Here is a 144179-nt window from a genome sequence, read left to right on the forward strand (position 1 = left end):
CTTCGCAAGTCTTATTCAAGGGAACATTATTGGAGACAGAGTTATGTAGATTCAAGATTTCAAAATGGGGAGAAAAACAATAGGAAAGTGGCTTTTTTAAGTTATTAAGACTTTTTTTTTTTTTAGGGTAGTTTTAGGTTCAAGAACAGTGGCTTTTAAAATTTTATGATTAGGGAACCTGGGTGGCTCAGTTGGTTAAGCGTCTGATTCTTGATCTCTGCCTAGGTCATGGTCTCATGGTTGTGACCTTGAACCCCATGTCGGCTTTGCGCTGAGAGCACGAAGCCTGCTTGGGATTCTGTCTCCCTCTCTCTCTCTCTCTCTCTGCCCCTCCCTTGATCACTCTCTCTCTCTCTCTCTCTCTCAAAAAAAATACAATCTTAAAAAATTAAAAAAATAAAATTTTAAGATCATCAGGTGAGCTTGTGCAGATGCTTGGGATTTACATGTATAAATTATGGTAGTGTAAATCTGAAGAGGTGCCCAGGAATCTTCATCCCTTTTTCATCACTGTAGATAATTCTGAGGCAGTTGATCACAAACTGCACTTTGAGAAACATTGCTCCTAAAGCTTACTTCTTTTGTGTCTCGTGGGTCTATAGCAAATAGCTCATTGGGATAGAAATTGTATTTCACCTTTGGGTTGCCTCCAAAGTGTTCTCTGGTGTATGAAAATTTTTATGATTTGAATTGTGCACTTCATTCAGCAAGTTCCTACTGGCTCACACATTCAACATTAATACCATGGAAGCTACTCTAAAGAAGCAGATGCTTGGATCCTGCTGTTCATGTGATAGAAATGATCACATTCACCAGCAAAATCCAGAGAGACTGGATGAAACCTAATCAGTCAGGTCAGTTTCCAGAAATATAATCCATTCCTAGGAATGAAGAACAATAGTATGCAAGTCATTAAAATCATTACATCAGTCTAGCATTTGAAGAAGAGATTTTTATGTTTCTGCCTCATTTTATATATAGCCAAGGCTCTTAATCCTGTAATTCCTTCCACTGACTGCCAAGATGACATTTAAGAATGAATGGAAATGGTATTTCATGAGTTCCACACTTGAAATGATGAAGCATATTTGGTGATAAAAGCTGAATTATTAAGAAACAAGTAGTTTGGAGATACATACTTTTGTGGGTGAAGAGCTATAGTTATTTCCCTTAAAGCTCCCTTTAATTATTTGAATAATATCTAGTAGTACATATTTAGGGGAAATGTAGCTCACCAAATTATAGTTTCAGATGTCCGTCTTTGTTTCTTCCTTTCCCCTTCTCCTCTTCCCCTTCTGTTTTCTCTTCTCTCACCTTTTCTTCATTAAAATGTATATGCTTAAGGAACAGCTTTTTTAGATTTTGTAATGGCATGGGCTAGTGAAGTTCTTTCTCTGATTTTGATCCTATTATTGACAACATAATTTTGAACAAATATTTTAGCTTGTTCATGACTGATTCTCTGTTTTTATCAAAAGTAAGATGATAATTGTTGTGTAGCTCAAGGTACATAGGCAATTGTAATAACAGAAACCTTTGCTTATACTAAAGTACTAACAGGTGAGCACAAACATTCCTATCTTCTATAAGAGATTATGCTAATTTAAAGTAACTTTTTTTGAAATTGACTTTTATAGGTTTGTTTAAATCACCATTATATTCTTGAGGAGGAATATAGCATGTGCCAGAAACCCCTTTCTGAAGCTTTATATTGACTGTAATGGCACCTAACCCTCTGGTGAATAAGTGCTCATAAAAATGAATTGTTGCACTCATGAAGAGAATGCCTTCTCTCATGGCTCCATATGGCAAGTTCCATAGCTTATATCGGATCCACCTGAAAACTGGGTCTCTGTTTGCTGCACTATCACAATTAGTTCCTTAACAATATTTAGAAATATTTAATTGTACATCATTCTAAAAGGATAAAGTAATTTCATTTTGGCAGTACAGGCATAATTTGTGCTTATTTATTTATTTATTTATTTATTGAGAGAGGAGGCATGAGTGGGGGAGGGGCAGAGGGAGAGAGAATCTCAAGCAGGCTCCACACCCAGGGCAGAGCCGGAGGCAGCATGGTTGAGCTGAAATCAAGAGTCAGCTGCTCAACGGACTGAGCCACCCAAGTACCTCTAGTTTGTGCTAATTTAGATTCAAACCATAAGAACTGTCAATTCCTCTTTGTTAACAAGAGCCCCAGCATTTCTTTCTGATGCTTTCAGGAGACCAACATACATCATCTTCAGAACCTGCTTTGTGAGTCCCATATCCCTCCTGTAAATTTTGCTGTATAGCCTGTGACATTGAAGTTCTAGTAATTTATTCTCAAAAATATATCAGGAGGAAGATAACGTTCAAATGAAGAAAACCTAACCTATAGAAAAACATCTGAATATTGTCAGAGTTACCTTGTTAAAATTGTATTAATTTAATGAAATTAATATTAACCTACTGGAGATAGAGCAAAAGAGATTAGACCAAGAACCAGAGACCTGGCAGTGTCACTGACTGACCAGGGCAAACAATTTAATCTCTCTGAACTTCATTTTTCCTGTTTGTAATTTGAGATTAAAAAATGGATTTTTGTGGCATCAATTAAGATAATCTGCTTTGCAGTGTATTGTGAGCTGTGAAGTGCTATGCAATATATGGAGTTACTGTTTTTGGTGTTGAATTCATATTAATTAGACTAATTGGAATTGGAAATTTTAGTCTGAAGATTGGTTTCCGGTGAGCGAATGGTTTATTAGTTTAATTCAGCAAAAAGCTTTTTTTTTTTTCTATTCTCTAGAAAATAATTTCTGCACTTTTTTTAAACTACCATAGAATACTGAATACTCTGGTAATGTGAAATACTTTATGATCAGATGGGTTATGCTGAGAATATTCTTTTCTTCATATGGACCAAGTCCTAACAATGGAAAAATCCAAGCCGATTTCATTTGATCATTATGACAGTATTTCTCTGCTCTCATGCCACATTCTCAGAAAATGATTGTTCCTCTGGTAAGTTGAAATAATAGCCAGATTAGAGCTTTGCAAATATCAAGGATAAAGTGCACTCAGAGACCTTGTAAACAGTGGTTAAAACACTAAGTAGTCTTTTATAGGTTCTTGACAAGAGATGATAAAACTAGAAACGCTTTTGTTTCTTTCTTAGCCTAGTCCATGTGAAAAGTGTGTAGTTCACAATTTGGGAGGTAGCATAGAGAGGAAAGGTGTAAATATTTTGAAAAAGCTCCCGTGATCTCCTGGTGATCCTCTTGTTAAGTCATTTTCCCTTCTCCTCCTTTTTATTGTTCCTCTATTCTGTGGCTATATTTCTATTTCAAAGATTTATAAAAAATAAGTTTGTATCATAGATAAAGACATTCTCTCTAGTGAGAAACAAATGAGATATTTGATAAACATTTAAGAAACTGAAATTTGTTGGAATCTTGGTTTTGTACAAAGATAGACAGTGGGCAAATATATTCCTTCTATTAATAGAAGTGAACTTAATAGAAGTAGTTTTAATTTTTCTGCAATGAGGTCAAAGATGAGAAATACTAATGCTGGGCTATTAAAAAAGACTATTAAGGAGGAAATATACAAAATGTGGATTTTGGCAGGATATTGTATATGACAGGTTCAGAATTGGTGAAATTCATGTAACTTAGTTATTTCCTTCCATCCCCAAACACTTGGCAATCAAAAAGCAAGTGGTGTATAATCAGATAATTCACAGGGTGCCACCACAGCTGTGTGGACAAAGTTTGTGATTTTGTGTTGTAGAAAAGTGCTTCTGTGACTAGAAGAATAAAAAGTAAAGAAGAAAAAAATGGTATCACTATGGGAAAATGGACAAGAGGTTTCTCCTTTCTGTTCATTTCATGACAAATTGTATACAATGCACCTATGTCAATTTTGGTGATCAGGTAAGTGTCATGAAATATGGATTCTGACAAGGATTGGGTATTTGGCACTATGATGTTGAAAGCAGGATTCATTATGGAGATATTGGGCTGGTAACTGCAGGGGCAAGAAACACTTTCTGAATCCCTATGAAGCATGGATATATGCATGGATGCTTTATAAAATGGGATGTTTCAGAGAATTCTCAGTTTCTGTTTTCATTCTTTGGATTTAATGTTTGCTTTGTTGATCATAGTCTCATTTGAAACTCTTTGTATAGTCAGTCTTACGTATCTGACACAAGAGGACAGTGTTGGCTATCCTATAAATTATATTTTCTGGATGTCTAGTGTAAGGCCATATGAACTGAATTGAGATAAACTAAGGAAGTGATCAGGGCTGTGATGTTTTATGGTGAAATTCTATAGGAAGGATACAAATAACTGTACTCCCTTTTATTTTAGATCACTTAAAGTGACTTAAAAATCATGTACAATAGAAAAAAACTATGAACAAATCTGATGAAAATATTTGAAAAAGAGAGTAAAACCACTGTAAGGAAATGACTTAAGATGAAGAGGGAGTTGGCACAGGACAGAAATACTTACGCCAGAAGTTACTCAGTTGTTTTGAGTGATAGCTAAATGTGGCTCTAAAATTTGTCATAGCCAATAAGAAATGTTTATTCAATTTCAAGTGTCTTTTAAATAAAACTTAAATACCTCAGGAGAATTTTGGATTATAATACAGCAGCAATGAAAGAATCATCCTCTAGCCTTACCTTTTTTTTAAACATAAAATACAATATGTTATAGAACTCTAGTCTTCAAATAGTCTAATATTTTATTATTTGGAAATCTGCAAATTTGCTATGTGAGGCTATGTTGCCAAGACAGTAGAGTGACAAAGTCCAAATCAGAAACCCAGAATTTCATCCACATGTTAACTCTGGGCTCTATTATCATCATTTATTACTAGTGAATGACTTTGTTGTTCCATGTTGTTCTGAAGTGATAAAAATAAAATCAATTGACATTCATATTTGAAGAAATTAACTTTAGTCATCCAGTGAAGGCTCGTAATATTTTGTAATCTCTTCTAACCCGGAATGATATGCAGTATTTTTCTTTTTATTTTTTTTAACAGTCAGTATTCTTTACCTGGATAGTTTTTTTCTGCTTGAAAATCATACTTTCATTTATGACTCTTTGCAATGAAGGGCTACATGACATCTGTTTCAAATCAGATTCTCCCTAATTTTTATGTATGCCCTCTTGTTCCATTCTCTGCATTAAAATTCACAAGCCGACATGATCTATTCCACGCTGGATTTCATCTTCTGTACTACAGATCTATAAAACCTATCTTTACTGCCTTGTTTCACAGGTCTCTTCTGTAAGCATTTGTCTTCTTGGCATTTCTTTCTTTCACCTTTGACCTGAAATCAGGAAAGTTTTGGGTTTTTCTTTTGGCACGTCAATGGCTAAAGCATCTTTCTGTAGAGGAGAAGATCTCTAATCAAGTTGGCAATCCAAGAGAGGTCTGTGTATTCTCACTTCTCAGATTTGCAACACCTTCTCGTCGTTCTCTTAGTGCCTTTTCTTATTTCTGTGGAGTTTTAAAAATCATTCCCCTACACCGTGAAGACATCTGGACATTCTGAATAAGTGTCTGATTGTGCGTTGTATATGTGTTTTTCCTTTAAAAAGAAGCAAATTCCAGCCCTTCTCCTTGTGTTCATTCTTACAGGATTGGTAAAATTCTTACTTTGAATGGAGTCATTCTTTCCCAGCAAGGTGAAGCTTTTGGAAATTTTGTTGGAAACATCTGTGTGACATCTCTTTTATCCTGGAAAGCAGCCTGCTCGTGCAGTGCTGAGGGATTTGTTTAATTAAGAGGGACAGGAGCCTGCTTTGAATCGCTAAATGGTGCAGCTCTAAATTTTCTAGTCTTCTAGTAAGAACTCTGGTCTTTGCAGTACATTATTGAGAAATAGAAGACAGAGCTTTACACTTTCAGGGAATATCCTGCTATTTAGATGAGAGGGTTTTGAGATAATAACATAATGAGCAACTGTGTGACTTTTATACTCCATTAGGGCTATTAGATTACTAAATGTACTTGAACAATAATTGGCTTAATACCTACTATTTTTTATTTTTGGCCATTATGGTATGCCTATATTACTCATGGTGTATACTTACAGAGATGATGAATAGTGCATTGTTTATGACAGTGAGTTCACAATCTAATAAGAGAACTTATTGACCAATTATAAAACATGAATTAATTGTTTTGATGTTGATCTTTAGAGAGACCTTTAGTGCAGTGGAAGAAAATTATTCAACCATCTTCACACAACAATCTTTTACTTCTTTTAACTTTGTTTTCAAGTTCTATGGTTTGAAACATGCTTTGTGGAGGAGGATTACCAAATGTTTTGCAGTATCTTTGTTGTTTTCTCCATTTGTTCAAACATCTAAAAATTCTTTTGCATTTGTAGAACCAGTGATTTATAATGCTTTGGCTTATTCCTATTGCAAGTAGGTGGACAAATGAAAAATATTTTGGTTTGGTTTTTCATGTTGACTCCAGCTACTGTAGTTACCTGGTGACAATCTTCTGTTGTTCTTGCCTGGTTATTGGCATATGGTAACTGGCCTACCAGTTAAGGACAGATTATTACTTGGAATTTTCTCTTGATTGACTGGAGCCTTAAACTGTGACCTTTGGGGTTGGAAGATGTATTAAATTGTTTTTTATGCTAGTTAGGGATCATACTGCTGGTTATAAGTTTAGTCGTCTTCTTTTCTTGGTCCACTTTTCTATGTTTTTCTTTTTTGTTAAGAAGAATATGATTAGAATTTACATCTGTTTTTCAATATGCAATTGTTCCTTTAATATGTTCTCTAAACCTTTACATATAGTCATGGCTATCTTGCTGGCTAATGGGAAATAATCAGGAATATAGGAAATAATGTAAGAATTGAATATTAATAGGTCATCAGTATTGAACAGGGGTTTGAAAACCATAGGCTGTGAGTCAAATCTGGTCCAATGCCAATTTTTGTAAATAAAGTTTTATTGTAGTGCAGCCACACCATTTATCTGTTATCTATAGCTAATTTTGTACTATGAAGGCAGAGTCTAGTTGTTACAGCAAAGGCTGTATGGAAAGCAAAGGCTAACATAATTATCATCTGGTCTTTGCAGAGAAAGTTTGATGATCCCTGGTTTTGAGAATGGCTCTGTTTATCACTATGCACTGCCCAGTGCAAATGGTGAAGTCAGAGTTCATTTTCCTTACAGGATCCAAACCCTTAATTGTCTTGGGCAAACTAGGACATATGATAATCTCCTAATATAATTTACAAAGGCACTGATTTCACATAAATGAGTATATTTCAAACTCATTATAGCTTTTTGTGACAAGATGGCCAACTCTTTTTTTTTTTTACCTGTGATACATTTTTCCTTTATTACATTTTTTTCTTTCTACGATTTATTTATTTTTTATAATTTACATCCAAGTTAGTTAGTACATGGTGCAACAATGATTTCAGGAGTAGATTCCTCAAGCCCCTTACCCATTTAGCCCATCTTTCCTCCCACAACCCCTCCAGCAACCCTCTGTTTGTTCTCTATATTTAAGAGTCACAAGATGGCCTACTCTTGAGTGATTTAGTATTTTGATACTCTTAGTGTAGGTAATGATATAATGATATAATTAAGTCATTAATTTTAATGACTTCTCAGGAAAGGGAAATAAAATCAGCTGAGTACCTCCTATAATCTAGCCTCTATGCTAAATTTCTGTCCCCAGGTGGCATTTAAAATCAAGGAAGTACAATATCAGCAACACAAAGAAAAAAGGCATGTTGGGTTCCAAGGGAGACATTTTGCTTCTCATATCCTCTTTCACCCAATTCTCATTTACCAATGAGAAAATTAAATTCAGTGTGGTTAAATAGTTTGACTGAAATTAGAAATTAGAAAGTGGCAGAGTTGACATTTGAATATAAGGTCTACAGGCTTCCAAAGCCCATGCTTCTTATGCTAAACCACATTACCCAGTATATATTGTATATCAGGACATGTGGTGTCTTCAAAAAAATCTACTTGATTTATGTCACCTATGTTATTTTATTTTATCTTATTTTATTTTATTTTAATGTTTATTTATTTTAGTGTTTATTTATTTTAATGTTTATTTATTTTAATTTTTATTTATTTTGAGTGAGAGAGAGAGAGAGAATGAGAGAGCATGAACAAGAGAGAATCCCAAACAGGCTCCGTGCTATCAGCACAGAACCTGAGAAGACACTCAAATCCACACACTGTGAGGTCATCAACTGAGTTGAAATCAAGAGTTGGATGCTTAACTGACTGAGCCATCCAGCACACACACACCCCTCCTTTTAAAATAGCACTAAGATCTTTCTCAAAAGTTATTAACTACCTGCAACACCTTATTAACTCACTAGGTAAGAAGGTACTGAGCAGGTCTAATGTAGTATCTTCTGTATAAGGGGAAAGGAAGATAACAAAATCATTCCCACTTCAAGAAACCAACAAAGTTTTAGAGGAAAAAGGGGGCCTGGGGCTAAAAGCACTCTCAATAGTGACTAGATACATTGTGTCTCTTTGGCACTTGTGGAAAATGTTAATTTCTCTTCTAATTTGTTCTGTCTGGCCACTCTTTTCCAAAGGCTACTATTTTTAAAACAAAGAATGGTAGTAAGCCAGCAGAACAGTCAACAAATTTTTGAGCTTATTATAGGCCCTGGTATAACAAGGAATATATCAATCAAAATGACCCCCTATCCTGCTATATCCCTTGATGCTAGTTTCTTTTGGTTCCTCATAATGGCAAACTTCTGCTAGAGTTCCTGTTGTTATTCTCATCGGCACTAACTTCATTTGGAGAGAAATTAGTAGCTACACAAGAACTCCAGACTTGTAGAAATATTTGTAATACTTTAGTTCTTTTGTGACAAATCACTGACTCTCTTTAACAAGCTGAAAATGAAATAAACTTTTCTAAGAATTGCAAAATTTTCAGGGATGACATATCTGTGGATTGTCACTTTTGTCATCGATGTTTTCCCTGTGTAATATGGCTTTAACTTGGCTGACTGAATTAAACCCTGAAGCAATTAAAAACTGTTTATAACTATTTGAAATGAAATTAAGTCTGCATATATATACAGCTTAGGTTTCACAGTGGCTGAATCTAGTGAATTATAACCCTGAACTATTTTAATTATATTTCTTTTTTTTTTGAATATAGAGGTCAAATAATTATGGCTAAGGGAATATATTTATATATTTATGTTTAATATGAAGCACATTAGGTGAAAAGAAATCAAGGATTAAATACTTTGTTTACTGCTTTCAGTAGGTATAACAAATTCTAACCTATTTATGGGTTCAACTGTCAAGTGAAATCTGGTGGTCATGAAGGGACAAAAATAAGAGAATGGATTGTTTTGACCCAACTCTTTGGGTAGTGCTAAGCATAAGATTGCATCAGTGGGGCATAAACCTTAGAGGATGTGGATAAAAAGAGTTGAAAAAATACATATATTCCAACATATTCTACATGTAAAATTGTAACCATATCATAACAGAAAACATATGTGGTGCCATTAGCTTGACTTGAATTACTGACCATGCACATAGGCCCTTTTCTTGCATTTTAAATAAGGGCATACAATTCTAAACGTTGTTTTAAGACTATATGTCAAACCAATCTGATGATTAAATAGTATCAGAAAACAAAGAAGTTAGGGAGAAAAACACAAAATTCGGCCTTAAATTTATAAACAAGAAGATGAATTTCAATAATAATTAAGCTGGCATTTAAGTACTTTTTTTCTAAATGTACAGATCATGCTAATCTTGTCTGGATATGATTAGCTTATTATGACAGACTGTGAGGTCATTAAAAAAATTAACATATTCCAGGTGCATTATTCTACTGGCATGATGCCATGGGGGAAATGTGTTTCTTCATCTGAAACCAAGGAAAATATAATTTAATTCAGATGTGCAAGATAAAACTCAGTTCAAAACTACTAGTGGCATTCCACCCCCCCTCATTGGCACCAAAAAGCAAAATCTGAGCTTTTAACAGTATGTTTTAGCAAATCACAAATCTATTTTACAGGAGTGTTTTCAACCCCAAATTCCATCAACATAGTGAATGAGGGATGTAATACATTTTTGAGTGCTGATTTGAAAAATTTTTTGCAGGGAATAATCATATACCAAGTTTCATGAAAATTAGGTTAATGAACATATATACACATAAATATTTGTCTGGTTTATTCATTAACTTAGTAAAACATCTTGAGTGCCTGCTATGTGTCATGCTTTGATTTTAGGTATTTGTTGATGGGTAAAACATCTCTCAAATTAAAATACCTTTTATGTTTAGTTTGCTTTGGAATAATAATTGTTTTTTGTGAATGAAAAAATTAAGATTTAAATAAATTAATTACTTCCCAATTATATGACTTTTATTTAGCTCATAAGTTGTTTATTTGGAGTATTGGAACAGACCCAAATATTTAAATCTGAAGTGTAGCACATGTTTATGGATTCATCCATGAGCTCCTCAAAATAGTTTTAACCAGTTAAGTCTCTTCAGTTTCAAAACTGAATTAATATTTTTTATTCAAAATGCTTTTTAAGATTCTCTTTTAAGCTATTTTCTCAGTTTCTCACAATAATACAGGAGAAATAGATGTTTACAGAATGATACAGTGTTCCTTATTATATAGAAATAAACCATACTTTTCTGTAACACAAATTTTTCCCTAATAGAGTGTGCATGAGAGTATTAGATTTGAATATACTGGAGTTTTTTTTTCGCTGATGAAAGTCTATTTTTAATTATTTTAAGTCATTTCTATCTGTTTAGTCTGATACTAGTGAGTGGCAGTTGGAAAAAAAAAGAGAAAGATATCCAGCTGGAATTTAACTTTCAGTAGATTATGTTGGAAGCGGGGTCAGAAATTTTCTTCTTAGAAACATAGGTGCCTTTTATTTTTTAATTAAAAAAAAATTCTAATGTTTATTTATTTTAGAGAGAGAGAGAGAGAGAGAGAGAGAGAGAGCAGGAAAGTGGCAGAGAGAGAGGGAAACACAGAATCCGAAGCAGGCCCCAGGCTCCGAGCTGTCAGCACAGAGCCCGATGCGGGGCTCGAACTCACGGACTGTGAGATCATGACCTGAGCCGAAGTCAGACGCTTAACCAACTGAGCCACCCAGGAGCTCCTAGATGCCTTTTAAATTAGTATTTTTGCATCACAAGGTGTTCCTATGTCATACTGAAGTCTAAAAAATGTAACTCAGAACTGTGGTCTGGGATACTTCCTTACTTGTCTCATCTTAAAATTCTTGATTAAATTCATCATATCCTATTTTTATTTCTGCTTGCATGTTCAGGGTAAAAACTACTATTCTATGGAATATCAGCCAAACCTAAATGTTCATAGTCCTCCATCTCCCATTTCCTCGTAAAATATGGTGAATATGAGTGAGTGAGTTCTTGAATAATAATACAATTCTATTACAAAATAGGGGCGCCTGGGTGGCTCAGTCGTTAGGCGGCCAACTTCAGCTCAGGTCATGATCTTGGGGTCTGCGAGTTCGAGCCCCACGTTGGGCTCTGTGCTGACAGCTCAGAGCCTGGAGCCTGTTTCAGGTTCTGTGTCTCCCTCTCTCTGACCCTCCCCCGTTCATGCTCTGTCTCTCTCTGTCTCAAAAAAAAAAAAATAAATAAACGTTAAAAAAAAATTAAAAAAAAATAGTTGGGAAAACTGACATTCTGCTCTCTAACCTAATTTACATCTTTTTTTTTTTTTAACGTGTATTTATTATTGAGAGACAGAGAGAGACAGAGCATGAGCAGGGGAGGGGCAGAGAGAGGGGGAGACACAGAATCCAAAGCAGGCTCCAGACTCTGAGCTGTCAGTACAGAGCCCGACGCGGCTTGAACCCACAAACTGTGAGATCATGACCTGAGCTGGTCAGATGCTCAACCCACTGAGCCACCCAGGCGCCCCCCCACTAATTTACATCTTTTTAACATTAGGTCTTGTATACTCAAATTTTATTTTATTTTTTCTTAATTTAATAGTCTGTGTGAAAAAAAACATATATGTAGTTTACTTTGAATCTTCAGTGTTTTGAAGTAGAATTAAAAAAGCTTTCTTATGTGTAAAAGCTTCCATAGTTATTTAGAAAGTATAAGGTTACAAAAATTAAAGAAATCTGAAATGTTATCATGAAGATTGATAACGATTGAGAGCTAAGAAAACTGAGGACTTAATACAAGTGGTTTGAGATAAGGGGTCTTTATTCATTTATGTTGTTCTTGATGATCAGGAAATTAAAACTGGACCAAAGGAAGTCATTGCAGGTTTCCAGTGGCATTTCATAAGGCACACCTGAACAACTACTAAAGCAGTCATTTAGAAGTGGTTGAATTCTTGGCGGATAGGCTTCATTAACCAAACCTCAGCTAGAAATGAAATTGAGTAATAGGCCACATTACATTGTTATCTCCATGGCTCTTATTCAGGCATAAGCTAGATCTCATTAGCTATAACCTTGGCTATGCCTCTGGAATCTACAAATAGGAATTAGATTATTATTTTTCCATTAAATAAAAAATGGCAACTGAAGGGAACTAATGTCTGCTGAACACTTACCATATGCTTTTGCTCTGCAAATATTGCTTCTGGCAGAAAAAGAACCTGTCTTGAGGAAACCAGGCCTTGTAGAAGCTGGTCACCATTGCTTTAGTCCATGGGCCTGCAAGCCTGATTGTCCAGAATTATGAAACAAAATGCTTAGTTGGTTGAGTGTAAAGTAGATATGTGAGATTTTGTCCAATTTTATTTATTTATTTGTTTACTCATTTATTTTATTATTTTTTGATTTTGTCAAATTTTAAATTGAGTCATTGGCTACCATTCTTTGTATTTTTCTAAAAGAGGTTTGTTTTTAATTAAAAAAATTTAATATTTATTTTTGAGAGAGAGAAAGAGAGAGAATAGAGGGAGGGACAGAGAGAGAGGGAGACACAGAATCCAAATTATGCTCCAGGCTCTGAGCTGTTAGCACAGAACCTCACGTGGGACTCGAACTCATGAACTGTGAGATCATGACCTGAGCTGAAGTCAAAAGCTTAACTTATTGAGCCACCCAAGCACCCCTCTAAAAGAGTTTAATAAGCACATGTAAATGAAAAGGTATGAAAGTGATTGGTCTGTTTAGAAGAAAAAACAATTATCACTCTTATTTGCTAAAGCAGTTCTGTGGGGAAACTTCCTAGAATGGTTCTAAAAATGTATTTTTGCATCTGATATAATCTGACTTTATAAATTACTTTTAAAATAATCTTAGGATTCTGAATTTGTACTTATTCAATAGGTTTAGCTTTTTCTCATGTTTGTTTTCCTCCCTCTGGATTTACAATATGATTTTTTTTAACAGTATAAATAGGAGTCTTTGACCAATGCTTTCTCATGATTATGCTTGGTCTATACAATTTAATTCTGGAGAAGAGACTACCTTCTTAAAAATTTTCAGTGTCCTGAACTGAAAGAAATTTAGAAAGTCATGAGTCATTCATTACATTATAAGGGACATGTCTTTTCTGGACTTGCCCTCCCAAGTGGGTAATACCATGTGGTTTTTTTTTGTTTGTTTGTTTTTTTTAAGTACTAGCTCAAATGAATTGAAACCTTCTTAAAAAATTTTATAGAGAGTAAACAGATGTGAAATAGGAAATAATGATGTGTAACACAAAAGTATTACTAGCACAGAGATAAAGATCTAAACTGTTGTTTTTTTCCTGCAGAGATATACAAACTTCTACACATTTTCCTGTTTTCTAATACTAAGTAGGTTATATTCTGCCTCAGACAGACTAGATATTGTCTTTTGGAGAAACTCAATTTATACTTGCTTTCTGACTATTATATTGGTAAGACTAACCAAGGTACCAGTGTCTCCTTACATGTTTAGTATGCTTTTTTTCTTACTGTAAAGAGGAAATTCTCCATTGTTAGTTTTTTGTTTCTCAAAAAATATTGACAAATAAAATAGAAAAATATTTCAGTTAAGAACAAGAGATCCAGTGGGTGTCTGTCAGAATACTTTTAGTGTTTGAGGCCCAGATTATTCTATCACTTTAAATTTTAAATTTATATACATATACGTATGTAATTAACACAAGTATGTACTTCAAATGAACTGTTTTAATAAGAACAAGTGTGAAATGAATATATGTACCTCAGTGTCTTAGCAATAGCGTTATTTGTAATATTTGAGTTATTTTATTCCACTTTGTGCATGTTTTGATTTAATATAGATACAGTTTTAATGCCTTGACTAAGAAATCATGCTTTTGGTGATAATTTAATGGTAGACTAATAATTGAAACAGATAACTAAATGATAGGACTAATATATTAACAAATTGGAAAGTGTTTCCTAGGCTCAATAAAAATAATTTTAGAAATATCATATACTGAACGATCACTTACAGGTAGGTTTCTAAAGTAATTACTAGCAATAAGGACTTCACAATCGATGTTTTCAGTGCTGATAAAAAATAATAGGAAGATAGTTTTAGGATGACATGCATATAAAATTGTGAATATAAGTCCTCTGTTGAGTAACTGTATTATGTTTTCTGACTCATTTAAAATTCCTTATTTAATAGTGCAAATAAATGAATTCAATGTAATTAATCGTTTCAGAATTAATGACTATTTAAAAAGTTACTAGATGGAGAAGTTGAGGCCCAGAGAGGCTGTATGATCTATTTGATCAAGATCATAAAATTTATTTGTTGTAGGGCCAGAACCAGAATGAGGTTCAGGTACTCCCAGTATTGTGCTCTCACACTCAATTAGACCATACTATTTTAATGTAAACAAACTTTTGGCAACCCCCCCTCCCCTCACAAGATGATTTTATCCTCATCCATGGAAACTTGGAATATGATACATTACATAGCAACGGAGAATTAAGGTTGCAGATGGAATTAAATTTGTTATCAGTTGAATTTAAAATAGGGAGTATCTCTTGTATTATCTGGGTATGCCCTATGTAATTACAAGGGTCCTTAAATGTGGAAGAGGGTGGTAGAGGAGTCAGGGTTGGGATCAGGATGATGTGACATGAGAAAGATTTAATGCCATTATTGGCCCTGAATATGGACCAACAGGGCCATGAGTTAAGGAATGCAGGCAGCTTCTAAAAAGGTGAAAAGCCCAGAGAAAACAGATGCTCCCCAGAGCCTCAGAAAGAATGCAGCCCTGCAGACAACTTGATTTTAGCTCAGTGAGGCCTATTTCAGAACTATGACCTCCAGAAGTGTAAGTAAAATACTAAATCTGTGTTCTTTTAGGCCACTAAGTTATGGCACTTTGTTACAGAAGTAATAGGAAACTAATACACATTAGAAACAGAGATAGAACATTTTAAATTATAAATAGAATTGCATGAGTTCCATACATGAGCAATGAAGGATCTTGTTAAAGGAAAGTTAAGAATAAAAAAAGATATGTATGGACGCTTTCTCTCCTTTGGGGTTCAAAAACTAGTTCATTTTCTCTCTCTTTTCTTTCAGATTAGTAAGCATCATATAGCTGGCATACTTTTATCCACAACTGAGAAATAACACACATTTGAGCTGTTATCTTAAAGTTTTCTTTAGAAATGGTGTGGCTTGATTCGTTAGATGAACATAAAAGTTTCCACTCATGATTGCACATTAGGAACTTTATTATTTCTTTTTCTTTTTTTTTTTTAATATGTGGAATGGGAGTAATGCTACTCATATCCTAGATAAGGTTGAGATTTTCTCTTTGAAGACTTAATGTGGTAGAAAAATTCATTTGCATGTTTATTTTTTACAATAAAAAGGGCTAGTCTACAAGAAAATCCTGATGCTTTGATCTTGTTCATTGACAAACTGGTTTTCAAAAACTATATTGTGTTCTTTTTCTTTGTTTTTGTTCACACACTTAAATTTGCTTTATTTGGGATTATTTGGGTTCACTGCTATTTTCATGACAGCTGAAGGACTGTAGTAGTGACCTCCTGATTCCACTGTGGCTATAATAGCTTCCATCTTTTGTTTCCTAGGTCCCTCTCAGCAGTCATGCTGAAAGCAGTTTTATTAAGACCAGACAGATTTGATTTCTTGGAAAGAATCCTGGGAACATTGTCATATGAACTTTACCAAAGTTTGTATCTGATAAACAAGGATCTTAGTCAGATTCAAGCAATAGGGTTAGTAAGCTGACATAGCTGGAAAATAGGTTAATATTACAAACACTATTAGTTTTAGCTGATTAGTTTTCTTGCAGGAGTTATATCAAATGGTGTCACTAGACTAAGGATTAAGGACCCGGTGGTACTTTGCAACTGTGGTTTTTGTCTTTAAGGCATCATGGTGTGCAACTTTTAAAATCGAACCTTAATTTTAGTCAAAACAAGCACCTGCCTTCCTTTTGTATTGACATGAGGAATAGGAACCCTAAAAACTATAGAGTGTCATTACTCTCATGTTAATGGATAGATTTACAATTGACAGAGATTAAATTCCAGTAAGAGTTGGTGCATAGACATATGACATTATTTATAAAATATATGTATAAATTTGTTAATGGCTAGGAAATTCTACTACGTAACATGTTAATAACTTACTTTATTTTGATGCCTTTCAAAGGTATGTTGAACAATTTTATTTAATGATAGTGTTATAAAATAAAACATTTGGTTGACCTTTGGTCCCGGAATTTTCCAAACTCTAGGATTGTCTTTGTTATTAATTGTGGACCCCTGGGATCACACCTGAGTTTATGTTAACAAGGTGACTCACTGTGGGCCCAAGAGACTTTCAGCATGGCAGCTGATTAGATGGTTGAAGCTTTGAACCTTATAAAGCTGGATTCTTGAGTATGAGAGATTGAATTCAATGACTTAATCAATTATGTCTGTGTAATAAAATTCCAATAAAATTATGGACATCTGAAACTTGGATGAACTTTGTGGTTGGTGATATACATTAATGTGCTAGGAGGATGATGTGTCCTAAGGACACAGAAGTTTTACATTTAGGACCCTCTCAGATCTCATCCTATGCACCTTTTCATTTTGATGATCCTTATTTGTATCAATTATAATAACACTATAATTATAAATATAGTATTTTCCTACGTTCTGTGAATCATCTAAGTTAATTATTGAACCTGATGAGGTAGTGGGAACTCCTGAATTTATAGCCAATTGGTCAGAGAAGTACTGGTAGCCTCGGAACTCCAGAGCTTGTAGCTGGTATCTGAAGTGAGGGATTTCTTGTTAGAGAGGATTGTGCCCTTCATTTGTGAAATTTGACTTAACTCCAGTTAATTGGTGTCATCATTGCATTGTAGCCAATTAGAACTTTCATACATAGAAATAAATATATGTCCATTTATGTGTGTCTGTATCAATGGGTTAATTTCCCTCTTTCAGTTTAGCATTTTGATGTTTATTTTTTATCCTGATACATAATGTACATAATTAACATGCTGTAAAATCACTTTCATTTAAAAAATAATTTTCATTTCAATGAATTTTATATAGTTCAGTAATAAGGCATGTGGAAAGGAATTATCTAGTCTTTTGATTAAACTAAAATTATGTGTTCTTTTTTGTTATTAAAATGCCTGCTTCCATTCACTACAAAATTGGGCTAAGTCATCCTAATTAGGCTTGGTAATCCTAATATGACACTGATAAACATAGTGTTGCTAGGTTAAGTAAGTCACTTATTGATCATACCCTAAATCATATCTATATCTTGGACTTGGAACTATTTTGGGGACAAATTTACCCTTTGATCATTATCCAAATTCATGCTACCATTCATTATAATTGTTAGAATTAAGCATTAAAAAACTTGCCTAATACTGTTTTTAATTGAAACCAAATGGTCATGGTACAGATGTTACTACCTTTATTATCGATGACAAAACTGAGGAATGGAAAGTTTATGTAAACCGTGAAAGTTACATAAGTTGTGGGTGGCAGAGCCAGGATCAATTTCAGTCTGCCTTGCCCTTGTCTTTGACCACTAAACAATTCATTGGCCAATTGTGTTCACACCTCACATCCGCAAGGTGATGCTGATTTTCAGACACTTGTAATTAAAATACAATTGGATACATTAAATTCAGTGTTAATGATTCATTTATTAGTAATGTTTACAGAGCACCTATCATGTGTCAGGTACTGATGCTGTAAATAAAAAGAAATATTTCACTTTACTTCAGGGCAGATACATCTGGGACTGATTGTACCAGGTGTCCCTCTCAGATCCAGCCTCTTCTGGCCCACTCATTGAGAACATCCTGGGATTGGACTGGATTCTTTTGTGCCTTTTGTATCTATGGGAAAAAGCATGAAGAGTTAAAAGGAGGAGCTGAAAAGTGCAAAATCAATTCAATCAGACTAGGAAAATACAGTGAAAGGACTGCATAGAACTAATGACATTTTTGTTTACATTTTCACATCTTATTATTTTTAGTCCTTTTCATTAGAAAATCTATCTAAATTTAAATGGAATTTTACAGTTCTGAGATTATGTTATCAGAACATTTTCATATTGAAGATTCCTAAATGTTATTTGCCCTTATTATATGTTTCTTAAAAAAAATTTTTTTTAACGCTTATTTATTTTTGAGAGACAGAGACAGAGCACGAGTGGGGGAGAGGCAGGGAGAGAGAGGGGGAGACACAGAATCTGAAGCAGTATCCAGGCTCTGAGTTGTCAGCACAGAGCCCGATGTGGGGCTTGAACTCATGAATTGTGAGATCATGACTGGAGCTTAAGTCAGATGCTCAACCGACTGAGCCACCCATGTGCCCCACTTATATGTTGCTTTCTATTTAACTTTTCCTTCACTTGCAATTTTGAGATGGCTGAAGTCCCAAATTCTGGTTCTTCCATTACCCTAACTTCCCTAATTATCATAATCTATTAGTTTTGACTTTCTCTCCTTCCATCCCTCTCTCTCTCTCTCTCTCTCTCTTTTTAACACACACACATACATACACACCATTGAGAAGCTGATTTTTCAGATGGAGACAAAAATATAATACTGTTTCATATATAAATTGCATTTGAATCTCTATAGGGACTCAAAGTCAGATTTCTGTCATAAGAAGACTAGAAAATAAACACTATACAATATTTAACTAAATTACATTATAAATTATATGTAAGTATTTGGGGGCAGTGTTATGCATATTCTTGAATTCTGTGCCTTTTAAAAAAATCTAAACAGGGGCGCCTGGATGGCGCAGTCGGTTAAGCGTCCGACTTCAGCCAGGTCACAATCTCGCGGTCCGGGAGTTCGAGCCCCGCGTCAGGCTCTGGGCTGATGGCTCAGAGCCTGGAGCCTGTTTCTGATTCTGTGTCTCCCTCTCTCTCTGCCCCTCCCCCATTCATGCTCTGTCTCTCTCTGTCCCAAAAATAAATAAACGTTGAAAAAAAAATTAAAAAATCTAAACATAGTGCTTATGTCTGTCAGAGTGATTATTGTACACATGTCTCTAATGTGATCGTTAGATTTTGATTTATGTAAATTTCTGTAGTTGTTGTATATTGGCATACAGGCAATTAAAAAAAAACAATTTTATGTCATTTGCTTCAAGAACTGTTAAGGTAGGGGCGTCTGGGTGGTTCAGTCGGTTCAGCGTCCGACTACAGCTCAGGTCACAGTTTGTGGGTTCGAGCCCCACGTCAGGCTCTGTGCTGACAGCTCCGAGCCTGAAGCCTGCTTCAGATTCTGTGTCTCCCTCTCTCTCTGCTCCTTCCCCACTCATGCTCTGTCTTTCTCTGTCTCATAAATAAGTAAACATTAAAAAAATTTAAAAAAAAAGAACTGTTAAGGTATTTCAAGAAACTGTTTAGCTGGGATCTGTATATGTTAACTGAAGTAGATAATTGAGCTAATTACCAGAATTATTCCAGAAAAACTATATTTCAATAGTTGTCTCTTTTTCTGATATTTTTACCTGTTTGGCCTAATTATTTGGATTATATTTTCAGTTTTAATATCAAGTTCTGTATTCATAAACATGCCAACATACTTTTTTGCATCATGTGGGACTGCAGTTAAGTAGTATTATTACTGAGTAATTGGGAAGGAGCTAAGATGGCAGAGTAGTAGGAGGACCCCAGGCTTGCCTCATCCCTGAACACAGCTAGATAAATATCAAATCGTTCTGAACACCCAAGAAATTGATCTGAGGACTGACAGAACAAACTGTATAACTAGAGGGAGAGAAAAGCCACACCGTGGAAGGTAGGAGGTGTGGAAATTTGATTTAGGGGAGAATTGGATCATGTGTGCTGTGGAGGGGTGGGAGAGAGAGAGAGAGAGAGAGAGAGAGAGAGAGATGAGTACACAAGGGATTGCACAAGGAAAACACTTCCCCAAAGCCATTGGGAAAAAAATGAGAGGGGCTGATTTTCATGAGTATCTATAAACAGCAGGGTTCAAAAACTGGAGTTTTAGAGGTCCTCATCTTGGCTGGTATGGATCCCTGAGGGTGCTGCAGTGCTCCTGTGGAGGAGAGCACATAGCCTGGGAGCATACAGCATGATCTGAAGATCCCCTGGGATGCACTGGGAGAGATGGTTCGCCCTTCTTGGGGTGCATCTGGGAGAGGTGGCATTACCTCTCCAGGGACAAAAGAGCTGGTGGGTGTCATTACTGTCTCCCGCCCCTCAATGTAGGTGCAGAGACATCTGCTGAGGGCTGCCAACCTGGACAAGGGCTCTTTGCTGTGCTTTCCTCCAAACTCCATGCCTCTGTGCTTTGGTGTGACTGCCCTTCTGTATCAGTCCCAATGCAATGAGACCCTCCCTCAGAGGAGCAACCTAGGTCTGTGCCACACCAGGTCCCTAAAGTCTGAAGTTTTAAAACTCAGCCAGGGTGCTAGAACACGGGTGCACTGTGCTGTCAGACATGCAGACAGCCTGGACACAGGGTTAAAGCAGGGACCTGAGGGATGCCTGGGACACATGAGGGGAGATATTTGCTCTTCTGGGAGGGCTTCCTGGACATTCGCATCATTTCTGTCCCCTGCTCCTCAGCATAAACTATCTTCAGTAAGCAGCACAGTGCCAAAAGCAGCAGCCTAACTGCTTACACCAAGTCCCAACCACCTGAGCTCTGCAGGTGCTGCTCTTCTCAGGCAAGCGTGCCTGAGAACCAGAACATTGGGCTTCTTCCCCAGAAGACCAGCAGAAACCCTCCTGCATACATACTGACCGTAGAGTTCTGCAGAGTTTCAGCTCTAGTGAAAAAAGGTCTTTTCTTTTTTCTTTTCTTTTCTTTTCTTTTCTTTTCTTTTCTTTTCTTTTCTTTTCTTTTCTTTTCTTTTCTTTTTTTTTCTTTTCTTTTCTTTTCTTCTCTTTTCTTTCTCTTCATTCATTCATTCATTCATTACTAAAGTTTGTTTATTTTGAGAGAGAGGGAATGTGAGTCTAGGAAGGGCAGAGAGAAAGGAAGAGAGAGAATCCTAAGCAAGCTCCATTCTGTCAGCATCGAGCCTGATCTGCGTTCAGTCTCATGAACTGTGAGATCATGACCTGCGACGAAATGAAAAGTTGGATGCTTAACCAACTGAGCCACCCGGGAGCTCCACATCAGGTCTCTTTTAACAAGCAGACAAGAGCACACCCAGTTAACATTTGCCACACTTGGGTAAGGTCCAAACACTTCCCACTGCAGATGAAGAGAAGCTCTGCAGAGGACTGACCTGAGGAAAAGAGCAGCCAAAACACAGCATCAAAGCACACGTAGCTTCCTGAAGTGCCAGTTCCTGGACAGCATATGACCTCTTCTTAAAATTTTTTTTTTTAAGATTTATTTATTTTTGAGAGAGAGAGAGAGACAGAGCACTAGTGGGTGAGGGGCAGAGAAAGAGGGAGATGCAGAATCTGAATCAGGCTCCAAGCTCTATGCTGTCAGCAGAGAGCCCAACACCGGGCTCAAACTCATGACCCACAAGATCATGACGTGAGTTGAAGTTGGATGCTTAACTGACTGTGCCACCCAGATGCCCAAACTTACTACCAAACCATTGTAATTAAAAATCAATGCATTGGTACCAGAATAGATAAGCAGATTAGTTTAACACAATAGGAGCCCAGATATAAAATCAAGTGCATAAAAAGATTTCAAATAATGTGAAGGTGATATTACAGTTTAGTGGAAAAAGAACAAGTTATTTAATTAAAGATGCTGACCTCATTGGTTATCCACCTGGCAAAGACTTTAACAACGCTGAGATTTCAAAGTATCAAAGGTAAAAATCTAATAATAAAAAATGTGTAATAGCCTAATATATGTGTAATAGCCTATATATGTGTAATAATAATAAATGTGTATTAGCCTAATATAAAGGAAATATTTCTAAACAAGATAGGAAACTCAGAAAAAGTAAATATATTTGATTTGAGAAGGAAGAGTGAAAAATTTGAATGACAAGACTATATCAAAGTCAAAAGGCAAATTGTTGTCTGGGAGGAAAAACATCTGTGGCAGTCTGATGATCAATATTTTTAATATGCAAACAGGGCTCTTGTAAATTGAAAATCTAAAAATCAAATTTGAAAAAAATGGGTATGGAATATGCATAATATTCTGTGTGAAGAATTTTTCAAAACTTATTCATCATATTAGAAGTCCCATTACAATTATGGTATTGAATTCATTAACAAACACTTCTGCATATACATTTGTTTATAATGAAATAGCCATTATTTTTGTTTACTTATTTATTTTTTATTGAGGTATAAAATTGACATATACCATTATATTAGTTTCAGGTGTACAACAGCCCTTTGGGTTTTGTGGATGTGAGTCCTGTTGCTTTTCAGAGCGAGATGTTTTGGGGTCTCATATCTCAGGTGCAGGTCTTAAGTGTTGGGGTGCTTAATGTGAAGATCAAACTCTTTCCTCCTCAGGGAGAAGCTCTGATTTGTGAGTTCCCTTCTGGTTATGCATTCCTGGACCAGGAGAAGGGTTTATGGTGTAAGCAAAGTCATTGAGTAAAAGAATTTTTGTCTGTGAAATAACTTTTAAATATTTTATATATTAACAACCCTGTATAGCCATCGTCAGTAATTTTGAAAATAACATTTACACTAACTATTTCACTCCTTCTGAACCTTTTATATGCCAGAAGTTAAAACTTCATTATCAGGATGAAAGTTCACTTGAATACAGTTTCATTACATACATAAAATTTCAACATTTTCCAACATCTTGACAATATTATTCAAACATCACTCATAAATGAAATAGACAAGGTTATTGTATTTGGATTTCAGTCATTTGTAAAAAGGTTATTTTTCCCCTTACGTTGTATCAGTTAAAGCATTTTGTAATTCTTGGAGCAGTTTCATAAGAAACACAGTTCATCCTTCTGATTAGAAGATTTTCTTAAACATTCCAAGAATTGTCTTTAACCCACTGATAAATGAAATATCTTACATACCTTCCCATTTTATCAACATGTTTTCTTCTACAGCTTTCACTTAATTCTGACTGCTTCATTGCGTTATTAGGAAAAAAAATGTATTGGCAGGTTAAGCATTCAATAACTGTTCAATTGTAGGAAGTGTCATAAAATCCAATATGAAAAGCTTCAACTTACTCCCTTATCTCCATCAAGTCTTTGGTTAAGAAGTCCTATCCATACCACCTTATTTTATTACAACAATCTCTTCTCTTTCATCCTTTATAGTTTTTTTATTGCCCTACAAGATACTATATATTATTTACTGTTTATATTTACTTTCTCTCTCTCTACTTCCTGAAATATAAGCTCCACAGAATGAAGGATATTTTTCTGTTTTGTTTATTACACTCCTTACCAAATAATGACTAGAAATGTGTAAGAGGATATTTGAATCTTTTAAAAAATAGGATTGAAATAAAATATTAAGTAAGTAGAGACACCAGTATTTCATTGCATTGGATTAATTAAGGTTTTTTTTTAGTATTTCATATTATTTTAAGCTTATATATTTATTTTTATAGCACAATGATAAATTTATGTTATGAAAATTAGGTATAAGAATAATTTGTTTAAAAATGGCTTACCAACTGTTTTTTAATCTTATTCTGATACTGTCCTCAGAGGTTTACTGTATACTTTTTTATTACTGGTTCTTCTCCCAATCCGTTCTTTATGCCTCCATCACTTGTTGAAGGATGCATTCTTCCAAGGTCTTTTGAAGTGCGTGCTAGATGCTGAATATGTGTTAAATGTCAAAATAAGGATTTGTTTTCTGTGATTATTTTTTTTAATGTTTATTTTTTTTTATTTTGAGAGGGAGAGCAAGCAAGAATATGCATGCATGTGCAGGACAGGGGTATAAAGAGAAAGAGAGAGAGAAAGAGAGAGAGAGAGAGAGATTGAGAGAGAGAGAGAGAGAGAGAGAGAGAGAGAGAGAGAGAGAGAGAGAATCCCAAGCAGACTCCTGGTTTCTGTGATTCTTTTTATTTTTTTTTAATATAAGAAATTTATTGTCAAATTGGTTTCCATACAACACCCAGTGCTCATCCCAAAAGATGCCCTCTTCAATGCCCATCACCTCCCCTCCCCTCCCTTCCATCCCCCATCAACCCTCAGTTTGTTCTCAGTTTTTAAGAGTCTCTTATGCTTTGGCTCTCTCCCACTCTAACCTCTTTTTTTTTTTTTTCCTCATTCCCCTCCCCCATGGGTTTCTGTTAAGTTTCTCAGGATCCACATAAGAGTGAAAACATGGTATCTGTCTTTCTCTGTATGGCTTATTTCACTTAGCATCACACTCTCCAGTTCTATCCACGTTGCTACAAAAGGCCATATTTCATTCTTTCTCATTGCCATGTAGTACTCCGTTGTGTATATAAACCACAATTTCTTTATCCATTCATCAGTTGATGGACATCCAGATGGCCAACAGGCACATGAAAAGATGCTCAACATCGCTCCTCATCAGGGAAATACAAATTAAAACCACACTCAGATATCACCTCATGCCAGTCAGTGTGGCCAAAATGAACAAATCAGGAGACTATAGATGCTGGAGAGGATGTGGAGAAACGGGAACCCTCTTGCACTGTTGGTGGGAATGCAAATTGGTGCAGCCACTCTGGAAAACAGTGTGGAGGTTCCTTAGAAAATTAAAAATAGACCTACCCTATGACCCAGCAGTAGCACTGCTAGGAATTTACCCAAGGGATACAGAAGTACTGATGCACAGGGGCATTTGTACCCCAATGTTTATAGCAGCACTCTCAACAATGGCCAGATTGTAGAAAAACCATTTTCTGTGATTCTTAATGACTACTCTATCTTATGCTGTGTTGACCTTCTTATTGTTGCATAATAATCTTAGAGGCTTAAATAAACATAAGTTTATTGTCCCACAGGTTCTGTGGGTCAGGAATCCAGGCACAAGTTAGATGGGTACTCTGCTCAGTGTCTGACAAGACTACAGTCAGTGTTGGCTAGAGTTAAGCTATCACGTAAGGAGTGGGACCCTTCAAAATCATGTGGTTTTTAGCACAATTCATTTCCTTGCAAATCACAGAACTCACAGAGACTTGCTTCTTCAAAGCCTCTGACCTCTATTAGTTTTAAAGGCCTCACCTGATTAGGTCAGGCCCACCCAAGATGAACTCAAATCCAACTGAAGAGGGACCTCAATTACATATACAAAATGCCTTTTGTCTTGTCACATCTCATGTAAATGATACTCTGTCACCTTTCTTCTATGTCACTGGTGAGTAGTAAGTTGTAGGTTTCATTCACACCCACAGGGAAGAGATTACACAGGGGTGTGAGTCATTGTTGAATTTAGATTTCTACCTACCACACATGTCATCCTGTAAGAAAGTAATTGTACAAAAACCTCACAAATGGGATCCATTCCATTTGCAATAATTTGGTATTTACTTCTATTTCAGTAGAAGTTATTTCCCTCTTTATTTTATTATTTATTTTACAAATAAATAAGCTACATACACTCAGCTGCCCTGCCATGACATCTATCAAGGCATTTTCACCGAGACCATGCTTCCCATGGGCTGCTTCTAGTCTGAAACAGCACAGCAGAGGCACTAAGACAAGCTTGTTCCTACCAGATACAAGAATCCTCTGATGGGTGACGATGACTCAGACATCCTGACAGTCTTATTGAATCTTCCTTGAACTGCATGGAATTCTAGGATGCTTCCACCAAACCTTTCTTTTGACTCCCCATCACTTGGAGTCAGGCTTGTATCAGGTCTTGGTGGCTCTCCTAGCCTCTCTGGTTCCCTCCCCATTTCCTCACACAAATATTTTCCTTAATAAAATCTTTACATGTTTAATCCTATCTTGGATCTGCTTCTAGGAGGACCTGAACTAATTTCCTCTTCTTTCAATGAAATGGAAGATTAGAGTCATCTCATAAAGGTCTTTTTGAGTATTTTTAATTTCTTTGACTCGTAAAGTAATTATTTCAGGTGGTGATTTTAAGCCTTTGTTTATTCTCTAAAGAAATCTAATTACATCCCTGGGATGGCAGTCTCACTTATGATTACGTGTTTTGGCTCAGCATAGTGGATTCTGTTTTTTTGTGTTTTTTTTCCCCTAAAAGTAGGGGGCAGTGTCTTTTTTGGTTGCTAAAGCCATTATCTCCATTCATTACATACACTCTAGTTTACATAGTTTTAAGTTGCATTGTGGGTATTAGGAGGTTTTTATGATGATTGCTTTGAAATGGAAGATTGGGCTATAGGACGTCATTGTTTTTCTCAAAGCAGTGCAGGTTAGCACTTTATCTGGTGGGATATCAGAAGCCATCAGTGTGGATTTAGTTAGAAACAAACGCCAGAATGAGGTAGGTTTATTTACAAATAAAAATAGTTTCTCTTTAATTGGGAAATTCAAGCAATTTCATTAGTCTGTAGTTCTCAGGAAAATTTTGAGCATGCTTAAGACCAAATCCTCTGTTCTATTTTTTTTCTCATGATTGATACTTATATTTCCCTCATTGTCAGTGGAATATGCTCATTTTTCCTTCCTTACCAGATAAATATATGTGTCAGAAATACTGTGACAAATCTAAGCAAGACGGTAAATGGGTATTTGAGGGCATGTAAGGTGAGGAAAGGCCAGAGAGATTCATTAGGTTCAAGAAAGAATGACCATTGATCAGAAAAAATTCATCAAAAAAAAGTCAGTTTTAGTTCTGTAGTTATCTAAAGTCAATTCCTAAATTTATTGTCAGGGTATAAGAAACTGCAAAATGAGAAGTCTGTATGGTGTAAAAGAGACAATGGCTTTACTTCCTAAAACTAGCTGCTAACCACTCAACTTTCCTAAAATCATGAGACATAGTTAACAGGAGTGAGCCTATGTTTCAGGTCCATGTGTCAACAATGTAGGTATGTTATGTTGGAGTAACTCTGATTTATTGAGTATTTATTATATTAATACCATATTGATTATTATAGATAGAACCTTTTGTGATCTGATAAAACTATGTCAATAAAAGAATATAAATTTTAATTATGAAAAATTATGTGATTCTATTATTTTAATGGATCATACTTATTTCTATTGTTTTTCATGCTTCTTAATGTCCAGGTTAACATTAGTGATGTAATTCAAGTGTAAGATCAGCACTTGAGAGTGCATGCCTCATTAAGGTTTATACTCTGAGCACCTTGCTTGCCTCACATTAGTCCCAGATCTTCTTTCCGTCTATTATGACACTATTCCGTGGGATCAACTTCTTTAAGGATGGTTTATCCTGTACCAATGCATCTCAGTTCCTTGATTTGACAGACATGTCTTCCAGTAATCTTTCTTTTAACCCCCTCCCGTTTTTAATGGCTAAACCATAGACTTTGTTATTACCAAAGACTGTCCCAATTCCAATACATACATGTCAATTATCCCACTCTTATTACTCTTTCTAGTTTCCCCACTGGATGAATTCTTATGCCTAACTGAGAAATTTAATGTTATTTTCTCCATAATGCTCTCCTTCATATGCACATTTTCCTTTTACCATGCTTAGAACCTGTTACCGAAATCATTCCCTGGAATGCATCTACATTTCTCCATCATCTAAACTTACCAAACCCCTATCCTGGTTAAATCCAAGTCTTCTTTCTCCACATCTGTAATACCAGATGGACATACTGAAAAAACAACCAACCAACAACCAACCAACTCAGTGGACTGGTCCTGGTTTTCACAGATTTCAAGGTTTCCCTGAGCTCTGTCCAGTTGTTCTACTATATTTTTGTAGTCATTTTTTTCTCTTCTGCTTCATCTATTTTTCACTTTCTCCTTCTCAAACTTTCAATAGCCATTCTTATTCTTTGCTTATAGCTGATAAAGCAATCAGGACACAAACCTTATTAAAATGTAGTATCTTCTAATTTGTCAACTCTCCTGTATATGCCTGATTGTGCTCAGGCATATTGTGCTCAGCCTTCCATTTTCAGCCTTCCATTGTGTTGGATGAACTGCCTCAGAATCTATTTAAGACCAAGTCTTTGTTGAGTCCCCATTTGCTTACTCAAGGATTTCACTTCTGAATTATCTCCTTTCTGTCCAGCATCATCAATTTCTCCTTTTGAATCAATTCCACTGGCATGGCAAAATGCCATATTTCTTATCATAAATATTAAAGAAACCTGTTCTTGACTCTGCATCTGCATCCAGCTGTTTCATATTTCTCTCCTTCCCTTTAGAACAAAACTTCTTGAAAAGTTTTATCCTTGTACCAATTATATACTTGTACTCAGAGAAACTGAGTGAATATTATAGAATAAGGGACTAACTATAGAAATTATGGGTGAGAAGCTGGGAAGTAAGGCCACAAAAAGGTGAATTGGGGGATCATAGAAAAGTCACTGATCACTCTTTTGAAACACTGGTGTGGATGAACAGGTCAGAGACTTCTGGAAAACCAGGCATATCCAGCTCCAAGAGTTGGGCCAGAAAGCAGAACTAAAGGAGAAGTCTGTAGAAGACTTCTGCCTCTGGACCTGGTGGTGGGGCTGGGGTTGTTGTTGGCCAGCAGGGCTGGTAGTAAGGAAGAAGAGCTACATGTGGAATGAGAGGAGAAAGAAGGTAAGCTGGTATAAGGTGACGACTTCTGTCTCTCACTACATCCAACTTTGATAGTCTTCAGAGAGTGATGGCTACTGCTTCATTCTGCATTCACATTTCTCTTTTGTCCAACTCTAATCTAGAGACACATGGAGAATGGATTTTATAAAACTTAGTTCTGGTTTACTCAAATCATCACAGCACAAAAGCACCGCAACGCTTATTTTATCAACTCTCTTGCTTGCCATTATTGCTTCAATTCACTCAAATCAAGATTTTATTCTCATCATGCCATTAAATCAGTTCTTGTAAATTTAACCTGTGAATTCATGTCATGAAGTTCAATAATTTCTCAAACATTGTGTTAATTAACCTTTCAGCTACATTTGATGCAGCTCTTGAAATAATTCTTTGCCTTTTGTCAGGGATATGCAGTCTCCTATATTTCTTCATGAGCTAGACCTTTCCATTTTTCTTTTCTTTCTGATTTCTATAGTTAGAGCACCCTAGAGCCTGCTTAGTCCTCACCTTTTCTATCTACCCTCTCTCTACAGATGAGCTCACTAATTCCCATTGTTTAAATATCATGTATATCCTGATGACACCCATATTTATGTAATTAGCTCTAACCTCTCCTCTAAACTCCAGTCTTGTATACAGTTTCATACTTGACACTTCACTTTCATTGTCTAATAGACATTTCGAACATAACCATCCAACAAGAACTCTTTATCAACTTCTTTAAACCTGATATTCCCCAAATCGCTCCCCACAATTAAAAGACACTATTATTTTATCCAGTTGTTAAGACCAAAAATTTCCAAATCATTTTTAGTTTCTCTCTTCTCCTTACTCTCTACATCTAGTCTTTCCAGCTTTACTTTAAAAACATTTCCCTTAATTTGATGATTTCTCACTTTGTTCTCTGCTATCACCCTAGTACCAATCCAGTACCCCCTTTCAACTAGACCCATGTAATAGCCTCCTAAAAAGTTGTCTTGTTTTCACTCTTGCCCTTTATAGTCTTTTCTTCACAGAGAAGGCAGAATGTGCTTTCGAAAATGTAGATGGACTCCCATAGCACCTACTTTGCTTGTAAGAGTACATAATCCAGAGATTATAGAGATAATCTTAGAGATAAGGTTCCTACTATTCTCTTGCATCCTTGTCTCCTACCATTCTGAAATACTTGTTGCTTCTCAAACATAGTAAGGTCATGATTTTGGTTTGGTTTTTGTGCTTCTTGAACTTTGATACTCTTGTTCAACACAGCCTTCTTGAAAATTTTTCTTTCCCTGGACTCTGGGATGCCATTTCTTCTAGTTTTCATCTATTGTTTTGGCTATCCTTCTAAAATTCCCTCTGATGACTTAAGTATGCCTGTAGTGGGCCAAGTGCAGAAGATGTTGGAATGGTGTCCATCTGGGACAAGATAGACCCCTTCCTAGTGCTGGAGGCATTACTGTTATAGAGTAAAGTTAGATTGGATGAGAAAAGGCACAAAAGCAAATGAAATTCTGAGATGCTAAAATTTTAATACTGCAAATGCTATCTCCCACTTATATTGGTTTGGCTAGTTAGGGTAGATATCCTGCAATATCAAGTAAGCTCCAGAAATTATGAGGAATCTTGGGTGACCTACTAAGTTTCTGTTCCAGAACTATCTATGATGGATAGAATATGGCCTAGGAAATGAAATGTACCTTAGGACTTCTGTGATATTATCCAGAGCAGTGCCCCATGTGCCAGGCAAATTCTCTTGTCCTCCTTCCTCAATAAAAGGTATCATCATGAATGCTAGCTTTCAAGGACTGTACAGTTTGGTAATAAAGTTCAACCTAAGATATTGTAACCTGGATTATGGTTAAACACATTAACATTAAAGACAAGTAAATTTTATAATATCCTTCCAGGGCTTAGCAGCAAGGAAGTCTAGCAGCAAGGAATGAATGATGTGAGAATTTCATTTACTGTGACAAGACTGATAGAGGGATTAATGTTTTTTAAAAACATTTATTATAGAGCCTTGTGAATCTAAGATTCATCTTTTTTATTATTGTTGTTGTTGTTATTTTAGGTTCCCAGAACCAAGGGGATTATGGCATTTGGCTAGTCTATGGAAATAAACTTGACTTTAGAATTAGAAAAGAGAAACCTCTATAGTAACAGCAATAGTCAGGGCAATTAGATACTCAGGTGTAAATGAGATAATTTTGTTTCATAGAACACTAGTAAATATTTGTTTCTCATAAATATAATATGTTCTAAAAGATGAAATATCATTCTCTGAAAATATGATTGGAAGTCTTAGAAGTTTATTCAATAGACTCTCATAATGGAATTATCAGAAAGTATATTAAACATTCAGAGTTCTTATCTCTGAAAATTCATCTCTTGTAGCATTTGCCTAGTCACCATGAGAGCAGAGGCAGCAGAGTCTTTTACAAACCCTCTGCTCATTTCAGAAAGAATGATGTACGCTTTGGCTTCCTAAACTTAAGTTGTTTCTGTATCAGATTACTGCTTTGCAAATGAGCAGGATTTTTTTCTGCTGTGGTCTTGTGGTCTAATATTAATACATTTTCACAATGGAAACCCGATGGATTAGATCATTTTCCTAGGTTTGTATCCCAAGGGATATCTAACCTATGTTGCTTGTTTTAATTAAATTATCACATTTTCCATATGATTAAATGCTTGAATAATGAAAACTTATGGGACTAAATTTTAATACACCATACATTAATATGAGCAATGGGGGGAAACATATGATTTTACTTTAAGTAAAATCTTTCAGTAGCAAATGTTTCACATCTTTCCTTTTTTTTCCTAGAACAAATGAAAGTTTCAGCACTGCAGAGCACCAACCAGTGGAGCCTCCTGCAGTGGCACTCAGTGAATGGGAAAGAGCATTTTTGAAATTTTCTTTTAGACCTTGGAATATGGAAGGAGATTCTGGGCATAGGCCAATGTTTTTGGAGTAATGATATTGGCTGACTCCTATTCCTACTGGAATGGGACCACTTGCCATTTTTTCTCCCCACATGTCAGATATACTTTACATCAGCTATGTAGACCTATCAACCTGTCAATATGGATAGTCATGGGGTATCTAATAGGAAAATTGTGTACAACCACTTTAAATTTCAACGCAGAAGAGTTTGTACAATCTTTTTCCTTTTCCAGTATCATCATGATAGCCTCAAAGTCAAAAATAATTAGGTAAAAAAAGGAAAAGAATATATCTTGATTTGTACATCAGAAACATTCCCTAAACGACGGTTATTAAACTAAAAATAAACCCTCTAAAACCATGGTAAATGTTATGCATACTTTACCCAGATGTAATTATTATATTTAGTTCCATCTGAGATCAGTTAGGTGTTTTATTTTCTATTTGACTTTTAATGATCATTCTAATATAAAATTATATATTTTGTTAATGTAACCAGAACTTAATTGAATAGAGGGACTGTAAATATATTGACAAGGTTGTTTTTCTTAGACTGAGTTTAAAGAGAGAAATAAACTCTAGCATCTTTGAAGAGTTCTAACACAGTGTGTTGTTTATTTGTTTTTTTATTTTGGACTTCTCTGAGGAAAAAGATATAAAAGAAAAAAACCAGGAAAATACTTTTTACATTTTTTTTCGTAATTGAGAGGGTAGAAATCAGGTAGTAATATAGACTTTTTGGTTTCAAATTCTAGTACTTGTTAACTGTATGAGTTGGGCATCAGTTTTTTCATCTTTATGATATGGTTGAGTACTCACCTCATATGATTATTTTGGGTAAATGAAATGCTACTTTTGAAGGATCCAGTAGGTGTCATGTAGCAAATTCTCAGTAAATGTGAGGTCTTCTTTCCTCTCTCTCTCTCTCTCTCTCTCTCTCTCTGGAAACTTCTACCATATCTGAGTGAAAGAAATAAAGGAGAACATTCTTTATTATTATTATTATTATTATTATTTTTTATTTTCCCCCATTTAAAGCCATAAAGTATTTAAGGAAAACACTTGACTAGATTCTGAGATGGATAAAACACATGCATTTGGTTTATTAACTTTTTAGTTAAGAGATTTATTCCCTAGCTCGTTTAAATATTTTGAGAAACATACTGTTACATTTAAACATGAAATCTGTCTCCCTTACACTTCATGAAGCTTTTCCAGTTTCCTGTCTTCAAGTTAGGAAATGATGAGGTTGAAAGCATTCTGGCCTCAAAACACTGACCATGAAAGTTCATTCAACTTCTCATAAATGCCTCAAGACTTTCAAATGTAAAACATTTGGGCAATAGACTTAGTCAAGGGACATGATACCAGCCTCCTTTGTTATGCCATTTATCAGACCCTGATTTGTAGAGTACAAAGTTTCAAAGCTTGACTTTTCTTCTTAGATGCTGCATACCATTCAGACTGTCTCATTCCCTGATGTTTGTACTCCTTTTTGCCCATGATTCACTTCACATTCTGCCCAGCTTCATATCGTCATAGTTATTCTGCTTGTGGTTTTTCTCCTCCTTTAAGACATTTTTAAGAATTTAGAGTTGTGGGAAGGAAATACAAATTTTGACTCATTTAAGGAGCTTCAATTTATATTTCTGACAAATATTTGCCCAAAATAATATCGGTAGAGTGCCATTATCTTAGTGTGTCTCTGGTCAGTAATAGCCTCAGTCTTGCCCTCTCTGTATAAATAAATAGGATCTCATAGTTTGTAACCATGGAGAAAGCAAGAGTTTACAAACATTTATACACAGTTATAAAGCTTCCCTGGAGCGAAATGGATGTGACTGAAGGGAAGATAAATTATCTTTAAAGATGTTTCTCAGATTGGATTGTTCTTAATAAATAAATAACTCCACTCTACACATTTTCTCTCTTGGAGCCAAATTTTGCTTTTGGTTTGTTGGCCTGTTCTGTGTGTTCACAGAGGGAGGTCCACATGGGAAAGCATGCTGTTGCCTCAACTCTAAAGAATTTAGAAAAAGTAAAAACATGCTTTGCTGTGCAGGTTTATTTCAATAGGTGAGTATTTCTTGAGTGCCTACTATGTGGTCATCATGAGTAGGAGCATATTAGGGACACAAACATGTAGAAAAATTAGGCAATAACACGGGACAGCATATATTAATGTACCAGGTGACTACACATTGCTGTGGAACAGTAGTTCTCAGCTGGGGTGATATTGCCACCCACCCCCCCTCCCCCCGCAAAGGCATTTGGAAGTGTCTGGAGACACTTTAAATAATTTTTTTTAATGTTTATTTATTTTTGAGAGAGAGACAGAGATAGAGTGCAAGCTGGGGAGAGGCAGAGAGAGAGGGAGACACAGACTCCAAAGCAGGTTCCAGGCTCTGAGCTGTAGCACAGACCCTAATGCGGGGCTCGATCTCGTGAATCAAGAGATCATGACCTGAGCCAAAGTCAGTCGCTAAGTCTACTGAACCACCCAGGCGCCCCTGGAGACACTGTTGATTGTCACAACTAGAGAAGAGATGCTTCTCACATGTAGTAGTGGTGGTGTGTGTAGGATGTTTAGTAATATCCTACAGTACACAGCATAGCCCTCACAACAGAAAATTATCTGGTTTAATAATGCTGAACTTGAGAAACCCCGTTGTAGAAATGTCAAGGGAGAGAGTCTGACAAGTAGTACAATGGCCTTTCTTTTGCAAAATTCTGATAGAATATGATACTTTAAATAACCCTTTAAAATGTTTGTTTTATTTGAAGAATTTGGAAAGTATTTATTAGTTCTATCTTTGTTCATGAGGAGTTGAAGTGCCTCCCAGTTGTTAGCTAGGCACCAGAGTACTTCCTGAGTACAAAGGACCACTTCCCGTGTGCCTTTGAGTGTCAAAGGTTTTATGGAAAATGCTTCTTGTGTTTTGGCTTATAGCCTTTCATCCTCTCAGGAGTCTTTGAGACTTGTTGAGATAACCACAATCCTTGACACACAGAGTTAAGGCCAAAGCTGGGATCTCTGCACTTATTTTGGTGCTTTGTAATCAGAGACTAGAAGGGATGAGAGAGATGGATTGGGATATGGAGGGTGGGGAGAGAGGGAAATGGGGAGGAGGCAGAGGGAAGAGAGGACAGGCATGCACGAGGGATGATATTTTTAACTGTTCTAGTGCCCCAGATTTTTTGGAAGATCTTTGGTTTGGGCACGATTGTTCCTCTTCTTCCCCATCTTCTTCAGAGAAATGTTCCTTAGCCTTCATGGAGATTTAGAGGACTTTTCTATATTCTCCCACACAGTCTCTGTGTCTTTCTAACTATTTATATTATAATTGTCTTTTTAGGGGTTCATCTTCCCTAACAGGCTGAAAGTAACTAGAGGGCAAGCACTGTGCTAGCTCCCTGTTTCTAGGACAGTGCCTGCTGTATGATAGCACAAACATCTGTGCAATTGATGAAAAGGTAGTATACCTACTATGGTGTTTAACCAAACTGCAAACAAGAGCACTTACGAAGTTTTCCATTTTCTGGGTTTGGTAGGGCTCCAGTTCTGCCTGACACCTCTTTCTTGGAGGACAATAAAGGAATATATAGCATGTTTTCTTCTTATTTCTATCACCTGTCAGCACAATTATAGCATAGGCTTTTTTTTCCCCTCTATTTCATCTTGTAATTTCTTATTCTAAGTCTCTTTTCACAGTTATTGTCTTTATTTATACTGATTGTGTGTTTCATCTCTTCACTGTATTATTGGCTCCTGGATGACAAAGACTATGCCACCTCTTTGGGGATTTTTTAATGCAATTAAAAAAAAGTTTTTTTAATGTTTGTTTATTTTTGAGAGACAAAGAGACAGAGTGAAAGTGGGGGAGGGGCAGAGAGAGAGGGAGACAGAATCTGAAGCAGGCCCCAGGCTCTGGGCAGACAGCCCAGAGCCCGACATGGGGCTCGAACCCAGAAACTGTGAGATCATGACCTGAGCTGAAGTCAGACGCTTAAACGACTGAGCCACCCAGGTGCCCCTACATCTTTGGTTTTTATATCCAAAGTACTTTATTTTCGCTAGGGTACATGAAAAGGCCTGTAGTTGCTGTAAGTGTATTAAGACAACAACAGCTAGGGTTTAGTCTTTGTCTCCTAATGCAAAGCACTATGAACTAGTGGGTTTTTTTTCTTGCATTATATGTATGCATTTGTGTGTGTGGAAGGCAGAGAAAAATGAAATGAGGGTTGAAGTTTTAGTGGGAGGGGAAAGAACAAGGTTTCAGTTAGAAGTGAAAGAACAACGGGCTACAGTTTTCGATAGAATTGAGATGTAAGGGGTAGGGGGAGGATGCAGAAAGTGAGTGAGAATGGGGACTAGATGGCAGGAAGCATATGCCCTCAATATGAGTTTGTGCAAGGAATCTGAGGTTTCTGTTCATTTTTAATTTTTGTAACAAATGAGTAGCAGACTCAAAATAGATAACATGCTAAGGGGCAATTATCTCAACTCTTTAGTCTCATTGCTACTCTGATGGAGAAATTACTTCATATAGGGAAATAATTATGCAGTTTTTCATGTACAGCTCCATAGTGCTGAATTACATTTGTTTAGGCAAGGTCTAATTTTTCTTAAGATACTGTGGGGAATCCTAAGTGTGGGGTTTACAAATCTGTTACTCATATTTTCATTTTGTGACAAACTTAGTTATAAAGTAAACTTAGAGATAACTGATTTCTCTCTTTTCTCAATCAATTAGTATATCTTGGCAATTAGAGTGAACATATATCATCTGATTTGAAATAAAAGTGTAAAGGCATGCAAATCATTTTCCTGTGGGTCAACCTTTGCTCTTATATTATACATTGGTAGATACACTCTCTTTCTTATTGAAGAATTGTGAATTGTAAAATGCATGCAACATGCTTGTACAGTTTATGATGAACAACTGACAAGAGGGATTAAATCAGGAGGCAAGATGCTCTGCTGGAATTAACTGGAGTCACTGCTGTTGAAATGCCAGAGCACAGTATGTGCATATTTTCCCTCTTTTCTCACTGCCTAATTGAGAGAGGCGTTAATGCAGTGAAGAGTGCTGAAAGCAAAATGCCAGCTTTGTGAAACAGGAAACAGATACATCCAATTATTTTTTGGTTGGACTACCGTCCATGATAAAGCAGAACAAATGTTGCTGCTTTGCCTGTATTGAAGTTACAAACAACAGAGAAAATTGGCATGGATTCGACAGTTGATAGTACCAAAAAAACACCAGGAAACTCAAGGTTCTGGTTATTTAGATGATAATAAGGGCTTAGGTTGATAACTATAAGAGTTGAGTAAATATATTCAGTATACAGTTGGTCTTTTGCATTGACTGAGTATATTGAAGGAAGAGAAATATTGATCTGACATTTCACTAATGCCTTTAGGATTGGGAGAATGAGTTTTTCTCGTTGGCTCAAACTGCTCTGGATGAAGGTCTCTGTAAAAGGATAAATTGTGATTATGGAATAGTATTTAGTGTTAACATGAAAGAAGATTGGATAGGCCAAAGTATCATCATTAAATACAATGCACGTAACATACTGGCTCATGTTAATTAGTTTGTTAGTGAAAAGCAAGGAGCTCTAAGTGACTGTGGGAAAGTGACTTGGTGATTTGCTATTGCTGGTCAGTCTCACAAAAGGAGAATTGTCTATTGTGAAAAGGTAGAGAATGGGAAATCAAAGAATCTGATGGAATTTTGAATGGTGGTAGTTAGAGCAATAAATAGAAGGAAATCTAAAACAAATCAGATTGATTTCCTGAAAATATAACTTGGATTTATCTCTGGGGTTCCAAAGGAGTTTAATGGTTTAGAAGATTGGTATGTTATCATGTAAACTGTTTTTTCATAGTTATTCACATTTTTTCAGGTCAGTAAATTCAAAATCTATTAAAAAAGGAAAGAACATGCATTTTCAACACCAGAATTTATCTTCAGTACAGCACACAAAAAATAATAGAGAGCAGAATCACAAGAAACTGAACTGACTATGCAAATTTTTTATTAAGACTTTCAGTTTCTAGGTGCTACTGCTGCATGAACATTACTTCCTTGGTTTGGCCACATGAAGAAGTCATAATTACAAATAAAAATTTGAATTATTCTAATGAATAGAAGCCATACTCAACTAGTGTGTTGTGACTTTATTAATGTATACAAAAAGTTTAGAAGAGAAGATGCAGACTGGAATTACCACATGAAGGATCTGCCACAGACAGCATTCAAAATAATTACACAGGTGTTATTTTTTAGTACAGTTAATGTCCACTCAATATCTAATGACCAAGATGTAAACAAATAAGTAGAGTACAATCTTATTTGAGAAAATATGAATAGTTTAATATTAAACCAAGATAACAGTACTTTGTCAAGTACTTTTATTCTATTCAATTTATTTTATCTTATTCACATTCTACTTCATGCTCCAAACAGCTTGAAATAAGTGAGTTGCTGAATTCTTTATTAGGTCAAATTATTTATTTCCTACCCTCCATCCTATCCTCCTTCCCTTCCTTCCTTTCTTCTTCCCTCTTCCCTTCTTTCGTCTTTCTTCCATATTTATTGAGCAACTAACCAATTCTAGGCATTGGGTAGGTGCTAGTGACACGATGAAGATTAAGGCTGAAATCATTTTGCCTGAATGGACTAAGCATTGATTGAATAACCTTCAACATATCCCTCCGATACAAACCCTTGACATTGTTAAGTTTTAACATTATGAGATAAGGCTCCATTTCACTAGGGGAGAAAAGGAAGTATTTGAACACAGAAAGGGAAGTCAGACATAAAAATTTAAAACAAGGACATCAACCTGTTTCATTCCTTAAGATGTCAAAATAAGATGTTGAATTTTTTCCTCTTATATATTGTTTAAATAATAGAATAAAGTTCTTTTAAAATCAAATAACATAGTATAACATTCTTGGATGTAATCTTATAAAATAGTCCCTTCCCCTTTCCCTTCCCCACCCCATGGGAATTTGTTTCCTGAGGTCATATTGTATGCTAGAGGAGTGATCAAACTTAATATAAATTATTGAGTTTGTTTTTGGAGTCTGTAGAAATCTTTTATTGAAGATATAATGTCTCTATTCTAGGATTGGTCTTTTTTGGCTACCAATTCAGAGGGGCTATGGGATAATAGGTAGGATGTTACATGATGATTCTGAAAACTTCATTCTGGCTTTTCCACACATTAAACATGAGACCTTGCCCAAATCTCTAGGTCCTTTGAGTTTTTTTAATGTTTATTTATCTTTGAGAGAGAGAAAGAGAGAGGAGGAGCAGAGAGAGGGGGACAGAGGATCTGAAGCAGGCTCTGTTCTGACAGCAGGGTCCAGTGTAGGGCTTGAACTCATGAACCATGAGATCAGACCTGAGCTGAAGTCAGATGCTTAACTAACTGAGTCACCCAGGTGCCCCTCTAGTCCTTTGGATGCCAGATTCCTCATGTTTTTTTTTGCTTTCTTACAGATTATGAGGTATAAAAGAGATAATGTGTATGAAAAAGTCTTGACAATTGTGAAACATCACAAATGTATAAAGCGTTATTTTAGTATAGACACAACCATATTCCTGACTTATTTCTAAATGTACTGCATATTTTAAAGTGAACCATAAAGTTCAGAATTTCTTTTTCATGATAGAAATGCAGATATACAGTATCTTGAAATTGGTGTAAATGAATACATCTTTTTTCATGGTTACAGTCAGCCATATAAACGAATAATTTGAATTTGATATAATAAGCCCTATAATATAAACGAGTGCAAGTTTCAGAGCTAGCACAAAGGAGAGTAAGACAATATAATGCTCATTTTATTTTATTTATTTATTTATTTATTTATTTATTTATTTTTTCAACGTTTATTTATTTTTGGGACAGAGAGAGACAGAGCATGAACGGGGGAGGGGAAGAGAGAGAGGGAGACAAAGAATCGGAAACAGGCTCCAGGCTCTGAGCCATCAGCCCAGAGCCTGACACGGGGCTTGAACTCACAGACCGCGAGATCGTGACCTGGCTGAAGTCGGACGCTTAACCGACTGCGCCACCCAGGCGCCCCATATAATGCTCATTTTAAATAAATGTTTCCCTCAAGATACTTTCTCCAATTAAGTGTTTTTCTAGTGTTAACTAACTGATTTAAGATTAGTGGTAGAGTATGTACTATGTCTAAATGGCAGAATCCACATTTTATATAGAGAGTAGAATTATTTAATGGAATGTTTCAGACTGCTGTATTGTGGTTATAATGATCAACAGTTTTCAACTAGACAGTGCATGAGATGGATGAGAATTGTATAAAATGCTTCTCTTTTTTCCTTTTTAAAATTATTTTACCACTTTTGTGTGAAGTCTGTTAACACTTCTTTCCAAAATATCTCCAACTCTGTCTTCCTTTCCATTCTACCGTCACATTTTCACTTTTTTGCAATCATTATTGTTCATTTTTTTAAAAAGTAAAAACTAAGGAAACTTAAATGTTTCTTTAGCTTAGAGTTTCTCCACTTGTTTTTATATATGTTTGAGTCATATTTAATGGGTAAAGAATCAGGATATTTGTCTACAGGCATAATAAAGACTCCTCATCTAAAAACAACAACAGACATCTCAACTTGATAACAAGTAATTAAGAAAATTAAAAAAAAAAACACTGCACTCAAGAAATGGAGTCAGTCTTTGTCCTGTTGGGAGTTAAGGTGGCTGCTCTTAAGGAGGTAGTAAACGTTTATGGATGGGACATCCAAATTAAAAAAACAAAACAAAACAAAACAAAAAAAACAACTTCCATTAGTTGTAAAGTTCTTCTAATGCCAGTTTTAAGACCCCAAATATGTAAACTGCAGAAAGAGGAAAGGAAAACTGGTGAATGTGCATGAGTAATAAATGACATGAATGTTCTGCTCTAGTCTTTTCAGGAAGCTATTTTCAGGAACAAAATTAGAGTGAAGTGGATGAATGCAGTCTGATTATTTTTCCTATTTCTTACTTGTTTTGTGGAGTGGGGCATTTTAGACAATGGAGTAGTCTAAGGACTGAAATGAGTCTTTTCAGTATTGCCTTGTGAAGTTTGTTGGTTTGGGTTGGTATAAATGAAGTGAGGGGTGGCTTCTAACTATGTGGAAATTCTCTCTGAGAATGGGCACAGTGAGCAACTGGGACTGTATGCGTGGAGTCTTGACTATCCTGGAGTTCAGTATGGCACATGTGTGGTTGTCAAGGCTGTTGTCTTTCTTAAATATTTGTGTGCTTATCGTCAAGTGTTATGGGAACAATGGGGATACAAACAAATATTTGTTAAGGGAAGTATGATGGCTTCCAAACATAGAGTAGGGCTGGAAGTCTTTGTGTTAAACTGTAATCAGAGAGAAGAATTATTTATGGGTGTCACTTTCAGGGCAAAGCATAGAGCTTCAGAAATCAGGCTTAGTCTCAGAACTATAGGGAGAAAGGAGAATGCACTAGGTAGGCTAACTAGAGTATCAGACAGTTGTATTTTTATTAATAAATTGCTTTCTAGTATTGAAAAGAGAATAAATCAGGCTTAGTCTGTGACTTTCCAGCCATGATATTATTATGGTTGCCTTAAAGATGTGATTTTGAAAGTTGAAAAGATTGACTTAAGCAGGAAGAAGCTATCCAAGCTGTGCCACATTTTTTTCTGTGATTCATAATTAGATGAATAAATTCAAGATAATCATAAAGAATTAGTATAATTGTAATAGCAACAACAAAAATAATGCTGTTTTTTGAGAGTCTTCATTCTAAGCAGCTGAAAATGCCTTGACACCTATTTTTCCTTCAGCATTATAAAGGAGACAGGGCAAGGTTGAGGCAATTTTGGAAAAAAAAATAATTTAAAGAATAATATAAGAGGTGGGAAATAACCTAAAAAATAACCTAGTAGTAGGAAAAGGATGGGGCTATTCCAGATTAGGAGGGAAGAAGCTATCTTTGGGCACCTTTGCCCTTCCCATAGTTTCCTTTGTTCCTTCAATATTTTCTCCTCCAAGGCAATCAGAGTCCTCCTGCAGTCTTTTATTTTTTTTATTTTTTTAATTATTTATTTATTTATTATTATTATTTTTTAATATATGAAATTTATTGTCAAGTTGGTTTCCATACAACACCCAGTGCTCATCCCAAAAGGTGTCCTCCTCAATACCCATCACCCACCCTCCCCTCCCTCCCACCCCCCATGAACCCTCAGTTTGTTCTCAGTTTTTAAGAGTGGGAGAGAGCCTCCTGCAGTCTTTTAGATGGCCAAAGAATTCTATTGTGGTTCCTTAAGAGCTAACTTACTGTGTTTGAGAATCTCTCCTGTTCCTGGTCTCATTTATTCCATTTCTCTGGAACTCAGTGTTAGACTGGAGGAGTAAGGTATAACTATTCTTCCAAATAGTGCCTTCTCATGCAGGAGGCGTCAGTCCTGGGACATTTAGGTTTAATATTCTTATATATTCTGTGTGTCATGGGCCTGGGCTATATGATGAAATCTCCTGATATAGTCAAGTCATACTTTAGCTTATTCTTATTTAAAATTTATTTGGAAGGCATGAATTGGCTTCAACTCAAGTGTGTATTGAATTCTGTCTAATTCTCAGAGTACATGTTGGCCTGATATATTTCTTCAATAAAATTGATGATATCCTTTGAGTAATGAGTATGCAGAAGTACAAATTTTACTGTTGTACAACCATCTTAACCATCTGTGTCACATTATACTGATCAAATAGTTGGTTCTATTCACTACTGAGTAGTAGCCTTATGAACAATGAATTAATTAGTTTTAGAATAGCTTATTAATTCTTATTAGTTTTTGTTACTTTATTGTTTTAAAGCTATTTTCAACAATAATATCATAGAATATATATTGTATAAGCCATTCAGTTTTGTTTGATGCAAGTTTCAGAGCTAGTCAATAATATAGGGTTGATATTACATGAGGGTTTCTTTTTAAAAAAATTTTTTTACATTTATTTATTTTTGATAGAGATAGAGCACAAGTGGGGGAGGGGCAGAGAGAGAAGGAGACACAGAATCTGAAGCAGGTCCCAGGCTCCAAGCTGTCAGCACAGAGCCCAACACGGGGCTCGAACTCACAAACTGCAAGATCATGACCCGAGCCAAAGTCAGATGCTTAATCGACTGAGCCACCCAGGTGCCCCATTACATGAGGGTTTCTAATACTCAAGTTATTCTTATCAAGCTCATTCAAAAGAATAAATGATATGTAATATATCATACCTGTTAATACCTATTTGAACATAAATCAGGTACATTCAATCTGTGCTTTGTAGAATAGTGATTTATGTGGTTTGATTAAGAAAAGGAGGTTGTTCAGGGCTTAAATGCTCCTGTGGGTTTATTATGCATAAAATCCTGAGATTTAAACATTTTACTGAAGTTGTTCCATGATCATGCAAAGCAAGTTATTCTTGGCTGCCTAAAAAGAAAGTAAAACACATTCTTGGTCTTATTTCTGTCTTTTATTCCCACCTGATGTCATCCTCAAATCGTTCAATATCCTCAAACCGGGAGGTTACAACTAATTCCAAACAAACTTTACTGGGGACTTTCCTTCCTGCAGACATTTCCTAACACAGAAAATACTATAAACATCCTCAGAGCTCCCAGACTGTCCTAACGTTTGGTTTTCTCTGCAAACTCTCAGCCTTGGTCTGCTACACATGATTGTCAATCAGAAACCTTCCTTCCCCCAGCAAAATGTTGCATGGCATACTGAAAGACTTCCATTAAAGCAGACTCAAACAGATGAATGCTGATATACTGGGGAAATAAACAGAAGGAAAAATGGCACGTTTTCTGGGAGGCAGTCAAAAGCAGTTGGGTTGCTAGGCAGGAGGAAATCATATAAACAATTTTAGATCCTAAATTCTATTTGGATATCTGAGTGAATCCAGTTGAATTCATGGCAAAAGTAAAATAAAAGAAAAAAATTAAGGAAAAAAGAAATTATCAATGCGTGTTAACCCCTTGCCTCCACGTTTTGCTTTCTTTTGGTTTCCAAGTTTCCATTCTCCTAAATCAAACTATATAATCGCTTCAGATAGTTTGCATTTGAGATTTATTTTGGTCTTTGCGAATAGTATAATTTACATAAAAAGAAGCTACAGTTGCACTTTAAACTATCTTTCCAATAAGGATTTAATTTAGGTTTAATAGGACAGTTATCATATGTTAATGAAATACTGATGGATTGTGAGAAACATATTTACTCTGGTTTACTAACAAGGTACAAAAATATGTTTTTAATCTAAGTTTGGCATTTTGCTAGTTTTCAGATTTTTCTGTAGAGAGATAAGCTCTTCAGTTAATAATATGTTATTTTACTGAGATTAAATTGTATATGACAGTTAAAGTATTTGTATTTGCTATTAGGTTTATAGTTATGTTACAGAGATGTATGTTGGATATGTTTTAGATCAGTGAATGATGAATCTTCCACCATCAATTATATATTTAAAAAATCAATTGATCCTTTTTATAGCTACATTTGTATTTTTGGAATTTGTCTCTACCAAGTAGTTACAAAACTCTGCCCAATGGAGTCTCTTCTTGTTATCTATTTTTCAATATACTATTTATTAAGAAATGATATATTTTAGGAATATTTTCTTCACATCAACACTTGTCATCTATAGGACCAATTGTATTCTCTCTAATTGAACTCATTTTCCCTCACCATTGTTTTGAATACCCTTGACTGAATCCACCTTTTTTTCATCAGAGCCAATATTTCTCCTCATCTCTTTTTTTCTCTCTCTTTGTATGAGTGAGTATAACCCACTTTTTTTTTTTTTTCTGTCTCCTCTTGTATCATTTTATCCCTAAAGTCTCCCTAAGGACTTAAAACCTGGCTTTCCACCAAAGTACATTGTCTGGAGTCAGAGATCTTAAGAGTGCTGAGTTAACTTATCTCCTGAGTTTCTAGGCACTTTATAAAAGACTACATAGTAAAACAATGAGAGCCAGTAAAAGTAGAGAGTTGAGGAATTATCTGAAAAATGTGACCAATATGCACGGCAAATCTGGATCATTTCATCTCTAATTTCCCCCCCACAATAACAGGATTATGTGGGTCTTGACACTTGCATTAAATTTCCCCTTCTTTGTGCATACAGAGTTGTAGCCAAAGGCAAGAGGTGATTTTGAGTTTTCTTTTTATTAAAGCAAAATATCTGAAATCCTTGATGCAAGGGCTCTTATAACATGTCTCCTGTACTAAAAAAAAATTACAAAAAAATTAAAAAAAAAAAAAAGCTAAAATTACTTGTGTGCTTAGGAAGAGAACACAAGGTGGCAGGCCCAGAGCAGAAATAGCACTGATATTGTGAGAATACACCTACAGGGTAGGTCAGAGATATGAAAAGCTTTAAATTCTCTGGGAAGTGCATCTTTAAAATTTGAATTTCACATACTGTATTATTTTCTTTACCAATAGTGAATCACTAACTAATCCCTTCAGAGAGTACAAGAGATCTTGGTTTCTAAGTTGAAATTTCATAAGGACAGCAAGCACACACACTTAACATTGTAAATTATTTACCTGAAGTGTGAGTTTTGCATTATTTTTCTTAGCTTGTTATGACATAAGCTGAACTTTAATTAAAAAATGCCATAGGAATAATTCTGTAGAATAAAATAATATATTTTTCTATGATTCAGAGGATTTGAATATTCCTGGTCTCTGCTACATCTCAGAGTGTTCTGGTTCTTTGGGAATTATTGGCATTTTCAGTAACTAATGAGATAGGTCAGTGAATTTACCTCTGTGCTGTTCAGCCAAGAGATGTATACAGTAGAGGTAGATATTTTAAGCTTTTGGTGGTTAATAAACTTGAATATTTATATTATGGAAAAAATGGAATGCGCTTGTGTTAGTTAAGGTACTAGAACTTACGTAAAATATAAATACAATAATTTCAGTAACTGAATGCAATGGAAGTTTAATTCTTGCTAATGAAAAGTATTAAACAGGCATACCCAAATGCAGACCAATTTCCCAAAGCATTGATTCAGTAACTCAGTTTCCCTCTATCTGTTGGCTCTGTAAGCTTCAACACCTTACTTCTAAAATTACCACCTAAGGGCAAAGAGCATGGGAGATTGCAGGTGTTAGGTTGTGTGGGCAAAGCCTGGAAATAGTAGTTAAAACTTTTACCCACATTCTGTTGGCCATAGCTCAGCTCAGCCATATGGCCTCATGTAACTGCAAAGGATGCTGGGTAGTCTTGTCTATCTGTGTGTGTAGGAGGAAGAAGTGGGTTTGGTGACCACCTACCTTGCCTTTGCCAGAGTGCTATTTGTGATTTTTAACTAAATTATTACAAAAGCAAGATTAAGAATCATGGTTACAAATAGATATTTGGGAACATTATATGAATCAGAAGGGATCAACCAGAGAAACAGAACCAGTAGGAGATCTCTATTAAGAGAACTGGTTTAATATGTGAGAGCTGGCTAGGCAAGTCTGAAATCCTGAGAGCCATCAGGAAGGGCAGACTGGAACTCTCTGGTTCAGATAAACCCGAAGTCCATAGGTGGAATATCTTTCTCTTCATGGAATCCTCAGCCCTGCTCTAAAGGCCTTTCAACTGGTTGAATCAAGCCCACCCAGATTATCTAGAATAATCTCCTCACTTATAATCAACTGATTATGGACTTTAGTCACATCTACCAAATACCTTTATAACAATCTGCCTAGGTCCATGTTTATTGGATAACTGGGGACTATAGTCTAGCCACTTTGACACAAAAATTGAGCATCACAGATTTATATATACGTGTATATAGTTCTAATATTTGATTATTAATAGAACTCAAAAATGTTTTCCATTTGTTTTTGACACTGCATAACTGTACACTTTTCTATATGTAATATACTTTGGAAGCCAGAACATTTTTTTCTTTGCATTTATACATTAAATTAGGAAATAAATAAAATGTAGCATGATGTAAGTAGGATAAACCCTAGCTTTGAAGTAAAACAGACTTTTTAGTTTGAAACCTTGTTATACTGTTTACTAATAATTCTGTGACCTTGGACAATGTTACTCAATCCCTTTAGGGCCAGGTTTTTTGTTTGTTTGTTTTTTTGTGTTGTACAGGGTAATAATGACTAAATCTGTGTATAACATACTCTATCAATCCTTGGTTGGGGGCAGCTGCTCAATGAATAATAGGTATTACTAAATGAGATAGGATGTAGCCTATAGACAGGGCTGGGCCCTCCTAGAATGCTGACAAGATTCAGAAGTCAGGAAAAATTCCCATAACATTGTCTCGTACCTCAAGGTGGAAATGGCAAGCTGCACCATGCCTAAGATAGTGATTCTTTACTAGAGGCATAATGATAGGCTAGTCAGTATTTAGCACAATGTTTTTGTCATGGATAGTGGTTTCTAAGGCCATAAAATTCTTGCCTTAAATCTAGGTCTTTGCAATTAAAATATTAGCTGTTCTCAACTCCTGAAGAAACAGTATGAATGTCTGAATTTTGTTCTTTGTGTTTATTCTTTTTTTTTTCATTCAGCAAATAATTATTGAGTTTCTACTAACTCCTTGACATTGTTCTAGATGGAAGTAACAGAAATATATTGATATTTGTGGAGAGGTGGGCTTTACAGTGATAATTTACAGTGTGGAAAGATGGGGCTGGTTATTAAATATTTCCATTAACAATGTCCCTGGTCAGGGTGGTATTATTGCCTTCTGCTATCACAATAAAGTGCCTGGGTCTTCTTGGTTGGGTTTTCTTGATCTCAGTAACTCTTCCAACCTTAGCATATTACATTAAAAAAATATTCCTGGGAATCTAAACTTTTCTACTTGTTATTTATGTAATTTATGTAGTTGCTTCTTAAAATAATTTAAAAATTAAGAAAAAAAACATTCAGTCTGGTTGCTATTTTCTGCATATGAACTTTGATAAAATATCAGTATCTTAAGGCCAAATCCTAGAAATCTAGATTCTAAGAAACATGTGAATATGAACAGTGTGTGAAAGTGGCCCTTAGTTGGTTGGAGAATCATTTGAGTAGTGATGGTTTTCATAGATGCAACAAATTGAAGATAACTCTTTTTACTTTCCATTTATTGGGGATAGTTAATATAGATTATGAGTTCAAATATAGATTATTTGAGATTATTTCAAAATTTTTGAAGTACTTCATGAAAAACAGTCACTATCTAAGGCAATATCTATGACTGATTGTGGAAGCAGGCTGGAAAACAGTTCCACAGCAGCCAATGTCTGGCAACTCTGCTTTGCAATGTTAATAATAACATGTAATTGTGTGTGACAAGGAAAAATTCTTTTAGATCATATACTATAAATGTATTAATATAAAGTTTATATGGTATATAGGCAAAACTTCTCATTTTCCCACTTACTAAGTGTCACATACTGTTTACCTCTAAATTACAGGCATACCTCAGAGACATTGCAGGTTTGGTTCCAGATTACTTCAAAAAAGCAAATATTGCAATAAAGTGAGTCAAATGAATTTTTTGTTTCTTGGTACATATAAAAGTTGTTTATATTATACTGTGGTCTATTAAGTGTACAATGGCATTGTCTTAAAAAGACAATGTACATGCCTTAATAAAAAAAAAACGTATTGCTAAAAAATGCTAACCACATCTCAGCTCTCAGCAAGTCATAATCACTGATCATAGATTCCATGGCACAATTTTAATGAAAAAGTTTGAAATATTGTGAGAATTACCAAAATATGACACAATGATATGAAGTAAGCAATTGCTGTTGGAAAAATGACACCAATAGATTTGCTCAACACCGCATTGCCACAAACCTTCAATTTGTAAAAAGCACAGTATCTGTGAAGTGCAATAAAGCAAAGTGCAATAAAATGAGGTATGCCTATAATTTTAAAAAGGCATTAAGTTGTCAACAAAAGTATTTTCAAATGACACATTACATGTTGGTTTAGGGACTGCATGTGTAGTCAATGTCAACTAGAAAATAAAACTGCATTTTTTTAGTATTAAAAATAGACTGGGGCATCTGGGTGGCTCAGTCGGTTAAGTGCAGACTTTGGCTCAGGCCATGATCTCCCAGTTCGTGAGTTCAAGCCTCGTGTTGGGCTCTGTGCTGACAGCTCAGAGCCTGGAGCCTGCTTCAGATTCTGTGCCTCCCCCACTCGCACTCTGTCTCTCTCTCTCTCTCAAAAATAAAAAAAACTTTAAAAAAATAGACCAAAAGAGCAATAATCCTGTATTTGATTGGTTTATTTTTATACTTTTGTTAGGTTTTCTATATGAAAATTATATGTGCACTGCAGGAGTGGATACATCTTTATTCCCAAAAAATGAAAAAAAAGATAATAAATTGTCTCTTATTTTTTTTTTCACATTGTAGAGGCTTCTTAGTTTGCTAGATGAAAATATTGGTCAGATGTATGCAATGTTTATAAATAAGATGAAGGTATTATTTTTGGCACATTAGCTATTTTATAGCAAAGAAAGCTGAGGTTTGGAGATGTTTACCACTGCAGAAGATCAAGTATGAACCTGGCATTGTGGATGAATCTCAAAATGTGTCTGTATGTGTATGTTACAGAAAGATTTGATAGCTAGATGTCTCCTTCTTTCCTTCCTTTTGTCTTCTTTCTGTGAACAATTAATTTTGTTTGAAAAGCTGGTATACTGTGCATAATTTTTAATACCTGCACTAGCTTCTTTTCATTTACAAAATTATAAGTGGAATTTACTTTGGATTTTCAGAGATCATTTCACTGAATTAGCTCTTCACCAATGGTAATAATGTGATTTTATTTAAAGAAAGCAATAACAGAAAATAGGTATAAATAGTGACCTTTTGGCTTGGTCTTGTAAAGTTTATTGTGGCTATATGATCTAAGAGCATTTTTCTTAGGATTACTACTTATTATAAACTGGTTTTAGTCGTATTTCTCTTTGCCAGACAGCCTCTCATTCTCACCCCTGGGACTTGAAAAACTCTCCCCCCCCCCATTTATTTTGTTGTTTTAAAATGCCCAAATGAACTCCATTTTTTAAAGGTTAGGATGTTAAATTAACTTTGTGCTATCAAACTTCATTGGATAATCCTTTGGAAGGTGTGTAAAAGTGTATTTAATAAAGGAATCAAAAGGGAAGACACCTGTAAACTGCAACACTATATAGAGGAGGTAATAGAAACTGGTAAAGTTGTAACAGTTTGAGTGATTTGTAAGATTGTAGGGATTGAAGAGCTACAGTGAATGTGCCAATGATTAGCAGTGGTTTGTAATAATGAGTGCTATTTCAATATGACTTTTTTTTCCAGTGCCACTTTTATTATCAGGAGAAATTTGGGTATTTTTAATGTAGCTTTTCAGACACTGTATAGCCCTCATTGATTTTCTGACACTCACTACATCCTGAAGTCCTGAGAACTCTCTTGATGTTAATTTTTATAGTGCACATACCAAAAAATACGCTAAGTGCTTGTGATGTTCTAATCCTAAAATCACATTTTGCAACCAGATGATCCTTATAAATTTGTTTCCCAGAAGATCATAATCCAGTGTTGGAAAATCTGTATTTTAATATTAGATGCTTTCTTAGTTAGCATCTGTTTTGTAAGGTTCATAATTCAGTAAAATGCCATGTTTCAAAGAACAGAGTATTTATAAATAATTATGCTTGGGTAAGCCAATTTGGAAGTATGAAAAATTTTAATTCTCTGAATATTAGGAATGTACTGGTAGAAAGAACAGAAAGAAGATCTGGGACCTGAGACAGGGTCCACTGTGATATCACAGGTAAGAGAAAAAACTTTCACCAGAAAGAGCCAAATGAGATATATTGTTATGCATAAATCATTACACAGCTGTGTATCAGGCATCTCATGTTGGATTCATCAGACTGTTGGCAAAGAAAAAGAAAGTGGGAAGTGGGGGCAGGGGGAGGGGCCATGGAATAGTCAAGAGCAGGTAAAAATCCCATTATAATGGATTTCATGAGGCAACTAAATTGTTTTGTAGTGACTGGATACATTGCTGTAAATATTTCTATTCTGCAGGATGGATAAAAAGCTTAAGCATAGCTTATCGAAAGCAAATTAAGGATAAAAGAATCAGTGCTTTGAAAGCCGAATTAAAAATGGAGTAGTGAATGATATACTTACACCATATTCTTCTGGCTCAGTGGCTTGTTTTCTTGTCCTGTTTGCAAAGTCTATAGATTTTTAGAGGGTTGGGTATTGGTATATTTGAAGAAGGAAGATGTAAGAGACACTAATATAGTCTCGTTGATATAGTAAATTCACACAATAGTGACTGAATAAATAAACTTGAAAGTTAATTGCTGCTTGAAGCAGGGTTATAGTGACAAAGTGAACATACTATCATGGCCTGACTGAACATCCATATGCCCTTCTTTGCCTTCCTTATAGAAAGAGTGCTCTAAACCTGAAATCATTATCTCTTTCTCTGATTTTCTGTGATGTTCTTCACAGTAACTTGAAAATCAAAGGAGCTGGCCTCTTAAATTAACTCAAGTGGTTTCCAAGTAGTATAAGTGGCTTTCAGTGTAGATCCAGCAAACTGTTCAAGAAAATTACTTCTCTCATAGAGGTACAAACTCTTGCCATAAAAATAGTTTTTTCAGTGATGATGGATCATTTGGAATAGAATGGTAACAAGAACAAGTAAAACACTCTTGCATGAGAAATCTCTTGACCTCTGTGCATCAATGTTCTATAGAATGCATCCTAGTAGTTTTGGCCCCTCAACAATATTCATCCTATACTAAAGACTAAGCCTTTTATGTCCTGTCTGCATTAATAAAATAAGACATCATTGCCCTCCTAATATTCCATTGCAGACATCCACCATGTGATATCTTGAAAACACAGAATTTTGGAGACAGAATGGTCATTATGTCTCCCATTTTATAGATGAAGCAAATGAAGATCAGTCCAATTACTGTTTGAGCAGGTACTAGGCCTCAGGCATCCTAACTGCCTGTATTCGTTTTCCTCTTCTCTCTAGAGTTTCACTACTTTCCAGTTCCCAAAACTCAAGATTCTAATCCTGTTCTGCCCTGGGTTATAAGGTTCTTCTTAGAATTAATGTCATTAAGCACTTGCTAAGTGTAAGAGATCTGGCTAGGCAAAAGATCTTACTGTGACCCTCAAGCCAGTCTGATCAAGTACCTGAGAAGTTGAGTAGGGATATGAATTCTCTGGCTCCACTTCATACCTACTGAAACAAAATCTATGTGTGTAGGTCTCAGGACTATATTTAATTTTTTTTTAACATTTATTATTTTTGAGGGACACAGCACAAGTGGGAGAGGGGCATAGAGAGAGAGGGAGACACAGAATCCGAAGCAGGCTCCAGGCTCCGAGCTGTCAGCACAGAGCCCTACACGGGGCTCGAACTCACGGACCGTGAGATCATGACCTGAGCCGAAGTCAACGCTTAGCTGACTGAGCCACCCAGGCCCCTCCTATGGTAAAAAAAAAAAAAAATACCCTAAGATAAATAAAATGATGAGATGGATTTGGTACTGTTGCTTAAGAAATACGTACACATGGAGTATAACTAATTATTTTGTGCGATGGCTTGATCTTCCCCCACGACTCTTTCCTCCTTTAGTCCTTCCATCTCAGTCAATGACAGCTGTCATCTACCAAGGTGCTCAACCCAGAAAGCCTGGAACCATCACTTCTCCTTCATCTGTTCTATTAGTGTTTTCTACCTCCATTGCTTCTAGGATTTCCTTCCTTCCACCTGTTCTCTACAAATATAGCTGAAGTGATACATTTCCAAAGTGAACATATTCATTCTCCTTTCCTATGTAAAACCTTCTGATAGCCTGTATCAGTGTTGCCAAAGTATGTTCTCTGTAACTATATAATAGATATAATATAAAAAAGAAATGAAAGCCCTACCTTAGACCACATGGGCTGCTTCAATAAAATATCATAGATTGTGTGGCTTGAACAAAACATTTATTTTTCAAAGTTCTGGACGCTGAGAAGTCTGAGATCAGGATGTCAATATGGTTGGGTTCATTCTGATGAGGGCCCTCTTCCTGGCTTGCAGACTGTTGCCTTCTTGCACACCTCACATAGTGGAGAGTGGAAGCTGTTGTGTCTCTACCTCTTCTCATAGTTGTACTCATCCTATCAGGGCGGCCCCACTCTCATGACCTCATCTAAACCTAATTACCTTCCAAAGGCCCTACTTCCTAATACCATCACATTGGGGAATAGGAATTGGAACTTATGAATTTTGTGGGGACACATTTAGTCCATAGCAATCCTCACAGTCCAATCAGTCTTAAAAATGTTGAGTTACCCAGAGAAGGATTTTAAATACTGGTATTTTTATAGCAGAATTTTGGCTTTTATATGCATTGTATAACTTTAAGAGGGTGGGGTATACTGTAGGCACTATTTTCCAGAGATCTTTAACTATAGAACTCCTTTTTTCTACAGAGATCCTGAGGAACTAATGTCCAGGAAATGCACTCTAGTGGTCTGCGTCTTGGCACTGGGCATCTCTAGGGTTTTTGTTTTTTTCAAATCCCATTACAGAAGCCCATTACTAGCTTGGCAGATGTATGGGACCATTGCTGTAAGGGGGTCATTTCATATTTTACTGTGTCTCTTGGGGCCAGGAGGGAAGAAATGTTTTCGATATGTTTTCTCTTGCCTTGACTCCTGCTCTTGGGAGACTGTGATTTTTAAGACTTAGTGACCTAAAAAATATTATGAATATTTTTAAAAATGTCTTAAATGTGAATGGACTCAGTGTTTTACTGTAGCCAGTATAGCCAAGTAGATTCCAACTTCATGATAAAATTAAAAGCTTCCATAAAAGAAAAAAATGATGATAAAAACATTTGATTGCTTATAGACAAAAGAATTGGAAATGAAACAAGATTCCTTAATCTTCTTATCAGCTTGTTGATGTCAAGTAGATACTACTTATACTTTATGTTAATGATGAGTCAAAGAAATGAAGTCAGTTGTACACAATAGAATTTTATTTAAATAAGCCCACATTAAACTTTTAAGTTAAATGTAACTTCAGTAACTCTTTATTGTCTCCTAGGTAAAAATATGTAATTTTTGTAAAATAAATATAGAAATTTTTGTTCTTCATTTCCTTAGTGCATCATAATGGAATATAGATTTTAAAATAATAAATGTATAAAAATTTAATATTTAAAAAGCAAAAATAGTTTAATAATGGAAAATGGAAACATCATATATTTTCAAACTGTCAGTGCTAAACATTTGAATATTTGAAAAATCTACATATAGGCCAATATGTTGGACATTTGCATGTCATGAAAAAATAGGTCATTTTTAAAAGAAGTATATAATATGTAACCAATCACTTACTTGTGGCTACTTTTGGTGACAGTGTTTCCTGGAGCTAAAATAAATGAGATTTGGAGAATAATCTATCTCAAGAATTTAAAAACAATGTCCAGTTACTTGTGGGTAGTTTTTTTTTTTTTTTTTTTTTTTTTTTTTTTTTGTGGAGTATACTTAAAGACTGTCCAGTTGATTAGTAAACATTGCATAAACTTATTTAAAATTTTTTTTTCAACGTTTATTTATTTTTGGGACAGAGACAGAGCATGAACGGGGGAGGGGCAGAGAGAGAGGGAGACACAGAATCAGAAACAGGCTCCAGGCTCTGAGCCATCAGCCCAGAGCCTGACGCGGGGCTCGAACTCACGGAGCGCGAGATCGTGACCTGGCTGAAGTCGGTCGCTTAAACGACTGCGCCACCCAGGTGCCCCTTGCATAAACTTATTTTAAAGTATATTTGTTAAATTCCCATTAACATGCTTAATTAATGTATTTTTTGTTCGAACCTCTAGACACTTTTTCAGGTCAAATATCTTTAAGCTTAAGAAAATGGGTTCAACTGTTAAACTGAGAAAAGTACAAAAATATGCTAGCTTCCCATTTTTCTAGATTTGTAGATGCTCTGTAGTATATTTGTTATATTTTTACATAGTTTTTCTTGCTTTTTGTTACATGTAAACATTTATGAACCCCATATCAAGCAAATGATAGATGGTTGCCAGTGGGAGCAAATTTAAGGAAAAATTAAAATATACCAAGTCACTTCATGTTTTATTAATAATAGAGGAGTTCCAGGTTAGACCTGGAAAAGTTTAAATGGAGAAATGGAAAGGATTACATTGCAAAGGAATGTTGATTAAGCATGATGGCAGTAATCAAGATGATTTCATATACTTGATTTATATTGAAATGTATAAAAAATTACATGAAGTCAAAAAGATTTTTTTACTCGTTGAAAAGTGAAGTTTTACCCAATTTATCCTGACTCCATTCTCTATACACAGCATGTTTGTGCCAGCTTGATTTTATATTCTTGTTTTTATTTTTTGGTGTATTTTGAATAATGAATGATTTTCTTTTGTTTTATAAAATGAAGTCCAGCATAACAATAATGTAGAAATTTTATTGTCACCTTATAGATGAATTTTAAAATATTCTTTTTTTCCTATTTAGATAGTAGTTGTTGCTATAAGGAAGTTACTGCATCATAGGTCTTTTTGAAAATACATTTGTACATTTAAAACAAGTGCACACACCCAAATAAAACCAGAATTCTACTGTTTTAAGTACATGATAGCTAAAGCATGTTATCTTTAGAGCGGAAGAGTTAATTGAATTCAGCAAATATATTTTAGAAGTTTACCTACAGCATCTCTCAGAGTGCCTATTGCAAAACTCAGTTGACGCTAGATTTGGGGGGGATGAGGGAGCAGATGAAAGCATTTTGTTAGCTAAAGCAAGTTATGTATAAAGGTATGTAAATACTACTTGTTCTCAAGATTCTTTCAATTAGCTGGGGATTCAAACAAGTAAAGACAGAAAAGCAGGCATTTGGGGGAGAAAGAACTGAATGTGGAAGAGAAGGAAATGCGGATGCTTAGGAAGTGCTTTGCTTCGGCAGGATGCGTGGCCCCATGTGCTTGAGTTTAGTGCTCTGTAGGGTGGAATGAGAACTAAACCTGGAGGAGTGGGTCGACTCCTAATTTTAGAGAGATTTTAACCTAGACAACATTTGTACTTAAATGGTTAGGACATGTGTGCATCTTGAACATGTTCTAATTGGAGAGGTGACATGGCATTAGAGAGCTGATTGGATAGCAGTGTTCACCAAGTGATCTGTAGACCTGAAAAAGAGAGGCTGCCAGAAGTGTTACAGACAAGAGACAAACCAGGCCATGTGGCTGCAGTCTGTGCTATGTTTCTCAAATTAGTATTTTTATTTTCTCAATTCTTATAGGCTAGCTTTCCAGTGTTTACTGGCAACTCTACAAGACTTTTTCTCTTAGCCTATTTTAGCTAATGCTTTCTTAAATTCATATCATAATACCTTTCCTCTTTTTCTTAGGATATTTAGCTATAGTGACCTTATTAAAATACTATTTTAATATTAAAATCCTTAGTTAAGATTGTGTACACGTGTGTGTGTGTGTGTGTGTGTGTGTGTGTGTGTGTAGCATTGGCTGCTATAGCTGTTCATCCTGGTTATCATTAGAAACTCCAAATATGTGTAGGCCATAATTGGAAAAGAAAAAGTATGTATGACTGCCCTTAAAATAAATTATCCTTTTATTATTCATAGTCAGATTTGACTAAGACTTTTGGAACATGAACTATTCTCCAGGTACTTTCATTTACTAGTGATAATTAACTTTTGTAGTATATAATAAACAGTCATTGTGCTAACACATTACATATATTATTCCACTTCATAATTGCTGAAGTGTATATATTATTTTACTACTTTCTTAGAAGAATAACTTGAGGTTTAAAGACATTAAATATTTTTCTAATGTCAGGCAGCTAATGAATGATTAAGTAATGAAATTGGTCTAGTTTCAAAAAATGCTACTTTTTCATCAATTAATATAATTGAATCCTTGAAAAAATAGCTTTATGCAGTCTATATTATTCCAATTTAATTTTTGATTAGGGGACAGGCTCATTCATCTAGGTAGAAAAAGGCTAAACTCAAATTAAATACAGGGTTTCAGAGCGCCTGGGTGGCTCAGTCGGTTAAGCCTCTAACTCCTGACTTAGGCTCAGGTCATGATCTCATGGTTCATCGGTTCAAGCACCGAATCAGGCTCCACCCTGACAGTGCAGAACCTGCCTGAGATTCTCTCTCCTCTTCTCCCTGTGTCTCTGTCCCTTCCTTGTTCATGTGCTTGCGTGCACGCTCACTCTTTCTGTCTCTCTCTCTAAATAAATAAATGCATTTAAAAAATAAACAAGATTTCAAGGCATCAGATTTCATGATTTACATGTTGTATCAACTTTCCCAGGTTTTAGGGCTAAGAAACAAAGTAAAATAACAAATAATTTGGTATTCCAAGGTCCCTGTTAATCGGTGACCTCTAAAATATCAGTAGCTCGTTTGTTTTAATCATTCGTACCCCAGTTTTGTTTCTGTTAATTACAGTCCCAGATTCAGTGGTTTATGGTATGAAATTTATCAACCAATAAATAATTTTAGTAAATTTAATTTCTATATTGTCTAGCATTGGGACCTTAAAGCTCCATATTCTTCCTCAGAGCTTTATTTAATGTTGCCTCTAGTTATCCACTGGAAATGGTATGTATGACCCCAGGCATCTTCATGGTAGATTTTTCTGCCACTTTCTTCTGTCTATTCTATGCAGCTGCCTAATGAGTCATTTCAATGTCTACTTCATATTTCCCAGCTGCATTTCATTTAGTTACCCAATATACTGCACATGCATGAAGAAACACTTACAAGGTTCGTGTTCAAGAATGCTTAGATTAGTGGGTGGCTTAGAGAGGGGGAGGAGGATGACAGAAAGAAATTAATGGATTCCCCACAGAAAGGTAATTCTTTAAAATGCACAATAAAGAATTTCTTATAACCCAGATCACCCTGTCAACATACATAATAAAGCTTGAACATACACCTATCTTAACTTTTGAAACAACTCTTAATTTATTATAGAAAAGCTTGTTACCATTTGCTTAAGCATGCACAGAAGAGCTAAATGATTGGTTTTAAAATGTTTGATACTGCAGAGTTAATTGATGGGTCTTTGGGGCTTAGGATTCTTAGGAATGATATTTAAAAATCTACAATGCAAGCTTTAAAGCACCACCTGCAAAATGAAAAAGTATTCTGGTGCATGGAATTAATTGATATGAGCTAAAGTAAGGCTCATAAATTTTCTTCTGTTTCTCTTCTGAACAAATACAGCTTAGGGTTGTGTAATGCATATCTGGGGTGGTCTTGGTCATTGTGCTGTCGGAAAGCAGTATGTTGCATTCTTCCAGAATTATAGATGTGATACATAATATGCTGAGGATAGTTTTTTTTTGTGATATTTCAGCCTTATTCTCCCTACTCTTGGGTATAATTTTACTTTAACATAAGTAAGAAAAATACTACTACAAAATTAGTGAAAGAGCTAACCTGAAAAACCCTCTTAAAGGGTTAGACAGACACTCTGAACTAATAATACCATGTTAGATCTAAATGAAATAACTGAACATTAGATAGTATTCCTCTTTGAAGTTGCAAATGATAGCCCCAAACCTGGTTTTGTTCTTTGGATGTTTGGCCCATACAGTGGTTTTGTGTGTGTGTGTGTGTGTGTGTGTGTGTTTAACAATTGAATTAGTATCAAACATTCAAAATTGGAAGATTTTAGCGTTGGTCGTATAGTGGTGAGCATAGCTGCCTTCCAAAATTGGAAGATTTTATTTAAATTACCAGATTTTTGGCTTCTCTTGAAAAGTATGAAAGATCTGGCAATATCAAGAAGACCTTTCACATGGCCAAAATTGATGAGAACTGCAAAAATTGCCCACTATACACATTTGCTAGAATGTAAATTCCATGAAGACTCACGAAGAATTAACTGTTCCATGGAGTTCCATGAAGAACTGGTTTGTGGTTTGAAGTAATCTGAGTACCTGGAAGAATATCTGGCTATAGATGTTTAATAAATTATCACATAAATTAACCTCTAATCTCTTAGTAAATAGTTGTTGAAGAACAGGGCATGAGTTCACCAACATGACCCCTACCAATCCACCACCCACTTACCTATTATACTCAAACTGCCTTTTTATTTATGTTATCTCCTTAACCTCCTCCACATAACATAAAAATTACCATTTTAAGCATTTTTAAGTGTACAGTTCAGCGGCATTATATATATCACATTAGTTTCCACAATCAACACCAGAATTTTCTATCTCCAGAACTTTTTCATCTTCCATATTTAATATGGTTCATATAGGGAATATCTTTCTAAAGAGATTCATCTAAGTCATTGTAGAAATATTTAATTTGTAATGATTTTGAGTAAAGAAGGTTGGTCACTCTGGTGAGCGTTTAAGCGCTAATTTAGCAACTATAGATGGAAGGTTCTTTTGTTGTCTTAAATTATGTTTAGAGATTTGCTAACCTAATGTCTTTATTTATCTTGAGATTTTATCTTTAAAAAAGTAATTTTTTGCCCAATCTATCTTTGTCTTTAGATTCATTTTCTCAATCATAACAATCTAGGAACAGAGATATCATTTGCTAATTTTTTTTCTAGGAATGGCTTTTATTTTTTTATTTTATATATATATATATTTTCAATATATGAAATTTATTGTCAAACTGGTTTCCATACAACACCCAGTGCTCATCCCAAAAGGTGCCCTCCTCAATACCCATCCCCCCCCCACCCCCCATCAACCCTCAGTTTGTTCTCAGTTTTTAAGAGTCTCTTGTGCTTTGGCTCTCTCCCACTCTAACCTCTTTTTTTTTGTTTGTTTTCCTTCCCCTCCCCCATGGGTAATTTTAAGAAACTTTGGTTTAATGAGGTTAAGTGACTTGTTGGAATTTCAGCCAGCAAGTCATTGCACCAGAAATTCCTGATAATAGAGAGTTTTTGAAATCATTCAAAGTCCATAATTTTTTTAATGTTGTATTATTTTTCAGAAGGAGACAGAGTGCAAACAGGGGGAGGGCAGAGAGAGAGGGAGACATAGAATCTGAAGCAGGCTCCAGGCTCCCAGCTGTCAGCACAGAGCCCAATGCAGTTAGTTCTTGAATTCACAAACCATGAGATCATGACCTGAGTGGAAGTTGGATGCTTAACCAACTGAGCCATCCAGGTGCCCCCAAAACCCATAATTTTAAAATGTTTTTGAGAAATACATAGATTAAGAATTTATTTTTTTAATGTTGAAAGAACTCTGGAATTATTCTAACATCTTAGCCCAGTCCTGGGGATAACTAAACATCTCGCTATGACAGTTCTTTGGATTTGTGTTCAACCACTGAATGGTATATTTAAGGCAACTGCTTTGTAATGGTGGAAGAGGTTTATAAATCTTGTTAAAGAACAAACATTGAGAAGATCAGAAACAATATATTTATTAAGGACACCACACTTGCAAACCCAGGGTATTCTAAATAAATAAATAAATAAATAAATAAATAAATAAATAAATAAATAAATAAATAAATAAATAAAAAGTTAAGACATTTTGCTCTGATGAGAAAACAATGGAATTTAATTAAATTTTGCATACCACATACTTTGCAGTTGAGATCTGGTAGTGTAATCTAATCTTGTCATGCTATTGTTCTATCTCCCACTCTTTTTACTTTGGTTGAAAAATGGACTTGAAAAGACTGTTGATATATCTTACTAATGCCTAATAAATTTTCAGTAAAGTTTTGTTAAAATAATTAAACTATTTGTTATTAACATCTCTGAAGTCATAACAGGTTTAAATACTAAAGAATGTGTTATTAAAGGCATTTAAATTATTCATTATTGGTTTAATTTCAAACAAATTAGTAACCCTATTCTTAGGTATAATACTTAATGAGTATAGTAATTCATCTCTTGGAAGATTGATATATAATTGATAATAAAGGTATAAGATTTTGACACAAGTTTCCCCTCTGGCTTTCTGATGATATTTGTAAAAGGCTAGATTTATGGAATCTATAAATTTAGTTTCTTTTGAGGAAAGTCACTTTTATGTTAGATCTAATTAGTGATGAGGCCAGTTTTCGAGTTTATCATGTCCTCCCCATTATAACATACATTTCTGATATTATATCCTTTATCATGATTGCAGCTTGCTTATTTTTTACATCTGTGATTTTATCCAGTTAGCCCTGTCAAATTTCAGTCTTTATTTTCTCTGAACTTTCACTAATATATTATTAGCACTTTGTTTATTTCTCAGATTAATTTAAACTTTATTAAGTTTTTTTCATTCTTAAAACATTTAAACATTTACCAAGTAAATAGTTGCTTAAAGTGCATATACTTGCTTAATAAAACCATGGAACAGTGCTGTGTCTAATGTAAATGACCCTTAAAGTGGATCACTTTATAGTATTTCTTATATAACAAAATTATTTTTAGTAAAAATATGGAATGCAATAGATACTAATAACAGAAAAATAAATGCAGACAGAAATTTCCTCATACTGAATTATGAGTATAATTCATGCCAGTATATAATCATGCCAGTAAAAAATAAAAAATGCAATTAATGGATTAATACTTTTTAATTTCATAAAAGTACTTTTTTTGAAAAATAAATGAAGAATGCCTTTAAGAAAATAAATTCAAGATTCAGAGTGATTTGTGTGTGGAATTACAATATTAAGGTAATATTGGTAATAAGGTAAAGTAAGGAACTTCCTTCATCTTTATAATCACTGTGCTATCATTGTTTATTTATTTTTCAAGTTTATTTATTTTTGAGAGAGACAAAAACAGCATGAGTGGGGGAGGGGCAGAGAGAGAGAGAGAGAGAGAGAGAGAGAGAGAGAGAATTCCACGCAGGCTCTGTGCTCAAACTCATGAAACTGTGAGATCGTGACCTGAGCTGAAACCAAGTCAGATGCTTAAACTGAGTCACTCAGGGGCCCCTATTATTGTTTAGTTTGAATTTACAGATGTAGTAATATATTGAGCCATAGTCATTGGAGTTGTGAACTGTGCCCAAACTAAGCTCAAATTACTTAAACCATTTTGAATTTACTCTTGAAATGAAGGAAGGCAGCAAGGATAACTGAGTTTGAGTGTGTCAGGGATGACTTGGTAACTCAGAGTTTTCTAAATTAATCTGCCTATAGAATATTATTTTCACTAAAGGTAAATAGTAAACACAGGCTAATTTGGACCATGCATATATTTTATTAAAACTTAACAGTAACAGCAAGTATGTGTAGAACATAAGAGCAGAGATTTGAGAACTTAAGCCTATGGGGCCAAATGCCCTATGATCCCAGGTGAGCCATTTTTGGGGAGAGTAAGAGAGAATAGGAAAAGGCTTCAATGCCATTTCTAAACATGTACATCCACAATGGGACTAAATTCTATTGTGTATGTGAGTGTTGCTCTTAGCACACTGTATTAAAGTAAACACAGACTACCCCATTTTATTTCCCAGGTGCTATGTATCTTAGATGTTGACTTTCTTAGTGGTAAATGTGGTTAATTTGAGTGTGGTTCAGAAAACGTGTCTCATGTGTCTTAATATCTGTTACTTTTTTTGAGGAAATCGTCCAAGCTACAGATTTAAATCAAAACCTTTGAGGAATTATATTTCTTCAAGCAGCTTGACCTTGATAGTTTTTTTAAGTTTATTTATTTATTCTAAGAGAGAGAGAGAGAGAGAGAGAGAGAGAGAGAGAGAGAGAGCGCGCACACATGTGAGTGGGGGGAGGGTCAGAGAGAAGGAGAGGGAGAATCCAAAGCAGGCTCTGTACTGTCAGCCCAATGTGGGGCTCAAAACCCTCAATGGGCAAGAGCTGTCCAGTGCTTAACCAACTGAGCCACCCAGGTGCCCTGACCTTGATATAGTTTTCCTATCTCTTTTATTTTCATTAAAAATAGTTTAATGACCAGAAAACTGTTTTTACGTAAATATTTACAAGCTGTGTCTTTGAAATAATTTCTCCCCTTTTGTCCAAACTTATTTAAATAAACATCCTTTAATTATATAATTAAATTTCCTTGACTTTTTCTTTAAAGTGCATTACTTTATAGGGTTTCAGAAAATGTTTCTGTACATTAAAAAAAATTAACTCATTCATATTTTAGAGACCAGAAATATAACTAGTAAGGAAAATCCCTTTTGTACTACTGTTTGCTTTAGCCATGTAGACGATCACATTCTCATTCTTCCTGAGGATGTGTGTCCTAATGGAATAGTCTTTGCTTCCTTCTGTGGTAATTATCAATAGATATTTTGAAATTTATGCTGCAGTGACTGCAAATTTTGCAGCATAGTCTGTCTACTTTGTTATGATATTTCATTTATACTTATTTTTTAGTGTAGTCATATTTATCCATTTTGTTTATTATACTAAATAAAATACAAAAAGGAAATACCAATTTTAAGCCTTCAAACTATATAATTGGATCTGTAACTAATAAAGGGATATGACTATATATTCAGTGTACTTTTTCAAAGCTTTGAGAAATTAAAAACAAAACAAAACATGATGTCATCTAGTTGTGTTATTTAGAAAAGTGAAGGCCTAGGTGCTGGCTTATATATACTCTCAGTTGTAGGACCAAAAGGTTCTAAAGCTGATAAACTTCAGTACATTGTTCCCCTTTGAAATACAAGTATAACCAAAAGCCGTTTTATGTCTAAAAGCCATTTTATGTGTTTTCTGTGGAAAATTTAACTCTGAGAAGACCTGAATACTGACAGAACTCAATAGGTTAATAAAATATAGTAATTAATTATGAATTTTAATTAATTTATGTATTAATTTCAAAATGTTTATTTATTTATTTATTTTTGAGAGAGAAAGAGAGAGAGTGCGCAAATGGGAGGAACAGATAGAAAGGGAGACAAAATTCCAAGCAGGCTCCTCACTGTCAGCACAGAGCTGGATGTGGGGCTGAAACCCACAAACCTTGAGATCATGGCCTTAATGGAAATCAGGGGTCAGAAGCTTAACTGACTGAGTCACCTAAGTGCCCCACGAGTTTTATTTTATGTCCGTAAGTGCTCAACTGTTCAAAATATTTAAAGAAATTCACTACCCTGAAAGAATCAGGCCCAGATAACTAACTTGTTGATTTGTAATTTGGAAGTAATAAAGGAGTCCCCCCCCCCCGTTAAATTGGTAGAGATAAAATGTTATGCCCATTCTAAAGTAGTAGGCATACTACTTTACCAAGAGTAGGTAAAGAGAGCGGCAAGAATCAGGGATCCAGTATTTAGGAGAGTCAGTGGAAAAACGTCAGTTCCTATAAGAGGTGACTGCTTCCTCATCTTCTTTTCCTCCTTTTCTTTTTCCTTCTTCCTCTTCACTTCTTGCTTATTCCTCTTTTTTTTTAATTTTAATATATATCTTTTGTAATATGTATTCTTATTTATTAGTTAAGCACATAACAAATCAATAAGAAAAAGACCAATAACATTGGAAAATTTTGTAAAAGACATGAACAGGCAGTGAAATTCCTTCTTACTTCTCTTTGGGAAGAGAGAACTGTTGCTACACTATTGGACTAAATATTTGGGGAAGTATGTGCTATAAATCTACGAGGAATCCTTAGCCAACTGCTATATGTACTATATCTGCATCTTATAATAAGGCCTCCTTTTTCTTAAAGGTACCTGGGCTCTTTTCAGCTTAATATTTTTTTTTTTAATTTTTTTTTCAACGTTTATTTATTTTTGGGACAGAGAGAGACAGAGCATGAACGGGGGAGGGGCAGAGAGAGAGGGAGACACAGAATCGGAAACAGGCTCCGGGCTCTGAGCCATCAGCCCAGAGCCTGACGCGGGGCTCGAACTCACGGACCGCGGGATCGTGACCTGGCTGAAGTCGAACGCTTAACCGACTGTGCCACCCAGGCGCCCCTCAGCTTAATATTTTAAAGCCAAAAAACACAAAAGAATAACTCTTAAGGCAATGAAATGGTGGTGTTTTCACATGATTAGATCAACTTGAGACATACCCGAACCTGAAACCGAACTCCACACCATGCTGATACAGAACAGCCTGGATAGCCTTTCAAAGTTGTGACAAGAACATGATGCAAAAATCCCTCCACACACCCCCACCCCATAAAGGACACATCTGAGGAACAGAAAATCAATTGTGATCATGACATATTATGTATATAGGTTTTGATGTGATTTTTAATATTGGATAACCAATCTACCCAAAAGAAATGCAAATGGACTACTTTAACATTAAATTGCATAATATTGCTCATATTTAAAGAAGTAAAAATTAAGCTAATAAGAGATTGATTTATTATCTTAAACACTAGGATCTGTTGATGTATAGTATGTAAATATATAGAATGAAGAAATAATAGTTCTTATTCAAAGGTGGTGAAGTCACAATTATTTTAACCTCGTTTTTTTTAAGTTTATTTATTTTGAGGGAGAGAGAGAGAGCACAGGCAGGGGCAGAGAAAGAGAGAGAGAGAGAGAGAGGGAGAGAATCTTAAGCAGGCTCTGTGCTGTCAGCACAGAGCCCACCATGGGGCTTGATCCCACAAACTATGAGATCATAACCTAAGCTGACATCAAAAGTTGGATGCTTAACTGACTAAGCCACCCAGGGATCCCTATTTTAATCTCTTTTAATAATACTTGTCATAGCTATAAAAATATAAATGTACATTAATTTGACCTAGTAATTTCACTTCTAGGCATTTATCATGTGTATCTTGCACATGTATGCAAGGACATTTCTACAAAGATATTTTCTATAGCCCTGTTTATGATAGCAAAACTAGAAATTAATGTTTTTTATTTAACTATGGTATACCTATATCATGGAATATTATGCAGCCACTAAAAAGAATAAAGAGTAGGTCCATGTGTTTACAGCAAAAGATCTCAAATACATTTCCAAGTAGAAAAACCAGTTCCCAAGATAGTATTAAAATTTATGTGAATTTACATTAAAATTAAAAATATACAGGTTATATGGGCAATTCTAGAATGATGCAGAGTAACTGTTAAAGAGAGTGCGCCTGGACAGGAAAATGGGGACTAGAGACTTTTCCCTGTATTAACTATATTGTTTGAGTATTTACCATGAGTTTTCATTAACATTTTTGATAAATTAAAAATCTAGTAAAAGGAATAAATGGAATTTTACAAATACTAATGTTGGGCATCTCATTGAAATGTCTTATAATCTAATTTTGTTGTATTTATGAAGTTATTTTAAAATTGCATCAAAGCTAATAGTGTTTATGCAAAGATTTGACATCAGTACTTTACCACTCATCACTGATACTTCCTTACTCTATTAGAACTGTTGATCATCAAAATAGATTCAGAAAAGACATTCAATAACATTCAATATTTTACCCACATACATAAGCCTATGTGTATCTGTGTCTGTGCCTATTACGAATAGCAGGGAACTTCACCAAACCTGCTTGTGAGTATCTATCAAAAATTCAATGCAAACCATTGTACTTAATTTTTAACTTTAGAAGCATTTAAAAAAGTGATATCTACTATCATCACTACTGCTCAAACTGTTAATCATTTTGGAGGCCCTGGCCAGTGTAATGTAGTTTTCTTTTCTTAATTCATAGATTACTGGATTACTTGGATAGGATTTTTATGGTTTTCAAGAATGTGGTATTTTTCTCTTCTTGTTGTTGTTGTTTCAGCTCTATTGATTTGTCTTTTACTTTCATAGGACTGTTATGAAAGAAGAGAGTCTTGGAATATCAGTTATTTGAAATTTATGAAAGCTTTATTTTTGTGGCTTACTATGTCAGTTTTTTTTTTTTTTTTGCTGAACTATGCCTTCTATAATTTTTTTTCAGTGAAGGACTCACAAAAATTTCTGTGTCCTTGGTTTCTAAAAATGTCCTTAATTCACTCTCTTGAGTGATAATCTGTCCAGGCATTTAATGAAGTACAAGGTAATTTTCCCAGAGCCATCTAAATATATTTTCTGACCTTTGTGACATATTTCTGTGAATAAGAAGTCTACCATCAATCTAACTGGTGAAGTTTCCTTATAGAAAATTAGTCCTTTTCTGGAAAATTAAAAAATTTTTCTTTGCTGACAAGAGTAGCAAATTTCATTATGACATATAGAGATTTGGATTACAAATTTGGTGGATTCTTGTTGTTGTTGTTTAACCTGAAGATTGACATCATTAGTTCTGGGAAAATGTCAGCCCTTAGATCTTCAACTATTATTACATCTTTGTGGTCTTTCTGTTGTTTCTTTTCTTTGTGGAATTAGGCAGATATATATACTTCTCAAAGAGTTTCTCATGTCTCTTGATCTTCCTCCTTCTCCCCCATTCCATTAGTTTCAGAAAGATTCCATTATTCCTGTCTTGCAACTCATTAATCTGGTCTTTAATTTTCTTAAGCCTACAGTTACAGGTTTTTAAAAATTTCCCTAATGACTCTATCTTTTTAATTTTAAGATTTCTAATTATTGTTTTTTCTGTCTGCTGTTTAATCATCACTTATTTTTCTTTCTTAAAATATTTTTTTTAATCTCTCTGAGATATTTAAGCCTAGTTCTCTTAACAGCTTTTCATATTCCTTCACTAGCTTGATTTCCTGGGTTAAAATTCTCTCCTGTTGGAGGCAGTAAACCCTCTTACATATTTATTTGCTTTGTGTGTTTGCTTTTACTCCTGCTGTGCATAATGTATGCTCTATGAGGGCATGATTCTTTTCACTGTTGTTTCCTTAGCACTGGCAGAATGCCCAGCATACAGTAGGTACTCAATAAATATTTGTTGCATCAGTTATACATGTACTTTTGTTCTTTGTAAATAATTATTTGTAAACCTATCCTATGTGAGTTTTTGGTGGTCTATACAATTGTTTTATGTTTGTTTCTGCCCTAGGCTTATAAGGTGCATGGCTTGAACATGGTAACTGTTTGGCTTAAAACTCTCGGCCTGTGTAGTAGCACATATCTATGCCACATACCACTAACTTTGCATCTGTGCAGGGCTATAGTCTGGTAGTTTATTTCTGCTCCCTCTCATAGGAAGAAGGCACAGATGTGGCTTCCCGATTATGCAGGTCTAACCTGTGACCTCACAGCCTGTAATTTGGCTCTATATTCATGGGCTGTATTACTAGATTTTCAATTGCTTTCTTTCTTTTTCTTTTTCTAAGTTATATTTTTCTGCTTCATGGATATATACCTGTTCAGTTTGTCTCCATATTGTAAACAAAAACAAAGCCATTATCACTTCTGTATTTTGAGAATAGAAAATTTTCATGTTTTACTCTCTATCTTCAGCTAGGAAAAAGAAATATATGTATGTTTTTGCCTGTAAAGTCCAGAATTATTTATAAATCCCCCTATTTCAGCCCCAAAAGAGGGCAAATACTGTTCTAGGCATCCAGTGGAGTTATAGTACATGGATTTGTAATATCTGCATGAAGGACAGCAACCTGCTTAAACTTCAGGATTTGTATATATCTGTGTAGTAAATAGGAGCAATAGTTATAACCTTAAATATAGTTCATGAAAAGAGGTGGTATAAGCCTGACCATGAACCCCTTTAGGCAGGAGGGCTTAGAAATCTTTACTCATAGACTGTGGTTCTCAATGGGAGAATGTCACCTGCATGTGGATCTACTTAAGATGTAGCACAGTCTGGTGATAAACAACACGATATGCATGCATTATTAGATGATAAAACTAGCCAACTTACAAAACAAAGACATTCTGTTTCTTATAATGGAATAATAGCTCCTCTTACAGGATAGCGATTTAACAAGATTGATCGCCACAGATTATACTACTGTATCAAATCCTTAAACTTCAGAAGGTCAAGTAAGACATTCATCATGGTCTGCTTTGAGGATTTTAAACTTTTTAAACCCATATTCTTCCCGGTCCAGTTGCATGTTTAGGGAGAGAGTAAAAATAGGTCAAAAGAAGAGGGACATAATGACTTTCAACATGATTCATACATCTTCAGATATTCAAAAAAAATGCCAAATAAGGCATCTGGAGGAGAGTGGGCTTTCCTATAGCATGAATGCCCTAGACTTCAATCATGGTGTTATTTTTTTCAGTCCTCATTTATCAGGTTTTTTTGTTTTTGTTTTTGTTTTGTTTTGTTTTGTTTTTTTTACCATTTATCAGTGTCTGCTTTCCTGTCTCTTTCCAAACATCTGATTTGAATCTGTCATCCTTTTAAGTTTACCAAACTTCATCTATTCTAAATAAACATTTCTGAGATAGTATTTTTTTTTCTGGAACACTCTTAAGAACATTTAAAATGTTCTTAAAATAACAATTTCTATTCTAGACTCTCTCATAAACATACAGTATTCATAAAATGCTCTTATTACCCTCAGCTATTTTCTCCAATTATTTCCCATGTGATTACTAAGTGAATACTTACGAATTTAAGTCATGTTATGTGTCTGTTTTGTCCTTCTTTAGTACTTGTAGATAATGACTTTGTGGTTGTGCCTTATACTATTAAATCATCTGGATAAATAGTAAAAATTGCATTAATTTATCTGGATACTCAGCTCTGTAATCTTAAGCTTTATATGCTTTTGCTTAGGTGACTTAAATCTTTGCATTTAATCTGTAAATTTGATGTCCTATAACTGCATAGTTAACATAAGTTACCAAAGAGACTTGTTATTTTTCTTCATATATTCTTTTGTTACTGTAAAGTAACTTATTATAAAAGTAATTCAAACAGTACAGAATTACAAAAAATAATAAAAGTATTGCTTTGCTCTTCTATTTGTCTGAGGTAACCAATTCTAAGAATTGGGTAATACACTCTGGAAATATTTAAATAGTACTTTTTCCATTCCTGTTATGATTCTTAAATTTTGCCCCTATTTGGTTTTATTGCATGTTAGTTTTTTTGTATGATTTTGCAATTTCTTCACGGTCCTCTTTGGCAGCACAATATAGTTTAAACTTTTGTATCTTTCCAGTTGATATAAGAGTTTCTGGTCTATTTTGCCACATGTGGCATCTACCATTAGCTGGTCAAAAATGATTGTGCTGATGATTTTTCTTTTTTATGTGTAACATTAACTAAAATACTAGATGATGAACTACAGTGACTTCTGCAGTGAATGCTCTAGTATAAGTTATTGGAGACACTCGCTTATAATATTTGCCACAAACAGGTAAATTATACTTTGATACTTTCCCCCTGAATAACATTTTAGCCTAAATGATCTTACCACCGTTCCAGTTGCACTGAAAGAGTCTATTAAATTACTGTACTTTTCTCTTAGAGAAATCAATACCTATTAACTTTAGGTTACACTTAAAGATATGGGACTGTTTGAATTAGCATGAATGCGTCTTGGTATCTTGTAAATGTATTTTTAAAAATTATTATAAGGATTCAATCTAAGTCCAGCTTATAAATACGAGAAACTGAAAACTGAAAACCTGCAAAACCAACAATCAGCATTTCAGCTTTTACATGTTTAACAAAGGATTATGGAATTGTCCCACAAGCATAAGCTAAATCATGAAAATTTACATTTTCCCTCTGTAGGACAGTTCCTTCTAAGATTATCCTCTGAACAACAGCTCGTTTTCTCGCGCCAGTATTCTATTCCCTGAACTGCAGCTTGGCAGCAGCCAGGTCTCAAATTTCAACCACATGTATTTCAAAAAATCAAAAGATCCTTATTTGGCACTTTAGTCACATATCTTTAAAAGCAGTGTTTGTGCGTCAGATTTAAAAATAATTGAAACCAGGGGGTTCAAAAAACCAAACTTTACTTCCAAGATGTTTCGACTTCAACTGATTCCAAAAACATTGAAAGCAACAGAATGGAAACGAGAATAGAAACTTCATGCAGCCTGCAGCTTAAGAGGCTGTCAGAGCCAGCAGAAATGGGCTCAAAATGTGCGCCCTATCCCCAAGCCAGGATGGGGATCTTGTAATGCCTTGACCTTGTTTGCACGATAGCTTGCCTGAAAACAGTCCTAGGGGTTCTGCAAGTCCATGGCTGAGTATGTAGGCCCATGAGATCATTTTCTCTAAGACTGAATGAACTCGTACCCAAAGATGGGAACATATGTAGCTGTTTTTGGTTGGTTATCCAGTATTAAAAATCACATTAAGAAGTTTATGCATATATATTTCATGGTCAAAATTGACTTTCCATTCCTCAGATTTGCCTTTCTTTTTTTTCCATGGGATTCTTGCTTCATGTTCTTGTCACAGCCTTGAAAAGTCCATTAACGCTGCGTGCATGCCCTTGTGAGCAGCATGGATTGGAGTTCTGTTTCAGTTTTGAGTATTTGTCAAGTTGACCTAATCATGTGAAAACAGCACTATATAATTGCCTTAAGATATGTTCTTTTGTATTTGTTGGCTTTAAGCTGAAAAGAGCACAGATGGCTTTAAGAGCAAGAAGGACTTACTGTAAGATGTAGATAAAGGACAAATATAAGTTAGCGAAGGATTCCTTGTAGATTTATAGCACATGCTTCTCCATTTTGTGCAATTGGGTAACAATAATCTCTCTGGTCCAAAAGAGCAATTACTATTCTCTCCATGAAATGATGCTAAGAAGGAACATCACTCTGACTATAGAGGAAATGGGATAATAGAGATGTGTAAAGAGTAAATAGAAAAGTACTCAATTTTCATGTGGATATGTTTAACTCTACTGTTACATATATGAACCTTGTATATAATTGAGGGGCATGAAATACAAGTTATTTTAATCAGACATTCTTTTATTTTAGACCACACTGCTAATTTAACAATTTTGTAGTTCTCCCAGATTCTATTCTTTCTTTATTCCAAGCATGGTTCATATTGTATAGATTTACCTTTACAGAGAACTCCTTTGATTGTTCCCTGATCAAAAAAAACAAAACAAAACAAACAAAAACCACCCTCACTGAATCACCATTTTCTTTTATTCAATCATGTCCAAGTGCCTTAGCCCGGAAGTGAGTCTCACACAATTTTACAACTGACCTTCAAATCCCTGCTAGTCTTAAAGCACATCACCCCCTCCCCTCTTCCTTGGTAATCTTCATTTGTAAAGTGGAAAAATCTCACTTTTTTTAGCAGAGTGTATTACAAAGAGAATGGACTTCAGAGTTCAGTAAACCAAAACTGAAATTTCAACTTCAGCAGTTACCTCTGAAATCTTGGAAAATTACTGTTTATGAAGTACCGTATCTCTGTGGCACCTGTCTCCAGGGTGATGGTGCTTCCATTTGAGAAAATCCAAAGGCAACATTTTTGAAAACTACATGATTTACCATTAATTACTAAAGTGTATCAGAGTACGGGTTACATTTTATTTTTATGGTTTTATGTTAGAAACTGACTCCGTGTTTACACATCTTTGATGAATACTAGCCACAGATTACTACTAGCTGCTGACTTGGACAATTAATTTCTTTGTCACTCCGTTTTCTCATCTGTAAAATGGGAATAATAACAATAGTGGCTCCCTCAAATGGTTCCTATGGGAATTTCAATTGAATCAATTCTTATGATTATAATCAGGAGTTGACATTTGAAAAAAGAAATGCCTAGAAGAGTACCTCCTGCAAAGGAAATGTAATATAAGGGTTTGCTGAATAAATAAGTACTGTGTTAAACAAAGGTAAATAGGTTACTTCAGGACTTATTAGTGAACATGCACTGTTGCTTTCTAAGAGAGACTATAATATGTTTCTCAAAATTATTTCCTAAAGGAAAATTTCTTTTGACAAGTACCTTGGAAAATGCTGCACTTTACCAATAATTATTTAATTTTTTCTTAATAAAGACGTTTTTCTCACTGCCTAGATTCCTATTAGGGAATTATATGCATATTGGCAAGGCCTGTTTAATTTTCATACCATTGAAAATAATCTTAAAATTTTTAAAAATTTTATTTTTCAGGGCAATTTTAATTCACAGCAGAATTGAGCAGAAAATACAGCATTACGCGCCACAGAGGTACATAAGTTATAATTGATGAACCCGTGTGGACACATCATTATCATCCAATGTCCATAGTTCACATGATGGTTCACTCTTGGTTTTGTACATTCTGTGGATTTTTGACAATGTATAATGACATATAACCCACCCTAGTAATATCATATAGAAAAGTTTCACTGCCCTAAAAATCTGTGACCTCTGCATTTTTATCTCTCCATCCCCACTATGTCCTGCAACCATTGAACTTTTTACTGTTTCCATAGTTGTGACTTTTCTACAATGTCACATGGTTGGAATTATACAGTATGTAGCTTTCTTAGACTGGCTTCTTTGACATAGGCAACACAGTATATGTATTTAATTTTCCTCTATTTCTTTTCATGGTTTGATAGCTCATTTCTTTTTAGCACTGAATATTATTTGATTCTCTGTATAAACTATACTTAATTTTTATTTTTTAAAGTCTTTATCTAAATTCTAGTTAGGTAACATATAATGTACAATACAGTGATTCAATACTTCCATACAACACCCAGTGCTCATCATGACAAGTACACCTTAATTGCCATCACCTGTTTAACCCATCCCCCCACCCACCTCCCCTCTCATAACCATCAGTTTGTTCTCAGTACTTGATTTGCCTTTCTCTCTCTTTTTTCCCTTTGCTCATTTGTTTTGATAATTAAATGGCATATATGAGTGAAATCATATGATACTTGTCTTTCTCTGACTGAATTATGTCACTTAGCATTATAATCACCATCACCTGTTTAACCCATCCCCCCACCCACCTTCCCTCTCATAACTATCAGTTTGTTCTCAGTACTTGATTTGCCTTTCTCTCTTTTTTCCCTTTGCTCATTTGTTTTGATAATTAAATGGCACATATGAGTGAAATCATATGATATTTGTCTTTCTCTGACTGAATTATGTCACTTAGCATTATACTATCTAGCTCAATCCATGTCCTTGCAAACGGCAAGATTTCATTCATTTTTATGGCTGAGTAATATTCCATTGTGTACGTATACCACATCTTCTTTATCCATTCATCAGTCGATGGACAAGGGCTGTTTCCATAATTTGGCTGTTGTAGATAATGCTGCTATAAACAGTGGGGTGCATGTATTCCTTTTAATTAGTATTTTTGTATTCTTTGGGTCAATATCTCATACTACAATTGCTGGATTGTAGGGTAGTTCTGTTTTAACTTTTTGAGGAACCTCCATACTGGTTTCCAGAGTGGCTGCACCAGTTTGTATTTCCACCAATAGAGGAAGAGGGTTCCCCTTTCTCTGCATCCTTGCCAACACCTGTTGTTTCTTGTGTTGTTGATTTTAGCCATTCTGACAGGTGTGAGGGGATATCTCATTGTAGTTTTGATTTGCATTTCCCTGGTGGTGAGTGATGATGAACATCTTTTCTTGTGTCTGTTGGCCATCTGTATGTCTTCTTTGGAAAAATGTCAGTTCAGGTTTTCTGCCCATTTTTTAATTGTACTGTAGTTTATTTATTCATTTGCATACTAAAGGAAATCTTGATTACTTCCAAGTTTTGGCAATTAAGAATAAGACTGCTATAAACATCGATGTGCATCTATTTTAACATGGCATAAGTTTTCAATTTATTTGAGTAAATACCAAGGAGCATGATTGCTGGATCATATGGTGAGATTATGTTTAGGTTTGCCAAACTGTATTCCAAAATGGATGTACCATTTTGCGTTCCTACCAGCAATGAAGAGAGTTCCTGTTGCTCTATATCCTCTCTAGCATTTGGTATTGTCAGTGTTTTGGATTTTCCTATTCTAATAAGTATGTAGGAGTATCTAATTGTTGTTTTAATTTGTTGTTCGTAATGACATATGATGTTAAACATCTTTTCATATGCTTAAATGTCTTTTCTTTTTCATTTTGATTTTCCATCTGTATATCTTCTTTGGTGAGTTGTCCATTCAAGTCTTTGGCCAATTATTCATTTGGGTCATTTACTTTCTTATGGTTGAATTAAACAAATTTTTTTAATGTTTTTATTATTTATTTTTGAGAGAAAAGACAGAGTGTGAGTGAGGGAGGGACAGAAGAGAGGAAGACACAGAATCTGAAACAGGCTCCAGGCTCTGAGCTATCAGCATAAAGGCCAGCTTGGGGCTTGAACCCATGAACAGCATGATCATAATCTGAGCTGAAGTCGGACTCTCACCCAACTGACCCACCTGAGTGCCCCCCTGTTGTTGAATTTTAAGAGTTCTTTGTACATTTTACATAACAGCACTTTATCAGATATTTCTTTTGCAAAGATTTTCTCCTAGTCTGTGTCTTATCCTCTCATTCTCTTTGCAATGTAGTTTATAGAGCATAAGTTGTTAATTTTAATGAATTCCAGCTTATCAGTTATTTATTTCATTGATTATGACTTTGATATTGTATCTAAAAAGTCATTGATATACCCAAGATCACATAGTTTTTCTTTTATGTGATCTCCCAGGAGTTTTGTGATTTTGTATTTATGTTTACTCCATTTGAGTTCATTTCTGTGAAAGGTGTATGGTCTGTATCCAGAGTCACTGTTTTTTTGTTTTTTTGTTTTTTGTTTTTTTTTGTAAGAAAGACTATGTTTGCTCCATTGTACTGAATTTTTTCCTTTGTCAAAGATCATTTGGCTGTGTTTATGTAGGTCTATTTATAGGCTCTCTATTCTGTCCCAATTTTCTATTTGTGTATTCTTTTGCCAATACTACACAGTCTTGATTACTCCAGATTGATAGTGTTACAGTTGGGTAATGTCATTCCTCCAACTTTGTCTTCTTTTAGTATTAGGCTGGCTAATCTGGGTCTATTGCTTCTATATAAAACTTAATAATTCATTTGTTGGTATCCACAAAACAACTTGCTGAAATTTTGATTTGAATTGCATTGACTCTATAGGCCAAATTGGGAAGAACTGACATCTTGGCTATCATTACTGAGTTTTCTGTTCATAAATGTGTAATATTTCTCCATTTATATAGTTCTTATTTGGTTCTTTTCATCAAAGTTTTATAGTTTTCCTCATATATATCTTGTACATATTTTGTTTGATTTAAATTTAAGTGTTTCATTTTTTGGGGGTGCTCATATAAATGGTAATGCGTTTATATGTATGTGTGGTTTCTTTTTTATTAATTTTTAAAATTCTGGTATAGTTTACAAGAAATATTATACTAGTTTCAGGTGTACAGTATAGATATTCAATAATTCTAAAATCAGTGAACTGATAAACCTCTATTCAGACTTATAAACAAAAAAAGGAGAAAGGACTCAAATAAATAGAATCACAAATGAGAGAAGAGAAATAATAGCCAACACCACAGAAATACAATCATAAGAGAATATTATGAAAAAGTATATGCCAACAAATTAGACAATCTGGAAGAAATGGATTAATTTATAGAAACATATAAACTAACAAAACTGAAACAGGCAGAAATGAAAATTTTCATTCTATTACCAGCAAAGAAACAAGTCCAAAAGCAGATGGCTCTAATGGGAAATTCTACCAAACATTTAAAGAAGAGTTAATATGTATCATTCTTAAAGTGTTCCAATAAATAGAAAAGGAAGAAAAACTTCAAAATTCATTTTATGAGGACAGCATTACCCTGATACCTAAACCAGATAAAAACATCACCAAAAAAGAGAACTACAGGGCAAGTATCCCGATTAACACAGATGCAGAAATCCTCAATGAAATACTAGCAAACCAAATTTAGCAATGCGTTAAAGGAAAACAAACAAAACCCCCCAAAAACAACAAAAAAAAACCATCTGCTGGGGCACCTGGGTGGCTCAGTCAGTTAAGCATCCAACTTCAGTTCAGGTCATGATCTCACAGTTGGTGGGTTTGAGTCGCACATTGGTCTCTGTGCTGACAGCTCAGAGCCTGGAGGCTGCTTCGGATTCTGTATGTCTCTCTACCCTTCCCCCACTCACACTGTCTCTCTCTAAAATAAATAAACATGAAAAAATATTTAAAAAACTTTCACCACAATCAAGCGGAATTATTCCTGGTTTTCAAGGTGTTTCAATCTTCAAAAATCAGTAAGTGTGATACCTCAATAAAAGAAAAGATAAAGAACCATATAATTATTTCAATAGATGCAGAAAAAGCATTTGACAAAGTACAACATCCATTCATGATACCAAAAAAAAAACACCTCAACAAAATAGGTTTAGAGGTACATATCTCAACATAATAAAGGCCATATATGAAACCCACAGCTAATATCGCCCTCAATGGAGACAAACTGAGAGCTTTTCCCCTAAGATCAGGAACAAGGCAAGGAAGTTCACTATCACCACTTTTATTCTACATAGTCCTAGAAGTCCTAGCGACAACACTCAGACAACAAAAAGGAAATAAAAGGCATCCAAATTGGTAAAGAAGAAGCCAAACTTTCAGTCTTTACAGATTATATGATACTATATATATATATATATATATATATATATATATACCCCAAAAGACTCCATCAAAAAACTGCTAGAACTAATAAACAAATTCAGTAAAATCTTAGGATGCAAAATCAATGTACAGAAATCTGTTGTATTTCTCTACACCAATAATGAAGCAGCAGAAAGAGAAATTAAGAAAACAATCCTATTTATAACTATACCAAAAATAATAAGATACTTAGGAATAAACCTACCCAAAGAGGTGAAAGACTCTGAAAACTATAAAAGAAATTGACAAGGACACAAAGAAATGGAAAGACATTCCATGCTCATGGATTGAAGAACAAATATTGTTAAAATGTCTGTACTACCCAAAGAAGTCTGCACGTTTAATGCAATCCCTACCAAAATGCTAACAGCATTTTTCACAGAACTAAAACAAGCAATTATAAAATTTATATGGAACCAAAATAGACCCTGAATAGCCAAAACAATCTTGATAAAGAAAAATAGAGCTAGAGTCATCACAATTGCAGACTTCAAGTTACATTGTGAAGTTGTAATAACCAAAACAGTAAGGTGATGGCACAAAATAGACACATAGGTCAATAGAACATAATAGAAAACCCAGAAATAAACCTAGTTATAAGGTCAATAATATTCATCGAAGCAGGAAAGAATATCCAATGGGAAAAGGACAGTGTCTTCAGCAAATGTTATTGGAAAAAACAGACAGCAACATGCAAAAAAAAAAAAAAAAGGAAAATAAACTGAACCACTTTCTTACACCATACACAAAAATAAATTCAAAATGGATAAAGACCTAAATGTGAGACCTGAAACCGTAAAAATCCTAGAAGAGAACCCAGGCAGTTACCTCTTTGACATCAGCTGTAGCACCTTTTTTTCTGGATATGTCTCCTGAAGCAAGGGAAACAAAAGCAAAAATAACTTACTGGGACTATATCAAAATAAAAAGCTTCTGTACAGCAAAGGAAAAATCAACAAAACTGAAAGGCAACCTATGGAATGGGAGAAGATATTTTCAAATATCATATCTGGTAAAAGATTAGTATCCAAAATATATAAATAACTTACACAACTCAACACACAAAAAACAAATAATCCAGTTAAAAATGGGCAGAACACACGCACAGAGATTTCTCCAAAGAAGACATACATATGTCCAAAAGACACGTGAAAAGATGTTCATCATCACTCACCATCAGGGAAATGCAAATTAAAACTACAGTGAGATAGCACCTCACACCTGTCAGAATGGCTAAAATCAACAACACAGGAAACATAGGTGTTGGCAAGGATGCAGAGAAAGGGGAACCCTCTTGCCCTATTGGTGGAAATGCAAACTGGTGCAGCCACTCTGGAAACCAGTATGGAGGTTCCTCAAAAAGTTAAAAACATAACTACCATAACACACACACACACACACACACACACACACACACACCATGGAATATTATTAAGCCATGAAAAGGAATGAAATCTTGCCATTTGCAATGACATGGATCAAACTAGAGAGTGTAATGCCAAGCAAAATAAATCATCCAGAGAAAGACAAATACCATATGATTTCACTCATATTTGCAATTTAAGAAACAGAATAAGTAAAGGAGGAAAAAAGAGAGAGGCAAACCAAGAAACAGACTCTTAACTATAGAGAACAAACTGATGGTTGCCAGAGGGGAGGGAAATGGGGAAATGGGTTAAATAGGTGATAGAGATTAAGGAGTGCACTTGTCATGATGAAGCACTGGGTGTTGTATGGAAGTGTTGAATCACTATATTGTAGATCTGAAAGTAATAAAACACTATTAAGCAACAGGAATGAAAATAAAAACTAAAAAAAAGAGAATACAAAAAAACACAATTTCTATTGTGTGTATTCTATTACTCTTTGCTCATTCCTTTTCTTTCTTTCTTTATGTAAAACTGATTTTCTTACCTATGCAATTTTCCTTCTCATTGAAGAACTTATTTTAACATTTCTGCAAGGCAGATCTACTCTTAACAAATTTCATAAGTTTTCATTTGTCTGAGAATGTCTGTTTCTCCTTTACTTTGAAGGACAGTTTCACAGGGTACAGAATTCTAGGTTTTTTTTTTTTTTTCTCAACACTTAAAATTTTTTATTTCACTCCTTTTGCTTGCATAGTTTCTTAAGGCAAGTCAGGTGTAATTTTTATCTTTGTTCCTCTGTAGGTAAGAATTTTTTTCTTTTTTCTTTCTTCTTTCTTTCTTTCTTTCTTTCTTTCTTTCTTTCTTTCTTTCTTTTTGTTTTGTTTTGTTTTTCATTTGTTTTGGCTTTTGGTACTAATCCTGCTTGGTATTATCTGAGTTTCCTCGATATGTTGTTTGGTGTCTGATATTAATTTGTGGAGAAATTCTTAGTCATTATGCTTTGAATATTTCTTGTTCCTGTCTCTTTTCTCCTTCTTATATTACCATTAAGCATACCTTTTAGAATTGTACCACAGTTGTTAGATATTCTGGTTTTGTTGTTATTGTTTTACTATTTTTTGAATTTTTCTGAAAAATTCTATTGTCATATCCTCAAGCTCAGAGATCTTTCCTCGGCCATGTCCAATCAGTTTATGTGCCTATTAAAGACATTCTTCATTTCTGATGCATTTTTGATCTCTTAACACTTTTAAATTTTTTCTTAAAATTTCCATTTCTCTGCTTGTATTATCTGCCTGTTATTTCTTGTTGTTATTTTACTGTTCCATTTAAAGCCTTTAGTATGTTAATCATAGTTTTAAAAAATTCTTAATCATTGCAACATTTCTGCCATATCTATGATTCTGATGTATGTTTAGTCTCTTAAGACTATGTTTTTTGCCTTTTAGAATGTTTTGTAATTTTTGGTTGACAGGTGGACATGATGTACTGAGTTGAAGGAATTGCAGGAATAATTAATATAGTAATAAAGGGCGGGGGAAGAGGAATCATCTGTAGTTTTATGATTAGGTTTGAGTCCTTTGGTTGAGTCAGTGTCCCTGGACTGGGAAATTTACTAGCGTCTTTCAGTTTATTTTTTATCAGCCTGGTTTGGACAGGATGCTTAGAGTAGGCTAAAGTTGGGCATTTTCCTTTCCCCAGGTGGGTTAGGTTCTGATAAAACCCAACAGGTTAGTTTCTGGTAAAATAGTTACAATAGAAACCTCTTGTGTATTTCAAATGATTAATTTTTTCCTGCCTCTGCCAGAAGAATAAGAGGATTTTTCTCTGATACTCACTGTGAGGTCCTGGTAGAACTCCTGGAAATAAAACTTACAAAGTGGGGAAGTTCCCTTAAGATTGCATCTCCTTGGAGTTTTGACTTACAGACTTGTCCACACTGAGCCTCTAGCAATTTGTCAATTACAGTTTAGGTTTTCCTACCTGGGCTGGTTCCCATGGAGCTTCTGCTAGTAAGTTTCTGCTTCTGTAAGTTCTAAGTCTCTGAATCTTACCTATTTGCCTCTCCATTTTTGGAGGCATCATTTCACCCTGTGGTCTAACTCTCTGATGGATCTAAGAAGAATTTTTTCAGTTCAGCTTCTTGTTAGCTTGGAATGGTGACTTCTAAGCTCCTTACATAGTGGACTGGAAACCTGAGGTAGCAGTATCTTTTTTATTAAAAAAAAATTAAGATCCAATGGCCTACAAACATTAATAATATATTACTGCTGAAAAAAAGAGTGATACTTAACACTATTAGTTATATTTCTAGACAAGACATTTTTAATTTTTAGACTGTATATATTTGAGATTGGGCTCATTTTTTAGTGTAACATTTTATTATTTCTAAAACTACTTTTTGACATCTTTTATCTTTCATTTCTCCTTTCTTTGTTTTAGGTATTTTGCCTATGCTATTCTTCTGTATTTCCATTTCTTCTTGAAATATAATAGGAATATTTCTCTAATCATGGCACAATGAAATTAAACATTTTAATTTAAATAATCTTAAAATCAGATTAAGCAATCAATTTTTTTTGTTTCTTCTTTTGAAAGCTTTCACTGAATTATTTCATTGGGGAAAGAAAGTTCGATCATTGGGGGAAAGAAAGCTCAACCAATTGTGAAATAATATAACTTAAGATATTTTATAATACATAATACATTAATCTCATTGCAGTATGTTTGTATACTATGATTGGCACTATTCTTTTAAATTCATTTTCTAACAACTGTTACCCTCAGGGGAAAATAAAACCCTGAAATATATTGGATGAGTTCAGCATTTTTTTTGTTATCTTTTGAAACATTCATAAGTACTCTTTGCTTAAACTATTAAATAATCTGGCTACTGTAAACATTAGGACCATCTGTAAGCCATGCATATGATGTTTCTTCCTGGCATCTTTGTAGGTTTGAAACACAATGAACTTATGGAATTTACTAAATTTTGTTAACAAAATATTTCAGTCAATAAATAGAGCCTGGAAAATTCCTTATGTCATAAATGTTTTTATTGTGGTTTTTTATCATTTCATTTATCAATTTAGGAGAAGTATCAGTCTAATAAACTAATGGAGCTTAAAAGAATAATACCATTTTTCTTTAAGAATAAGCCAAACTTTGAAATCATATCTTTATTGAAAAAATGTGAATAGACTTATTTAAAATATGTGCTGGAAAGGACAGATTCTTTATACATCTAAAAGTTGTACAGAATCAGCAAATTCAACAAAAGCCTAACTCTGAAAGATAAATAAAGAAGAAAAGAGGAAAAGTACTGTTCATTTTTCTTAATTTCTTGGACATCTTGGATATCATACAGATTTTAACAGATATTTATTTCCATGTAATTGTATCTAAAGACAAAACGTATTGTTGACCACACTCTTTACCTATATTTTTCTATTAATTCATGACTTCTCTTTAATATGAACTGATCAATATACACATATTTGTTTGAGGAAAAATACAATGTTAAATAACGTACAGCATAAAAAAGATATCATTTAAATATAATTTCCCAAGGTGAGATAAATATATTACTTATAGAATCTGAAAGTAATACTAGAGGTAAGCAGATGAACAATCTTTTTAATTTTAATTGCTAACTTAAAAAAATAGCGTTTATTCGTTTTTGAGAAACAGAAAGAGACAGAGCATAAGGAAGGGGCAGAGAGAAGGAGACAGAATCTGAAGCAGGATCCAGGTTCTGAGCTGTCAGCACAGAGCCCGACGCAGGACGTGAACTCACAAACTGCGAGATCATGACCTGAGCTGAAGTCAGATGCTCAACCGACTGAGCCACCCAGGCACCCCAAATTGCTAATTATTTTTATGTGAATTAGTAAACTACATTCAAATCTTGATTGCAAGAGAGTTAAAAGGATATCTGTAAAAAAGTAGACCATTAGAAGGAGACAGGCTAAGTCATAGATGGTACAGATTGTGTGATGGTATGGCAAAATGATAAACATCAGTGAAGCGTGGAAGTTTGGGAAACGGTGTATTAGGAGTCAATATCAGTATTATAATAACACTTTGTTTTATATATGAGTAATTTCAGTAGCCTACCTTCCTAGTGTATTTGATTATAATTTAATTTACAAAAAAATTGATATTTATTAGCTCAGTTCAGGTTCAAGTAAAACTCACAAACTCATGGCTCTCATACAAGGAGGGGGAAAACCCAAAAAACATTAAGCTGTATTTATTCAGTAAAACAATTTTAGCAGAAGTGCTTTGCAACCTCAAACTATTGTACATAAAAAAGGAGTGAAGGCACATAATGTGATTTATAGAGCCTGTGTATAAACTGGATCCATTAATTCTGTAATGATTGATCTCTCTCCTTTGGTTCCCTCTGAAATCGTTTGCCATAGTGCTGTTCAATCTCATCAATACCTTCCCACTTTCATTGTTCAACTCATACCCTAAAGATTGTCCAACTTTGTAACAGAGATACAATCTTAATAAGTTTGTGGTATACTTTTAGCAAAGCAATTCTGAAAGTGGATTGGGGGAAAAAAGATGTTTAGGGATAGAATATATCGGCTTTAATCATACACATTATTTACATAACAGTTTCACAGTTACACAGTTTCTTCCATGTTCTCTTAAATCTTTGTCTGTTACAATAATTTATGATTAATGGGCTGACCATCAAGGTCTTTTAAAAAAGTTTATTATAACCCATTAACATTTATTTGGATATTAACTCATGATAGAAGGAAATACTACATTGGGGTAACTGGCTGGCTCAGTATGTTAAGCGACTAACTCTTGATTTTGGCTCAGGTCATGATCTCAGGGTTTGTGAGGTAGAGCTTCATGATGGGCTCCACACTGACATTATGGAACCTGCTTGGGATTCTCTGTCTCTCTTTTCTCTGCCCTTCCCTCCCTCCCTCCCTCTCTCTCCCTCTCTTCTCAAAATAAATAAACTTTAAAAGTCAAGAAGGAAATATTTCATTTTATTGTGGTGGAAACATTTCTGAAGTTTGAGTCCCAAGATTTTTAGTCATTGTAGAGAAATATAATCATACTTGGAAAGGAGTAGATAATTTAGGAGGAGCCTGTGCTCAAACTTTTAGTGCTTGAAGAGGAAGTTACAGAAAAGGTACTTGACATAAGCTCAAAACTTTTACTTTGTAAATTTCTTCACCCTTGGTATGTAATCAATGCCTTTTTCTCACCAAAGGAGATGTCTTAAGTATCTCCTTGACTTCCCAGATGGCATTGGAATATGTTTCTCAGATTCTTTGGGTTCTGTGTATGCCTTCATCACATGTTATTTGGTGAACATACTTACAAAGAAATTCAAAATCTACAAGATAATAATTTTTATTTTTAATGACAAATATATGAAGTGATTTACTTCTTAACCTCAGAGTAGTTTTTATTTCATAAATAACAGCTATTTAAAGATGAAAGACATCTTAATGATATAACAACACACCTGTGTTTCACATACGGCTACCTATATATTACCTGGAGATAAAGAGGAGAAGAAAGGAGAAATTTAATAGTGGGAGACTTCCTCTTAGGGAAAAACTGTCTTAGTATAAAAATGGGCATGTATGGAGCTGTTTTGTCAGAAAGATGTGGACCTTTATAAACCTGGCTGGAGAAGTAGAAGCTAGGTTGATTTGCAGCAGAAAGAATGAGGTCAGTGTGGATATGGAGAGACAGATAAGTTGAAGAGACAGGTGCCTAATTTCTCAGCAGCTGAGGTTATATAATATTAAAGTTTAGGTGGTTAATGATCTCATCTTATGATGTAATCTATCCATTGCCTCTTGTTTTGGCTTTGAGTTGCTGTTACTAAGGAAAGAGAAGAGGCAGGACTCCATCTAGAAGGATGATATATTCCTTATCTTTGCAACTCATAATATACTAATTTGATAATCTAATAATTATGGTTTTTTTATCATTGCAACTTTAAATAATATACTACACCTCATTCCGTTGGCTCTCATCTGAACCTCAGTCCTTTTATGTGTAGGATGAGGAAAACTTTTCCTATATATTTTCTACCCATTCTATATCCTACCTCCTTTGACTATATTTTTACTTTTATAACACCTAAGAATTTTTTCACATTGCTTTTCTGTTTTAAATTTATATTTTCCTAGATTTTTATTCTTTTTTTAAAAATAAATTTGATAAATATGTTTTTAAGTATCATTCAAGAAAAATGGAAGATAAGCTTCTTTTGACCATTAATTTATGCACATTTCTTTATTCTGTCTTCCAGATTATCAGTTTGTTGGGTATAAAATTCTATGTTCAACTAATTTTCCTTTAAAAAATGAAATTGTTGCTTGATTGTCTTTAGTAGTTTTCTGGTGAGAAAACTGATGCTGATGCAACAGAATAATATTGTAAATTATTTATTAAACTAATGTATCTCTACTCTGGGTAATCCTTGTTCCTTTTTGTCCCATGGCTCCATAATCAATGACATCCATTTCAATGGGAGAGCAGTTCAGTCTAGAAAATAGTGATCTTGCTTAGTTTGTTGTCTCAAATTATACTTTCTCGAATGCATTATAATACAGTTATTTTTCAAGCCTGACCTTGGTGAAAAAAAAAACTTTCTAAATTATATGTTTTTTTTTTAATATAACCAGAGCAAGATTGTGTTATTTTAATTCTTTTTTTTTTTTAATTAGGCTTCAAACCTAGTGAGGAACCCAGTGTAGGGCTTGAACCCATGACCATTGAGATCAACAGACACTTAACTGACTGAGCCATCCAGGTGACCCAGTTTTGTTATTTTAGAACTTAGAATTTAAGGATAAACTATAGTGAAAAATAATGTGCTTTAAGGTAGTATCCTCTTTGGTTGGAAGTGTAAATTAATTTGAGTTTCAGAAGCCTGTGTAAAGAGTAAAAATAAAATAAGGGAGAGAAAAGGAGAGAAAGAGCCCTGAGCACATCTTGGTGCATCAAATTTTTGTATATTGAATTTTATGAATATTTTCTGCAACATAGCATGGAAACAATAGAGCAGCCTCAGTGATAAAGGTGTCCTAATAGAAGGACCTGAGCTATCACTCCAAGCTGTTTAGGGCCTGTGTATTGTTGGTTGGGCATAACAAAGTTTTGGTGTACTTAGCAGGAACAGGTAAAGAAGTGTTGAGAGAATCCAATTTTTTTTGAAGAAGGCTGAAGCAGTAACAAGGGGGCTGCAGAAAATGAGAGTACAGCAGAGACCATGGACTTGAATAGAAATACCAGTATGGGACTTATAATGGCTGACCAATCAAGCTTTATCTCAGCAAAGACCAACAGGAGGGCCCATGGCCTGGGGCAAGGAATATATAGTAGAGGCCAGAGATCCAAAATACAGAGTATGTAGCAGAGATTTTCCCCCTTCTTCCACCTGAGAATCCTGGGGCTGCTCACTGATAATAACAGCACGCTGTGCTCAAATTGGCTTAAAATAATGAAAGAACTTCAAGACAACTTGGAGTCTCCATGTAGGGTAGACTTCAGGGTGGTTTCTGGTCTCTTTTACCATGATGCCCCTTGTTCTGTTCTCTGTGTATTGACTTCATTCCGAGGGTAGTATCTAGATGGCTATAGATGCTCTGGGCCTCCTATCTATGTTGGCTAAAGGCCAGAGAAAGAGAGCAGCCACTGTTTTCCTGTTTCTTTCCTAATAACAAGGCTACTTTTCGTAAGGAACCTCTGGAGAGGTTGTTTCTCCCTAACTTTTATGCGTCTAAATTTTATATGCTCATCTTTGATACTGTCCTTGAACCAATGGGTTGCCATAAGCTGATAGGGAATGATATAGAGCTTTTTCTCATGTTGTCTTGGATTAATCCATTCAGCGCTGCTCCCCAGTGGGAAAAGGGTTATTTATATGAGACCCACAGTTGATTCCACTACCCAGATAATATATTGGAAAGAAGATGGGTGAGTAGAAAGAACACTTGGGAACTGAGAAAGAGCCTGGCCGGATATTTGTAACTAAAATGATGGAATATTGTCCACAAAGTGACTCACTTAAAGCAGTTGACCTTTATGTGCAAGTGTAATTTTTCATATTACCAAACCCTCCATCCAATTTACGTCAGTGGGAATCCAAAGTTCCTCTTTTTCTCCCCCTATATTTGAGTTGTACTATGCAAATTTTGACTTGGTTGCTCTAGTTTTATTTTGGTTCCTTTGTATGTGGTATTTTTTTTCATTCTCTGGAAACTTTTAGGGTTTTTTTCTTTTTCCTTAGAATTCTAAAATTTCACAAGGCTGTATCTAGGTCTAGATATTTTATTAATTAAGCATACGTAGTACTCAGTTGAGCGTGCCCTTTTGGTACTGTTTCATATTTTTATATGAATTTTTATAACATCTCTTTTCCCAATTCCTTTTCGTGGATTTATTTTTAGTTAGGCATTGAACCTTTTAAACTGGTCCTCTGCATTGTATATTTTCTTTCATAAGTGTCATATTCTCTTTGGTAATAAATTTTGAGACATTTTCTTCATCATAGACTTTTATATCATAAACTTTCTATTGAAATGTTTAGCAGTTATGTATTTTAATTTCCACAAAATTTTCTTTGTTTTCTTTTTGTTCCCTTTTCAAAACTTCCTGATCTTGCTTGACAAATGCATTTTTTTTTACACTGCTTTAAGAAATCTATTAGGAATTTTTAAATGTTTTCTTTTTTCCCCCTGGATTATTCTGATTCTCTTGAGACCAATCATCTGTTTATTTTGACTTCCTATTTCCAACTGTTCCCATGTTTGAAGATCCTAGTTGTCCATTTAAATTGAAAGTTGAAGAACCAGACTGATTTTTCTAGATACTTCTGGAATTCCTCTGCTCTGTTTCCTGATAGGATACCTGATGAGAAGGAATGATTGATGAGGAATCTTCTGTTTCTGGGTGAATTAAGTCCACTGTCAGGTCCTACTTTGAATGAGAGGGTGGGATGACAACTTTCAGGTTGTGGGCCCTACATATAAATCTGCAATAAAATGCCAATTCTAAAAGCCAGAGCCCCCCTCATGTTAAAAAAAATTAACTTATAGAAAATATATTTGCTGGGGCACCTGGGTGACTCAGTCAGTTAGTTAAGTGTCCAACTTCAGCTTTGGTCATGGTCTCACACAGTTTGTGGTTTTGAGCCTTGCAACTGGCTCTTGCTGACAGCTCAGGGCTTGGAGCCTGCTTCAAATTCTGTGTGTTTCTCTCTCTTCCCATTTTCCACTCACGCTCTGTGTGTGTGTGTCTCTCTCTCTCAAAAATAAACATTAAAAATTTTTTTATTTTATTTTTTTTAAGTTTATTAAGAGACAGAGAGAGACAGAGCGTGAATAGGGAAGGGGCGGAGGGAGAGGGAGGCACAGAATCCAAAGCAGGCTCCATCCAGGCTCTGAGCTGTCAGCACAGAGCCTGACACGGGGCTCGAACTCATAGACCCTGAGATTATGACCTGAGCTGAAGTCAGACACTCAACCGACTGAGCCACCCAGGTGCCCCCCCCTTTTTTAAAAAAAATTTTTAAGAAAAAGATTTAAAAAAAAGAAAACATATTTGCTTTTATGCCTGGGTGTAAACCCTGCTTTGCTTGCTGCTGGAATAATGAAATGGGACTGAATCAGCAGTTCCTTATGTGTTCTGCCAATCCCACCCTCTGTATCCCTCTGACATATTCATTGACTGTGAGATGAGATCTTCTTCTAGGTTCTAATGGATATGTAGTCTCATCTTAGATATAGCCCCTCACAGCATATCCTGGGACAGATTTCCTCCTCTTTATGTCATTAGAGGGTACACTTACTTGTTTGCTTTCTTCCAGACATGTATTGAGATTTCATATTTACTTGATGAATCTCCTTTACAATTTCTTGTCTGACTTTTTGCAGTTGTATACTGTCAGTCTATGGAGCCTTGCGAGGCTGACAAGTACGCTAAGTGCAACAGGTAATTATTGTTCTTCATTCTTGTGCCAAACATTATTCCGTATACAAAGGACTGAAGTAAACTATGTGTTTATGTCTAAAATATGTCTTAGCCTCACAAAGCTTACTTATAATGGGTGGAGTGGGTGGTGGGTGGTGAGGTCAACAAGCAGTTTTTTGTTTTAAAAAAAAAACTACTAGAAGGAATAACAAGTGGTCTGAAAGAGGAAATACAAAATGCTTCACAGTTACCCAGTATGGGCAAGGGACTCTGTGTAGAGCATAAGCCATTTAAATTAAGAAAGGATATATGACTAAGAGACAATAGGTTAAAATAGGATTCAGTGGCAAAGCAGGTGAACTATAGTGTGCCAACAGCAGCAGAAGATAGAGAGTTTACTGCATTTCGGAAGAAGTAGAAAAAAATTAGTTGGCCAGGACCTTGAGTGCATAAGACTAGAAAGACAAAGGGCCATGCTGATGCAGTCGTTTTGTTAAAGGTTCTGTCATTCTAAGAGTAATAGCAAGCTTTTGAAAGTTTGTTATCTGTGGAGAAACAGGAAGCACTTTAGAAAACTCAAACTGCTGACATCATGAAGAATGAGTTGGAGGGAAAGAGCCTGGATATAAGGAGGTCAGTTAGGGAAACTTCAGGAAGTTCATGTGGAAGCCCTAGTCTAGGATCTTGGCAGTGGTGATGGAGCCAACATGAAGGATTTGATAGATATTAAAGGGCAAATTCAATGGAGCTTAATTATTTTTAGGATATGAGAAATGAGGAGAAGGAAGGATTTAAAGATGATCCTCACTCAGGCTGTGCCATCTGAGTCTAGAGTGAAATCTGGAATAGGGGTAGGTGTGCAGAGAAAGTGCAATTGCTGATGATTTGTTCACTGCAGACATGTTGAACCCAGCTAAGCCAAGAGTCAGCACTAAAGAGAAAGAAAGCTTATAAAAAAAAGTGTGTGGGGTCATTTCCATTGCCATTGGGTTGCCCTTTATGTGGAAAGCTGGAACATTTTATTGTTATTATTTTATCAAATATTTTATTATTTTTTTATCGAAGATTGAAAAATATCTGGGCAACTCTAACTAAACCCATAATGTGAATAAAATGCTTTATAAAAAGTAGAAAAATAGGGGTATATGGGTGGCTCGGTCAGTTAAGCAACCGACTTTGGCTCAGGTCATGATCTCACGGTTCATGGGTTTGAGCTCCGTGTTGGATTCTGTTCTGACAGCTCAGAGCCTGGAGCCTACTTCTGATTCTGTGTCTCCCTGTCTCTCTGCCTCTCCCCTGCTCATGCTCTGTCTCTCTCTTTCTCTCTCAAAAATAAACATTAATTTTTTTAAAAAAAATTTTAAAAAGTAGAAAAATAGACTGTTTTAATGTGTATAAACAAAAATAAATGAATAAGAAACATTGCTATTTTGAATTCAAAAAATATAGAAAGATAAGGAGGTAGATGGATACTAGGACAAAGTTTCTAAAAAGGCACATTACATTAGAAGGCTTTTCAGTGTAAATGGCCCAGTTTCTTTGAGGTTTTCTTAAACCATTCCTAGGGAAGTGCAGACCATTTTTTCCTTCATATTTAGATCTAGATCTATGTGTTTTTCTATATATCTATCTGAAAAATAGAATAATGAGGTTTTCTTGAAGTAATTGGGAGGATTGGAAAACCTAGGGTGAAAAATTAAGGAGTTAAAGAGGACAATAATAGCTCAACTTTCATTAGCATACAAACCATATGCCAGATCCTGTTCTAGGAATTTCCCACATATGAAATACACTAATCTTCATACAGTAAGGTAGCTGCTGTTATTATCTCATTTTACTAAGGAGTACAATGAGGCATAAAGCAATTAACTTTCTCAATTTCACACATTTAAGAAAGTTGGGGAATTGGGTTCTAAACGTTGGAAATTTTGCTTGGAATCCCACCCACTTATTTCTCATGTTATATAGACTTTATATAAATAATAAATATCTATATATGACATAGTCATAAGTAGAATATATGCACCTAGAGAACTTATCCCAGGTTTATATTTAATAGAATCACTGGGTAGAATAGTCCAGTGACTGAACATGCAGGTGTTTTCACTAATACACTGCAAAAATCATATTAACTCATACATATTGTTTGTCCATGCTGTAAGTATATGTATCTGAGGTAGCATACACTAAGTTGTGAATAATGATAGACAGAATGGGAAGCCCATTAAGCTGTGTACCCCTTGTGTTTCTTTGATGAAGAGGGGGAGAATAATTAAATGGTCAGAGAATTTGCAGAATAGGCCAAGAAAGTGACATTACTGTGTTTTAAGAGTCCCTCAATATAGCAAGAGTAGAAGCAGAGTGACTGTAGAATGACAAAAGAAGAGGAATTTTGAGAATTGTTGTTTTGTAAGTTTAGGATTTTCACGTGTGCATTACTCATAATATGAGCATTGCTAAGCACAGCTATGCCTGTTTTTATTTCAGTCCCTTTAACATGATTTAATGTGAATAAAATCAGAATTTGTCTAAATAAATATACATAGTCCAATTTTAAATTTTTTAAACAACTACAGAAAACTACAGCTGAAAATATTCATGTGCATATTTTCAAGAGAAATGTAAAGTCATTTAATACTGCCTGTGGCAGTTTTGAAAGTATGAAGATAAATAAGGATTTAATTTTCTCACTTGAATATTTTCCTAATTTGATGAACACACTGAAAAAGTAGAAGTGACAGCCATTTAAATGATCTTCCAGAGAAGCTTAAAGGGGGCCTCGCAATCTCATTTTTTCTTAAAGGAAGTTCTGTGTGTGTGTACCCAGGCATACATACATTTTGTAATTAAAATTAAGGCTTCAGAATATTGTCTTAGATTCAGTCATCCTATAGTTGTGAAGAAAAGAATAAGCCAACTCAGGGGTCCCTGGGAATATTTAAGCAGGGGGCATAATTCATAGCCTCTGGGATACAAAATCTATTTATGTAAAAGTATAAGAATAGATGAGTCATGAACATAAAAATATCACAAGTGGAAAAAAAATTCCAGACTCTAGAAGGGGCAGAAGATTGACCTAAAAGAGTTGGGTGTACTCAAGTATCCCTCATGTTTCTAATAGACTTTTGTTGTTTGGCTTTGACTTCAAATCAGTGACAGCAAATAAAAAAGGTTTAAATAAAATACCACATCACCCACATGTGACTCACAGTGAATAGCAAACAGGACAGACATTTGTCAGTGCTAAACAGCAACCTGATACTTGTCATGTAGATAGTATGCAGTTACCAGTAGAGAGTTTTTACAAAATTAAACCATTAAAATTAATTTTAATAATTATAACCAGTTCATAGTTACCAAAGATATTCAACGCATTTATATTATTATTTTGAGTGGTATTGTGAAGAAACAATCTACTATGCAGAAAATTTATGTATGTATGTGTGTATGGATATGCACAGTTGTTTTGGGAGACAACATATTAACACAATTTATTCTCGTGCCATTTGTCTAGTAGCTAGTGTTTATGTGCAGCTGGACAGCTTATTCCTAGTCTATATAAATAGTGGAATCACGGGATAGGGTAGTCACATGCCGACTGAATTGTTCATGTGTTTTCATTAATGCACCACAAAAACCAAGTTGACTAAAAAAACTTTTCATGTAGTTACTTAGTTACTTAGTGTGGTAATAGAGGCAGTATTAGGTTCAGGTTATATTTAAATTTATTGTCTAGAATTATTTTTCAACTGTAAGGTTCATACAGTAGCATAGGAACCTAGTCAATTTATTCATACCTGAGGGCTTACTCTGACAGTCTCATTTGAAGGCTTCACTCAGGAGACTTTTTGTTTCATTTTTTATTAAAATTTCTATTTCTAAATTTTATCCATTCATCATTTTTTGAGAACTTATGGGTAAAAACTGTTAGACACAGTTGCTACTCCTAGTATTCTTATAGTCTAGTGAAATAGTAAAATAGTGAATTGTACTACTCCTCAAGCTATTTTCACACACTATATTTTGAGACATGGTTTTCTTTTAAACTAGGAGAGTTATTTTCTTGCTGCACATTTATAGTTCTTTTCCTGCCACTGAGTCATAAAAATTAATTATAACATCTTGTAATTGTTAAATGTGCATTGGTGTCTTTTGAACATACGTGCAAAAACTGGTCAGCTCAAACAAATAAATACGCAAATAAGATTAGTTGAAAGGTAACTCAAGTGCTCACATAATCAAAGGGATTACTGGTGGACAAAACTCTTGGAGGAGAGTCAGGCAGCTTGGGGGACTCAGCAGTAGGGCTGTAGTAGAGCTTCTCTCTTGGTCTGTAGTCTGAAAACTATAGTCCACATGGCAATTACCAACCACCAAACACGATGGCCTGTTTTGTGCAACCTGCAAGCTAAGAAAGATTTGTTTTATTTTAAAATTTTTAATGGCTGAAAAAATAAAAAGAATACTATTTTGTGACACAGAAAAACTATATAAAATTTAAATTTCAGTGTCCATAAATAAAGTATTATTGAAACATAAGCCCACCCATTCATTTATGTATTATCTATGGCTGCTTTTGTCTACAAAGACAGAATTGTAGTGATAGAGATCTTGTTGTCTGCAAAGCTGAAAATATTTACTATCTGGGCCTTTACAGGACAATTTTGCTGACCCCTGAACTAGAGAATAGACTTAAAACGAGTCTCTAATACCCGTCAGTGGTAATGTCTCCACTCATTTTAAGCATCTGATAAACTCAACTAAACTTGGATCAAGTTTCCATCCTCTGACCTGTGATCACAGATGAGGCATCAGTTTATAACTGGACTAGCTTTTTTGTGTGTGTTTAAAGCAATGGAATCTGTTACAAACAAAAGGGAGGACCCATGAGGGAAGCCTCTGGGCAAACAAAGAGAATGACCATTTCAACACAGCAATCAAATTATCATTGCCATCTTTTCTGTAATTCCTTCATTAATGCAGAAAACCATAAGCACTTACTAATCTTCTATTTTATATGTTCCTGTCATTGATTTAGGCAACAGACATATGAAACAGTTACTACTTTGAGGATCTCATAGTCCAAAGAGGAGGGCAGTTACTCAAAAGGCGAAATAAAAAACTATTTTAGATATTGCAGAAGAGATATAAACCAAATGGAAGGGGGAGGAAAGAGAAAGAAACAAATGAATTTACACTGCTATAAAGAACAGGCGAATTTTGAGCTGCATCTTTAAGGATGATGTTCCAATTATTTATTACTATAAAATAACACTAAAACTTAGTGACTTAAAACAACAATCATTTATTTTATTCAATCTGTGCTTTGTGCAGTGCTTGGTAGAAACGAATCATGTTTGCTCTATTGTGGCAGTTTAAATAGTGAATAGAAGACCTCCTTTCAAGGTGACTCCCTCACTGCCTGGCTTGTTGGTGCTGGTTATTGACTGAGAGATGCTTGGGCCTTTTACAGATGAGCCTTTCCACAGGCTGTTTGGGATTACTCAGCATGGTACCTAGGTTCTAAGAGCTAAGGTTTCAAGAAAAACAGGTGAAGATATGTATTGTTTTTTTTTTTTTTTTTCTCAACTCAGCCTTGGATTTCATGTTGGCTGAAGCAATCACAAAGTCCCTCACTCAGGTTCAAGAGGAGACATAGACATAAACAAGAGTCTCTAAAGAGAGACTACAAAAATAGCTTGGGAAACAACTGTGATGACACTGTAGGTCATACCAGGCCAAAGAATTTGGATTCTATCTTGGTTGTTTGTTTTATAGCATTTAATAGTTATAGCATTTAATAGTTCATGTGTTCTTTATAACATCCTTGCAGTTCTAAAGGTAAATTCAACTGTTATTTCATCTTTGTTCTTCTGGCACTTTGTCTGTTTTGAAGTTCTTATCATATAGTATTTTATTTCTTCTTTTGAATAACTGTCTTCTTCATGTAACTGTAACAGCAAACCTACAGAAGTGTTTAAAATCACAGGGTTATTTTATCAGTTTTTTTTTTTTTTTTTTAAATTTTTTTTTTCAACGTTTATTTTTATTTTTGGGACAGAGAGAGACAGAGCATGAACGGGGGAGGGGCAGAGAGAGAGGGAGACACAGAATCCGAAGCAGGCTCCAGGCTCTGAGCCATCAGCCCAGAGCCCGATGCGGGGCTCGAACTCACGGACCGCGAGATCGTGACCTGGCTGAAGTCGGACGCTTAACCGACTGCGCCACCCAGGCGCCCCTATCAGTTTTGTTTTATAAGCAATTACCCACCCCCCCTTTTTTGTTTAGTTATATACTTGTAGTTAGGAATATAAACAAGAGTATAAAAATAACCATATTTTATAACATGAACTTTTACTAATATACTTATACAATACTACTCTAACTTCACTTTATTATTATTTTTTCAAATTATCATAGGTTGAATGTATGGCCAACCTGGAATTTTTCTGTGATCAAATGGAAATATTTCTTATTAAATATGTGAACCACAAATCCCAAACCTGAATTGTCAAGTTTTGCAAGTAAAGCATGTGGTTGTTTATTACCAGCTGTGGTCTAAGAGTTTTCAGTGTTCACAAAGACCACATGCTCCTTGTATATCCTTCTATTTAGCCAGAGTAATTAATATACCCTTAGCACCTGATTGATTGTAAGTTTGAAATCTGTGCTTTCTTTTAAACTTGAAAATTTTTTTAACTTAAAAAACCTTTAAGATTTCTTTTTTGCTAACTTTTCTTATACCATATAGCTTGAAATTAAAATTTGAATACTCAAGTATTCCTAGGGTTAACTGCATTAGCATTTAATTGCTGTGTAACAAATTACAACAGACCTAGATGCTTTATTAGTTCATACTTTTTGCAGGTCGGAAGTTTGGAGATAGTGTCCTCCAGGTCTTACAAAGCTGAAATCAAGATGTTGGCCACCTATAATCCATCTGGAGCTCAGGGGTCTCTTCCAAGATAATATGGTCGTGGTAGGATTCAGTTCCTTGTGGTTGTAGGACTGAGTTTTCAATTTCCTTTTTTCTGTCAGCCAGGGATCACTTTCAGCTCCTAGAGTCTGACTGTATTCCTTGTCACTATCCCCATCTGTTTTACAAGGAATGGAAAATCTCTCTTACATCATATTCCTGTCACACTTTAAATTTCTTTCTTCAGGAAGAGCTCTGTCTCTTTTAAGGATTCACTTGATTAAGTTGGGTCTATCCCAGATAGTCTCTCTTTCATAAAGCCAAATATGCCATGTAACATAACCTAATCACAACAGTGAAATCTAACAAAGTCATAGTTCCTGGTAGGCAGAAATCTTGAGTTAAAGCGTGCAAAATGGGACACTTTTGAAGTGAAGGGGCACCATTACTTTATTTATTTATTTATTTATTTATTTATTTATTTATTTACTTTTATTATTTTTTTTTAACATTTATTTTTTGAAGGACAGAGCACAAGTGGGGGAGGGGTGAGAGAGAATGAGACACAGAATCTGAAGCAGGCTCCAGGCTCTGAGCTGTCAGCACAAAGGCCGATGCAGGGCTTGAACTCACAAACGATGAGATTATGACCTGAGCCGAAGTAGGACGCTTAACCGACTGAGCCACCCAGGCACCCAGCACCATTACTTTATTAATGATTAAACTGAAACAATAGGTAGAAACTGGGGATGTCTTGGGAAAAATATGGTTGTATTTGTATTTAATTATTTCCTTTGTTTATTTTTAAGCTTATTTATTCATTTTTGAGACGGGGGGGGGGGAGAGCCAGCAGGGGAGGAACAGAGAGAGAGAGAGAGAGAGAGAGAGAGAGAAGATCTGAAGTAGGTTCTGTGCTGAGAACAGAGATCCTGATGTGGGGCTCAAACTCACAAACCATGAGATCATGGCCTGAGCCAAAGTTGGACGCTTAACCAACTGAGCCACTCAGGTGCCTCTCCTTTGTTTTTGTCTTTCGTTAACTCTAAAATCCACACTTTTATTTTCTACTCCTTTTTATTCTCTTTTATTTTCAAATTTTTACTTAATATTTGAAACATGAAAAAAAAACATATAACATGTAAGTGATGAAGCACAAAAATTTGAAAACCATGAATCCAACATTCAACTTAAGGTTTTGAACATATCAATATCATTGCATCTGTTTTGGGACTTCTCTCTTGTTCCACTGCCCTGCCCTTACTTTTGTTCCACCATTATCTCTAGCTTCTGTTAGAGCTGGGGGGTTATCGCATTAGATCTGAGCTTCAGTTGTCTAAGAGAAGAGGTGTGTGGAGTTGCCACATGGAAAAATCGCCAAGGTACAGAATAGTTTTTCCCCATGTTTATAATGGTAGCTTAAAGCTAGCATGGTTAGCACCCTTCAAAGTAGAAAAGCCACCATCACTTAGAGTCACCTACAAAATCACCCCTTTGTAACTTAATGTAATTAGTGTATTTAGTGTGCTATTCCTGGCCGTTTGCCACTTGGAGGTGAGCCCTGTTGACCAAGAACTTGGTCTCAGGCTCTGCTGTCACCCATCAGGGTCCTCTAATTTTCCTCCCAGTTCTTTCCCCATCTGATCCTTCCACAGTCATCCATCTTCTATAGCTTCTGCTGCTGTGAAATTATGTCCACTAAATTCCTAGAAGAGTCCTTCCTTTGACTGTTTTGAGTTATAAACATGTGTATACTTCCCATAATGCAAGCTCATTTTGCATCATACTGTGTACAAGCCATCCACATGTCTGCTCTAGTAACATCAGCAATATCCTTTTTAAAAAATTTTCCTCATATTTCTTTGGTTTGTACTCTTACTGTGTTAGCAAGCTAATTTTAGGCCTGACTTTCCCTAGCCATCTCTGTCTTCCCTCATGTCTAAAACTCAATAAAATCATAAAATACTTTGCATCGATAATACTGTGTTTGTCTACTGCCAAAGGTGAGTTCTATCCTTTGTACTTCCAAGGAGTCATTTTTGTTTTTATTTTTTTTAATTAATTAATTTAGAGAGAGCACAAGGGGTTGGGGGGGCGGAATGACAGAGTAGGCCGTATACTATCAGCACAGAGCCCGATGCAGGGCTTCAACTCATGAACTGTGAGATCATGGCCTGAGCCAAGACCAAGAGTCAGATGCTTAACTGACTGTGCCACCTAGGCGCACTGCCCCCTTGCCGAGGGTCATTTTTAAAGACACAAAGCATTAATATCCCGTTTGTCAGGACCTGTCAATTCCTAGGATTTTAGACCTCCATTTTCAGGGCCAGTACCAATTGATTGTAATGTGCAAGCTCAGTTCTACATCTGTAGTAAGGGGGAAATTCTGGCTTTAAAAGGAAGAGGTGAAGTAGTTTTAGCTCAACTCTGTTAGAATAAGCACTCTGTTAGAATGTCGCCCTCTGGCACTTGCACAGTTGTCATTATTGCCATTTTGCCTTGTCCTAGCCAACCAGACATTCTCTGATACTCATATCTCTGTCTAGATATGGACCTTAATGGGATGGGAGCCTTGCCTAGCTCATATCATACTCTTTTCTTATTCTTGACTACATAGCCTGGGGGTCTATAACTTGTTGGTACAGTGTCCAGACACTAGCACCCATCTTCTTCCTCTCAGGGCACTCTTTGATCCTGGCCTCTGTATGCCAACTGCCTTGCAAATGTTGTATTTTTTCTCTACTTTTCAGGATGTGCAGCTCAATCTCTGCCTTCTGGAGCCTGACCACTGACACTACACATCTAATTTAGCCTCTGGCTCTCTGTCTGGACCATGTCTTCTGGTGATTCCAGAAATGAGGCAGAATGAGAGCTGTATCAAATTATGTGCAATAAAATATTAAATTTTATATGTTGATAAGGTGAGTCCATAAACACTGTGTTTCTACCATGAAGCAGTCATCATGCTAGATAGTAGTTTTCAGTGGATTCAATCTATCAGTCCCTGGCTGCAGTTTGTCTTCCTTTCAATAAAAGTCTCAATCTTGCCTGCACTTCTGTTTAACTTTCATAGTACAGTTTCTTTAATCAAGTTGTAATTTCTTTATCTTCACTGATTGTTCCTAAAGAAAACAAGCTCCTTATCTGAGATCTAATTAATAAACTCATCATAATGATAACAATATGACTTAGACACTTAATCCTTATTTTGTAATTAACTTCTTTTTCAGTTTTAAGTTCATGTGTTATCATATTTGAATTATAACAAATTATCAGTCCTTGGCAAACTGTTATTATCACCTGCTATTAATCTTGTATTTACTTTGGATTCACACGATATTAATGGCTTCCATCATGTAGCCTTTGTTATACAGCTACTTTCATCCCTTTGAAGCACAACTTACAAAAGGTGCTCTTCATGGTCTTCTTTTCCTTCCCAGAGTCTCTTAGATGTTCTTACTTTCACTCTTCTTTCTTTTGTGAGTCTCATCCCATAGAATTGCAAATGACTAAGGAGATAGACCCACAGACATGATTTCTTTCCTTTTTCACCTTACTTTGCTCCCTTCCTTCATGCCTCGTTTCTATCATCATGCTCCACTTCTTTATCTTTATTCTGTAATTCCTCCCCTCGATGGTCCTGATTATAGATGATAGCTGAGACTCACCAGGCCCTTGGCAGAAGCAAGGGGAACACAGTTCGGGTTGCGTTTTCGCTAACTCCCACAGGCCTGTCCCTCCAGATGTTCTCACTGCTCTCACTGCCCCTGCCGGCCCATGCCTCCATGACACACTTCACATGCTCTCCCTCCTCTGCCTCTGAGCGGCCTGTGGGAGTTACTGCTGCAGCTCTGTAACCTCTCAGTGTCATCATTCTCAGATTCTCACATGTGAACCCCAGCCTGGCTCCCTTGCAGCAGTTATTCACAAGTAGAAAGTCATTTGAATATGTAGTCACCTCATGTACTGGTATTATTCCTCAAGACCCTTTGCTTACCAAAAAAAAAAAAAAAAGACCCTTTGCTTACCAAGATGAAGAAGTTGGGGCACAGATAGATTAAAAGTCTTTGGAACAGTCACAAGGCATTTAAATGTTATGAGTTGAGCCTATGGCTAGATATCTTGACTTCTAAGAAATGTGGGACAAACTGGGTGTTAGGAATGTCTGTATCTATATGGTCTAGTTTATTCTCAGACAAAAATACTAATTTTTAAACATGCTAATTTACTATTACTAGGTTGGATTTAAAACTAGCATAAGGAATGTCATTTCAAGTTTATTTTATTTTTTTAATTTTTTAAAGTTAATTTGTTTTGAGAGACAGGGGGAGATAGAGAACACAAGCAGGGGAGGGACTGAGAGAAGGAGAGGCAGAATCCCAAGCAGGCTCCATACCATCAGTGCAGAACCCGCTGTGGGGCTCGAACTCACGAACTGTGAGATCATGACCTGAGCCAAGATCAAGAGTCGGATGCTTAACTGAATGAGCCATCCAGGCACCACTGTCATTTCAATTTTAAATGAAAATATTTCAGGGTTTTTTTCTTTCTTTTTAGTACCAAAGGTTCAAACAGAAAGATCTTAGAATTTGTTTTTATACATTTGCTGGCTTGGATGTAGACTTTGAGGGAACTTATAGTTTAGTTTTACAATCCTTGTAAGAGTGTATTACTTGGAGAGGGTCTATTGTTTCTTTTCACCACAAGAAAAGTAAATCTATACCTTCAACTACAAATATTATTTAAGTCATTATAAACTAATTAGTGTTGTAAAGTACCTTAACTATTTACAAGTGTATCTCTAAAGAGCTCTGATAACTATCTCTCAACCTGATTTGTAATTCTTGTAAAAATATAGCTGTGTAATTCCTCCAGAATATAAAACATCAGAAAATATTCCTGCTGGCTTCATAGTCAAGATCTTTGTTTTTAAATTTTTTTTTAACATTTATTCATTTTTGAGAGATAGAGAGAGACAGAGCATGAGTTGGGGAGGAGCAGAGAGAGAGGGAGACACAGAATCCAAAGGAGGCTCCAGGCTCTGAGCTGTAGGCACAGAGCCTGATGTGGGGCTCGAACCCACAAACTGTGAGATCATGACCTGAGCTGAAGTCTGATGCTTAACTGACTGAACCACCCAGGCGCCCCCACCCCACCCCTTTTTTTTTTTAAGTTCATTAGTCTTGAGAGAGAGAGACAGAGAGACAGAGAGACAGAGAGACAGAGAGCAAGAGAGAGAATCCCAAACAGGGTTCACACAGTCAGTGTGGACCCTGATTGTGGACTGGATCTTATGAACCATGAGATCATGACCTGAACTGAAATCAAGAGTTGGAGGCTTAACTGACTGAGCCACCTAGATGCCCCCATAGTGAAGATCTTATTTCCAGAAATAGTGTTTATTCAGAATTAACCTTTTAGGCTGTATCTACTCAAAACCAAAACAACAGTCTGGATAATTAAAGGCTGAGTCAAACTAAAAATAAATGTCATGGTCCCAACCAACTAAATGACTCAAATTCAATCTGTTTGCTTAAGCTATTTCTAAATGATATGATTCATAATATGTCAAAATGCATGCAAAATAAGTTTTCAGTAAAGGTATATTTATTTTAAATGTTTTATACAGGATACTATGTAAGGCAGCAAACAATGATATATAAGCTATGTTCCAAATAAACAACACTTATGAGAACCTTGTATGTTCCTGATGTTTTCCTAGTGCTCTGCATGATGGAGATCATGGTGGTTCCTGAGGGTAATAGTTCTACTTATAGGCATTTAATGCTTTGTTTGGGAAATAAGATGAAAATAAGAGGAAGAATGTATACATATAAAATATTAGTTTTAATTCAACTTTTCATAATATCTTAAAATGTTCGAGTGATCTTAAGATTTTTAAAATTAATAATACATTCATATTGTGACATATTTATGACTCATATAGTTATATATTATTTTGAACTTCCCATTTGTTTTATATAGAGACAAATTTCTCACCTTTTAGAAGGGCTCTGCTTTTTGCAATAAAGTTCTATTTAGTAACTGAGAAATGGTATTTGAATTTAGAAAAAAAAAAACTTATAAAATGGACCCATGTGGGGGCGCCTGGGTGGCGCAGTCGGTTAAGCGTCCGACTTCAGCCAGGTCACGATCTCGCTGTCTGGGAGTTCGAGCCCCGCGTCAGGCTCTGGGCTGATGGCTCAGAGCCTGGAGCCTGTTTCCGATTCTGTGTCTCCCTCTCTCTGCCCCTCCCCTGTTCATGCTCTGTCTCTCTCTGTCCCAAAAATAAATAAAAACGTTGAAAAAAAATTAAAAAAAAATGGACCCATGTGACTGGAAAGATTAATGAATCTTCAAAGAATGACTTCACAGAAATGAGTAAGTTCTATGACATTTTTAATGAATTTTTAATGTGAAGTTTACTCCTTAAAACTCCAAAATATGTAATTTTTTTTTTTACCAAAAGTAAAAATCCCTAAAGATTAAGGTCCTCTAGTATAGCACAAATTTGTTTTACAGGTATGAATATTCTTTTGTTTTTTTGTTAGTGTATTTGCATGGGAGATGTTCTCTATGTTCTTGTAGTGTGAAAACACTTTTTCAGAAGTTTCTTACAAAGCTTCACAACTTCTAGTGTGAAGCAGTATTTACCCTATAATTCATCTAGCTATTAGTTAATTTACAAAAGATCACTGAAAAGTATAATTTACAATTGAACAGGCTTTACAATAAATAGACACACATGTAGGATATATTGTTAAGATCTGAGGAGAAAGGAATAACAAAGGGAGATGCTGAAGAGGAGTAGGACGATATATAAAGAGAAACAGATTCAACAGAGAATTGTCCTATTTTATATACATATTTTTCAAAATCAAGTGAGAGAATTTTTTTTCCTTTCTTTTCTTTTTTTTTTTTTTTGAAGTTTACTTATTTATTTTGAGAGAGAGAGAGAGAGCACAAGCAGGGGAGGGGCAGGGAGAGAGAGAATTCTAAGGCATGACAGAGGCTCCAACTCAGGAACCACAAGATCATGACCTGATCCCAAATCTGCATTCAGACGCTTAACTGACTGAGCAACCCAGGCACCCTAGGAGCATTTTCTGTAAGATATTTTTCTGTACCTGCTCATGTAATTCAAATTTAACACTATTTTACTTTTTTCCTACCCAAATACATTTGTTACTATATTTCTCTATCAGTTATATCTCCAAAAATAATGTTAATAAATGCAATAATTAGTCCTTCCTTTCACATATGTATGTAGATATGATATTAAAAACAAACAAAGCAGCAGTTTTGCGCCATTAGTCTGCTATTAACTATTAACCATTCAAACTAATGTGACTGAAAAGTTTACAAGCTATTAGAGTTTGAAAACTGAACTCTTAGCAATTAAAGGGATCACTAAAGGAGTACATGAAAATCATAGTTTACCAATTTGAAGAATAGTATTCAATGACCTGATGTTTACTTTCTTTTCATAAAGTATATTTTGAATAAGATGATAAGGTGGAGAAGGGGAATTCATATAACTCCTCTCTTTCTAGTACTGTCTAGCCACTGAAAATTGAATATTACATCTAAGTCTCTTATGCTTAACATTATACCAAAGTTTTAAGTGATTACTTGCCATGCAGTCAAACTGAGCCTCATGGACATTAATTTTGTGAATCACATTTTCCCTAGGCCACCTGGTCTTCTATCCCTTGTTCTCTTCTAGCCTTTATGACTATGTCAAATGATATCTCCTAAAAGACTTTCCTAATTCCTATGGTATATACATATCTGTATTATAAAACTTAATGTATTTTACTGAATGTGCCTGCTTATGTATCTAAGTCTCTCCCATGTAGTATGGTAAGTTCTTGAAGTGGTTATGGGGTGAGAGAATGAAAAAGAAAGCAGACACCATATAATTAATATCTTAATCACTTTATTTTCTTTAGGACCTAAGAGAGTGTAGGTGTTTTATAAATATGTTTTGAGTAAGGGGAGATGGTTATTTCATGATCACCAACTGGTCTTTCTCCATTTTTTTGTTATATATATATATATATATATATATATATATATATATATATATAATGTTATATATATATAATTTACATTCAAGTTAGTTAGCATATAGTGCAACAATGATTTCTGGAGTAGATTCCTATTAATGCCCATTACCCATTTAGCCCATCCCCCCTCCCACAATCCCTCCAGTAACCTTCTGTTTGTTCTCCATATTTGAGTCTCTTATTTTTTTGTTCCCTCTCTGTTTTTATACTATTTTTGCTTCCCTTCCCTTATGTTCATATGCTTTGTATCTTAAAGTCCTCATATAAGTGAAGTCATATGATATTTCTCTTTATCTGACTAATTTCGCTTAGTATAATGCCCTCTAGTTCCATCCATGTAGCCACAAATGGCAAGATTTCATTCTTTTTGATTGCCGAGTAATACTCCAGTGTGTATGTGTGTGTGTGTGTGTGTGTGTGTGTGTGTGTGTGTGTGTGTGTGTATACCACATCTTCTTTATGCATTCATCAATCGATGGACATTTAGGCTCTTTCCATACTTTGGCTGTTGTTGATAGTGCTGCTAAAACGTTGGGGTGCATGTGTCCCTTCAAAATAGGCATACCTGTATCCCTTGGATAAATACCTAGTAGTGCAATTGCTGGGTCATAGGGTAGTTCTATTTTTAGTTTATTGAGGAACCCCCATAATGTTTTCCAGAGTGGCTCCACCAGTTTTCATTCCCACCAGCAGTGCAAAATTGATCCTCTTTCTCTGCATCCTCACTAACATCTGTTGTTACCTGATTTGTTAATTTTAATGGTGTTAATTCACACCATTCTGACTGGTGTGAGGTGGTATCTCATTGTGATTTTGATTTGTATTTCCCTGACAATGAGTCATGTTAAGCATTTTTCCATGTGTCGGTTGGCCATCTGGATGTCTTCTTTGGAGAAGTGTCTATTCATGTCTTTTGCCCATTTCTTCACTGGATTATTTGTTTTTTGGGTGTTGAGTTTGATAAGTTCTTTATAGATTTTGGTTACTAACCCTTTATCTAAAATGTGATTTGCAAATATCTTCTCCCCTTCTGTTGGTTACCTTTTAGTGTTCCTGATTTTTTCCTTTGCTGTGTAGAAGCTTTATATCATGATGAGGTCCCAATATTCATTTTTGCTTTTGTTTCCCTTGCTTGCAGAGACGTGTTGAGTAACAACTTGCTATGGCCAAGGCTCAAGAGGTTTTTGCCTGCTTTCTCCTCAAGGATTTTGATGGCTTCCTGTCTATGTGTAGGTCTTTGATCCATTTTGAGTTTATTTTTGTGTATGGTGTAAGAAAGTGGTCCAGGTTCATTGTTCTTCATGTTGCTGTCCAGTTTTCCCAGCACCAGTTGCTGAAGAGACTGTCTTTACTCCATTGGATATGCTTTCCTGCTTTGTCAAAGATTAGTTGGCCATACATTTGTGGGTCCATTTCTGGGTTCTCTGTTCTGTTCCATTGATCTGAGTGTCTGTTTTTGTGCCACTACCATACTGTCTTGATGATTACAGCTTTGTAATACAGCTTGAAGTCTGGGATTGTGATGCCTCCTGCTTTGGTTTTCTTTTTCAAGATTTCTTTAGCTATTTGGGGTCTTTTCTGGTTCCATACAAATTTTAGCATTGTTTGTTCTGGCTCTGTGAAGAATGCTGGTATTATTTTGATAGGTATTGCATTAAATATGTAGATTGCTTTGGGTAGTACTGACATTTGAACAATATTTGTTCTTCCTATCCAGGAGCATGGAATATTTTTCCAATGTTTTGTGTCTTCTTCTATTTCTTCCATAAGCTTTCTATAGTTTTCAGTGTATAGATTTTTCACCTCTTTGGTTAGATTTATTCCTAGGTGTTTTATGGCTTTTGGTGAAATTGTAAATGGGATCGATTCCTGGATTTCTCTTTCTGTTGCTTCAATATTGGTGTATAGGAATACAACTGATTTCTGTGCATTGATTTTATATCCTGCAACTTTGCTGAATTCATGGATCAGTTCTAGAAGTTTTTTGGTGGAATCTTTTGGGTTTTCCATATAGAGTGTCATGTCATCTGCAATGGGTGAAAGTTTGACCTCCTCCTGGCTGAGTTGGATGCCTTTTATTTCTTTCTGTTGTCTGATTGCTGAAGCTAAGACTTCAAATACTATGTTGAATAACAATGGTGAGAGTGGACATCCCTGTTTTGTTCCTGATTTTAGTGGAAAGCTCTCAGTTTTTCCTAATTGAGGATATTAGTGTTGGATCTTTCATATATGGCTTTTATGATATTGAGGTATGATCCTTCTCTCCCTAATTTCTTGAGGGCTTTTATCAAGAAAGGATGCCATATTTTGTCAAATGCTTTCTCTGTATCTATTGAGAGGATCATGTGGTTCTTGTCCTTTCTTTTATTGATGTGATGAATCACATTGATTGTTTTCGGAATATTGAACCAGCCCTGCATCCCAGGTATAAATCCCACTTGGTCGTGGTGAATAATTTTTTAAATGTGTTGTTGGATCCGGTTGGCTAATATCTTGTTGAGAGTTTTTGCATCCATGTTCATCAGGGAAATTGGTCTATAGTTCTCCTTTTTAGTGGGGTCTTTGTCTGGTTTTGGAATCAAGGTAGTGCTGGCTTCATAGAAAGAGTTTGGTTTATCAATTTTGGTAATTCTTTCAAAGAACCAGCTTCTGGTTTCACTGATCCGTTCTCCTGTTGTTTTGGTTTCGATAGCATTGATTTCTGCTCTAATCTTTATTATTTCCTGTCTTCTGCTGTTTTTTGGTTTTATTTGCTCTTCTTTTTCCATGTCTTTAAGGTGTAAAGTTAGGTTGTGTATCTGAGACCTTTCTTCCTTCTTTAGGAAGGCCTGGATTGCTATCTACTTCCCTCTTAGGACCACCTTTGCTGTGTCCCAGAGGTCTTGGGCCGTGATGTTATCATTTTCATTGGCTTCCATGTACTTTTTAAGATCTCCTTTAACTTCTTGGTTAGCCCCCTCATTTTTTAGTAGGATGTTCTTTAGTCTCCAAGTATTTGTTATCTTTCCAAATTGTTTCTTGTGGTTGATTTCGAGTTTCACAGTGTTGTGGTCTGAAAATATGCATGGCATGATCTCAATCTTTTTGTACTTGTTGAGGACTGATTTGTGTCCCAGTATGTGATCTGTTTTGGAGAACATTCCATGTGCACTGGAGAAGAATGTATATTCTGCTGCTTTAGGATGAAATGTTCTGAACATATCTGTTAAGTCCATTTGGTCCAGAGTGTCATTCAAAGCCATTGAGATTAGAGAAAAGGGGGGAAAAAATGAAAAATTTGAAAAAATGAATACAATGAAATAAAATGAAATGATCGAAGTAAAGCAGAATTTGAAAATTTTTCAAAAAAGTAAAAAATAGAGTAGAAAAAAGAAAAATATTTTTAATAAAAATTGAAAATAAAAATAATTTTTTCTCTTCCTATATTCAAGAAAAAGAAAAGAAACGAAAGAGAAAGAGAAAAAAAAGAAAATTGAATAGATGGACCAGTGAACAGACTTAAATACGATTAAATACATCTGTTTCCCCTAGAAGTCAAACTATGAAGCCATTTATAGTCTGCAAATTAAGCAGTTGGAGAGACTTGTGGTGTTCCTGAGAAGCGAGGTTGGCCCAGGGTCTTAGTGTAATGGCTCCCTTCTCCACTAGATGGCATTGCTTAGCTTACTGGAGTGGATTGTTGTGGTGCTTGTAGGTGTGTATGTACATGCGCAGGGGTCTCTAGTATCGAAACTTTATTCTCCCCAATCAGCAATTGAGCACCCGTCCTTTGTCTCCAGCTTCCGTCCACTCCCCGCTTTTACACTGTGAACAAGCTGTCATGTCGCCAGGAGGTACCTTCCTCATGAGTTTTATCTCACATGCAGCTGTGTTTCCCAACCCCTCACTTCTGAAGGACTATGGCTTTGGCCCACTCAGACCTTCTTGGGGAGGGGGGTCTCACCAAATGGTGGCTTGGTGCTGGCCGCACCCAGGAATGTTTGTGGGACCATGCTGCTGCTGATGCCCAGAGACTGTGGCTGGGTGCCAGCCTACCCCAGAAAATGTTCACCGCGATCATGTAGCAACAGCATTTCAGGGATTGTGGAGAATCCCAACACACATCTGGCATGAGGCTTCACCCTTAATGACCTTGTTCCAGCACCAGTGAATGTGGTTGTTCTCTGGGGTCTGTTGGCACCTTTGCCTATGGGGGCAGGGTGCACAGCCTCTACCAAATGTCCTCCCAGCAGGGGAACCACCTCTCCACTGTGGCCCTTGGGCTCCTGAACCTCACTTTGCTCCTGGGGATTTGCCCTTCCCACCAGAGCATCACCAGGTATGAAGCTGTGGAGTTTCAGACTGTGCCCTCCCCCTGTTTACAGAGTCTTAATGGAATTTAAGCCCTCTCCTTTCTCCTTTTTTAATTCAGTCCCTGTGGTTGTTTCCACTTTTCCACTTTCTCTCCAGTTGCTTTTGGAGGGGGGTGCTTTTCTCATACTCTACCCCCACCATGTCTCTGTCCTCTCTCTGCAAACAAAAACAGCTCCCTGACCTCTGTGGCTTCTCTCTCCCCAGTTCTGTGCCATGTATCTGCTGCGTTCTGTGGTTCAGGTTATGCATATTGTTGTGTTAATCCTCAAATCACTTTTCTAGGTGTGCAGGATGGTTTAGTGTTGATCTGGCTGTATTTCATGGATGTGAGACACAAAAAAAAACTTCCATGCTGTTCTGCCATCTTGGCTCCTCTCCTGGTATTTCTCCATTTTATGGCCTATCTTTTTTTTTTTTTAATTTTTTTTGTTTAATGTTTATTTATTTTTGAGACAGAGAGAGACAGAACATGAACGGGGGAGGGTCAGAGAGAGAGGGAGACACAGAATCCGAAGCAGGCTCCAGGCTCTGAGCTGTCAGCACAGAGCCCGACGCGGGGCTCGAACCCACAGACCGTGAGATCATGACCTGAGCCAAAGCCGGAGGCTCAACTAACTGAGCCACCCAGGCACCCCTATGGCCTATCTTTTAATAGTCTGTATTGTGATAACTAATATTTTATCTAATGCATAAATATTCTTACTTTCATCTTTTGTAAAATTTATTCAAATTTTGTTGGTGATGTTGTGGTTATACTCTTCACAGGTCATTTATAGACCAGTGTGAGGACCATTGAATTTAAAAATCACTTTCATAGTCCAAAGATCTTTTCTAATACTGTTAATAATTTAACAAATGGGAGACTTTGATGATTAAGGAGATTTGCAAACAAAATATGGATTTCTCTACAACCTCATAATTACTCCCCTTCTCCTTAAAAAAAGTCTCTTCCTTAGAGTCTTGGAATGTGGAAGACAGCCCTTCATATGTTTATCCACTGAAAGGTCTCTGATAATTTTGTTACTCTTTAGAGGCTTATGTTCTTAAATTGGAGTATTATTTGCATACCCTTTTTTAAAATTCACATCCTCAACCTAGTAAGCTTCTAAAAATGATACGGAAAGTTGATATGAATGAAAAAAAATGAAAATCTGTTTTCTCCCCACAGCATGAGAGTGTGAGGGTGGAGGATAGCATATTAGACTTTATTAGGGAGAGTATATGCCATATAGCCCTGTGTTTTAGCTAAGGTGCCACTTTGAGAGGGTGTATTTAAACTCAATCCCCATGTCTGGAAATGTTGAGCATAATTGCAATCTGACACTCGATGAAGTAAATTTTTTTTAGAGTAAATGTTTTCTTGCCTAAAGAAAGCCCCATTTATTTAAGGGGACCCAGGCTCCTGCTGATGAAGAGTTCTAGATCCTCCTCTCTTGAAGTGATAGGCATTCTCCTGTTTTTGTGCCTTTTTTTTTTTAATTTTTTTTCAACGTTTATTCATTTTTGGGACAGAGAGAGACAGAGCATGAACGGGGAGGGGCAGAGAGAGAGGGAGACACAGAATCCTAAACAGGCTCCAGGCTCTGAGCCGTCAGCCCAGAGCCTGACGCGGGGCTCGAACTCACGGACCGCGAGATCGTGACCTGGCTGAAGTCGGATGCTTAACCGACTGCGCCACCCAGGCGCCCCTGTTTTTGTGCTTTTCTTTGTCCGCAGGATCCTATGATTCTCAAGTTGGGAATGCAATCGGTCCCTGGAATTTTCACCATCCTAACACTCGCTTGGTCATAGGTAAATTGATTACTGTAGCTCAGTTGCTCTGTGAACAAAGCTCTCTGTCTGTTTTGATTTTCAGTCCTCACTCTTCATCTGTCATGCATCATATATTGTTTTTTTCTGCACCATTACCCACAGTGACAGACTAGACCAGACTGTGTCATTGACTGCGGACTTCATTGCAGCCCCTCCAGAATTGAAAACATATTGCTGATTATTATGTTTAAAGTTCCTAACCTGTATGCAATCTGTTTAGGGTAAGAAGATTTTGATGTTAGCTTTCTGGTTTTTTGAACCATGACAAGACTTAAATCTCTCAGGCTACTTGCAAGGAAAACCAGATCTTGACCATGTAAAACTAAGGAAAGGCAGGAGAAAAAGAAATATAAAGTAAAAAAGTTGAAGGCAGACTTTTATCCCAGGAATCAACTTGCAGAAATTGCCAAAAAGGATACAATTTAAAAATTAAACTTAGTTATCATCCCATCTCATTTCAAAGGATTTGAGTCAAAGAGTAAATAACTATTTTTTTCTGTTTTAGAAATAAAAGGTAGAAATATGAAATGAGGTATTTTTTAAATCACCATGCCAAAATTAATTTGTTTAAATGTATTTTCACCTTCAAAGTAGATGCTGTAGGGTGCTATAAGCTTAATCACACAGTCTGATCCTTTACATTGCTTTTTAGATTCCATTGGATACTTTGTAGGATAGCTCCAGTTGATGGCAATTACTAGTCTTCTGTGGATTGTTATATTTTTTTAAATGGCCTAAGGTCCTTTGGTTACATATTTCATCAGTAGGGAGCATATATAAGCTGGATAATATACAGTTTTTATTCTAGACTGTCACTTAAAAACAATACAACTGATTTTTGTGTGTAGGTTACTGATAAAAATTGGTTCTAAGATAATGCCAGAAAAAAAGTGCCAATAATTCATTTGTACATATACCTTCTTGTGTTTTATATTTTATTTTCAAATAGTTTAAAGACTCGCCATAGATTCCAAATCTATTGAAAGATAACCCACTAGGTATCACATTACTTCTCCTTTCTTCTCCCTTTGTAACTAGCCACTCTTTCAGGGTATTTATAGCAGTTGAATGTGAAGAGCTTCCAGGTTTTCTTCTAATTCCATGCCTCAGTTTGTATGGAAGACAGTGCCACTTTTTTTCACAGTAGAACTACTAGCTTTACCTTTTCATATTCAAAGGGAAATTAATTATTTCCTCTCCCATTGATTGTAAATTTTAAACTATCATATTGTTCCAGTTCCCTTATTATCAATGTTAGCATCATTTCCACTTGTCAATCTTGCATTTTTCTTCTTTGCAATTGCAAATGGGAATCTTCATATTTCTTCTTTGCTGTTCACATTATCAAATTATATCTGCTTCATATTCAGCAAATCAACATGACTGTTGCTCCATACTCATTCTTCTAAGTTACATGAGTTCATATGCCGTTTTACTTTGATAATTTGCTTTAGCAGGTCCATGTTTAGCTGCAGGCTTCATTGGTTGCGGTCAGGAATTGGATCTCAACTACTCTTTGTAACTATCTTTTGTGATTAATAAAGTACCAAGCACCGTGGCACTATGGGAATGAATATGATTCAATATGTAAAACAATTCTTAGGGACCATGATAATGATATTTGTTTATATGTCAAATAAAGCAATCATAATATGACCCCTGATAGCCCAATGATATTTTAATAGGGCTTTTCAGTGAACAATCTGAAACATTTTAGATGTTTGTCACCTCATCTGTTGACCTTTCCAGACTCTGTTGAACTTTCCAGCCATCTGCCCTCTTCACCCACATCTGTGGTTTAAAGGTATAAGCAGAAGGAAAGATGCTAGGAGGAGTCAGTCCTAAACTGACTTCAGGGTCTTCCAGAAGCATATCACTATTCATGTCAATATTCCTTTGTGAAATACACAGTGAACTTGTTGAATATATCGTCATGGATTGTGTGAAACGGACAATAGACAGAGATGTCAGACATAGCTTTAAAATTATTGGTAGCAAAATGTGTCATATCATTAGCTCTGTGATTATCTATGCTTATGGTTTGTCTGTGTACTCAATTCAAAATGTTCAAATTGTGGAAGAGAATGTGACTCCCTGATGTAGTATGATATAGATCAATACTGAGGAAAAACAATTACTTTCAAACTGAAAGGATCTTTTTTTTTTTTTTTTCAACGTTTATTTATTTTTGGGACAGAGAGAGACAGAGCATGAACGGGCAAGGGGCAGAGAGAGAGGGAGACACAGAATCGGAAACAGGCTCCAGGCTCTGAGCCATCAGCCCAGAGCCCGACGCGGGGCTCGAACTCACGGACCGCGAGATCGTGACCTGGCTGAAGTCGGACGCTTAACCGACTGCGCCACCCAGGCGCCCCATCAAACTGAAAGGATCTTTAGAATAAAAGCATAACATACTTTGTTGCCTTATTGACAAATATTATAATGAATTTAACTTACTTCCCAAAGTCTACAACCCAATTTTTATATTTAATAACTCTCATCTTCCATGATAAATACTGGATGAACCATCCAAAATCAATTCCAGATTGATTATTTTCATGAGACCGCAAAGTCTCTAAGGACGCCATCTAATCATGGCGCCTTCCTCTTCACATTGCCTGGGTTTCATATAATTAATGTCAGTACAGGAAGGATTATAGATTCATTTAGAGCATGTGATGTGAAAATTTTTAGGGTATTTTTAGCTTCAGGGTTATTCTCTTCCTGCATAACCTGTGATGCAATCTATGAAATTAATTTATAAAGTTATAAAATAAATTTTGTCGAGTTTAATTATTTTATTTTTTTTAAATATATGAAATTTATTGTCAAATTGGTTTTCATACAACACCCAGTGCTCATCCCAACAGGTGCCCTCCTCAATACCCATCACCCACCTTCCCCTTCCTCCCACCCCCCATCAGCCCTCAGTTTGTTCTCAGTTTTTACGAGTTTGAGTTTAATTATTTTCAACTTAAAGGTAATATAATACAAATAACAATTCAAATAGTCCTTATTCTTTTCCTTAACCCCTTATCAACATAAATGCATACATTATTTTCAAAGTTTCTGTCGGGTATGGGGTAGAAAAGTGTTACCTGGGAGAAATTATTTCCTTCCAATAAGATATAAATATGAAAACCAGGAATGTTTGTTTTATTTGTACTATTTCTATATATGGTTGCATTTGTGGGATAACATTTCATCAGCTGATGATGTTTAATTGAGTCTTCCCCAAAAGAGTATTGGACCCTAGAGAAATTCTTAGGGGCTCTACTGCTCAACCTCATCATTTCTTTCTCTCTAGGTTCATATTGAAGTTAGCCCTTGGAGGTAAAAGTTGAACCCTCCTTCCCCTGAAAATAAACAAAGCTTGACACTGATGAATGCTTACAGTACTTTGTTCTAAACTAGAACACTAGTTCAGTAACTTAAATAGAAGTTTGGTAGGGGAAGAATTGCATAGCCAAATATTACATTCTTTTTTTTTCACAGCTCCATAGATTTTATGACACATGATATATTAAAAAAACAAACCAATAACTTACTTATTTGCTGAGGAGAATGTTAAAAAGAAATGCTATCACATAAAATGTACCAATTTTAAGATATTGCCTAATATCAGATGTATTATGCATAATGCATTTAGGAAATTCTGCATTATATATTTGCTTCAAAGAAATTTACATTCGGCTGTTGTAGATTAAAAGTTTTATCTACAGAATAGTGTTTGGGAATTACAATTCTAGAAAATAATATACAGACTTTTTCAAAGCACATACTTTACGATATTTTCTTTTTACTTCTGTTATAATCTTGTCTTTTACATTTTCACCATACAGTCTCCAATCTTTAGTTACAACCAAATAGACAAGTTCCCTGAACAAGCCACTGTTTTTCTTACCCTGGTGCTTTTTATATATTGCTTCTTCTGCATAGAATGAAATTTTATCCACTTCTTTTTGGTGAATTTTTATTCTTTCCTTAATATTATATTCATTTGGAGATCCATACTTGTCACTATACAAATTCATACTACTTTTCTTTTAATTCTTACTGTGCAGATAATAGCTCAGGTTCTAAATCTTACAATTTCTTCCATATTCTGTATACAGGTCTGATTGACTTTTCCTCTTTAGAATTTTTATAAAGATAGAAGCAGCCATCTTATTTTCTTAAGTAAGAGCAGAATTATTACTTTTAATAAAAATAAAACTTGGGGCACCTGGGTGGCTCAGTCGGTTAAGCCGCCGACTTCGGCTCAGGCCATGATCTCATGGTCTGTGAGTTTGAGCCCCGCGTCAGGCTCTGTGCTGACAGCTCAGAGCCTGGAGCCCGTTTCAGATTCTGTGTTTCCCTCTCTCTCTGCCCCTCCCCTGTTCATGCCCTGTCTCTCTCTGTCTCAAAAATAAATAAACGTTAAAAAAAATTTTTTTAGAAAATAAATAAAACTTGTGCACCAGGAATATTCTCGTATTTAACGTAGGCATGGTCCATGATGGTCCTCAGTGATTGTGGGCCAAGCATCAGCCACTAGAATATAGAATATTCTTTTTTTTTTCCAACGTTTTTTATTTATTTTTGGGACAGAGAGAGACAGAGCATGAACGGGGGAGGGGCAGAGAGAGAGGGAGACACAGAATCGGAAACAGGCTCCAGGCTCCGAGCCATCAGCCCAGAGCCTGATGTGGGGCTGGAACTCACGGACCGCGAGATCGTGACCTGGCTGAAGTCGGACGCTTAACCGACTGCACCACCCAGGCACCCCAGAATATAGAATATTCTTATATAAAACATAAGAAAAGGAAATTGATTCCACTTGTGAGTTAGTAAATAGATATAGTTCCTGATCTGTTTTGTGTGTGTGTGTGTGTGTGTGTGTGTGTGTGTGTGTGTATGGTGTATTTATGCTTCTAATTGTTGGCTGCCATTCAAAATGAATGTTGTTTAGTTTGAGTGTGTTAGACAATTCACCCCACCAATTAAATCACTCTTAAGGGAAGAAAGAATGGTGTAGTCGGTTATTTGCTGCAATAAAGACATCTATGAAAATCTGGGATGGCCTGTCACTATCACAGTCTTGGTTGTTATCACAAACAGATAAGGAATGAAGAAGATATCAAAGAGATAAGGAACAAAAGTTGGGACAAACAAAAAATCTCTATTTTTATATTTTACTGAGATTTGTTTTTTATTATCTCTCGAGCTAGAAATAATGACAATTTCCCTCATTGAAGAAGCCTATTTACTAAAGGCTAGCAGCATAGGATAGATTTGCTAATCTGGATATTCTACATGGCCAAGGTTAAACTTTTAATTTTTTTTTAACATTTATTTATTTTTGAGACAGAGAGAGACAGAGCACGAACGGGGGAGGGGCAGAGAGAGAGGGAGACACAGAATCGGAAGCAGGCTCCAGGCTCTGAGCCATCAGCCCAGAGCCTGACGCGGGGCTCAAACTCACGGACCACGAGATCGTGACCTGAGCTGAAGTCGGCGGCTTAACCGACTGAGCCACCCAGGCTCCCCAAGGTTAAACTTTTATACACAGTGGTTACAGTATGACAAATAAATAGGCTTTGAGGAGTATTACAAAAACTACTTAAATCTCATCCCTTGAGAAGCATTTATTGCCCTTGTATCTTGAGGTTTCCTGTTGCTTCCTCATCTACCCATTTATTTCTTTCTGCCTGTAACACCATACTTTTATATCCTGGTATGTATTGCTTTTTCTCCTTCTAGACTGAATTCTTTTAGAATGGAAGCTAACTATGCCTTATTCAATTTTGTGTCCCTTTTACATAGTAATCAGGTTACTAACACTGACAAATTGCTAAAAAAAGTTCAGTGAATGAATGGAATACATATGTGGAATAAGAGAAAAAGGATAGTATCAGAAGTTGGAATTAAATAGTGGTTACGAGTCTATAGCTTTTGCAGTTAGATAGATTCTTGAGTTCACTTGCCAGGACTATGACTGAGAACATATATTTAAACCTTTACAGAACTTAGCCTTTTTCATCTTTAAGGCAAGAAAAATGTCTCCTTCATAGTTTTTATGAAGGTATAGATAAATGTCAGGTACATAAATACCTTTTCAGTACCTGGCACATGGGAAAATTTCCACTGTGCTATTGTTATCATATTAACAAGAACTGGTACTTTGGTGAGAACTGATTGTGTGCAGAAGAGCAGAAAATACTTTTTTTTGAAGTTTCATTTGGTCATGAGACTTACCTCTGCCCTCTGCTGCTGTACTCCAAATCCCCTAGCCTAGAGATGACAAGTTCTTGTTCCAAGCTTATATTTCTCCCTTTATTTATTTGTCTTTATTTTTCATTTCTAGTCTTGGTGGAAGAGTCTCACTGAAGGCATGGAAATTGTGATGGGCCTTATTTGATGTAATTCAGAGGTGGTCCTTCGTAGTAGTACTCCAGTCTGATTCTGTTTACATATTATATGCTTAATGGCATATGATCATACTGAAATGAATAAATAATTCACGCCCCTCTAACTTTATTATTGACAAGTAATCTTGTTACTGGCTTCACATTTATTATTTTCAAACTCAATTCCCATCTCTTTGTAAATCGTTGTTGGCTTTAATAAAATTAATTTTCAAAAAAAGATTTTCTGAGCACAGTGGCCAAGTTGCACAACACTCAGGGATACCATTCATATTGTACTCTGTGTCATAGAGTCTATGAGAATTACAGCCTTTGTTGCACAATTCCATTCACATAGAATACAACTTGAATGGTATCCCATGGACTTGGGCCTCTGGGCACTGATATCAAGTATCACTGCAAGCTACAAAAACAAAGTAGCCTGACTATTATTGTTATTAGTTTTCCTAATAGTGCTGCACTCTCTCCATTTGACAGTGGAATTTAGGGAAAATTTCTCTCATTTGTAACTTTATTTAATAACTAACATGTATTTTCCATAATTAGCAATTTCATGAGTTGGAATACTTTGATAGATAATATAACTGTAAAGAATAAACACGAAATGGTGATGTGAAGGCTTCATTTTATTTCCTAGAAATTATGGCCACATATCATTGTTATGCATATAAGTCACTGAATCTATTTTTATTTTTAATAAAAGCTAGATATATTCAAAAATTATACATATTTTAGTGACTAACAAGTTAAAACCATTGTGGATAAACTAAGTTTTTTAAAGTGAATTTTATTTTAGAAAAGGGCCATAGAACTTCATTTCAAATTTTTGTTCATATTTTAGGTTTTAAAATAATGCATAATTTTAATTTAAAAATAAAAAGTTATATAAAATTTACTTGGAAGGATAAAATAGTGATTAGATTAAATATGTTAAGTTTTACAGAAAAGATAACTTATAATTCGGAATTTCCAGTTCTAAATAACGAATATCAGAGAAATATTTTGAAATTCACACTGCAGAATTATTAAGGTTGCTATCACTTTTTTCCACATACCTATAAAATAGTTGTAGCATCATGTCAGGAGGTATTGTTTTATGTACCTGACTTGCAACTCTGACTAAGGATAAAAGATTGTAAATGTAACTTATTCTTTTTATTTTTAATGTTTCTTATTTTATTTTTGAGAGAGAGAGAGAGGGAACAAGGGGGGAGGGGCAGAGGGAGACAGGGACAGAGGATCTGAAGTGGGCTCCACACTGACAGTAGAAAGCCAGACGTGGGGCTCACAAACTGTGAGATCATGAGCTGAGCTCAAGTCAGGCACTCACCCGATAGAGCCACTGAGGAACCCAAATGTAACTTATTCTTAAGAAATGCAGTAGTTGATGAGGCCAGCTGTTTCCCTAGAAAATGCCAGTATAGGCTCAGTTCTACCACCACTTCCCCACCAATGTCACCATCAATATATCACTGTCAGTATAACTAGAGGACTGTAAGTTCAAGTGTTTAGTTTTTTACAGAAGAATGCTTATAGTAAAAGCTGTTTCCCTTATTTTCCTGTGGGGAGGAAGGAAGGGAGTGATCTGCTCTTTAATTGGCCTGTGATGAGGCCTCTTAGAAGATCACTGAAAGATTAAAGAGATTCTCAAGAAAAGATTAGCATTTTATTCCCCAAACGTCCAGTGGCACTGTTGCTGAGCTACAGAACCCACAGGGCCAAAATGGTGCTGTGTGTTACTGAAAGGGAGTTGGAAAGAATGCTTTTGGGAGAGTATTCTGGGTGTCTAGAGATGTGGCATCCCTGCTATGGGGAAGATGAGAAGGGAGCATAATATGTGTCCCTGGAAATTTTGGGGTGTCTTCAAAATGAGATACTTGTTCTTGAATCAGGCCTAGAGATTTCTACAACTCTAGAGAATCTGTAGATCAGGATAGCAGTTGCCCACATTAGCCATTAGCAGGGGTGAAAGAACAGTGTCATGGGGATGCCTGGGAAGAAACCATCTCTACTATAAGCAAGTTGTCTATAGTCTCAGAGGGTTCAGAAGAGAACTCTAGCATTTTTCAAGGTGCCACATGAAAGAGCACAAAGGTTAGTGATGTTACTATGTATTCAGGGAGTTGGTAGTGGGTGACAGCAGAACTAAAGAGACCTGGTGGTCAGTGACAGAAGGCATGCAAGAAGAAAACTAGTTGTGTGTGTGTGTGTGTGTGTGTGTGTGTGTGTGTGTGTGTGTGTTCTCTTTGGGACTGTCTATATGTAAGATCATGCCATTTGTGAATAGAGATAGATTTATTTCTTCCTTTTTAATCTGGATGCTTTTTATTTATTTATTTTGTCTTGCCTGGTTGCCCAGGTTAAAATTTTTACCATAGTGTTAAATAGCAATAGTAACAGTGGGCATCCTTGTCTTCTTCCTGTTCTTAGGGGAAAAGCTTTCAGTTTTTCACCATTGAGTATGATATTAACTATGACATCTTCACAGATGCCTTTTATCACGTTGACAAAGTTCCCTTTTTTTCTAATTTTGAGGGGTTTTTTTAATCATGAGAAGGTGTTAGATTTTGTCAAATGATTTTTTTTTATTCTCCATTGAAATAGTCATTTGGTTTTCTCCCCGCCTTTTTTCTGTTAATGTGGTATATTACGTTCTTATATTGAGCCACTCTTGTGTTCCTGGGATAAATCTCACTTGGTCACAGTGTGTAATACTTTTAATATTCGGTTGGACTCAGTTTGCCACTATTTTGCTGATAACTTTTACAACAATGTTTAGAAGGAATATTTGTAGTTTTCTTGTGGTGTCTTTTTTTCTGATTTTGATATCAGGACAATACTGGCCTCACAGGATGAATTAGGAATGTTCCTTATATTTTTTTGAATAATTTGAGAAGGATTGATATTAATTATTTAAATGTTTGGTAAAATTCACCAATGGAGCCTCTGATCATTGGCTTTGTGTGGGGGGTGGGGTGGGAAGGGAATGATTTTGGTTACTGATTTGATTCTTGTTTTGAGTCTCTAAGTTTGGTAGTAATATCTCCAATTTCATTTCTGATTTTAGTTATTTGTATCTTCCCTTTTAACCTTTGTGAGTCTAGCTAATGGTTTGCCAATTTTGTGGGCTTTTGAATAAACTAACTCAGCTTTGTCAATCTTTGTTTTTCTTCTCTGTATTTCTTTATTTAAGCTGTAATCTTTATTATTTTCTTCCTTATGCTATCTTTGAGGGTTTTTTTTTTTTGTTATTTTTCTAGTCCCTTAAGATATATTGTTAGTGATTTCAGATTTTTCCTCTTATTTGATGTGTTTACTACTATAAATTTATTATGAGTATTGCATTTGCTGCATTAAATAAGTTTTTATATTTTTTTAAAAAATTTTTCTCTAAGAACTTTTAAATTTTTCATGAGATTTCTTCTTTGATACAGTGGTTGTTTAAGAGTGTATTGTTTACATTTTCAGATACTTGGGGATTTTCCAGTTTTCTTTCTATCATTGATTTCTTCATTCCATTGTATCTGGAGAAGATATTTGCATTATTTTAATATTTTAAAGTTTATTGATTTGTTTGTGGTCCAACATATGATTTATCATGGAGAATAGTCCATATGTACTTGAAAAGACTGTTCATTCTGCTGTTGTTGGCTGGAATGTTCAATATACATCTGTTGAGTCCATTTGGTTTACGGTGTTTATCAACTCTTATACTTATTGATTTTCTTTATTTTTATTTTATTTTTTGTTTTTATTTATTTTTGCGACAGAGAGAGACAGAGCATTAGCAGGGGAGGGGCAGAGAGAGAGGGAGACACAGAATCGGAAGCAGGCTCCAGGCTCTGAGCTGTCAGCACAGAGCCCAATGCGGGGCTCAAACCCACAGACTGTGAGATCATGACCTGAGCCAAAGTTGGACACTTAACCGACTGAGCCACCCAGGCGCCCCTACTTACTGATTTTCTATATAAATATTTTATCCATTATGAAAGCAGGGTTTGGCATTTCTGGCCATTGTAGAACTATCTACTTCTCTCTTAATTTCTGCCAGTTTCCTTCATTTATTTTGTGTCTCTGCTGTTTGCTGCATATAGCTTCATAAATGTTTTATCTTGATGGTGAATTGTCTCTTTTCTTCGTCTCCTGCAACAGGTTTTGAATTAAAATAGAATTTTTCTGATATTGATGTAGCTACCTCAGTTCTCTTGGTTATTATTTACATGGAATATATTTATCTGTTCTTTCACTTTCAGTCTATTTGTGTGAACTTTGTCCATTCTTTGCAGACTGTGTGTGTGTGTGTGTGTGAGAGAGAGAGAGAGAGAGAGAGAGAGAGAGAGAGAGAGAGAGACAGACATTCCTTTAATGCCTTACCAGCACTTCTTGCTTGCACTGAGCCTAAAGAACTGTCAGAGCTGAAAGCTTAGGGTCTTCTCAGGTCATTTCTGAGTTTGTGTCTTAGTTCACCTGGGCTACCATAACCTAAATATCATAGACTGGATGACTTAAACAAGAAACATTTATTTCTCATAGTTCTTTAGGCTGGGAAGTCCAAGACCAAACCACTATAGATTCAGTGTGTACTTCATAGAAGTCTGTGTTTTTACTGTGTCCTTACATGGTGGAAAGAGGACTTGCAAGCTCTCTGGGGTCTCTTTTATAAGAATATTAACCCCATGCCTAAGGGCCCAATAGTCATGACCTAATGATTTCCCAGTGCTCCCACCTCTTAATACCATGACATTGGGAGTTAAGATTTCAAAATAAGAATTTGGGGAGGACACAACATTCAATCCATAACAGCATGCATTCTGCTTTGGGCATGTATGTGACTTTCTAAATTCCCCCATTAAAAGCGGGGGATTTTGAATGCCCTAATTTCTAAAAAAAAAAAAAAATCACTCTCCAGGTTTTCTTTTGAAGGCATTCCATCCTCTGTTATTTCCTTCAACTACACACACACACACACACACACACACACACACACACACACATACACACACACACACACATATATAATTTATTACATATATTTATTTATTTTTTACTGTGTATTGTTCATATGCCTTACAGTGTTTTTGAGGACTTCTTACTACTTTTCCAAACTGAATGATTTTGAGTTAGGTAAGACAAAGTACCTTAGGTCATTCCTTCAGTTATTCCTTAATTACGTTGTGAATGACAAATACAATTCTTCAAGAAAAAGGTCTTCTCTACTCTCTCTGGAACCAGGAACCAGGAATGGGAATGTTGTCTGCCATCTTCAAGACTGCTGCCAAGGAAGAAAAAGCAGTAGTTCAGGCCAAATAAAAATGCCACGGGCGCCTGGGTGGCTCAGTCAGTTAGGCATTGAACTCTTGATTTCGGCTCAGGTCATGATCTCAAGGTTTGTGAGTTCAAGCCCCACATCAGGTTCTACACCGTCAGCATGGAACCTGCTTGGGATTCTCTCTCTCCCTCTCTCTCCTTCCCCCCACTCACGCTCTCTCCCTTTTTCTCTCTCTCTCAAAATAAATAAACCTTTAAAAAATGCCACAAAGAATTCCTAGTGTTTTTTTTTTCTTATAGTAACCTTTAGTATGTGATGATTCTATACTTGAAACAGTATTTTTACAAATATCATTTTTGTAAAAATATACTTATGAAACTTATAATATTGGGGTGCCTGGGTGGCTCAGTCTGTTAAGTGTCTGACTCTTGACTTCAGTTCAGGTCATGATCTCATGGTTTGTGAGATCAAGCCCTGTGTTGTTTTCTGCATTGACATGAGAGCCTGCTTGGAATTCTCTCTCTCCCTCTCCCTGCCCCTCTCCCACTCATGCTCTTTCTCTCTCAAAATAAATATAAAACATTTTTTTAAAAATTAAAAAAGAAACATAATATTTTAGTATTTCTTTAATTTCTTATACAAATTCTACAATCCTTTCATATAGCCCACATATACTATAATTAAATACTCCTTGTTGAAATAATTTTTAATGTTTTTTCTTACTATCTTTAGCAACTTGATTCCATGACTGAAAAATTTGATTCTTCTTTTATCATTTTGAGGCATACCTTGCTTTTTGCTTGAGTCTATTTTTTAACATGGCTCTCAAAATATTGTCTTTTTATTTTTAAAATTATGATATTTATCATTTTCATAATTTTTAAGTGTACATTTCAGTGTGCGTTTTAAGTGAGCATGTCCACATTGTTGTGCAACCATCACTACTATCCATCACCAAAACATTTTTTATCTTGCAAAACTAAACTTCTTTACCCATTAAGCAATAACTCCCCATTTTCCCCTTCTTCCAGCCTCTGGCAACCATCATTCTATTTTCTGTCTCTATGAACTTATTTCTCTGAATTTATGACTGGATTATTTCACTTAGCGTAACGTCTTTAAGGTTTGTTAAGATTGTATCATGTGTCAGATGTCTTTCCTTTTTAAGCCTGAATAATATTCTTTTGCATATATGCACCACATTTTACTTATCTATTTTTCCATAGATGGACACTTGAGTTGCTTTTACATTTTAACTATTGTGAATAATGCTGCTACGTATATGGGTGTATATTCCCACCATTTTTACATTGCTTTTTCTTAGCATTTTCATGGTTGCTATAAACCTTTGACTATTCTCTAGAATTCTAAAAGAGTTGGTTCTGACAGTTTTGTTTCTGATGTGTTTGTGAAAAGACAGACCTTGGAGCTACCTATTCCATCATTTTCACTGATGTCACTTGTCATTCTCATTTGCTCAAAATTATACAGTGGAGTTTTCCAGAGGCTATATGACATGTGATAATTTTGTCACTCTAATGCCATCACTTTGAGGCAAGTCATTCAGAGTGAAAGAAAAGGAATGGAGTATTTGAAATGTAGACACGGTGAACTCTTGAAAAAATAATTCATTTTTTATAGCATTTTCAACTATTGATGTAAAACCCATTTACGCATCTTATAGGTTAAGATATTATACTATATTCGTTGGGAAGTCAGGCGTAAATGCTGAGAAAATAATAAACCTTGAACATTTGACTTTGCTAAACGTTTTCTGAATAAATGACAAAAGTAAAAGAATGATGACACCGCCACAGTCTAATAATATAATAACTCATTATATCAATGATTTATACAAATATAAAAACTGAATTAATATCCTGTCTTCAGGATTATACTTTTGTTTCTATAATGGAAATATCTATAGACATCACTGGACTTGCTGTTTTGCTTTTATCTGTTGATTTTAATCCCAATTAGTCATGAAGGAGATATTTTATGGGAATGCTTAGCAACAAACACTAGTGGTACTTAAATATTCTGTTTTTTTATATTTAATAATTGTTTATTCCAACTTTTCCTCTAATCTCAAAGGATTTTGATTATTTCACTGTGGACATGGAGAAAGAAGTGAAAGAATTTCATTCAACATTCATGGGGAGAGAGAATACAAAATGAATGTGTATGTGTTCAGATTGGCAGATGGGCTAGTAACAAGGAATGGAAAGATGAGGGTAAGAACAATCCTTTTTTATCAAATTGATTAACACTGAAAGAAACATCCACTGTGTATTACAGGAGTGCTGAAACATGCCAGTAAGCAAACAGACTTGGTATATGTTTTGACTTCTTCCCATTTCATGATTCAGTTTTTTAAAGATTTAGCAAAATGTAATTTAAGAATTACAATATCTCTCATTTTCCTGTGTATAGCCTTCTAATTGGGAAATCTTAACTAATGTTATATATATGTCTCTAAGTAATATATATATATATATATATATATATATATATATATATACACATTTTTCTCTAAAGAGCAAACTAAAGAAAATGGACAAAGTGATCTAAAAAATTGCTTGAAATAGAAACGTGGCTCCATAATATTTTCTGTGGATTGATGGTTAAATTTTCATCTGAGATTGAATCTTTTGAAATTTACTTTTTGTTTTATGCTACCTCCCATGTTTATTAATCAAATGGTTCTTCTTTTCTTTGGAAATATTTCTTTTGTATTAACTGGTCTTGTGGCTTTGGTATTGGGCAGACAGTAGTAGTAGGAGAAAGGGAATCTGGGCTTCTTGGATACATGTTTTTCTTAAAAATGGTAGTGGTGAGAAACTTTCCCATTACAGTGTTAAGTTGAGGGTGGGTTTTTTAAAATGTAATTGTTATTATGAGGCACATCATTTAAATTGTTGAATAACTTTTTCAACTCATGATTTTCCTGAGACAACTTACATGATGGTAATAAGTTATTGGTGAGGGAGACTGATGATACCTTGGTATGAACAAAGACAGTGACACCAAATTATACTAGTCATTTTATTCTTTACTGCCATGCACTCACATTAAAATTAAATGCCAGAGAAGGGGCCAAGATGTTGGAGCTGCTTGCCTCTCTCACCCTGAAATGCAGCTAGATCAATACCAAACCATCTTGCACACCTAGAAAACTGATCTTGAGATTAACACAACAGTCTTCACAACTTGAACCACAGAACTCAGCAGGTACATGGCATGGAGAGGAGAACTGGAGGAGAGAGAAGCCACGGAAGGTAGGGAGCTGTGTTTGCTTATGGAGACAGTGGGGAGAGTACAGGAAAACCACTCCCCCTGAAAGCAGCTGGAGATAAAGAGAAAAATGGAAACACCCATAAGATGGGGAGAAAGGAGAAAGGAGAAGGGTTTAAATACCTTTAAGACTCTATAAACAGGGAGGTGCAGAGTCTGAAACTCTTCAGCTTGATACTTGGCAGAGCTCTGGTGGGAAAGTCGAATCCCCAGGAGCAGAAACAAAGTCTGAGGGGTCCTTGGACCACACAGGGAGAAGTTATTTCCCTGCTGAGAGGACATTTGGTAGAGATTGTGTGGCCTTCCCATAGGTAAAGGTCCCAAGGCACCCCAGAGAACAGCCATGTTTGCTGGAGTTGGAACAAGGACGTTAAAGGCAAAACCTGATACCAGATGTATGTTGTGATTTACCATAATCCCTAAAACACTGCAGCTACATGATAGTGCGAACTTTTATGGGGCAGGCCAGCACCTGGCCACAGTCTCTGGGCATCTGCAGCAGCGTGCTCATGCAAACATTCCCGGGGGTGGGCCGGCATTCGTCCATTGCTTGGCTAGACCTACCCCAGAGGGTCAGAGTGGGTTAAAGCTGCAGGGCCCTCAGAAGTGAGGGGTTTGGAAACACAGCCCTATCTGAGATAAAGCTCAGGAGGGAGGTGCCACCTGGTAGGCTCATGGATTGGTTGCAGACAGTGTAGAAGTGGGGAGTGGATGGAAGCAGGAGACAAAGGAGGGGTGCTGGATTGCTGGTCTGGAAGACCACAGAGTTCTGATACTAGAAACTGGGTAGCTGGATGATGCCATTTTCACCCCTCCTGTGCATAGGCATACATGCATGCACACGCCACAATGATCCACCCTAGTAAACTAAGCAGTGCTATCTGGTGGAGAATGGAGCCATTACACCAAGCCCTGTCCAACTGCCCCAGCTAGGCTCTAGAGGAACACCACAAGTTTCTTTGCCTACTTAGTTTATGGACTTTAAAGTGCTTCATAGTTTGATTTATAGGTGAAACTGGATGTAATTTCAATCATATTTCATTCTTTTTGCTGGTGTATCTATTCAATTTTTTTTCTTTTTTCTTATTCTTGAATACAGAAAGATAAAAAAATTGTTTTTATTTTCCATTTCTATAAAAAAATTTAGTTTAATTTTTCTATGCTGTATTTTTTACTTCTTTGTAAGTATTTAAATTTTATTTTACTCTCATCATTTCATTTTATTCTATTTTATTATATTCACTTTAAAAATTTTTCAAATGTCCTTTTCTTTTCCTTTTTTTTATTTTCCTTTCTTTTCCTTTTTATTCTATCAAGCTACATATACAAGCAAGATATCTGAACCAGAATTTAAAATCATGATAATAAGAATAATAGCTGGTCTCAAAAAAAAGCATAGAATCCCTTTCTGCAGAGATAAAAGAAGTAAAATCTAGTCAGGATGAAATAAAGAATGCTATAACTTAGATGCAATCTTGAATGGATGCCATGGCAGCAAGGATGGATAAAGCAAAGCAGTGAATCAGTGATATAGAGGGCAAACTTATGGAGAATAAAGAATCAGGAAAAAAAATGGGGGGAAATAAGGCAAAAGAACATGATATAAGAATTAGAGAACTCAGTGACTCATTAAAAAGGAGTAACATCCGAATCATAGGGGTCCCAGAAGATGAATAGAGAGAAAAAGGGATAGAGGTTTATGTGAGCAAATCATAGCAAAAACTTTCCGAACCTGGGGAAAGACACAGATATCAAAATCCAGGAAGCACAGAGGACTCCCATTAGATTCAACAAAAACTGACCATCAACAAGGCATGTCATAGTCAGATTCACGAAAAACACAGACAAAGAAAGAATCATGAAGGCAGCAAGGGACAAAAAAGTCCTTAACCTACAAAGACAGATCAGGTTCACAGCAGACCTATCCACAGAAACTTGGCACATTAAAAAGGAGTGGCAGGATATATTCAATGTGCTGAACTGGAAAAATATGCAGCCAAGAATTCTTTATCCAGCAAGGCTGTCATTCAAAATAGAAGAAGAGGTAAAAAAAATTTCCTAGGGGCGCCTGAGTGGCTCAGGTGATTAAATGTCCAACTACAGCTCAGGTCATGATCTCACGGTTCATGAGTTTGAGCCCCGCATTGGGCTCTGGGCTGACAGCTTGGAGCCTGGAGCCCGCTTCAGATTCTGTGTCTCCCTGTGTCTGCCCCTCCACTGCTTGCACTCTGTCTCTTGCATTGTCTCAAAAATAAATAAACATTAAACAAAAAAAAATTTTAAATAAATAAATAAACTCAAAATGGATCAAAGACCTAAACATAAGACAGGAAGTCATCAAGATCCTCAAGGAGAAAGCAGGCAAAAAACTCTTCGACCTTGGCCACAGCAAGTTCTTACTCACCATGTCTCCGCAAGCAAGGGAAACAAAAGCAAAAATGAATATTGGGACCTCATCAAGGTAAAAAGCTTCTGCACAGTGAAGGAAACAATCAGGAAAACTAAAAGGCAACTGATGGAAGGGGAGAAGATATTTGCAAATGATGTATTAGATTTGCAAGTATCCAAAATCTATTAAGAACTTATCAAACTCAACACCAAAAAAACAAATAATCTAGTGAAGAAATGAGCAAAAGACATGAATAGACACTTTTCCAAAGAAGCCATCAAGATCACAAACAGACCCATGAAAAAGTGCTCAACATCACTCATCATCAGGGAAATACAAATTAAAACCACAATGAGATACCACCTCATACCAGTCAGAATGACTAAAATGAACAAATCAGGCAAACACAGATGTTGACAAGGATATAGAGAAAGAGGATTTCTTTTGCACTGCTGGTGGGAATGCAAAGTGGTGCACCCTCTCTGGAAAGCAGCATGGAGTTTCCTCAAAAAATTAAAAATGGAACTACCCTATGATCCAGCAATTGCACTACTAGGTATTTATCCACAGGGTACAGGTGTGCTGTTTTGAAGAGGCACATGCACCCCAATGTTTATAGCAGCACTATCACAATAGCCAAAGTATGGAAAGATCCCAAATGTCCATCGACAGATGAATGGATAAAGAAGATGTGGTGTGTATATATACATATATACAATGGAGTATTACTCGGCAATCAAAAAGAATGAAATCTTGCCATTTGCAGCTACATGGATGGAACTAGAGGGTATTATGCTAAGCGAAATTAGTCAGTCAGAGATAGACAGATATCATATGACTTCACTCATATTTGGAATTTAAGATACAAAACCGGTGAACATAAGGGAAGGGAAGAATATAATTACATAAAAACAAGGAGTGGGACAAAAACATAAGAGACTCTTAAATACAGAGAACAAACTGAGGGTTCCTGGAGGGGTTGTGGTGGGAGGATGAACTAAATGGGTAAGGGGTATTAAGGAGAACACTTGTTGGGATGAACACTGGGTGTTATACATAGGGGATGAATCACTGGAATCTACTCCTGAAATCATTGCAATATATGCTAAAAACTTGGATGTAAATTAAAAAATAATTTAAAAAAATTAAATACCAGTTTCATCTAGGAATGTCCTTGATAAAGAAGTAGAAATTATTGGGGCACCTGGTTAGCTCAGTTGGTTAAGCGTCCGACTTTGGCTCAGGTCAAGACCTCATGGTCTGTGAGTTCAAGCCCCATGTCAGGCTCTATGCTGACACCTTGGAGTATGGAGCTCACTTCTGATTCTGTTTTTCCCTCTCTCTGCCCCTCCCCTGTTTGTGCTCTCTCTCTCTTGCTCTCTCTCTCTCTCAAAAATAAACATTAAGAAAAACTTAAAAGAGGTAGAAATTATTAATTTTATTAGTGTTTGACCCATTGGCTCACTTTTTATAATATTCTATGGGATGAAATTGAAAGTATGCGCAAAGAACCTTTGCTATATACCAAAGTGTAGTGATTACTTTGGGGAAAAGAATTTGTGAGATTTATTTGAGGTGTGTTGAACCAGCCCATTTTTCAAGGTACAAACATTTTATTGAAAGAATAACTAATAGAAAATTATAGTTTTTAGAATAGAGTATTTGACAGGTATTTTCTTAAAAATGAGCAAAATCAGCCTGCCACTACAAAAGAAAAAAAACCTGATGGCATTTGTTATCAATGATAAAACCTGAGCTTTAATTTAAAAATAAGAATTTTGGAAAATTTGTGCTTAACAGTGAGTTTGACAGCTTCCCAATAAAAAAAAATTCTGATAAGACTGATGGTGATTTTAATATGATTTCTTGATAAACCAACATTTGATTATTTGCATATCTCAGTGAGCTAGTATATTTTATTTTATTTTAATTTCAATTTAATTTAATTTAAATTATTTTAATTTAATTTAATTTAATTTAATTTAATTTAATTTAATTTAATTTATTATTTATTTTAAGGGAGAGAGAACTTTCACACAAGCAGGGGAGGAACAGAGAGAGGGGTAGAGAGAGAGAATCCCAAGAAGGCTCCTCACTGTCAGTGCAGAGCCCAACATGGGGCTCAAAGTCAAGAACTGTGAGATCATGAGTTGAGCCAAAATCAAGATTCAGATGCTTAACCTACTGAGCCACCCAGGTGCCCCTGACCTATCTTATCAGTACATGCTGCTACTAAATCATGCATAGAAAAAAGATCCATTGAAAGGCATGATAAAAACAAAAGAAGTTACAGAGAGGGAAGGAGGCAAACCATAAAAGGCTCTTAAAAACTGAGAATAAACTGAGGGTTGATGGGGGGGTGGGAGGGAGGGGAAAGTGGGTGATGGGCATTGAGGAGGGCAACTGTTGGGATGAGCACTGGGGTGTTGTATGGAAACCAATTTGACAGTAAATTTCATATTAAAGAAAAAAAAGAAAAAGAAAGGCATGATAGACCACAGAGTGTGAAAAGCTTATAGATCTTGTTTCAGAGTCCACTAATTTTTAAACAACTATTTTTTTTGTGGTAAAAACACATAACATAAAAATTACCACCTCAACTGTTAATTGTACAATTCAGGGGTCTTAAGTATATTTACATTGTTGTGGTATAGATCTCTGAAGCTTTTTCATCTTGCAAAGCTGAAACCCTGTAATTCATTAAATAATAACTTTCCTCTTCTCTTTCCTCCCATGTCCTGATAACCACCATTCTATTTTATGTTTCTATGAATTTTAGATACCTCATAAAAGCAGAATCACAGAATATTTGTCTTTTTGTGACTGGCTTATTTCACTTAGCATAATGTAGTTAGGTTTTATGCATGTTGTAGCATGTGACAGGATTTCCTTCCTTTTTAAGGCTAAATAATACTCCGTTTTGTAAATGTGCCACATTTTATATATCCATTGATCTGTTGACAAACATTTGGGTTGCTTCCATCTCTTGGGTGTTGTGAATGGTATTATTATGAACATGAGTGTGCAAATATCTCTATAGACCCTGCCTTCAATTATTGCTCTGACCAAGAATAGTGTAGGATTCTGATGGTAATAGAACCCAGGTAAAATGGTAAGACCATTTCTAGGATCAAATACAAGGATATCTCAGTGTATCAGAGTAAATTCTTGAAAGTACAAGTCTTTGACGGCTTTTAGGAATAAAACAAAGACTTAGTTAAGATACTTGAGCAAGGGTAGATTCATCTTTGATTCAGAATTACCGAGGAGAGATGTACTCTTGAAGGTCTGGAACCCTAGTTCCATCAGTATGCCTCCATTAATCTCAAATGTGGTCCTCTGAAACCTTTATCTGATTGGCAACTCCATAATTACTTCCTAATCTGCATCTTCACTACTTTTGTACTAAACCCTTGGTGAACCTAGGGAATTAAAGAATGGTGGTAAGAAAATCCTATCATTTTAGCCATCATCCCTAAAATTTATCTTTTTCTTCTCCCTGAACCTAGTTATAATTCATTTGCAGTAAAGGTAAACCTCATTTATAAATTTCAGTTCCATAATCATAAGGGAGGCATTATTTGAACAAATACTTCAGTTATGAGTAAGAATTTACTTGAGCATAAGGACGATTAACCAAAAACACTATTGTAAGCTTTGCATCATTTAAAGAGGCGGAAAAAAAAAGAAATCTTAATAAAGAAAGTTGTATGTAATGCATAAATCTGTTATCAATGCAGATGACTCATAATCCCCACTCTGAAGAGAATGGGAACAACAGGAGTGTATCCAAAGATTCTTTCATATATCAGTGACAAGAATGCTTACGGAATAGAAGGGAGTGAAATTATGGTATTCTATAGCCAAGATTCCTCTCAGTAAAAAAATAAAAATAAATAAATAAATAAATAAATAAATAAATAAATAAATAAATATCCCTAGAATCAATTCCAGAAAGTTTTAAAAGCTGTTTGAAAATAGTTTGTGACACAATTTGACTGTTTGCTTCTGTTAGAAATCCTTCTTCCAGTATAGTAGTAAATCTTATTAAGTAGTGTTCTTAGTTGCTATTACAACAAAGCCAGTATTTTTCTTCATCAAGCTACACCTCCAAGGACAGCTGTAGAAACCATAACAAGTTAAGAAAAATTTGCATTTAATGACTAGAAATTTTATCATAGATATTATAAAACTCCTTATTAATAAATTGTAGAATAATATACACAGTAAAAGAGATGACTAGTATATATTAAGTTAAAAATAAAACATGATTTTTATATATGGTTTGGCACCCTAATAATTATTTCTGGCACATGTATCAACACAATTATTCAAAGTAATGAATTATTCAAACTTGAAAAATACATTTTCTATTAATGCCATTTATGTAGAATGGATAGGGTTATTTATTTTATTTTATTTTATTTTATTTTTTAAAAAAATGTTTAATGTTTATTTATTTTTGAGAGAGAAACAGTACAAGGGGGGGAGGAGCTGAGAGAGAGGGAGACACAGAATCTGAAGCAGCCTCCAAGCTCTGCTGAGCTGTCAGCACGGAGCCTGATGTGGGGCTCAAACCATGAACCGTGAGACCACGATCTAAGCCGAAGTCAAATGCTCAACAACTGACTGAGCCACCCAGACGCCCCGGATAGGGTTATTTATTAATAGCTATTAATAGCTGTTCACTTTAATTAAAGTACTTGAAAAAGTCTGTCATATTTTTGAGGAAGGGTAACTAGGTTATATGATTTCTCTTGAAATGAGATTTGAATATTTCAAATACTCAAAGGTTATATAAATACCTTTTGTAACTGTTTTTATTTTGTCCTTACATTAGTCTATGGACCATTTTAAAGGTTTTGAAGGATAATACAGTCACTGACCCAAAATGGAATTCTTATAAAAAATACTCAGTTCAATTTTGGCTTTCTATTTTAATTCAGGTGCAAATTCTGGTGTTATTTTTATTATCTACTGAATATATATCTGTTTATTTCAAATAGCTATTGGAAGGTAATGACTCCTAATGAATAGTCTTCAGCTAAAGTCTAAACAATGGCCTATGACAAATATCCCCAAGTATTCAATTGAGGGATGCTGTTTTTAATTTTGGGATCTTTATGGTTGATTATGTCACAATAGTAAAGAGATGGACTTTAAAAATAAAACAGGGAAGAATGAATGTTCTTTATATAAATTCTCCCCTTTTTACTAAGCTGAGGAAGAACAAAGGTAAAGGGAGGAATTGGAAATGCCAGAGGAATAATTTTCATATACCCAGAAGTAAAAATATGGAATGAATATCGCCAAAACAACTTTTGAAATGACATTCTCCTTTGTTTTCTCGCAAACTTAAGCACTCTTTAGATACTATAGATTTTGTAGGCAGGGTTAATAAAGACTTTTCTAAATATTATTATATATGCTTCAAGGAATATATTTGTGCAGTTTGAGAAATGATTAAATCAACCATTCAGTCTCATTTGAGGTTAAAGATATTTGTGTTTATATGTGTTGTAGAACATTTTACTTTCTAATACATGTATATATTCACTTTGTTCAAATTAAAACATTACAGGTATTCTTAACTTAGAGCATGATATAAACAAGTTAAGACTCTTGAGAATTAATGACTGTATTTTACTATAATTAAGGGATATAATGGAAAAAACATAAGTGGATGGTCAGTGCTCTGGTTGATCTGTGGCCAGCCAGGTTCTGACTTCATTGACACGTTTCATGGAAAGGGCGTTTTAATGAAGGACGGAATTGTAGATAATTTATTCCATGCTGTGAGGTTAACCACAAGCCTCCAAGAAATCACAAAACTTATTTTTCCTGCAGATGTGCTGGAAGTAAAAGCAGGGATTGAAATTCTGAAAGCTATAGTTTTTTTCCTGACTTGATTTTATTGTGAAGGATACCCTCATTAAGTGGCCAGATTAAATATAAATGTATACATTAAATATATATGTATATATTTCTAGTATTTTGAGGACACTTCTTTTTATTGGTATTCTGTCAATACAATTGAAACACTTTCAAAGCAGTACACTGCTGCAAATGTAAATATGCCCTGCATTTGTGCTGCTTCCTTACATAATGTTTTCACAGGGAAGTCATCTCCAGTGTTATTATTTCTGTTTGTACTCCAGCATTCTGACTCTCACCTCTTAGCTCAGCAGTGTAGCACCATCATTATCACATTAATAAGGCAGGAAAATAGTTTTGAAACTTTGAATGTTCTCCCTCTCTCCTCCTATTTTCTGTAACACCTGGGCAGTCTGCTATTTAAAATTGGGTCACAATAATGGTGGTGTGGTTAGCAGCTTGACAATTCTGGGCCTGGGCCTGAGTAAAGAGATACTTTGGAATTAGTCACATAAAAACAAAAAAACAAACAAAAAAAAACGATTAAAAAATCTTCTGGGTTTGAGTATCAAAATTTTAGCCCCTGAGGGAAACTGAGGAATACAAAATGGATTCAGAAAAAATGGATGTTGGGGCAGAAAATTCTTTTGATTATTGAGTTTGGATGAATTCTTTAGGATTGGGGAGGGAGATGGGGAATGAGAAGAAAAGCAAAATGCAGAGCACTTATTTCCACCTGCTCTCTCCCTTTCTATCTCCTCCTCCCTCTTCTCCCAACCCCTCCTGCTCCAGGATGACTCAAGGTTCCAGTCCTCAAGGACTGTGTGGTTAAAAGGGTGACTAAACATCATCCTCAAGGACGGTTGCACAAGAAATTCACGGCATGACGGTATACCTCATGCCAGTGTGGTTAGTTGGTAAATGACATCTTGACACTGGGTCATCTCTGGAGAACGTAGATACAAACCAGGGGAACTGGGAGAGGGTTGTTTAAGCTAATGATATTAATTTCTGGCAGTCTGAGAGAATGTAAGCTCAAGAAATTGGGTTGAATTATGGTACTATTTTAAATAAGATTTTTTTCTTTTGTAAACAAGTTTGTGGCCTGAAATTGTGGTAACTGAATAACTATGGGATTAGAAAAAAATGATTTAAATGAGAGATTCATCTGAAAAGTTTAATATAGAGGTTGGATGGCAAAGGAAAGGTAAAAGAGACATGGATGTATTTATAGGTAAATTGGTAATAGGTGCTGGGATATATGATGACATGTCCACATCAGAGAATAAATCTGTTCTGTGAATCCTCACTTTTTGTGAGAAGTTTAAGAAAATGTATTTTAATATGATATTACTATTCCTTCAGAACAAGAAAATACATTAATAACGATATACCCACTGTAGGTTATATGGAAACATTGTTTGCCTCCTTTGCTGTGTTTCAGGTATCTTGTATTCAACTGTCATGAATGCTAAAAACAAGTCCTTACTTCTCCACAGCAATCATATATTACCCTAGACCTTTTCTTTCTTGAGTGATTTTTTTCATAACTTCTTCCCTTGAACAAACTTTCAATACCTCCTGATTTATTTTCAGTTTCACAGAAATAAAAGAGGAAATCAAAGAGCTCTTATAATTTCCTACCACATTAGTGTCCCATCCTCTGTAACCATGTTCTCTGCCCCTTTGCCTGTTACTGTGGATGTATTTTCCATAGCCAAGCCAATATTTGTACTTTTGCATCACATGATTTTCCTGTTGTTTACTGAAAAACCACATTTGACCAATTCTGCCCTCTTTTGCTTCATCACTTCCTTCTCATTATTGGATTATTGGTGTCAGCCTACAAAAAATAACACCCCCTAATGTCCCCCAAAACTATAATGTCTTCCAATTAAAAAATTACAAAACAACCAAAACATTCTTTGATCCAGTCTCCCCATTTCCCTTTAGCTACTGTCCCATTTCCATGTTCTATTTTATTTTATTTTTAACATTTTAATTTCAGTACAGTTAATATAGAGAGCTATATATAAATTTCAGGTGTACATGCTGTGACTCATCAATTCTACACATTACTCAGCTCATCTTGACAAGTCTATTCTTATTCCCCTTCACCTATTTTATCCATCTGCCCCACCCACCTATTTTTTTTTTCTGGTAACCATCAGTTCTCTATAGTTAAGAATCTGTTTTTTTTTTCTTTGTTCTATTGCTTTGTTTCTTAAATTCTACATATGAGTGAAATCATATGGCACTTGTCTTTCTCTGACTGACTTAACTTACTTAGCATTATATTCTCTAGGTCCATCCATGGTATTGCAAATGGCAAGATTTCATTTTTTTTTATGGCTGAATAATATTTCAGTGTGTGTGTGTGTGTGTGTGTGTGTGTGTGTGTGTGTGTGTACATACATACCATGTCTTCTTTATCCATTTGTCAGTCGATGGACACTTTGCTTCCCTATCTTGGCTACTATAAATAATGCTGCTATAAACAAGGGTGAATATATCCCTTTGGATTACTGTTTTTGTATTCTTTGGATAAATACCCAGTACTGTGATTAGTGGATCATAGCGTACTTCTGTTTTTAACTTTTTGAGGAACCTCCATACTATTTTCCAGAGTGGCTGCACCAGTTTGCATTCCCACCAGTAGTGTAACAGGATTCCTTTTTTTCAACATCCTTGCCAACACTTTTTATTTCTTGTGTTATTGATTTTAGCCATTCTGACAGGTGTGAAGTGGTATCACACTGTAATTTTGATTCACATTTCTCTGATGATAAGTGATATGGAACATCTTTTCATGCATTTGTTGGCCATCTGTGTGTCTTATTTGGAGAAATGTTTGTTCATTCATTCCTTCTGTACATTTTTAAATTGGATTATTTGTTTTTGGGGTATTGACTTTTTAAAGTTCTTTATATATTTTGTGTACTAACCCTTTATTGGATATATCATTTGCAAATATCTTCAACCATTCCGTAGGTTGCCTTTTGGTTTTGTTGGTTGTTTCCTTTACTGTGCAGAAGGTTTTTATTTTGATGATGTCCCAATAGTTTCTTTTTGCTTTTGTTTTTCTTGCCTCAGGAGTCATCTAGAAAAAAGTTGCTATGGCCAATATCAGGGAAGTTACTGCCTATGCTCTCTTCTAGGATTTTTATGGTTTCAGGTTTCACATTAGGTCTTTAACCCATTTTAACTTTATTTTTATGTGTGGTGTAAGAAAGCTGTCCAGTTTCTTTCTTTTGCATATTGCTGTCCAGCTTTCCCAACACCATTTCTTGAAGACATTGTCTTTTTCCCAGCTTTGTTGAATATTAATTGACCATATAATTGTGGATTTATTTCTGAATTTTCTATTCTGTTCCAATGATTGATGCATCTGTTTTTGTGCCTGTACTATCTTGTTTTGATTACTGCAGCTTTTTAATGTAACTTGAAGTGCAAAATTATGATGCCTCCAGCTTTGCTTTTCTTTTTCAAGAATGCTTTAGCTATTCAAGGTTTTCTGTAGTTGCATACAGATTTTAGGATTACTTTTTTTTTTAGTTTTGTGAAAAATGCTATTGGTATTTTGATAGGGATTGCTTGAATGTGTAGACTGCTTTGGGTAGTATAGACATTTTAACAATATTTGTTCTTCTAATCCATGAGCATGGAATTTCTTTCCATTTCTTTGTGTCTTCAATTTCTTTCTTCAGTGTTTTATAGTTTTCAGAGTATAGATCTTTCATCTCTTTGATTAGGTTTATACCTAAGTATCTTATTATTTTTGATGCAATTGTAAATGGGAAAGTTTTCTTAATTTCACTTTCTGTTGTTTCATTAGTAGTGTATAAGAATGCCACAGATTTCTTTACATCCTTTTTGTATCCTGAGACTTTATTGAATTTGTTTATAAGTTCTACAAGTTTTTTGGTGGAGTATTTCACATTTTATAAAAATTTCTTAATGTTTATTTACCCTTGAGAGAGAGAGAGGGACAGACAGACAGACAAAGAGACAAAGACAGAGCATGAGCAGGGCAGGGGCAAGAAAGGGACACAGAATCTGAAGCAAGCTCTAGGCTCTGAGCTGTCAGCGCAAAGCCTGACATGGGGCTCAAACTCATGAACCATGAGATCATGACCTGAGTGGAAGTTGGACATTTAACCGACTGGGCCACTCAGGTGCCCCCACATTTTCTAAATATAGTATCATGTCATCTGCAAAAAGGGAGAGTTTGACTTCTTCCTTACAATTTGGATCCCTTTTATTTCTTTTTGTTGTCTGACTGCTGTGGCTAGGACTTTCAGGACTATGTTGAATAAAAGTGGTAAGAGTGGAAATCTTTGTCTTGTTCTTGATGTTAGGGGAAAGGCTCTCAGTGTTTCCCCATTGAGGATGATGTTAACTGTGGGTTTCATATATGGCCTTTATTATGTTGATGTATCTTCCATTTAAACCTACTTTGTTGAGGGTTTTTTATCATGAATGGATGTTGGACTTTGTCGTATGCTTTATCTGCATCTATTGAAATGATTACATGCTTCTTGTCCTTTCTCTTATCAATGCAGTGCATCACATTGATTGATTTTGTGAATATTGAACCACTGTTGCAACCCAGGGTTAAATCCTACTTGATCATGTTGAATGATATTCTTAATGTATTTTTGGATTTAGTTTGCTAATATTTTGTTGAAGATTTTTGATTTATGTTCATCAGACATATTGACCTGTAGTTCTCTTTTTTGTGGTTTCCTACCTCTGTGCTGTCATTTTTGGTCTCTCTTTCCCCTTTCTTAATATTTCTTACACACCTGGTTTAGTGGTCATGAACTTCTTTAGTATTATTTATCTGGGAAATCCTTTATCTCTCCTTATATTCTGAATGATAGCTTTGCAGGATAGAGTATTTTTGGCTGTAGGTTCTTCCCATTCAGCAATTTGAATATATCATGACATTCCTTTCTGGCTTGGAATTTCCTGGTGAAAAATACGCTGATAGCCTTATGGGATTTCCTTTGTATGTAACTGTCTTCTTTCATCTTGCCACTTTTAATATTTTCTTTATCATTATATTTTGCCATTTTAATTAAAACATATTTTAGTGTAGGGGCACCTGGGTGGCTCAGTTGGTTGAGCATCCGACTTTGGCTCAGGTCATGATCTCACAGCATGTGAATTCGAGCCCCACATCAGGCTCTGTGCTGACAGCTCAGAGCCTGGAGCCTGCTTTGGATTCTATGCCTCCCTCTCTCTCTCTTCCCCAACCCACTCACATTCTATCTCTGTCTCTCTCAACAATAAATAAACATTAAAAAAACATATTTTGGTGTGGATATACTTTTGTTGATTTTGTAGGGAGTTCTCTGTGCCTCCTGCATCTGGATATATTTTTTCTTCACCAGATTAGGGAAATTTTCAGCTATTATTTCTTCAAATAAATTATCTTTCCCCTTTTCTCTCTTCTTCTTCTCTGATTCCTATAATATGAATGTTATTATGTTTGATGAAGTCACTGAGTTCCCTAAGTCTATTCTCATTTTACAAAGTTCTTTTTTTTCTCCCCTTTGTTCAGCTTGATTACCTTCCCTTAGTTTGTCTTCTGGGTCATTAATTCCTTCCTCTGCTTCTTCTAGCTTGCTGTTCATTGCATTAAGCATGTTTCTCATTTTATTTATTGAGCCCCTTATCTCTGCTATGTCATTCCTTATCTGTGTGTTAATGGTCTCACTGATGTCCTCAACTCTTTTCTGAAGTCCAGTGAGTTTCCTTATGATCATTGCTTTCAATTCTCCATTGGGTACGTTATTTGTATCTGTTTCACTTAGATCTCAAGGCCGTCACCTTGTTTCTTTCATTTTGGGCAAATTCTTCTGTCTTCTCATTTTGGGCAAATTCTATTTCTTTCATTTCTTTCATTTTGGGCAAATTCTTCTGTCTTCTCATTTTGGGCAAATTCTATTTCTTTCATTTCTTTCATTTTGGGCAAATTCTTCTGTCTTCTCATTTTGTCTAAGTCTCGGTGCCTATTTCTCTGCATTAGGAGAGTCCGCTACATCTCTGAATCTTGAGGGTAATGGCTTTATGAAGAAGAGGTCCTGTAGTGCTCTGTAGTAGTCTTCCCTTTTCCCCAAGGCCTTGCGCTTCCAGGAACATTTCCAATGTGTACTGCATGCACTCTGATGTTGTGTCCTGGATGCTTTATCCTTTAGGTCAGTTATGTCCAGAGGCTCTCTTTGGCTGTTGTGAGCAGTGTTTTGTCTGTGATGAGTTTTAACTAGTTATTCTCTGGTCTGCCTCTAAAACAAGACTGGCACTGCTCCCACTGGACCCAAGGCCTTGCAAAACTCTCAAGTTAGGAGACATGGTTTTGGCAGTGGTTTGGGCCAGTCTTCTGGAGAAGGAGGCCCACTGCTTATACTGAGGGAAGTGACTGGAAGGGGCAGTTTTTCTAGAGTGGAGTGTGGGGTGAGGATTGGGGTAAGCAAGTTGGGTAACAAGTGTCAGTGCTGTAATGGTTCCCACAAGTGGCCCTGTGCTTATGGTGAGGGGTGTGGAAGGAAATGTGTCTGACAGTTCCTTTGTTCCTGGAGGGGTCTCTCTGTGAACACTGCCTCTACTGGACATAGTCCAAGATGAGCAACTAATCTCTCTATTGTGTGCCCCTGGTGACCTTCAGAGCACTGTTTCCAGGGGATTTGTTTTCCCCATGTGTTCCCCTGTGTACTAGTTTGTCTTTCATCCTTCTTCCTGACCATGGCTCCCTCCACACTGCAGCAGCCATGATTTGTTTCTCTTTGCACCTGCACACTTTCTACCTTCTTCCATGTGGCCACTTCTCTACCATTAGTTGTGGAGTTTGTTTTGCCAGTCTTCAGATCAATTTCTAAGGTATTTAGGATGATTTGATAGCTATCTAGTTATATTTGTGGGACAAGGTGAGCCTAGGATCCTCCTACTCCACTGCCATCTTCCTCAACTCTCCCCAAAGGTCCTCTTTCCTTTGACTTTGGACACAGCATTGGACACAGGCGAGCTCCTTTTTCTTTTGAAAGTCTATTTTCCTTTGCCTTCCATTTTCCCTCATAGCTCACTGGTCAACACTTTAAAAAAAATTTTTTTTTAAATCTTTATTTATTTTTGAGAGAGAGAACACATGTGTGAGCAAGGGAGGGGCAGAGAGAGAGGGCGAGAGAATCTCAAACAGTGCTGGGTGTGCAGAGCCCGACATAGAACTCAGTCTCAGGAACCATGAGATCATGACCTGAGTCAAAATCAAGAGTGGGACACTTAACATATTGAGCCACCCAGGCACCCCACTGATCAACCCTTCTTAATCAAACTTTCAGAAAAATGGAAAGAAAATAATTTTAGAATTTTGCATATAGTACATCTTTAATCTTTTGAATAAATGAAGGACTGCTATTTTTAGTGGACTTCAATTGCAAACATTTGCAATACAATTAAGTTATCATGACTAACTCAAGTTTGATGAAAATCCAGATATTAAATTTTAGTTTCTATTTGATGAACTTTAAAAGAAAGAGTGGTCTTATTTTACTTCCTGCTTATTTTTTGGTGTCTTTTTAAATATACTGAGTTGTAAAAATTTGCCGAATATTCATTTTGATAGAGATTAATGGAATCAGTCCAGGTAGTTTAAGTGAAGCTTGAAATAGTTCTCTATTTGCTTTATATTCCTTTTTAAAATCAACATTTATCTAGGCCTTAGTTTGGTTTGATTTTTGTAATGTTTCTCCAAAGAAGCTTCAATAGATGATCTTCTACTCTTACATTAGTAAAAGAAGCCTGAAAAAATAAAACCCAATTATAATGTGAATTAAATTTATTAGCAATATCAGTTTCAAATAATACTAAACACTAGCTCAACTTATCCCAAACATTAAAGGATTTATTACTTGACATAATAAAAAGTCTGGAGGTAAGGCAGACTCAAGGTTGGTTAAAATTCCAAGTTAATATTCTTATCACCCAATCAACAGTCCAGGTTCCTTTCATCCAATATTAAGACTGTTAGTTACAATATTATCTCACATGGTCTAAATGTGTCATCTTCACACTCTAAAATGCAAAGGCAAAAAAAAAAGATTACATTTTTGTTGTATCAATATTTATATTAAAAAAAAATTTTTTTCACCAGGGGCATCTGGCTGGTTCAGTCAGTAAAGTGTTGGACTTGATTTCAGCTCATGTCATGATCTCATGGTTCAGAAGTTTGAGCCCCATGTTGGGCTCTACGCTGACAATGTGGGGTCTGCTTGGGATTCTCTCTCTTTTCCTCTCTCTCTCTGTCCCTACTCCACTCACACTCTCTCTCTCTCAAAATAAATAAATAAATAAACTAAAAAAAATTTAAATAAATAAATAAATAAATAAATAAATAAATAAATAAATAAATAAAATTTTCAGTGGATCTCTCTGGAAGAATTCTTTTCAAGTTTCAGTAGGCCATCAAAAGGAGTGGGATAATCCTGTTTAGCTTAAGGCCATCATTTTTCCCACAGTTCAAATGGGGGAAAGGTGAAGACCAGAACAAAAATCAGTACATAGCAGACATGGAAAAGGAAAAATATTACTGAATAGGAAGCTTACCACCTTTACCACTGGTGGGAACCAACTTCTGTGCCAGTTAGCCTATAAAGAAGAAGAACAAGAAGAAAAACAGGAACAAGAAGAAATAATAATCCCTCACATATATTAAACCAAAATCGTTAAGAAAATCCATTGAAATGTATTTCATTCTAATTTGTAAACAGTTAAGTATGGCTATAAAATACTAGTAACTTCTAATTCATAAATATGTTTTATACTTTCTCCAAGATTCCTCTATGAATGCAAGTCATCATAGGCTGGCAAAAGATTATATTACACAGGTAAATAGTTGAAGAAAATAGAGGCAGCCAAGTTATGCATCTCTCAAAATTTCTTCCAAAAATAATATAGAATAGCATTAGGAAAAAGTAAAATTACACAAAAACAGTACTTTCAGCATAAGTGGAAGACAGAGTGCCCAAACTTTAATATAACTGTAAATAAAAGAAAACCAAATCCCAGTGAACGATTTCATGTGGAAGTGGTGGTGGGGAGTCAAGCAATGAGAATGAATGAGATTAACTGTAAGGGATGGGAAGCAGGGGACCAGAGACAGCCTGTAATTGATCTCAAACAATCACTAGGAAGAAATAAAACTACCCTATGATCCAGCAATTGCACTACTAGGTATTTACACAAAGGATGCAAAAATACAGATTTGAAGTGGTACATGCACCTTGATGTTTATAGCGACCTTATCAACAATAGCCAAACTATGGAAAGAGCCCAAATGTCCACTGACTGATGAATGGAAAAAGAAGAAATGGTATATATTAAAAAAATTTTTTTTTAATGTTTACTGATCTTTTGAGAGACAGAGACAGAGCATGAGCAGGCAAGGGGCAGAGAGAGAGGGAGACACAGAATCTGAAGCAGGCTCCAGGCTCTGAGCTGTCAACACAAAGCCTGACGCAGGGCTCAAACTCACAAACCAGGAGATCATGACCTGAGCTGAAGTCAGCCGCTTAACCTACTGAGCCACCCAGGCACCCCAAAATGGTATATATTTTTAATGGAATATTACACAGAATATTGGAATGGAATATTGGACAGAATGAACTCTTACCATTAGCAATGATGTGGATGGAGTTAGGGTGTATTATGCTAAGCAAAATAAGTCAGCCAGAGAAAGACAAATATCATATAATTTCACCCATATGTGAAATTTAAGAAACAAAACAGATGAACATATGGGAAGAAAAAAAAAGAGAGAGAGAGGGAAACAAACCATAAGATGCTCTTATCAATAGAGAACAAGCTGATGGAGGGATGTGGGTGGAGGATGGTGTGGTTGGGTGATTGTTATTAAGGAGGGCACATGTGATGAGCACTGGGTATTGATGAATCACTGGTAAGTGATGAATCACTGAATTCTACTCCTGAACCCAGTACAATACTGTATGTTAACTGACTAGAATTTAAATAAAAAAATGAAAATAATAAAGAAAACCAAAAAAATAGCTATGTAATTCCACTAATAAAATTTGTATTCTAAAAAAAAAAATTAGTCTGTGCTTGGTATGAAAATATTTTTAAGATGTCTTGGTAAGTGAGGGAAAAACTACAGAGAGAAGGGACTTTAAGATATTCATGATATGAAGTAGTAGACTGAGATGCATAGCTTTTGATGAAGAGAAAAGGCAAATAGGAGGGAGGAAGCACCCTTTAGAAACTGGGTGTCAAAGAGAACGAGCAGCACAAGGGGAAACTTAGGTCTTGCAAAATAAAAGGCAAGCAAGTAATTGAAATACACACAACTTTACTCTTCACCAGACAAAATCCACTTAAATATTTGGACTGATAGAAGAGGACTTATTGAACTAGGAATATTTCCCCAGTGCCATAAAATATTGATAACTAGATCCTTACAGAGCTATTACCAAAAAATCATAAAATGTGATCCCACACATTTGATTGAATAAAATTTTATCCCAACCCTAAAATTATGAAACAGAAAAAACTTGTAAGACAGCATTCCAAACTGAAGTAAATACATTGGAATAAACATTTAGGTATATAAAGAAATATTTTGAATCAGAACTTCAAAAACTATAGGCCAAATAAAAACAAAAGTGGAAAAAGTGAAAAGAACAGTTAATTTAGGGAAATTCTCCTGGGTATGAAGATTAAGGTACAAAGTGTGCATGAGAGAATAGACTCAAATAAAAATTTCATGAGGAACTTTGAAGTTAGTTAAGAAAACAATCAAAGGAATATAAATGTAATAAAGGAAATACTTTTAAAAAAGAGAAAAAGTGTTGGAAATGGAAGATACAGAAAGGAAGGATAAA

This window comes from Felis catus, chromosome B1 (genome assembly GCF_018350175.1).
Source record: "Felis catus isolate Fca126 chromosome B1, F.catus_Fca126_mat1.0, whole genome shotgun sequence".
Lineage (NCBI taxonomy): Eukaryota > Metazoa > Chordata > Mammalia > Carnivora > Felidae > Felis > Felis catus.